The sequence below is a fragment of the Chlamydotis macqueenii genome, chromosome 28, assembly GCF_036417535.1.
Source record: "Chlamydotis macqueenii isolate bChlMac1 chromosome 28, bChlMac1.mat, whole genome shotgun sequence".
NCBI classification, from domain to species: Eukaryota; Metazoa; Chordata; class Aves; order Otidiformes; family Otididae; genus Chlamydotis; species Chlamydotis macqueenii.
The window spans coordinates 2,892,633-3,008,943 of NC_141583.1; the positions used below are offsets into that span (position 1 = coordinate 2,892,633).

General features: G+C 67.0%; 18 protein-coding genes across 31 annotated transcripts; 8 read left to right on the forward strand and 10 right to left on the reverse strand.

The window, feature by feature from the left end:
- Positions 1–6,384: 6,384 nt before the first annotated feature.
- On the forward strand, positions 6,385–14,419 carry EFNA3 (ephrin A3). The gene is made up of 5 exons (XM_086768301.1): positions 6,385–6,540; positions 12,516–12,805; positions 13,341–13,406; positions 13,551–13,628; positions 13,763–14,419. The coding sequence occupies exons 1-5, from the start codon at positions 6,419–6,421 to the stop codon at positions 13,882–13,884; spliced, it is 678 nt and encodes a 225-aa protein (XP_086624427.1). The 5' UTR covers positions 6,385–6,418; the 3' UTR covers positions 13,885–14,419.
- Positions 14,420–18,117: 3,698 nt separating this feature from the next.
- Positions 18,118–21,069, forward strand: EFNA1 (ephrin A1). Its single transcript, XM_086768389.1, has 5 exons — positions 18,118–18,260; positions 19,334–19,629; positions 19,711–19,776; positions 20,036–20,086; positions 20,268–21,069. Exons 1-5 carry the CDS (start codon positions 18,118–18,120, stop codon positions 20,381–20,383), a joined length of 672 nt encoding a protein of 223 aa, XP_086624515.1. The 3' UTR covers positions 20,384–21,069.
- Positions 21,070–21,842: 773 nt separating this feature from the next.
- On the forward strand, positions 21,843–26,307 carry SLC50A1 (solute carrier family 50 member 1). 2 transcript variants are annotated; one of them, XM_086768387.1, is made up of 6 exons: positions 21,843–21,931; positions 24,188–24,265; positions 24,385–24,508; positions 24,591–24,752; positions 24,838–24,957; positions 25,964–26,307. In XM_086768387.1, exons 1-6 carry the CDS (start codon positions 21,870–21,872, stop codon positions 26,186–26,188), a joined length of 771 nt encoding a protein of 256 aa, XP_086624513.1. In that variant the 5' UTR covers positions 21,843–21,869; the 3' UTR covers positions 26,189–26,307. The 2 variants fall into 2 exon arrangements, with proteins under 2 accessions (XP_086624513.1, XP_086624514.1); XM_086768388.1 differs by lacking the exon at positions 25,964–26,307 and adding an exon at positions 25,377–25,854.
- A 1,734-nt stretch (positions 26,308–28,041) lies between these two features.
- Positions 28,042–28,641, reverse strand: DPM3 (dolichyl-phosphate mannosyltransferase subunit 3, regulatory). Its single transcript, XM_086768376.1, has 2 exons — positions 28,531–28,641; positions 28,042–28,350 (listed from the first exon to the last, which is right to left on the reverse strand). The coding sequence occupies exon 2, from the start codon at positions 28,342–28,344 to the stop codon at positions 28,066–28,068; it is 279 nt and encodes a 92-aa protein (XP_086624502.1). The 5' UTR covers positions 28,345–28,350; positions 28,531–28,641; the 3' UTR covers positions 28,042–28,065.
- A 574-nt stretch (positions 28,642–29,215) lies between these two features.
- Positions 29,216–31,223, reverse strand: KRTCAP2 (keratinocyte associated protein 2). Its single transcript, XM_086768390.1, has 5 exons — positions 31,079–31,223; positions 30,674–30,828; positions 30,538–30,601; positions 29,606–29,672; positions 29,216–29,408 (listed from the first exon to the last, which is right to left on the reverse strand). Exons 1-5 carry the CDS (start codon positions 31,161–31,163, stop codon positions 29,288–29,290), a joined length of 492 nt encoding a protein of 163 aa, XP_086624516.1. The 5' UTR covers positions 31,164–31,223; the 3' UTR covers positions 29,216–29,287.
- Positions 31,224–31,584: 361 nt separating this feature from the next.
- On the forward strand, positions 31,585–37,249 carry TRIM46 (tripartite motif containing 46). Of its 2 annotated transcripts, XM_086768382.1 has the most exons (11): positions 31,609–31,734; positions 32,602–32,857; positions 32,942–33,285; positions 33,405–33,548; positions 33,696–33,791; positions 33,889–34,142; positions 34,280–34,401; positions 35,838–36,137; positions 36,233–36,530; positions 36,671–36,869; positions 36,984–37,249. In XM_086768382.1, the coding sequence occupies exons 1-11, from the start codon at positions 31,672–31,674 to the stop codon at positions 37,044–37,046; spliced, it is 2,139 nt and encodes a 712-aa protein (XP_086624508.1). In that variant the 5' UTR covers positions 31,609–31,671; the 3' UTR covers positions 37,047–37,249. The 2 variants fall into 2 exon arrangements, with proteins under 2 accessions (XP_086624509.1, XP_086624508.1); XM_086768383.1 differs by having other exon boundaries at positions 31,585–31,734; positions 36,671–37,249.
- A 2,022-nt stretch (positions 37,250–39,271) lies between these two features.
- MUC1 (mucin 1, cell surface associated) lies at positions 39,272–44,379 on the reverse strand. 2 transcript variants are annotated; one of them, XM_086768309.1, is made up of 8 exons: positions 44,255–44,379; positions 43,457–43,587; positions 41,918–42,636; positions 41,642–41,715; positions 41,402–41,544; positions 41,036–41,151; positions 40,799–40,945; positions 39,272–39,809 (listed from the first exon to the last, which is right to left on the reverse strand). In XM_086768309.1, exons 2-8 carry the CDS (start codon positions 43,506–43,508, stop codon positions 39,735–39,737), a joined length of 1,326 nt encoding a protein of 441 aa, XP_086624435.1. In that variant the 5' UTR covers positions 43,509–43,587; positions 44,255–44,379; the 3' UTR covers positions 39,272–39,734. The 2 variants fall into 2 exon arrangements, with proteins under 2 accessions (XP_086624435.1, XP_086624434.1); XM_086768308.1 differs by lacking the exon at positions 44,255–44,379 and having other exon boundaries at positions 43,457–43,719.
- A 997-nt stretch (positions 44,380–45,376) lies between these two features.
- On the reverse strand, positions 45,377–52,844 carry THBS3 (thrombospondin 3). 3 transcript variants are annotated; one of them, XM_086768381.1, is made up of 23 exons: positions 52,613–52,843; positions 51,610–51,816; positions 51,211–51,467; positions 51,033–51,135; positions 50,797–50,823; positions 50,423–50,505; positions 50,254–50,305; positions 50,032–50,180; positions 49,711–49,851; positions 49,467–49,544; positions 49,231–49,383; positions 49,003–49,113; positions 48,764–48,871; positions 48,395–48,554; positions 48,172–48,290; positions 48,028–48,080; positions 47,651–47,844; positions 47,396–47,574; positions 47,248–47,296; positions 46,900–47,096; positions 46,653–46,825; positions 45,712–45,851; positions 45,377–45,618 (listed from the first exon to the last, which is right to left on the reverse strand). In XM_086768381.1, exons 1-23 carry the CDS (start codon positions 52,707–52,709, stop codon positions 45,560–45,562), a joined length of 2,889 nt encoding a protein of 962 aa, XP_086624507.1. In that variant the 5' UTR covers positions 52,710–52,843; the 3' UTR covers positions 45,377–45,559. The 3 variants fall into 3 exon arrangements, with proteins under 3 accessions (XP_086624507.1, XP_086624504.1, XP_086624505.1); XM_086768378.1 differs by having other exon boundaries at positions 50,254–50,505; positions 52,613–52,844; XM_086768379.1 differs by having other exon boundaries at positions 51,033–51,467; positions 52,613–52,844.
- A 542-nt stretch (positions 52,845–53,386) lies between these two features.
- Positions 53,387–55,976, forward strand: MTX1 (metaxin 1). Of its 3 annotated transcripts, none has more exons than XM_086768386.1 (8): positions 53,387–53,496; positions 53,580–53,649; positions 53,937–54,016; positions 54,169–54,261; positions 54,657–54,839; positions 55,008–55,084; positions 55,334–55,488; positions 55,569–55,976. In XM_086768386.1, the coding sequence occupies exons 1-8, from the start codon at positions 53,416–53,418 to the stop codon at positions 55,793–55,795; spliced, it is 966 nt and encodes a 321-aa protein (XP_086624512.1). In that variant the 5' UTR covers positions 53,387–53,415; the 3' UTR covers positions 55,796–55,976. The 3 variants fall into 3 exon arrangements, with proteins under 3 accessions (XP_086624512.1, XP_086624510.1, XP_086624511.1); XM_086768384.1 differs by having other exon boundaries at positions 53,409–53,496; positions 55,319–55,488; XM_086768385.1 differs by lacking the exon at positions 55,008–55,084 and having other exon boundaries at positions 53,409–53,496; positions 54,657–54,709; positions 55,319–55,488.
- Positions 55,977–57,554: 1,578 nt separating this feature from the next.
- On the reverse strand, positions 57,555–60,240 carry GBA1 (glucosylceramidase beta 1). Its single transcript, XM_086768240.1, has 10 exons — positions 60,174–60,240; positions 59,829–60,020; positions 59,595–59,741; positions 59,284–59,417; positions 58,957–59,129; positions 58,618–58,855; positions 58,304–58,528; positions 58,059–58,222; positions 57,841–57,966; positions 57,555–57,761 (listed from the first exon to the last, which is right to left on the reverse strand). Exons 1-10 carry the CDS (start codon positions 60,238–60,240, stop codon positions 57,653–57,655), a joined length of 1,575 nt encoding a protein of 524 aa, XP_086624366.1. The 3' UTR covers positions 57,555–57,652.
- A 3,500-nt stretch (positions 60,241–63,740) lies between these two features.
- LOC147597365 (lysosomal acid glucosylceramidase-like) lies at positions 63,741–67,008 on the reverse strand. The gene is made up of 10 exons (XM_086768239.1): positions 66,945–67,008; positions 66,562–66,753; positions 66,333–66,479; positions 66,083–66,216; positions 65,567–65,739; positions 65,215–65,449; positions 64,478–64,702; positions 64,236–64,399; positions 64,024–64,149; positions 63,741–63,943 (listed from the first exon to the last, which is right to left on the reverse strand). The coding sequence occupies exons 1-10, from the start codon at positions 67,006–67,008 to the stop codon at positions 63,838–63,840; spliced, it is 1,566 nt and encodes a 521-aa protein (XP_086624365.1). The 3' UTR covers positions 63,741–63,837.
- A 3,673-nt stretch (positions 67,009–70,681) lies between these two features.
- Positions 70,682–73,967, reverse strand: LOC147597366 (lysosomal acid glucosylceramidase-like). Of its 2 annotated transcripts, XM_086768237.1 has the most exons (10): positions 73,599–73,967; positions 73,216–73,407; positions 72,995–73,141; positions 72,751–72,884; positions 72,493–72,665; positions 72,172–72,409; positions 71,777–72,001; positions 71,501–71,664; positions 71,214–71,339; positions 70,682–71,071 (listed from the first exon to the last, which is right to left on the reverse strand). In XM_086768237.1, the coding sequence occupies exons 1-10, from the start codon at positions 73,678–73,680 to the stop codon at positions 70,969–70,971; spliced, it is 1,584 nt and encodes a 527-aa protein (XP_086624363.1). In that variant the 5' UTR covers positions 73,681–73,967; the 3' UTR covers positions 70,682–70,968. The 2 variants fall into 2 exon arrangements, with proteins under 2 accessions (XP_086624363.1, XP_086624364.1); XM_086768238.1 differs by lacking the exon at positions 73,216–73,407.
- Positions 73,968–74,532: 565 nt separating this feature from the next.
- ENTREP3 (endosomal transmembrane epsin interactor 3) lies at positions 74,533–79,399 on the reverse strand. 2 transcript variants are annotated; one of them, XM_086768355.1, is made up of 12 exons: positions 79,103–79,399; positions 78,402–78,458; positions 78,151–78,261; positions 77,854–77,979; positions 77,650–77,757; positions 77,311–77,471; positions 77,126–77,225; positions 76,955–77,039; positions 76,256–76,834; positions 75,923–75,988; positions 75,457–75,719; positions 74,533–74,890 (listed from the first exon to the last, which is right to left on the reverse strand). In XM_086768355.1, exons 1-12 carry the CDS (start codon positions 79,319–79,321, stop codon positions 74,720–74,722), a joined length of 2,046 nt encoding a protein of 681 aa, XP_086624481.1. In that variant the 5' UTR covers positions 79,322–79,399; the 3' UTR covers positions 74,533–74,719. The 2 variants fall into 2 exon arrangements, with proteins under 2 accessions (XP_086624481.1, XP_086624480.1); XM_086768354.1 differs by having other exon boundaries at positions 75,923–75,991.
- Positions 79,400–80,134: 735 nt separating this feature from the next.
- SCAMP3 (secretory carrier membrane protein 3) lies at positions 80,135–83,377 on the reverse strand. Of its 3 annotated transcripts, none has more exons than XM_086768360.1 (9): positions 83,355–83,377; positions 83,250–83,324; positions 83,102–83,173; positions 82,676–83,021; positions 82,461–82,589; positions 82,118–82,277; positions 81,769–81,870; positions 81,543–81,660; positions 80,135–81,424 (listed from the first exon to the last, which is right to left on the reverse strand). In XM_086768360.1, the coding sequence occupies exons 2-9, from the start codon at positions 83,298–83,300 to the stop codon at positions 81,278–81,280; spliced, it is 1,125 nt and encodes a 374-aa protein (XP_086624486.1). In that variant the 5' UTR covers positions 83,301–83,324; positions 83,355–83,377; the 3' UTR covers positions 80,135–81,277. The 3 variants fall into 3 exon arrangements, with proteins under 3 accessions (XP_086624486.1, XP_086624487.1, XP_086624485.1); XM_086768361.1 differs by lacking the exon at positions 83,355–83,377 and having other exon boundaries at positions 82,676–82,796; positions 82,905–83,021; positions 83,250–83,348; XM_086768359.1 differs by lacking the exon at positions 83,355–83,377 and having other exon boundaries at positions 83,250–83,348.
- A 1,838-nt stretch (positions 83,378–85,215) lies between these two features.
- On the reverse strand, positions 85,216–93,918 carry CLK2 (CDC like kinase 2). Of its 2 annotated transcripts, none has more exons than XM_086768358.1 (13): positions 93,750–93,918; positions 91,987–92,156; positions 91,576–91,810; positions 89,706–89,799; positions 89,292–89,358; positions 88,777–88,893; positions 88,382–88,548; positions 87,821–87,915; positions 87,339–87,468; positions 86,915–86,997; positions 86,606–86,685; positions 86,302–86,392; positions 85,216–85,885 (listed from the first exon to the last, which is right to left on the reverse strand). In XM_086768358.1, exons 2-13 carry the CDS (start codon positions 92,154–92,156, stop codon positions 85,703–85,705), a joined length of 1,512 nt encoding a protein of 503 aa, XP_086624484.1. In that variant the 5' UTR covers positions 93,750–93,918; the 3' UTR covers positions 85,216–85,702. The 2 variants fall into 2 exon arrangements, with proteins under 2 accessions (XP_086624484.1, XP_086624482.1); XM_086768356.1 differs by having other exon boundaries at positions 89,706–89,802.
- Positions 93,919–94,108: 190 nt separating this feature from the next.
- On the forward strand, positions 94,109–102,423 carry HCN3 (hyperpolarization activated cyclic nucleotide gated potassium channel 3). Its single transcript, XM_086768353.1, has 8 exons — positions 94,109–94,665; positions 97,009–97,438; positions 97,595–97,756; positions 98,221–98,439; positions 98,904–99,050; positions 99,144–99,384; positions 99,963–100,127; positions 100,665–102,423. Exons 1-8 carry the CDS (start codon positions 94,370–94,372, stop codon positions 101,807–101,809), a joined length of 2,805 nt encoding a protein of 934 aa, XP_086624479.1. The 5' UTR covers positions 94,109–94,369; the 3' UTR covers positions 101,810–102,423.
- Positions 102,424–105,924: 3,501 nt separating this feature from the next.
- FDPS (farnesyl diphosphate synthase) lies at positions 105,925–108,498 on the forward strand. 2 transcript variants are annotated; one of them, XM_086768282.1, is made up of 9 exons: positions 105,925–106,136; positions 106,222–106,362; positions 106,435–106,515; positions 106,608–106,730; positions 106,974–107,062; positions 107,330–107,402; positions 107,537–107,614; positions 107,691–107,825; positions 108,108–108,498. In XM_086768282.1, exons 1-9 carry the CDS (start codon positions 106,002–106,004, stop codon positions 108,306–108,308), a joined length of 1,056 nt encoding a protein of 351 aa, XP_086624408.1. In that variant the 5' UTR covers positions 105,925–106,001; the 3' UTR covers positions 108,309–108,498. The 2 variants fall into 2 exon arrangements, with proteins under 2 accessions (XP_086624408.1, XP_086624409.1); XM_086768283.1 differs by lacking the exon at positions 105,925–106,136 and having other exon boundaries at positions 106,252–106,362; positions 106,454–106,515.
- Positions 108,499–108,691: 193 nt separating this feature from the next.
- On the forward strand, positions 108,692–116,021 carry RUSC1 (RUN and SH3 domain containing 1). The gene is made up of 10 exons (XM_086768432.1): positions 108,692–108,732; positions 109,211–110,904; positions 111,414–111,515; positions 112,137–112,213; positions 112,377–112,551; positions 112,675–112,780; positions 112,880–112,926; positions 113,186–114,203; positions 114,529–114,657; positions 115,319–116,021. The coding sequence occupies exons 2-10, from the start codon at positions 109,350–109,352 to the stop codon at positions 115,485–115,487; spliced, it is 3,378 nt and encodes a 1,125-aa protein (XP_086624558.1). The 5' UTR covers positions 108,692–108,732; positions 109,211–109,349; the 3' UTR covers positions 115,488–116,021.
- The last annotated feature ends 290 nt before the right edge of the window (positions 116,022–116,311 follow it).

Consider the following 116,311-nt stretch of genomic DNA (forward strand, 5'->3'; position numbering starts at 1 on the left):
TGGCGCGGCCGCTCCAAATCAGATTCCCCATCCCCGGAATCGAATTGATGGCTCCGCGCCCCGCAGCCAGCCGCGCAGAAATTGAATCTGTTAAAGGAGAAGGCTCCGTTGGCGCGGCCCTTCCGTCTCGCGATCTCGGGGCTCCCCGGCTCCCCACTCCCCATGCCAGCTGTCGGGTGCCGGGACAGCCGGGTCCCACGGGGGAAGGGTATGGGGTGAGGGGTGCCCTCGGCTGGCGGGGCCATGTCCCGCGGGGCAGCCCCGGGCACTGTGGGCAGCTGGGAGTTAAACCCTTGGAAACTGGGAAGGAAAAATTTATCGCCAGGAACGGAAAAATAATGCGAAACAGTAATAGGCGGCCCTGAGATGAAGAGGGGGATAAAGAGGCGGCGGGTTGCGCCGGCAGCCGCAGCGGCGTGGTGGGAGGTGAGGTGGCGGCACGGCGCGGCTGCGGGCGCACTGTGGCACCGGGATGAGCCGAGGCGCGAGGCCGCTGGCCCCGCCACGGCAGTGAGGTCGGGCATCGCAGCTGTCCGAGCCCCAGGACGGGACGTGGGGCCCGTCCCTGCCCATCTCCCACGGGCGCAGGGCAGGGGCTGCAGCCCCACCTGAGAACTGCCAAGAGATGGGGAAATGGCTCCATGTCGCCATGGAAACGGGGCCACCGGCTCGCCGTGCCGAGGGGACACGCGTGCCGAGCCCCAAGGAGTGCAGCACCGCACACCGGCCACAGGCGCCCCGGGCGAGGCCACAGAACCCATCGCCCGCTTCAGCCCTGCTCCTGCGTTGCCCAGCGGTCACGGGCACAGGGCGGTGCCACCCCGGCCAGGCGGCTCTGCACCACCGCTCCGGCACGCAGCGCGCGGGGCTGGAGCTGGCTGCTCCCCCAGCAGCCGCCTGATGATGCGCATCGTCAAGGTTATAATTTAGCAAAACACTCAGCAGGGGCTTCGGAGGGAGCTGGCCCGCGCCAGCTAATTACCCAGAGCCGCACGCACCGAGCCCGCGCCTGCCATAGCAATGAGGGCGCGGGCACTGCACCTGCCAGCTCGCACCGGTGCGGAACACGCGTGCGGGGGCCATCGCATCCCGCAGGGTCCGGGGCAGGGTGTTGGGCGGGCAGCTGCGTCTCCGCTGGCTGATTCCTGCTGCCGGGGTGGGAGCAGAGGGTGCAGCCGCTTATCTCCGCTGGGCCAGGGCCAGGGCCAGGGTGGCCACCGGCGCGGTGGGGGCAAGTGTGCAGGAGCGCGGGGCACGCGCTCACCGGCCCAGGCGCAGGCAGGTTTGCCCAAGCCGGGGTTGTGGGTGCTGCATGCGCGCAGCCTTGCTCTGTGCCGGGCTGTCTCTCCATCCCTGATCCCTCTGCGCGTGCAGGCGTGCTGGCGGTGGCTGCGGCAGGGCTGTCGCCCCCGGCCTGCTCTGCCCCTGGCAGACAATGGTCCCGCTGGGCCCGAGCGGGGATGGGCGGGAGCTGCCTTTGCAGCGGCAGCAGCTCACCAAGCGCGGTGACACGGGGCCCTTGCTGTCCCGCGTGCCCTCCGGGCACATGTCCGGCTGGAGGACCCCGGGGGGGACAGAGGGGTCCTGGCACAGAGGGGTGATGCCCGGGCATGGGGTGGGGGTGGGTCCCTGGGGGGCTGTGGGGCAGGGGGAGCCGATGGGCTCCTGCCCCGTGCCTGCTCCCCACGTTCATTAATCCACCCCGTGCTCGTCTGGCTGCTAACAAGCGTCCCTGGCGAAGACCTCGTTCGCCACGCAGGAACCCTGTGCCGCCTGGCCAGCATCTGGCTTCGGTGGGCATGGGGCTGGTGCGCCCGGCTCCCCACGGGCACCCCTCTGTGCCAGGCCCGGGCCAGGCGGGTGCCGGTGGCTGGCGGGAGCGCGGCGCGGCTGGCCCATGGCTGGAGCCGGGCGCGGCAGGAGGCCGAGCGGCACACCGGGTTGTTCAGCGAGGGAGCGCGAGGCGGCTGCAACGGCAACACCCCGCTGGGGGGGCACAGGGCCGTGCTGGCACCAGGCATGGAACCCGTTTTCACCGTCACCCGCACCAGGCCGCTGCGGCCCAGGTGAGTGCCGACCGTGGCCGCCCTCGCCCCCCGGCCCCTGGCCCCTCGTGTGAGCCTCTCTCCGAGCGATGCATTATTAAATCCACCCCGCGCCATCGCTCACAGCCGGCGTGATGGCGGGCGCCGCGTAATATTTCAGGCCCTGCCATCTCCCACGCCCGCACGCTTTATCCTGAGCCCTGTCTCCCCCCTCCCCCCCCAATTTCTTTGCTCATTTCCTTCCCCATGCTCCTGCCCGCAGGGCAGGGGGGGCAGCGCTGGAGCCGGTCGCACACCCCAGGGCAGAGCCGGAGCAGCCCTGCACCGCCGAGCTCTGTGTCCTGGGACCCCTGCACCCACCCCCAGCTGCGGCGAGGGGAAATCCAGGCTGGGGTCCCTCGGGGGGTGCTGGGCTCAGCACCGGGCGTTTACAGCTCTTTGTCGCCCATGCTGCCGGCCCCGGGCTTGGCTCTCCATCCTTGCTCTGCCCGCCGCCGCCGCCCGCCTGGGGGCTGAGGGGGCAGCAGGTGTAGCCCCCACCCCAGATGGTGCCTCCCGCGGCCTCCGGACACCGCACAGGGGACTCCAGGGCGGCACGGCCGGGGTGCATCCTTGCTGCGGCTGTGCCGGAGCCGGAGGAGCTGCCGTCCGCTAGCGGTGACATTGGAGTGATCTGGAGGCCGGGAGGGAGGATTTGCCGGGCGAGAGGAGAGAGGAGCCAGCGGCGTCACCCGGGGCTGGCGGCTGACGCAGGCGTTTCTGCCAGGTAGCCCTCGCTGCTGGCGCATGGGCCACCGGCCACAGCAGAGGGAGTGGCTGGGACCCCGGCACCCGCGGCGCTGCGGGGTGGCGCGAGGCAAGCACGGCGTGTGCATGGGCACTGGTCCGCGCCTCGCGGCGTGATGACCCGTTTCTACCTGGGATCAGCCGCCAGCGGCACGGCTGCGCAGCCAGGGCGGCACGAGGGGACGGCGGCTGCCGGGCCGTGGGATCCTGCGCTGTCAAGCTCTGCGTCAATTAACTCAAGCCGCTGAGGTGCTAATGAACAAAAGACACCCGTGTTCGTCTGCACGGCCCGGATCACCTCCAGGCCCCCAGCACGAGGCTGCTCCAGCTGGCCCGTGGCTCGCTGGGGAGGTGGTCCAGTGGCCACTGGCCCTGCCACTCATCTTCACCTCCCCTGGGCCGCATCCCTGCCCTGGATCACGCCACCGTCGCTCCAAACTCAGCCCCCAGAGATCCCACGGGACGCTTGTACGGCTGGAGGTGCCCCCATATCCCTGGGTGTAGGGGGGTCAGCACCCCACACCCTCACCACAGCGCCGCTCACCAAGACGCTGACGCGGTGCGACCATCCGTGAGACCTTCATTCAAATTTAAAGACCGACACGGGGATAAAAAAGGAAAGGGGCAGCGAGGAGCAGGGTGGCTGTGGGCCCGTGGGTGTGCAGCGTGTGGAGAGCCTGCCCCAGGCGGGACGGCCGCGTGCCCACCTGCGGGCGCGATTCATACGGCAAAGCGCTGGCGGGAGCCGGGGGCCGCTCAGCTCCGCGCAGACGTCAGCACTGCTGGCTGCCTGCTCCCCAAGCCGGGTGCCATGTCCCTGTGGCCCCGGCCGCCCGCTCCGCGTGTCATTAGCCTGTTCTTGCCACGTCTGGCTGGACACGCGTTGGCACCTGATCCTCCCGGCGGGTCAGGAGCCCTGAGCTCAGCGTCTTCGGGGCCGTGTAGGTGTGGCTGGCGAATATTTCATGCTCGTGCTCACCGAGCCCTTTCTTGCTTATGCTCCTGCCTCCTCCCTGCGCTCTCGCCGTGTTTATTTATTTAATGAATTATTTATCGGTTCCCCCTCTCGCTCGGCTGGGCGCTGCTCCGCCGCTGCCCCCCCGCGCTCCCCACCCCAGCTCACAGCCCGGCGCGATGATTTATTGAACGCCAGCTCCACTCTGCGGTTGCGACATGCTGTCACAGGAAGCCGCGGTTAAATATTAACCAGGGCGGGTGAAAGCAGGTCCCGCGCCTTGCCGGGCACACATGGCTGGCGGGACCCCCGGGCCCACCCCTCTCCGGGCGCGGTGGCCACCACGGTGGCCGGTGCCCACAGCTGCCTGCTCCGGGCGGGGGGCTTTGCTCCAGTCCCCCCGGCTTTGAAGCAGAAACCTGCCATATCTCGGTGCGCCGGGCGTGGGGCGGAGGAGCCGGAGGGGCACGGAATCCGGGGTGAGGAACCAAGGCTGCTTCGTGCCCCGGCTGTCCTGGCGAGTTTGAGGCCTCTCGTGTCCTCGCTCGGCTGGCGGTGACCGCGGCCACCCCACCGCGGACGCCATCTCCTGCTGCGGTTGGCAAAATCCAGCCAAGGCCCCTCCACGTGCCGGCTGCCGTCCTCGAGCTCCTAGAGGGGATGTCCGGTGGGTTCTGGCGCCCGCCCACGGGCGTGGGGTGTGCGCCGTGATGCTCGGGGTGCCCGGGTCCCTCTGTCCTGCGGGGAGCGCTCGGCGCATCCCGCCACGGCCTCACACATTGGGGTGCCCCGCAGTGAGCGCAGTGGGCGCGTGCGGGTGCTAGCGACGTGCGTGTTGCCATGAGCGGTGGGGGGGTGGGTTTCCGTGTGGAGGTGTGCGTGTTGCCATGGGGTTTGCCGAGCCATGGCGTTTCCATGGCGGCAGCGCGATGCTGCTGGGCACTTCCAGAGGTTCGCAGCCCCCCGGGGTGCCCCAGCACTGGGGTGCACCTGCAGGGAACTGCCGCAGCTGCCGCTGCCGCCACTGCTGCCGTGCCTCAGCACCTGGGTGCCCCTGCCCTCAGCACCCCCCGGGGCCAGGCAGGGCCCTTTCCCACGTGGTGTGTTTTTTTCCCTTCATTTCTCCGGATGAATAATTAAATAGAGGCTTTTTTTTTTGGTCCTCCGGGCCCTTCCACTGGCCCCCTTCCTGGCAGGGCTGTGGCAGGGGCTTTGGGCACCCCAGTGCAGCTGGCCTGGACGGGAGTGGTGGGGTCGCGGCACAGCCTCACCGCCACGGTGCTGAGTGGGGCAAGACCCTGGCCACCGCTGTCCTCGTCCCCCTCCGCAGGCTGGGGCAGCACCCGCACGGCCAAAGGGGTCCTGGGGTGCCCAAAAATGGGCCTTGAGGGGGGAACGGCTCTGGTCCTGCCCTGAGCTCCCCCAGTTGTTCTGGGGAGCAGCGGGTGCCCCAAGGCCAGGGCTACGCCACATCACCTGCCAGGGCCTGGGAGCCAGCGTGCCCGGGCGGTGGGGGCGTGGGGGCACAGGTACGTGGCGTTCGGCCCCGCGGCGCCCTGGCCACGCTGGCCGCTCGGGTGGGTTTGCAACGGGAGCAGCCAGGGCCGGCTCAGCAAGCCCAGCCGCGGTTTTGGTGGCCTCGTGGTTTCATTTGCAAGCTGCTGGCGCTGCCAAATCTCTGGATCACGCAGGAAGCCGGTGTTGCCGGAACAGCGGCCGTTGGGTCGGTGCCGGCAGCGTTGCACGTGTGCGTGCTCAGGCGCGCTCCTGCGTGAGAGCTGGTGGCGAGCTGCGTGTGCCTGTGGCGGTGCAAGCGTGCTCGTGCACACACATGTGCTGAGGCGTGGGTCACCCAGCACCCGGGAGCACCAGGGGGTGCCGCACGGCAGTCGCTAAGGGATCTCGCTGGCACCCAGCTCAGCCCTTCACGTGCGGTCAGCGGGGACGGGCGCCCGGGGTACCTCTGCCCCACGGACCCTCGCGGGAATGCGGCAGGAGTGTGGGGCGAGCAGGGGGGTCCGGCCCCGCTGTGGGTGTTCAGTTGCGTGCGGGCCCTGGGGCAGGGGGGAGAGCCTGGCGCCATGGCTGTGCTCCTCCAGCTCCCGGGCTGGATGCCCACCCGTGTCCCCGGGGCGGCCAAACCCCTCTGCAAACACGCGTGACCCCCGTGGTGCTGGCAGCAGAACCGTCAGGACCCTCTGGGGCCCTGAGCCCCCACCCGCAGCTCTGCCAGACCCACAGATCCACGGGGGCCGCTGCCCCGAGTGCCAGCGCTCCCACCCAGCAGGACCCCAATGTCAGCGGGACCGGGGTGCCCCCACCCACGGGGGTCCCGGTGAGATCCCAGTGTCCGTGGGACCCGGTCCCGCTGCCCCCACCCGCGGGGACCCGCAGCCCAAGCCCGGCGCTGCCCCGCTCCCCGCCTCCCGATGCCGATGCCGATGCCGGTGCCGGTGCCGGTACCGGTGCGGGCGGTCGCGGGGCGGCGGCGGCGGTGGCGCGGGCGCGCGCGCGGGGGCGCGGCGGCGGGCGGGCGCGCGCGGGGCGGAGCTGGGCGGCCCCTGGCGTGGGGCGGGGGGGGTTTATCGGTGTCTCGGGTTCTGCCGTTTCCCCGCGCTCCGGCGGCAGCAGGATGGCTGCGCGGCTGCCCGCTCTGCTGCCTCTGCTCCCGCTGCTGCTGCTGCTGCCGGGCCGGGGGCTACCGGGGGCCCTGGGCAACCGGCACGCCGTGCACTGGAACAGCTCCAACCCGCAGTGAGTGCGGGGCGGGCCCGCCGCCGCCGGTACCGCCACCGGCCCCGGCACCGGGAGGCGGCGACGGGGGGGGGGGGGGGGCAAAGGGTCGGGGGTGCGCGCGCGGCGGGGGCTGCGGGACCCCCGGTACCGGTACCCGCGGGGCGCCCCCGTGCGGGCGGGGCTGGGGCACCTCCGGTACCGGGGCGCTGCCTGTGGCGGCCCCGCGCGCCTCGCACCGGTTTTGGGGGGACGGGTGGGAGCAGCACCAGCGGCGCGTGGGGGGGGGTGATGGGTGCCGCTCCGGTGGCAGCCCCGGGGGTCTGCGGGGGGGGGGGGGGGGGGGGGGCGAGCGGCGGAGGGGACGCTGCCGTCGCGCCCACGGCCGCGCGGGGGTGGGGGGGTGTCGGTGGCCACGGACCCGCCGCCCCTCCCTCACGCCCTGCCCTCGCCCACGCGTGGGGTGCGCGGCCCCTGGGGTTTGGGGGGGCAGAGGGGGCAGCGAACGTGGCTGGGCCGGGCTCCTCTCGGGAAAGGGGGCGGTGGCCCGGCGGACCCCTCCACGGGGAGCTGCCCCCCCACCCCGATCGCCCGTTGCCCCTTCCCTCGCCCGAGCGAGCGCCCAGGGGCGTGGCGGGGACCCGCGCCCCGCCGGAGCATCCCTGCTGCCGGGGGTCCCTGCGCCCCTTTGTGCAGGGAGGGCGCGGCCCCCCGCAGCCCCTTCCCCTCCCTTCGAGGTCGCGTCCCCGGGTGGAGGCCCGGGCCCCATAAATTCAGTGTGGCTGCGACGTGCCGAGGCGCTTGGCTCGCCCCGCCGCCTCCGGGCATCCCCCTGCCGTCCCGGCCCCCGCTCGCCCGCCGCCCTCGTCCCCGTGCCCGTGACATTGCCAGGGCCTCGGCGGGTGGGAGACTCCCGTGCCCCGACGCCACCGAACGGCTGCCTCCCCCACCCTGTTGCCCGCAGCCGCGTGCTGTGACCCGGTGCTGCCCCGAGGGACGGGGGGAAAGGGGGTGTCGGTGGTCCCCCCGCCGTGCCAAGCTGAGGACATCGCGGCTGCCAGCGTCCGGCTCAGGGCACGGGCAACGCGGTGGGGGTGGCTGCGGCAGAGACGTGTCCCAGGGACTCCGGCACGCTGATATTTATTGTTAGGCAGTGCGGCAGCTCGGCCGCGATTATAGCCGTGTGGCGACGCGTCTGGAGGGGATAAATTATGGGGGGAACCGGGCTCCCTGGGCCGCAGCCTGCAAATCCCAGCAACCTCACCGCAACTGGAGCGCAGAACGAGCCCTGCGCGGCCCTGCGGAGGTCCCCGGGGAGGGGGTGCTGGCAGGCTCGGCTGTGGGCTGCTCCTCGGGGGCTGCGCCAGGGCCCCTGGAAATTTATTGCCCCTCTGAACGCCCCTGCGGCTGCCCTCGACAGGAGGAGGGGGCAAGGGGCCGCGCCGCAGAGCCCGCCCGCAGCACCCGGGGTCCTGGCAGTGACTTGGCCATGGCGGGGGACGGCTGGTGGGGGCTGGGGGGCTGGGCGTTCGGGTTGCCGACGGCAAAGCCCGGGAGAGGTGCGAAGGTGGGGTGTGAGGCTCGAGGGGGCGGAGGTGCTCGCTCCCATCAGCCAGGTCCGGCTGCGCCTTCTGTCTGTCTGGCCAGCGCAGCCAGCGAGCCCCGGGGGCGCAGGACAATCCTTGTCCCTGCCCTCGGCACCCGAGTCCTGCCGGGAACAGGTGTGGTGGCACAGGGTGAAGGTGCAGGCGGCTGCATCCCAGCCAGCGCTGGCATCTGGGGGGGCTGCATCCCTGGGGTCCCTCACGGTGCGCGGCCAGGGGCTCCTAGGGGTGCAGCCGGACTGGGCCTCGGCGTGCTGATGCGGGCAGGATGCCGCCTCCCTGCTGGGTGTCCCGGATGCCAAGGTGGGGACAGCGGTTTGTCCCTGCGCATGGGCGCAGGCATGGCCTGTGGCCCCCCGGGAGCCCCCCAGCGCCAGCCGCGCTGCACCCTTGGTTCTGGCACAGGGACCCAGGGTGCTGGGGCCTTGGGGTACCCGCTGCCGTGCAGGAGCAGAGCGAGGCGGCTGTGAGGCGGGGGGTACGCGGGCCGAGGCAGGTGCGTTGGAGCCCACCCGTGTGCGGGGACAGTCTGGCGTTGTGTGTGGCCCCCCCTCTCAGCCGTCAAGCGCTGCCTCCACGCTCACCTCTTCAAGGTGGCTTTTATCCGGCTGACTCTGCGTTCTGGCGGCAAGGGCTGGAGCGGACTCTGGAGAGCTCTGGTGCGAAGCCGCCTCTCCCCGGGAAAGCGTCTCGCAGCAGAGAGGAGCCGCGTCCCCAGTCCCTGCGTCCCCGCTCTGCGCCTGCAGCGAGGCCTGGGGTGCCTGGGCTCCTGGGTTGCCCACAGCAGCCAGACCCCAGCACCAGGGCTGTGCCTGGTCGGATCCACCCTGCTGGCACCCGCGGGGCAGGAGGACGTGGGGGCCTCCAGCGAGGGGCGCGGGATAGTTGTGCCCGGGGCGGGGCAGTTCCCCGCCTCGCCGCCGTGACCCCGGAGCCCCTGGCCGCCCGTGGGTGCTGGCTGTGGCGCTGAGGAGCTGCTCCGCAGGGGCAGAGGGTGCCGTGCCCCGTGAGTCTCCACACCAGACGGCACCGAGCCCCGGCATCGCGGCCGGGGCCGTGGGGTCCCCATGGGCCATGGCGTCGGGGCGCAGGGGCTGCCTGGGGCGCAGCGGGGCTGGGGCCACCCGGTGCTGCCCAGGCCGGCGATTGAGTCACTGGTTGCAGATTGATGGTTTAATTAAAACCCAATTAGAAACCTGATTGATCTTGTTAGTGAAGCAGGAAGGGACGGGCTTTAGCAGGGATTAAAGGGATTGCGGGGCCATTGATAGGCATGGGGGGTGCAGGGGCACCTGTAGGGTGGTGCTTGGGGGGGGGGGGCGGAGCGGTCCTGGGGTGCTCTGGGACGGCTGTGCCCGTCACCCCCGGAGTGGGCGCTGCTGAGTGGTGCCATGGTCTCTTCCCCCCCAGCCCCGTCTCGCCAGGAGCCCCAGTACCCCCAGCGGGCGGTGGCCCTGGGGACGCCGTGTGCCAACGACGCCTTTTGCTCCCGCGCCTTGTGGCTGCGCCGGGCGTGTTGGGGAGAGGATGTGGGGGGTGGCGGCTGTGCTGTGGCGCCGTGCCACTCGTGCGCGTGGGCCGCGTCGCAGGCACTGTCTGCCGAGCCAGCGTGCGCGTGCGTGTGTGTGCAGCCGTCTGGGCGCCGTGACTGCGCAGCGCTGCGTGCGTGGGGAGGGCTGGCACGGGGGTGGAGGTGTCCTCGGCGGCTGAGCGGTGGGCACAAGCAGGGGGTCTGTCTGTCTGTCAGGGTGGACTGGCTGCAGCGATTGACGCGCCTTCACCTCTCGCTGTGGCGCGGGGGCGACTGGAAGGGGACTGCGTAAATCAATGGTGACCCAGCTGATCGATGGGCCTTGGATGCGCAGAAAGGGCAAAGCTGCCAGAGCCAACCAAAGGGGTCAGCTCGGCCGGGGCGGGGGGGCGCGGTGCCGTCACCCCTCTCAGGGACGCCTCACATTGCCCTGTCCTTGTCGCTGCCACCGCCGACGTGGGATACCAAGCCTGGCTCTGGCCCCGCCGCCCTCTGGGCCTTTCCCGCATCGCCGGGACGAGCATCCCTGGCGCGGGGGTCTGGGCGGGGGTCTGGTCCCCCACCGTGACGCTGCCGCGGGGGCCGGGGCGTGCTGCAGTGCACCAGGCTCTCCCTTAGCGCTGCATGAGCGAGTGCGCGCACGGCGCTCAGCCCAGATTTATGGCAGCAGATGGGAGCGGGCGGCCGCCCAGCTCGCCAGTGGCTGCACCGTAGCCGGGGCCCTGCCGGTACAGGGCCAGTGGGCGCCGCGCTCGGGACGGTTCTGCCGGGGGACGTCCATCCGCCCAGCGCCGAGGGGCCTGCTGGAAGGCACCGCTGCCTTGCGAAAGCCCTGCTCTAAAAACGCAGTCGTGCGGAAGCGATGCTGCCCGTTAACCCTTCGGGCCTGACCGGAGCCCACCGCGCCCTGCCATGCCTGCCGGAGAGTCCGTCCCAACCCACGGCCCCTCTCGCTGCGGCTTCCCAACAGCTGCAGGGGCTGGCACGGACCTCTGCCCGCGCCAGGGCGGGTGGCGGTGAGAGGAGAGGCCGAGACCCTCGCTCTGGGTGTCTGTTCCTGTCCTCCTGCCTGAAAATAGGGCCCCCGGGCTCCTTGCCCCCCGCCGGGCCCATGGTGCTGCGGGCCGAGTGCAGGGCGCTGTGGCGGTGGCACTGCTGGGATCTGGGGGCGTGTGGCCGCCCGGGTGCTGTTCCCGGTCACGCAGCAGGAGCCAAGCGCAGCGGGGGAAGCGGCCTCGCCACCAAAGCCGCTGCCAGAGTCCCCCCAGATGGCACCTGGGCCACGGTGGCCCCATGGGTGCCTGCCGGCGTGCGGCAGTGGCCGGTGTTTGTGGGGAGCGGAGCTGCCGGCTCCCGCGGTGCCTTCTGGGGTCCCCAGTGTCGCGGTGCCCCGCGGGGCGGCTCTCGTTAGCGAGGCTGTTTACCAGGAGTCAGGCTCCTAACGAGCCCCAGCGCTGGGTGCTGGGGGCTGCAGGGGGAGGTTATGGCTCCCCAGCCCCCCAGGACGGGGTTTCCCGTGGCACGACGGGAGATGGAGCTGGATGTTGCTCCAGTGGGGTGTGGAGACCCCGGGCTCGCGCTTCCTCCGGCCACAGCCCGGCCGCGGTGAACGCCAGCTGCCGGCTCCCACCCTGCTGCGGGGCATCTGGCTTGGAGCACGCCGATGTCCTGGCCCCGCGTCCCGTATGGAGTTAATTGCAATTTTCTCCTCAGGGCCATTTCTTTAATAACAAGCTCCCCCCCCTTTCCTCCCACCACATCAAAGGGCGAAGATGAAAGGTCCCGGCGCCCCACGGAGCGAGGGTGGCTGCCTCAGCACCTCGCTGGCAAAGGAGCTGCTGGCGGGTGCCGGGACAGGGAGTAGCGGCTGTGCGGCGAGGGAGGCGCCGCGTGGGGCTGCACTCCCTGCCCCACAGGTGACGAGGCCGGCCCTTGGCCCCCTGTGTCCCCCGGTGCCGGTGGCAGCCCCACGTGGGGAGACAGTGCTGCTTGCATCCCCCTTTGCTGGCCAGACCCCCTTCGGTTCGCTCTCCGGCACCCAGCACGCTGTGGACCCCGGCAGGGTGCAAGGGCTCCCCAAACAGCGCCGGGGGTGGTTGCGCAGGGAGGGGTGTCAGCGTGCGCAGCCCTGCCAGGGGGATGCAGGGCAGGATCCCCCGTGGGGCGAGGGCACCCGGGGCGCTGGGCCAGAGCCTCGCAGACCCGGGTGGGGAAAGGGGCGTCAAGCCGTATCGCTGTACCGCGTGCAGCCTGGCCGCGCGTGCCGGGACACTGCGGGCCCAGGCATGGGGATCCCCCTCAATGCAGCGGGGCTGGGGGGCCGCACCAGCGCGGTGCGGGGAGGCGCTGCTGCCACCGAGCCGGGCGATGGAGCGAGCTGTGGTGGGGGTCCAGCGCTGCTCGGTGCAGAGCCAGCGCCTCGCAGCGCCGGCTGGTAATTAATTGGCAGGAGCAGCGGGTCAGCGCGGCAGCAAGGATTACGGCGGCCGGGATTTCCGTCGGGCGCGGATTAGGAGCCAGCGGAGCCTCTCCTGAGTGGATCTGAGGGGATTGCCGCTCCTAATCAATGTAAATGAGGCTCCCCCAGGGGCACCCTTTATGGCATTAACGAACTAACGGGATTAGCCAGAACGGGGTGAGAAATCCTCTCTCTGAGCCGTGGCGCGTGGCGAGGCTGGGGCTGCGGTGGGCAGCCGTGGTGGGGAGCATGAGAGCCGTGGGGCAAGGACCAGGGGCCACGGGGTCCCCGGTGTCCGATCGCCCAGTTCGTCCCTGGCAGGTTCCGGGTGGGACCCAGCAGCGCGGTGCTGGTGTCCTGCCCCTGTGTGCGTCCGCAGCGGTGTCCCTCTCGCCCCTTGCAGCCTGCGGCGGGAGGGCTACACGGTGCAGGTGAACGTCAACGACTACCTGGACATCTACTGCCCGCACTACAACGCCTCGGTGCCCGAGCACCGGCTGGAGCAGTACGTGCTCTACATGGTGAATGCAGAGGGCTACCGCACCTGCAACGCCAGCCAGGGCTTCAAGCGCTGGGAGTGCAACCGGCCCCACGCGCCCCACAGCCCCATCAAGTTCTCGGAGAAGTTCCAGCGCTACAGTGCCTTCTCGCTGGGCTACGAGTTCCGGGCAGGGCAGGAGTACTACTACATCTGTACGTGGGGCGCCGCGGCGGGATCCCCCCACCGCGCAGCCCGGCCCAGTCCTCCCCACATCCCACCCTGGGACTGGGCACCATGGGCTGAGGGATGGGGATGTGGGGTGGAGGGGGATGTGATGGGGGTGTGGGGTGAGATACGGGGTGCAGAATGGGGATGTGAGGGGCGGGTGCTGGTGCAGATGCAGGATCGGGGTTCAGGGGGTGCCGGCAGATGCAGGACTGGGGTGCTGGGGGCTGCTGGTGTGGGGCAGGGGTGCAGGGTGCTGGTGCAGGATTGGGGTGCTGAGGGGTGCAGGTGCAGAGCAGGGGTGCAGGGTGCTGGCGCGGGTTCAGCTTTAGGGTGCTGGTGCAGGATTGGGGTGCTGGGGCGGGTCCAGCTTCAGGGTGCAGGACGGGGGTGCACTGTGTCCCCCCCAGCACACCCCCAGGCAGGGCCAGACCCCAGCACGCCCGGACCCAATGTGCCCCGGGTGCCCAGGGCTGGGGGTCACCCACCGCGGAGCCCCCCCAGCCTGCCCTTGCCTTGCAGCCACGCCAACGCACAACCACCGCCGCGCCTGCCTGAGGATGAAGGTGTTCGTGTGCTGCGCCTCCAGTACGTACCGGGGGCTGCGGGCGAGCGGGGGGCAGCATGACCTGCCAGCAGGACCCCACCCCTCCCGGGGCGGGGGCTGCAGTGTGAGGTGGCTGGGGAGGGTGACCCCCATCCCCACCACCGTCCCCTCTCTCCCTCTTGCAGCGTCGCACTCCGGGGAGAAGCTGGCGCCCACCCTGCCACAGTTCACCCTGCGGCCAGAGGTGAAGATCGAGGACCTGGGTGAGTCGGGCAGAAGCCCCCGGCCCCGCAGCACCGCGGCCCCCCAGCCGTCACCCATGGGGCGGCCCCAGCCGGGGGGTGGGCGTGCGCGGTTGTTCCCCGTGCCACGCTCACCCCTTCGCTCTTCCCCGCAGAAAACTTCAACCCGGAGATGCCCAAGCTGGAGAAGAGCATCAGCGGCACCAGCCCCAAGCGGGAACACTTGCCCTTGGCTGTGGCTGCCGCGCTCTTCCTCATGACGCTGCTGGCCTCCTAGCTCCCGGTGCCAGCGGGGGCCCAGCCAGCGCGAGCGGGGACCCCCCAACCTGCCGCCCCTCGCGAGAGCCAGCGGGGAACCGTCGCGGGACCACCCTGCCGGTGGCTGCTGCCACGTGGCGAGGATGCGGCTGGGTGCTGCCGCGCACACCGCGCCTTCCGCTGACGTTGTCCTGCGGCGTGAGCCCTGCCCGCAGCCCGCGCGGTGAGGGCAGGGACGCCGGCGCGGGCAGCCCGTACGTAGCTGTGATGGGTACGTACTGTACGGAGCACGGCTCTGGAGGTGTCCATACTGTACCATAGGCAGCGGCGCTGGCCCCGGGCTGGCTTGTACATAGTGAACGTCTTGGATTTTCCTCGTCTTCTGTGAAGACCCGACCTATGCAAACGCACAGACACTTTTTGGGGAAAAAAAAAAAAAAAACAGAACAAAAAAAACAAACTCGACCTTTTTTTCAACTGCTTTGGCTGGTGGTTTTCATATTCTGCTCTTAGTCTATTAAAAAGAAAGAAATAATAAAAGGAGAAAAAATGGAGCCCTGTGACAGCAGCGTGTGGCACTCCCGGTCGGCCCAGCCTGCTCTCCGGCGCAGTGGGCTGCGACCAGACGGGGTCGACGAGAGCCGTGAGTGTCAGGTGCCAACCTTCACCATGCCGTGCGCCCCGCCAGCCCCAGGCACGACGACTCCAGTGGCGGGCTCGGTGCCCCAGGGGACACGGAGGGCTTTGCCCCCCTACGCCGGCTCTGCTCCCCATCGGCCCCCAGGCGCCAGCACGGAGCGTTGGGCAGGGGCGTGGTGTTGGCCGCAGGTAAGCGAGCACGGGCAGGGCCCTGACGCGGGGTCCCAGGGGTGTGGGCACAGGAGAGCCCACCTCGCCCCCCCCCCCGCCCCCCCCGAACGTGCTGCACAGGGTGAGGGTCGAGGGCTCACAGCCGGGGGCCCTGTGGAAATCCCTGTGTCGCCCTCCCCGGCGCGCCTGGCTCCGCGGGACACGCTGGTTCCTGCCGGCGTCGAGGGGACGTGGCACACACCTGTCTGTGCGGTGGCTCCCGCCAGATGGGGGAACACCCTCAGCTCCCCCCGCCGCCTCCCGCGAGGCGAGGGGACGCGTGGGGAGGGGGCTGTGCCCGGGCACCCGCTGCGGGCATGGCCGCACCTGGCGCGGTGTCAGCGGGCTGTGGAGGGGTGAGGGGCACCCAGCCCCACGGCCAGCATCCCACAGTGCCGGTGGGTGCAGGGGAGCCGCCGCGCAGGTCCTGAGCCAGCACCCTGCTGGGGTGGGGGGGCCAATGCCCCAAGGTGGGGGGGAAGCTGCGCTCCCCACGGGGTGGCGTGGGACCGGGGGGGGCCGTGGCCCCTCTCCCGGGGGGGATCACTGTGCTGCGGACGTGGCCTCGGCCCAGGGATCCCGGCAGCCATCACAGTGCGGCGGCCGCTCTCCCCCCAGCCCAGCGGGTGCTGCTGGGCGGTGGCTGGGCTCGGCGTCCCACCGGCCCGGGCTTGTCCGGGTGCAGAAAGAGCTGGCGAACCCGTCAGACGGGTCCTCGGAGCACTCCCGGCAGGCACCGGGCTCCCTGCCTGTCCCCCCCACGCTCCCACAGGCCTGGCTTGCTGTGGGGGCTGGGACCCTGCCCTGGACACCCCCTCACCCAGGGGACTCTGGTGCCCCTCGGTTGCGGACCCTGGGCTGGAGCTGTGTGCCGTGGTTGGGGTCCGGCCGGCGCAGCATCACCGTACAGCCCTGGACGCCGGCCGACGGGGACCAGCACAGTCGCTGTCGCGGGGCCTGGCTGCGCCAGCAGCACATGGCAGGGCAGGCTGGCGAGCGCGGCGCGGTGCGGCCCTTCTGGTGTGGCAGAGGGGGAGAGCGGGGAACTGAGTCAGCCGCCCCGGCACAGAGCGGCACGGTGAGCTCCAATGCAAAAATCCCTCTGGCCGCTCACCTCCACCGTGGCACTGCTGCCAGCTCGCTGGGGACCGGCCGCGCAGCCCTGCTGTGCTCTGTGGCTGTGGCGTGGCAGGCCAGGGTCAGTCTGCAGCAGCCGGGACAGCGAGGTGCTGGTGCGGGGGGTCCCCGAGCCCTGCTGCACCATCCCTTGTCGGGACCCCAGCGCTGGGGCTTGGGTGCCCCCTGGGTGCTGGGTCGGGGGCTTCCACCACCCCGACAGCAGGTCCAGCCCTGGGCAAGGGGTGTGCGGCTGGACCGGCCATGTGGCACGATGCTTTGCATCATCCCGCAGCGGCATCCGTCCTCCGCGGGCAGGGCTGGGTCCGTCCCGCTCTCCGGCCGAACACAGAGAACTGGCGTGGACAGCCGGCCTCGGGGATGCGGCTCTGCCCCTGCCACGCGCAACCTGGCGTCGAGCCGTGCCTACCTGCCGGGCTGCACGCAGCCAGCACGGCACGTCACCGCGGCCTTCGCTCCCAGCCGTGGACTGGACGGCTCCTTTTCCTCCCCTGGGCTTGTGGCCAGTGACGTCAGCCCAGGCAGGGGCCGGGGCACACCTGGGTGTCCTGAGCCGAGAAACCATAAACAGTTTGTCACGAGCTCCGCGGCCTCTGGCCGGCCCCACCTGCCCTGCGCAGCTCTGCCATGAGCGTTTATGGCACAAAATGGCCTCACCTTTGTCCTGCAAACCGCAGCCGGCGCGGCAGAGGCCCTGTCTGCGCAGGCACCGACCTCGTCCCGTGGTCAGCCGGGTGGCCCCCAGCGCCACACGCACCATGCGGCTTGGCCGTGACTGCACGCACGTGCGCGCTGTGGCTGGCACCATGGCTGGCTCCGCTGGCACTCCCGGTGCCACTGCGGTCAGGCGCCCACCCCGCCAGTCAGCCCGTCCCCGCCGTGGCTCGTCCCGCACCGTCGAGCCCCAGGTGATCCAGGGAGTGGGGCATCCTCCAGCCTCAGCTCGTCCCTCGGGCTGTCCCCTGCACCAGACGCAGCCTGTCCTTCCTGCCCCGGTCCAGCCACCGATGCCAGTGCTGCCCTTTTGCTGCAAGCCAGGCCGGGCAGCAACGCCGGGACTCGGCTCCCTGCCTCAGTTTCCCCAAGCACCCGGCACAGGCGCAGCCAGGACCCCGGGGAGGGAAGCGCAGCTGCCATGCTGACTGGCTCCCACAGCCGTCCAGCCAGCTGGCTCGTGCCACGCTCCGGCTCTCTGATCCTGGCACGCCGCGGTCCTGGGGGGGTTCCTGGGAGGTGCGCCCCTGTACAAGCCACGGCAATGCCGAGCAGGAGGCCTCGCGCAGTCATTGCGGCGCAGGGGATGATGTCAGACCTGGCCGCAACCAGGGAGGATGAAAGGGAAGAGGCGAGTCCCCCTCCCGTGGGAGGCCAGGACGCGGGGAGGACACGGGTGGGATGTGGGGCATCCAGCCCCACGACCTCGGCCCCATGCGAGCCTTCGGTTGCCGCAGCCGAGAGCCACTCTCTGGTTACAGCAGTGATGCCGGCGCCTGCCCGAGCCCCTCCGGTGTGCCAGGGGAGCACTCCTCGCACGGCTGCGGCGGCGGGCATGCAACATTACCCACAATCAATGGATCATTATGTAATAAACAAGGGGAAAGTTGTTTTGCGAATGCGGCGGGAGTTATCGCCGCACGAGGCGGCGGCGAAGCATCGCTTTCTGCCAGGCTTAACAAGGACGGATCAGTGGCGGGGGCAGATGGGGAGCAGATAGCGAGCCGCCACGCTCCGCGCCAGGCCGCCGGCAACGCGCCCACGGCCGCCGCGCTCTGTGCCAGGGGGTCACGGGATGGTGATGGGGGGGCCCAAATTTCACCACATGGGGCGAAGAGAGAACGGGGGGAGCGGCGCACGGGGCTGCCTCTGCCACCCCCAGCCCCTCGCAGACCCCGGCGCCTTCTCAGCTCACCAGGCCCCGCGTGCCTGGGGGCTCCTGATGCGCCCCCCCCCAGCACCTCAGATAAGGGGGTCCCACCAAGCGAAGGGGCTGGGTGGAGGGCCCCTTCGCCCCCGTCTCCCATCGGCACCCACCACCCCCGTGCCGCGCCCCTGCGAGCCTCCTGCCCGCGCCCACGAGGAACTCGCGGGTGAGGGGCCGCCCCGGAGCCCCCCGTGTGTGCGGTGTCGTGGGTGGGGGCGGGGGGATCCCCGCCCGTGTTGTTGTTGTGTCTCGGCCCCGGGGCGGGGCGGGGCGGGGCGGCGGGGCCGTACTTAAGGCGGGGGGTGGGCGCGGGGCCGGCCCGGCGCAGCGCGGCCCGCGGAGCGCATGGAGCGGCGGTGGGGGTCGTGGGGGCCGCTGGCCCTGCTGGGGCTGGCGTTCGGGCTGGGGCTGTGCTGGGGGGGCGCGGGGGCGGCGGTGGTCAAGCGGCAGACGGTGCACACGGTGTTTTGGAACAGCTCCAACCCCCGGTGAGTGCCCCCCCACCCGGTACCGGGACCCGCGCCTTTGTCCGAGGAGGGGGGTGGGGGTCAGAGCCCCCGTGGGGCTGAGGGGGGCTGGGTAAGGTGCGGGATGGGGGGCGGGGGGCCCTTCCGTTCCCAGGGCTGGGAGCGGAGCCTCTTCCTTCCCCGGCGCCGGGGCACAGGGCAGCGCGGTGACAAACACCGGGCAGGATGTGGGGGGGCACGGAGACACCGGGGCCGGCGGGCCACGGCCCCCCCCCCCCCGCGCGCGGCCGCCGGCCCTCGGGGCGGGCTGGGGCTGGGGGTGCCTGGGGTCCGGACTCCCAGGAATGCCCCCCGCCTTGGCTTTAGGGGTGCCCCCCCCCCCCCGAGCACCAGCCCCCCGGGCTGTCGGAGTTCCCCCTGGGCCATGCCCCCTCTGGTTGTAGGGCTGCCCCCTTGGCTTTTCCCCCACTGAGGAAGCAGCCCTCCAGGCCGTCGGGGTGCCCCCTCCCCAGGCCGTGTCCCCCCAGCTGTAGGACCCCCCGTTACCCCTCAAGGTTGTAGGGCTGCGTGTTGTCCCCCCCAGGGTTACCAGGGTCCGCAGGGTTTCGGGAGCGGGGCCGGCCCCCACAGTTGGCCGTGCTTTTCCCGAGGCCAGTGGGGTGAGGGGACCCCACGGAGCGCCCCCCCCCCCCCCATCCGGCTGCCGTCCCACTCTGTTTCCCCCCCAACGGGTGAGACGTGGGGCGCAGCGGGTGCTGGGGCCTGGGTGGGAGCTGCTGTCGCCTCCTCGCCTCCCCTGAGCTGGGTGCGGGTCCCCTCCTTGCACCCCAGCTTCTGGGGACGGGGAGTGCGCTCGCCAAGCTGGGGCCCGATCCTGGGGCTGGGGCGGGGGGGGGGGCTTTTCCTCCCCACGCCAGCCTGGGTGCTGCGGGCCTGGGCGCGGGAAGGGGTGGAGCGAAGGCCACCCCGTCTGGGGCTGGGCAGGAGGCCTTGTTAAATCAGCGCGGGGCATTTGGGGGTGCAGGGGAAGGGGTGTTGTGCCCCTCCCCCCTCCCCACCGGAGCTGACCCCCCCCCATCGCTTTCTGGCTGCAGGTTCCTGTGGAGCGACTACACGTTGGAGGTGCACCTCAACGACTACCTGGACATTATCTGCCCGCACTACGAGGAGGGGGCCGCGGACCCCCGCGCCATGGAGCGCTACACCCTCTACCTGGTGGAGCTGGAGGACTTCCAGGCCTGCAAGCCCCGCTCCAAGGAGCAGATCCGTTGGGAATGCAACAAACCCACTGCCCCACACGGCCCCGAGAAGTTTTCGGAGAAATTCCAGCGGTTCACCCCGTTCACTCTGGGCAAGGAGTTCAAGGAGGGGCACAGCTACTACTACATCTGTGAGTGCTGGGGGGTCCGCCCGCCGTGGGGCTGGGGGCCCTGGGCTTCCCCCCCGCCATAACCCGCGTCCTTCCTCGCAGCCAAACCCATTCACCACCACGGGGAAGCGTGCCTGAAGCTGAAAGTGACGGTGGTCGGCAAAGGCAGTGAGTATTCCCCCGAACCCCCCAACCCCAGGTGTCCCAGCCGTGCCCCCCACCCCTCTGCTTCCCGCTCGGTACCCAGCTCAGCGTTTCCTGAGCTGAGTCACGGCCGGGCCGCGGGCCCCCGCCAGCCCTGGGGTTTGGGTGCGCGTGGCTCGGCTGGGAAGGCGCTGGTGGCGGGGAGGCTCGGCCCGGCGAAAGGCGGCTGCGGAGGGCTCGGGGAGCGACCCTGCGCCGGCCTGAGCCTGCGCTTGCTTTGCAGCTCAGACGCCGCCTGTCCCCGTCCCGACCCAGAAAGGGGGGATCCAGGCAGGTAGGTTGGTGGCTGCGGGTGGGTCTGGGCGGCCGTGGGGCTGTGTGTGGGGGGGGACTGGGCTGAGCCAAACCGCTCTCCCAGGGGCCCTGGGAAGCGGGGCAGGTGGCAGCCCCCCGTGCGGGGTGATGTGATGCTGGCTTGGGGCACGGAGGCTAGAACTGCTCCCCTCTCCCTGCAGATGATGCAGCTGCGCACGTGCTGAGGAGCGTGGGGCAGAATTCGGCGATGAGGGGCAGCAGCCCCTTTACCTTCATCAGCCTCCTCCTGCCCCTCCTGGTGCCGCAGGGGCTGTGAGCCACCACGCCGTGCCCGGATGCGCTGAGGCTGCTGTCACTGGGGCCAGAGCCGGGACGTTGGGGTCCTGGCGTGCGCCCATGCTCCGCAACGGCCTGCTCCCTGCGCACGTCTGGGCCAGGAATGGATTTGTCAGTATTACAGGGACGGAGCGGAGCTGAGCGGGCGAAGCCCTCGCGGGCAGGATGCTTTTGGCAACCAGAGACTGAGCATGAGCTCCGGGGCCGTGTGCCCGGACTGGGGGACAGCAGGGGGCTGGGACCCCTGCCCCGGGAGCCAAGCTTGCCCCCCCCCCCCCCCCCGTGCCACCCCCCCCCCCCGAGATGGCCCTGGGGTCCATGGTCCATCTCTCTGCTGTGGCTCAGGCTGTGGCATGTCCCGTGGGCGGGGACATGGTGGTGGTGGCAGCGCCGGGGAGGCCGTGGTCCCTCGGTGGCCACCGCCGGCTCTGGGAACCTGGATGCGCTGGATGTCCCGCAGCCAGCGGAGCGAGGCCGTAGGACCATCCCCCTCCTTTCCCCATCCTTTGTCCCACCCCACCCTGCCCCCCCCCCCCCCCTCCGCCAGGTGCCAGAGGGGCCCCCCCAGCAGCCCCCCATGCACGGGGCCGTTTGCCCCCCATTTGTACAGCTTTCTAACACGGGAGTTTTTATACGATTGTCTTGAATAAAGAACCAAGACCATAACGTGACAGATAAATAACAGCGCGGGGGGCTGGGGGGAAGGGGGCTGTCCTCGTGCTGTGGGGCTGGGTTCCCTGGCCTTGGAAGGAGAGATGGCCCACGCAGGGTATTTGTGCTGGTTAATTAATTAATTGGCTGGTGTTTGCACGGGGCTTTGAAGTGGCAAAGCGCCATGCAGGGGCTGGCGCTTACTGGTTGTTCTTATCTGGTGACACAAGGGCCCTCCGGGGGTTGGGGGCTCGGGTTCACCCCCCCACCTCGCACTGGGATGAGCTTCCAGGTGGGGGTCAGCAGCTGCAGAGAGCCCCCAGGGCTGGGCAGGGGCTGGAGCCCAGGACCCCCGGTGTGGGGAGTGGGTTCCCCTGGAATGGGGGAGCTGGATACAGGGATGGGGGATCACAGGGGTGTGAGGTGCAGGGTCCTGGGGTGGCAGGGAATGGGGGTCACAGGGATGTGGGACCCCCCAGACATTCAGGATCTGAGGGATGGGGGTCCTGGGGAGGTGGGGTCACAGGGATGTATGAACCCTAGGCATACGGGATTTGGGGGGTGGGAGCCCCGGGGGTACAGGGTCCTGGGGAGGTGGGGTCGCAGGCAGCTGAGACCCCGGAATTTGGGACCCCAGGGGTGCGGTGGGCTGCCCGAACCGGGCGCTCAGGACACGGCAGAGGTGGAGGGCCGTGGGGCGCGCATGGCGGCGGTGCCGGGGCTGCCCGCCCCCCCCGCTCCGGTCCCTCCCCGGTAGTGCGTCCCGCCCGCCCCGCCCCCGCGCCGCGCTGCCCCCCCGGTGCCGCGGCCCCGGGATGGCCGCGCTGCTCGCCGCCGCCTGCCTGGGCTGCACCCTCGCCATGTTCGGGACCGGGCTGTGAGCGCCGGGGGGCTGCGGGGGGCGGCGCTGCGGCTGCACTGGGGGCCGGGGGGTGCAGGGGGGAGCACACTGGGTCCAGTTCAGGGGGTGCAGTGGGGGCCGGGGGGTGCAGTCTGGGGGTGCAGGGGGGAGCACACTGGGTCCAGTTCAGGGGGTGCAGTGGGGGCGGGGGGTGCAGTCTGGGGGTGCAGGGGGGAGCACACTGGGTCCAGTTCAGGGGGTGCAGTGGGGGCGGTGGGTGCAGTCTGGGGCTGCAGGGGGGAGCACACTGGGTCCAGTTCAGGGGTGCAGTGGGGGCGGTGGGTGCAGTCTGGGGCTGCAGGGGGGAGCACACTGGGTCCAGTTCAGGGGGTACAGTGGGGGCCGGGGGGTGCAGTCTGGGGCTGCAGGGGGGAGCACACTGGGTCCAGTTCAGGGGGTGCAGTGGGGGGCGGTGGGTGCAGTCTGGGGGTGCAGGGGGGAGCACACTGGGTCCAGTTCAGGGGGTGCAGTGGGGGCGGTGGGTGCAGTCTGGGGGTGCAGGGGGGAGCACACTGGGTCCAGTTCAGGGGTGCAGTGGGGGCGGTGGGTGCAGTCTGGGGCTGCAGGGGGGAGCACACTGGGTCCAGTTCAGGGGGTGCAGTGGGGGGCGGTGGGTGCAGTCTGGGGGTGCAGGGGGGAGCACACTGGGTCCAGTTCAGGGGGTGCAGTGGGGGCGGTGGGTGCAGTCTGGGGCTGCAGGGGGGAGCACACTGGGTCCAGTTCAGGGGTGCAGTGGGGGCGGTGGGTGCAGTCTGGGGGTGCAGGGGGGAGCACACTGGGTCCAGTTCAGGGGGTGCAGTGGGGGCGGTGGGTGCAGTCTGGGGCTGCAGGGGGGAGCACACTGGGTCCAGTTCAGGGGTGCAGTGGGGGTGGTGGGTGCAGTCTGGGGCTGCAGGGGGGAGCACACTGGGTCCAGTTCAGGGGGTGCAGTGGGGGCCGGTGGGTGCAGTCTGGGGGTGCAGGGGGGAGCACACTGGGTCCAGTTCAGGGGTGCAGTGGGGGCGGTGGGTGCAGTCTGGGGCTGCAGGGGGGAGCACACTGGGTCCAGTTCAGGGGGTGCAGTGGGGGCCGGGGGGTGCAGTCTGGGGCTGCAGGGGGGAGCACACTGGGTCCAGTTCAGGGGGTGCAGTGGGGGCCGGTGGGTGCAGTCCGGGGGTGCAGGGGGGAGCACACTGGGTCCAGTTCAGGGGTGCAGTGGGGGCGGTGGGTGCAGTCTGGGGGTGCAGGGGGGAGCACACTGGGTCCAGTTCAGGGGGTGCAGGGGGGAGCACACTGGGTCCAGTTCAGGGGGTGCAGTGGGGGCCGGGGGGTGCAGTCTGGGGCTGCAGGGGGGAGCACACTGGGTCCAGTTCAGGGGTGCAGTGGGGGCGGTGGGTGCAGTCTGGGGGTGCAGGGGGGAGCACACTGGGTCCAGTTCAGGGGGTGCAGTGGGGGCGGGGGGTGCAGTCTGGGGCTGCAGGGGGGAGCACACTGGGTCCAGTTCAGGGGGTGCAGTGGGGGCCGGGGGGTGCAGTCTGGGGCTGCAGGGGGGAGCACACTGGGTCCAGTTCAGGGGGTGCAGTGGGGGCAGTGCGTGCAGTCTGGGGGTGCAGGGGGGAGCACACTGGGTCCAGTTCAGGGGGTGCAGTGGGGGCCGGGGGGTGCAGTCTGGGGGTGCAGGGGGGAGCACACTGGGTCCAGTTCAGGGGGTGCAGTGGGGGCCGGTGGGTGCAGTCTGGGGGTGCAGGGGGGAGCACACTGGGTCCAGTTCAGGGGGTGCAGTGGGGGCGGTGGGTGCAGTCTGGGGCTGCAGGGGGGAGCACACTGGGTCCAGTTCAGGGGGTGCAGTGGGGGCGGTGGGTGCAGTCCGGGGGTGCAGGGGGGAGCACACTGGGTCCAGTTCAGGGGGTGCAGTGGGGGGCGGTGGGTGCAGTCTGGGGCTGCAGGGGGGAGCACACTGGGTCCAGTTCAGGGGGTACAGTGGGGGCCGGGGGGTGCAGTCTGGGGCTGCAGGGGGGAGCACACTGGGTCCAGTTCAGGGGGTGCAGTGGGGGCGGTGGGTGCAGTCTGGGGGTGCAGGGGGGAGCACACTGGGTCCAGTTCAGGGGGTGCAGTGGGGGGCGGTGGGTGCAGTCTGGGGGTGCAGGGGGGAGCACACTGGGTCCAGTTCAGGGGGTGCAGTGGGGGGCGGTGGGTGCAGTCTGGGGGTGCAGACCCCCCCCGGCACTGCACGCTCCCCTCCGCGCTCCCTAGGTCTGACCTGCGCCAGATGCTGGCAACCAAGAGCGTGGAGAACATCCAGTTCCTGCCCTTCCTCACCACGGACGTCAAGTACAGCGGGGTTGAGCTCTGGGGAGGGGGTGGGCCACATGGCCCCCCCACAGCGGTGGGGCAGGGGCACACCCACCCCCCTCCCCACCGTGCGAGCGCCTGTGCCATTTGCCCTGCAGCAACCTGAGCTGGCTGGGCTACGGCTGCCTAAAGCGGGACTGGACGCTGATCGCCGTCAACGCCGTGGGGGCGGCCCTGCAGACCCTCTACATCCTGGCCTACCTGTACTACAGCCCCGCGAAGGTGGCGGGGGCGGCCTGGCAGGGTCCGTGGTGGGGGGACAGGGGGACCCTCCCCCTGAGTGGCCGCTCCTCTCCGCCCCCAGCGCCCCGTGCTGCTGCGGAGCCTGCTGCTCCTGGCCGTGCTGGCCGCTGGCTACGGCTACTTCACCCTCCTGATCGCTGATGCGCAGACGCGCCTGGAGCGCCTGGGGCTCTTCTGCAGTGTCTTCACCGTCAGCATGTACCTCTCGCCGCTGGCCGACCTGGTGCGTGAGGCGAGCCGGGGGTGGGGGGGGCCGTGGTGGCGCCAGACTGCCCAGCCCGGGACCAGCCTGACGTTTGGTTCTGCAGGCCAAGATTGTGCGGAGCAAGTCAACGCGCTGCCTGTCCTTCCCCCTGGCCCTCACCACCTTCCTGGCCTCCACCAGCTGGACGCTGTACGGCCTGCAGCTCCACGACCTCTACATCACGGTGGGTTGGGGTGGCGGGTGTCCCAGGAACGCTCGCCTGGCCTGTCCCATCCCATCCCATCCTCATTCCCATTCCTATCCCAATCCCCATCCCATCCCATCCCAGCCCCATCCCAATCCCCATCCCATCCCAGCCCCATCCCAATCCCCATTCCCCCATCCCATCCCTATCCCAGTCCCTATCCCCATCCCATCTCCCCCCCCCCCCCACCCCGTTCAGCTGAGCGGTTGGCACGGGGCCGACCCCCCTCCGCCGGTGTGTGTCACACAGCAGAGCCCGTGACTCGGCTCGGTGAGATGAGTATTGATTTTAATTAATTAGATGGTATAAGGCCAATAAATCTCCCCCGGCAACGCGGGGCTGCGGCGGTGGGGGAGGGCAGCGGCGCCACGAGCCGGGTGGATCCGCTCTCCCCGCAGATCCCAAACGTGCCGGGGATCGTCACCAGCGTGGTGCGGTTCTGGCTCTTCTGGCGGTACCTGCCAGGCCGGGACAAACCCTACAGACCCCTGCACGCCTGAGGGGCCCGCCGGGGAAGGAGCCCGCCCGCCCACAGACTGACGAAGGAGCCCCCCACCCCCCCCCCGGGGTGTCACCGCAGCGCTGCCGTCCCCCTTGGCCTGGGGCCCCCCGCTCCCGGCAGGACCGGGGTCCCAGGAGGGTGCCTCCTGCTGTGGGTCACCCTCGCTGGCGCCCCTCCAGCCCTTGGGCCTTCAATGACGGTTGGGTTGGGCTCCCCGACGCCCTTGGGGTGCCGGGCGCCCCTCGCCCCACTGCCTGGGGACCCCTGGCCGGTGTTCCACGCCCGCAGTGCTGCCCCAGCACCCGCCTAGGGCGGCCCGGTGGCTCTTTTGTACGAATTTAAGTGCCTTGTAATAAATCCGAGACTCTTCCCAGCGCCTGGTTGTTGGCCCCCTCCCTCCTGGTGTGAGGCCAGGGCCCCTCTTGTCCCTTGTCCCCACCACGGTTGGGGGGGCTGAGCCTGACACCCCTTGGGCTTTGCCAGACCCTCTGCCAGCAGCACCCTCGTCCCGGCAGTGACGCAGCGTCAGCCCCTGGAAAGGCAGCGGGCGCCGGGCCGGGTTGGGGCGGAGCAGGGGCACCGAGGATGATGGCGCTGAGCCCCCCAGTCCCTGCAGCGGCAGCAGCCTGGGGACACCGCTCGCAAGAGGGAATGAAAAGTCTGTTCTGCAGCTCCAACCGTCAGGCCGGCAAACTCCCGACTGATTAAAAACCCTCGCTAAAACCACGACGACTGAACGCGCAGGGCTCAGGTGGCTGTTGGCATCGATCCAAGTTCGATTAACAAATTAACACCGCCTGCGGAATGAAGCCATCAGGCGGGCGCGTCGGCAGAGGGACGGGAGCGTGTTTGGGTGACCCAGTGACACAACAGAACCCTTGCGAAAGGCAAGGAGACCCTGCGCCCCGGGCGAGGAGCCCCGTCCCCGCAGCTCGCTGGGTGCGGGCACGTCCGGCTGACGCAGGCCGGATTAAGGAAGCGGTGACAAGGACTTTGGCAGAGCCCGCGCTACGGCTCAGACGCTTGTTTACACCTTGCAACGTGGCCTGGGAAAAAAATTCCGTACAGAGGTGAGCGGCAGAAACGGGGCTGAGAGGCGAGCCCGGCTCCCGCTGCAGCACGCGGCCCCGGCCGGCGCGGCTGGGCTCGCTGGGCGTGCTCCGTCTTGCTGCGGCGGCGCGCGGAGCCGGGGCTCCCCTGGCCCGCAGCGGCTGTGATGCAGGTGTCTGTGCCCCAGGGACTCCCTCGGGGCCACGCGCCGCTCCCCAGCCGCAGCAGGGAGGAGCCCCCCAGCTCCCTCCCCTCGCAGCACCAGGGTGCAGCTCCCAGTTTGGGCCAAGGACCGGCCGCTTTGGGAAAGGGCAGCTTTCCCTGCCGCCACGTCTGGCGGCTCACCGGTCGCTCCGGCTGGCATGCGCCGCTGGCGGAAGCAGCCACAACGCGGCCTCACGTGCGAGGCTGAGGGAGAGCACAGCAGTTCCCGGTGACGCGAGCGCCTGCAGCGGGCACGTGTCCACGCAGGGAGAAGCTGCCGTCGTGCCGCTGCCTGCCGAGCTGCCGGGGGGCTGAGTAGCCCCTGGCTGGCTGTGCGTGGCCATGGAGGGCTGCTGTCCCTTGCCCAGCACCGAGGCTGCCGTCTGTGCCCCACAAAGGCGTTGCTTCGCCAAATTCGGGGCGGTGCCACCCCACAAACAGCTGCGCACAGGTGAGACCGCAAGAGCTGCCCACCCTACTCTGGAGCTGCCACTGTTGCTCAGGAAACAGCTAATTAGTCGCTCCTGCTAATTAGTCCGAGTCCTCCCTCATGATGCCAACTGCTCGTTTTTGCAGAAGGATGCGCAGCCAATAATTAAAAACAAGAAAGTCCTTTGGCTGGTATGCGAAGAAGCCGGGGAGGCTGCCAGGAAGGCAGGCCCCGGCATGCGTCACCGCTGGCTGCGCAGCAATTCCAGCTGGGCCAGCAGCGCCGGGGCTCAGGCACCCCCGGACAGAGGGACGCCCCCAGACAGAGGCCGCAGGGGCGCCCATCCTCTTTCCCGGCGCGAAGCTCTGGCGCATCTGCCTGCCACTGGCCGCCGAGGCGGGGGCAGAGGAGCAGCGGCTGCGGTGGCTGCGCCGGCAGAAGCAGGGAGCAGCACCCCCGGCGTGGGCTGAGCCGCCCCGGCAGGCCGGGGGGAGACCGCAGGCTGCGGGCACTCCGCACTTTAAAGGCTGCGCCGCCTGCTCCACCCAGGCAGCTCCTCTGCTCCTCCTGGAATCCGGCCAGCGGGGCCGGGACGAGTCTTCTCCAGCTCCCCCGTGACGGAGCCAACCACATCTGAAGGGCAGCCGGGCAGGCGCTCTGCCCGCGGGGCCAGGCCCCGTCCTGCCCTCCCCGCTCCAAGCCACTCGGGGAGGGAGAGGCCGGGGCCTGCGCAGAGCTCCCCAAACACGGGCCTCACCCCGAGAGACGCCATTTCCCACCGGCGAGGCTTCGAGCAGCGTCCCGGGGCCCTCGGCTGCCCGCGGCGCCGGCTGGAGGCCCCCCGGTTCCCCCAGGAGCACCGGACACCGGAGGCAGCCACGGTCCCGCAGCTTTATTGGGGTCAGAAGCGCAGCCCTTGCCGGCGCAGGTCCGCCCGCGCTGCGCTGATGTGTTCCTGCAGCTCGGCCGCCGCCTCCTCGCAGTCGTTGAAGGTGGCCAGGCGGTAGCCCACGGTGGCCAAGGAGTAGCAGCCGAAGGCCATCAGCAGGTAGACGGGCAGGGGCAGCAGGGCCTCCCGGAACCGGGCCGGTAGCCGCAGCCCCGGCGGCGCCAGCGCCAGCACGGCCCAGGCCGAGCCCAGCAGGGCGAGTCCGCACAGCCACTGCCCCAGCTTGGTCATGGCGGCCTGCGGAGAGCGGGCCCGTGAGACCGGCCCCCCCGCCCAACCGGCCCGGCCCAGCCCGGCGCCCTCCGCGCCCCTCAGGGGCCTCCCCCGCACAGGGCCCGGCCCCGCACCCCTCTGAGCCTTCCCGCACCAGCACCGAGGGGCCGCGGAACAGGTACCGGCCCGCCCCCGCCCCCTCACCTGGACGGGTCCCGGGCCCCGCTCCCGCGCTGCCCCCCTTCTCCTCGGCGCGTGCTGACGTCACAGCAGTGCCGCGGCGCGGGGGTCACTGGGAGTTGTAGTGCGGAGCCGCCCCGTCCCGTTGCTTGGCGCATGCGCAGTGGGGAGGCCGAGCGGCGAGGACCCCCGGCGCAGCGGCGCGGGAGGCGGCGGGGCCGCAGGAAGCACCTGGCTTCCTCCGCGTCCGGCCGCCGTGGGAGCGGGCCTGCCCGGGCCTCCCACGGCCGGCGCCCTTCCCACGGCTCCCCCGCGGGCACGGAGCTGCCGTTGTTGCCCGGCCGAGCGCGACAGCCCAGCCCGTGCCAGCGCGGGGCACTGCTGGCGGCCAGGGATGGAGCTTGGCCCTCCGCCACCCCCATCCGCCTCGCCCACGCGAGCCCGGAGCCACCGGGACCCCCCGAGCCCCAGCAGCTCCCACGCGCCCGGCGCCGGGGGCAGCTGCAGGCGGAGGAGAGCTGCCAGCAGGTTTTCCCTGCGAGGGGAGGGGGGCCAGCAGCTGCCCCCAGCGAGGTGCAGAAGCCCCCCGGGCTCTGCACGCAGCCCCGACTCGGCGAGCAGGACTGCCGCACCTGCACACCACAGCGCGAGGAAGCCGGGCCGAATGCCGGTGGAGGAACCAGCTCCATGGCTGCTGCAGACAAGCGGCTACAAAGAAAACGACTTTATTGGGGGGCTGAGAGCCCCAGGCCGCCCAGCGGGGAGGGGGCTGCCCGGGACATCAATTCCTCTTCCTGCCTTTGCCGACAGCCTTGGTGGGAGGAACGACGGGCACTGCGGCCTGGTAGAGGGTGGAGGAGATCTTGTTGATGTAGTAGAGGCCGATCATGGAGAAGATGAGGCTGCGGGGAGAGAAGAGGCGGCTCAGCTGCTGGCAGGAACGCACCAGGGCTGAACCGACACCTTCCCCGTCCATCCCACCGCGGTGCCCAGCACTGCCCCTGCCCGCTCCCTCCCAACGGCAGGCAGGAGCCAGCGGGGCCCCCAGCGGCAGCCACGGCGCCTCAACGGCCACTCTCCAGGCCGGCTCTGGACTCACCAGGTGGTCACACAGACTCGGTGAATGAGGCCCGAGGCAAAGAGAGCCAGCAAGAGGCAGGTGAGGACTGCAGGGGAAAAACAGGAGAGAGAAAAGATCTTAGAACTGCAGAAGGGTTTGGGTGGGAAGGGACCTTTAAAGCCCACCCAGTCCAACCCCCCTGCAAGGAGCAAGGACACCTTCAAGCAGATCAGGTTGCTCAGAGCCTCAGCCAGCCTGGCCTTGAACGTTTCCAGGGATGGGGCTTCCACCGCCTCTCTGGGCACCCTGGGCCGGTGTTCCAGTATGGATCATACACCACCCTCAGTGTAAAACACTTTTTCCTAATGTCTAATCTGAATCTACCTCCCTCTATTTTAGAACCATCACCCCTCGTCCTATCCCAACAGGCCCTGCTGGAGACTTTATGCTCGTCTTTCCTGCAGCCCCCTTTAGCTACTCGAAGGCTGCTCTAAGGTCTCCCCGGAGCCTCCTCTTCTCCAGGCTGAACAGCCCCAGCTCTCTCAGCCTGGCCTCACAGCAGAGCTGCTCCAGCCCTCTCAGCATCTGCGTGGCCTCCTCTGGACCCGCTGCAACAGCTCCACGTCCTTCTGATGTTGGGGGCTCCAGAGCTGGACGCAGCGCTGTGGGGCAGGGTCTCACCAGGGCAGAGTAGAGGGGCAGAATCCCCTCCCTCGACCTGCTGCCCACGCTGCTGGGGGTGCAGCCATACTGCCCCAACACAGCAGGACAAACCTGCCCTGAGCACGGGCAAAGCTCAAGGGGATCTACCGGGGGGCCCTTCCTCCAGGGTAGGGCTGGGACCCTTCGGTCCCACAGGCAGAGCACACCCAGCGCAGGGCCGCACTGCAGGCCCTTCACAAACCCGGCCATGCTGCGGGCTGGCACAGCCGGTGCTTCTGGACGCCGACGCCCCCCGCCCCAGCACTCACTCTCGGGGAATATCTTGGCCTGGAAGCCCTTCCCGAAGACGAGGTTCTCCAGGTTGTTGAAGGCCTGGGCGGAGGGTTAAGTGACAGAACAGGGTGCTGCGGCCCCAGCCCCGCTCCCCGCGGCCCCAAAGGATACGGTGAGGGAGCAGACGAAGAGCGCGGAGCCCAGCAGCCCGCCCTGGATGGTCAGCCACTCGGTGGAGGCCAGCTGCCGGCTGTACATCTGCATCCCGGCGAAGAGCAGCAGCGAGAGCAGCGAGGACAGCGCCAGGGAGGTGCCCGTGCCTACGGCTGGGGCCGCGGGGCCGCTTCAGCAAAGCCGCCGGCACCGGGGCCACCGCAGCCATGGCGATAGGGACCGCGGGGCCGAGGCCGCTGTTCGGGCCTCAGCCTGGCCTGGTCCGCCCCACGGCCCCGGCCCCGGCCCCGGCCGCCCCACGGCCCCAGCCGCCCCCCGGGTCCCGGCCCATCCCCGGTCCCAGCCAGGCCGGTCTCACCCACCAGGCGCCTGCCGCCCCCGGCCCCATCCCGTCCCCGTTACCCATGGTGCCCCGCGGCGTCGCCCCCGGCCCGGTACCGCCGCTCTGCGCAGGCGCACTGCAGCCGCGCCGGGAGGGACACGGCATCAGGCGCGGAGACAGTGCGCATGCGCAGGCACCCCCTCCGCCCTTCTCCTCGAGCGGAGCGCTCCGCCGGGCTCGGGCGCCCCCTGGCGGCCGAACGTGGCGCCGCAGGTCCCGCCGTCTCGCGCGCCCCCCGGCGGCGGGGAGAGGCGCAACCGGCGGCCCCGGGGGAGGGGGCGCGGGACCCCCCTGCAGCCCGGTGCCGGCCCTGGCCCCTCTCCCTCTCCCGGTTTCCCCGCTCAGCCCGCCCGCGCCCCACCGCGGGGCGCCGCTCCTCGGCCCGCGCTGCTGCCCGCACGGGCCCGGCCTGAGGGGCGCGGAGGCGCGGCGGGAGCCTCCCGGTGCCACCGCCGCCGCCCCCCACCGCCGCCGCCGGGGCGGGTCCCGCCGAGCATGCGCGCCACCGCCCCCGCCCTCCCCCCGGCTCCGCCGCTCCCTGCAACCGAGCGGGGCGTCCGCGGCCGCCGCTGCTGCCGCCGCGGGGACCGGTACCGGCACTCGGAACGGAGCCATGGCCGAGGGCGAGGACCTGCAGACCTTCACCTCCATCATGGACGCGCTCGTCCGCATCAGCGTGAGCGGCGGAGGCGGTGGGGGGGGCACCGCGGGGCGACCGGGCCGGGCCGGGCTCCCCCCGGGACCGGCGTCGCTATGGCAACGCGGCGGGGCCCGATGGCGGGGGCGGGCGGGGTGGCGGGGGTGCCCTTGAGGGCCGGGCGGGCTGCGGCGAGGCCTCGCACCCGCGCCCTGTCCCGCCGGGTGGCCCATCCCCCCGGGGAAGGCCAGCACTGACACCCTCCCCCCCGCCTCGCGGCACCGGGAGCTGCCCGCGCACCCGTGGGTGCGGGTCCCGTTCCCCATCCTGGCCCCCATCCCACTGTCCGTCCTGGTGCTGGGCCCGGTGCTGGGCCTGGCTCTGGTCCCAGTGCCGGTCCCGAATCCCGATCCCAGCCCAGCTCCCCGTCCTGGTGCTGGTCCCAGTGCTGGGCCTGATCCTGGCCATGCTGCTGCTCCTGGGCCTGAGCCTGGCCCTGGTGCTGGCCCTGGCTCGCGTCTCAGTGCCGATCCCCATCCCTGCCCTGGTGCTGGCTCCTGCCCCAGTCCCCATCCCGATCCCATCCTGCTGCTGTCCCAGTGCTGATCCTGACCCTGGTGCTGGTCCTGGTCCAAATCCTAGCCCTAGTGCTGGTCCTCATCCTGGCCCCAGTCCTGGTCCCCGTTGTAGCGCTGGTCCCAGTGCTGGTCCTGATCCTGGCCCTGGTGCTCATCCCAGCCTCAATCCCCATCCCAGTCGCAGCCCTAGTCCCCATCCTGGTGCCGGTCCCCATCCCCATCCTGGCGCTGGTTCCAGCCCTGATCTGGTTCCAATCCCGGCCCCAATCTCGTCCCTGGTCCCTGTCGTGGCCCCAGCGCCAGGTGACGCTCCCCCCTCTCTCCCCAGACTAGCATGAAGAACATGGAGCGGGAGCTGGTTTGCCCGGTGTGCAAGGAGATGTACAAGCAGCCGCTGGCCCTCCCCTGCGCACACAACGTCTGCCACGTCTGCGCCAGTGAGGTGCTGCTGCAGCATGGCTTCCTCTGCTGCGACCCCACCTCCGAGCCCTCCTCGCCCGCTGCCACCCCTGCCACCCGCAGCCCCCGCCTGGGACGCCGGACTGTCCCCAAGCCCGACCGCCTCGACCGCCTCCTCAAGTCAGGTAGGACAGCCCGAGGGGACGGGAGGGCTAGCGGCTCCGCGGCACTGGACCCCACCTGACGTCCTCCCCGCCTCCCTCCCACAGGCTTTGGCACCTATCCGGGGCGCAAGCGGGGCACTGTGCACCCCCAAACCGTCAGCTTCCCCTGCCCGGCCTGCCAGCGGGACGTGGACCTCGGTGAGCGGGGCCTGGGCAGCCTCTTCCGCAACCTGACGCTGGAGCGGGTGGTGGAGCGCTACCGCCAGACCATCAACATCAGCGCAGCCATCATGTGCCAGTTCTGCAAGCCGCCACAGCTGGAGGCCACTAAGGGCTGCACCGAGTGCAAGTCCAGCTTCTGCAATGAGTGCTTCAAACTCTACCACCCCTGGGGCACCCAGAAAGCCCAGCACGAGCCCACGCCCCCCACCCTCACCTTCCGCCCCAAGGTACGGCCTCCCCGGTGGGGTCTTCCTTGCCCGCTCGGGATTTTGCGGGTGCCAAGGGGGGGATGCTGGGCAGGGTGGGTGGGTGCGGAGCCCCACTGAGTTCCCCTGTGCCCGTGCAGGGGCTGATGTGCCCGGAGCACAAGGAGGAGGTGACTCACTACTGCAAGACCTGCCAGCGGCTGGTGTGCCAGCTCTGCCGCGTGCGCCGCACTCACACCAGCCACAAGATCACCCCGGTGCTCAGCGCCTACCAGGCCCTCAGGGTAAGGGCCGCTGGTGCCATGCTCGGGGCAGGGACGGGGGCTCGGCTTGGCAGAATCGGGGCCACTGGTGGAGCCCTGGCACAGATGGGGTGCGCAGGTGGGGGGCGCGGGTGTTGCCAGTGCCTTGCCTCACCTCCTTCCCCGCAGGAGAAGCTGACGAAGAGCCTCGCCTACATCCTGAGCAGCCAGGACACGGTGCAGACCCAGATTGCCGAGCTGGAGGAGACAGTGAAGCACACGGAGGTGAGACAGGAGCTGCCCATTTGTCTCTGAGTTGTCCCCCGGCACGGGGTGGCACTGCCGGGGACGCGCGGTGTGCTGACCCCGCCGTGCTCGGCAGGTGAACGGCTTGCAGGCCAAGGAGGAGGTGTCGCAGCTGATCCAGGGGCTGTGTGCCGTGCTGGAGGAGAAGCGGGCGACGCTGCTGCAGGCAATTGAGGAGTGCCAGCGGGAGCGGCTGGCCAGCCTGCACTGCCAGATCCAGGAGCACCAGGCCATGCTGGAGAACTCGGGCATGGTGGGCTACGCCCAGGAGGTGCTGAAGGAGACTGACCACCCCTGCTTCGTCCAGGCGGCCAAGCAGCTGCACCACAGGTACGGAGCTGTGGGGACCCTCACGGGCACGGGGCGGTTGGGGTCCCTCTGGTGCCCAAGGTGGCCGCCCTGTGCTGCCCCTCCACGTGCCACCCCGCCGCATGCTGCCCTGACACCCCTGCTCTCCTGCGCTGCAGGATCCTCCGGGCCACCGACTCGCTGCAGAGCTTCCGTCCCGCGGCCACAGCCTCCTTCAGCCACTTCCAGCTGGACGTCAGCAGGGAGCTGAAGCTGCTCACCGACCTGGCCTTCATCCGAGGTAACGGCAGCAGGGCCCGGGCACCGGCTGTGCCCCGTGCGGAGGTGCAGCCCCTGCGGGCAAAGCAGCTCCCTGCCCGCCTCGGAGCCAGAGCCCGGCCACAGCCGCTTGCGCGTCTGCCTGTCCCCCCATCCCCGTCAGGGACGGCCCCCGCCCCAGCGCCCCAAGAGCGATCCCTGCCCCTGCCCTGTGCCAGGGCGGCCGGGCCGGGGGGCAGAACAGGCAGGGCCGCGGTGCCAGGTAAGGGTAGCAGGAGCGCCGGAGGGTGAGTACGGAGCGAAGGCTGCCCCGCCGCAGGGCAGGAGCCGCGTGGCCCTGCCGGACCCGCTGGCACACTTTTCAGACCTGCTTCTACCTCTCTTTGTTTATAGGCTGCGGCCGCTGCTGAGTCGTCACCGAAGTAACTGAGGCAAGTCACACCCCTGCCCCAGAGCCGGCCCCGCTCTCTCTGTCCCATCCCTCCATCCCTGTCCTGCCCCGGCCCCACTCCGCAGCCATCCTCCATCCCCGGTCCTGCCCGCTGGCGCTGGCTCTGCCCCCTCTCCATCCACTCCTCCTGCCTTCCTACCCCATTCCGTCTCCCTCTCGCCCCATTTCCATCCCTCTCCGCACCCCGTTGTTGTCCCTCTTGCCCTGTTTCTGTCCCCCCGCCCCATTTCCGTCCTCCTCATCATCCCGTTACTGTCCCTCTCACCCCATTTCCATCTCCTCCTTGCCCCATTCCTGTCCACCTCCTCTCCTTATTTCTGTCCCCGTCTCGCCCCATTCCCGTCCCCCTCCTCGCCCCATTCCCATCCCCCTCCTTGCCCCTTTTGCATCTCCCTCTCACCCCATTCCCATCCCCCTCCTCGCTCCATTCCTGTCTCCCTCACCCCATTCCTGTCACCCTCCTCACCCCATTTCTGTCCCCCTCTCACCCCATTCCCGTCCCCCTCCTCGCTCCATTCCTGTCTCCCTCACCCCATTCCTGTCACCCTCCTCACCCCATTTCTGTCCCCCTCTCACCCCATTCCCGTCCCCCTCCTCGTCCCACTTCCACCCGCCATCCCCTTCTCTCTCCGCCCTCCCTTCCCACCCTGCCTCCCCACTCCTGCCACGCCGCCGGCACCTTCACACCGCCCTGCCATCCCCATCTCCTCCCCTCCTCCCCTGCTGCCTCCATCCTCTTTTTCTCTCTCTCTCTCTCTCTCCTCGCTCCCCGACTTGCACTCAGCCTGTCTGGTCCCTGGAGCCCCACAGCAGCGAGCTCCTCTGTCTCCCCGACTCTCGCTCTCCTCTGGTGCCTCCACACGGTCTCCGCAGTCAGATCCCCCTAGATTCCTGCTGGTTGTGCGTCCGTGCGTCCGTCCGGAATGCCCCTTCCCTGCGTCTGGCTGCCTCCCCGCCTGCCGGGGGGGGGGATGCTGCCTGATGCCTGCCGGTGCCTCTCCCCGCAGCGCCCGAGGCCCCCGTCATCGACACGCAACGCACCTACGCCTACGACCAGATCTTCCTGTGCTGGCGGCTGCCGCAGCACTCGCCGCCCGCCTGGCACTACACGGTGGAGTACCGCAAGACAGACACCAAGGCCAAGGGGCTGAAGCTGTGGCAGCGGCGGGAGGAGGTGCGCGGCACCAGCGCCCTCATCGAGTACCTGGACACCGACAGCGTCTACGTGCTCCGGGTGAAGGGCTGCAACAAGGCGGGCTTTGGGGAGTACAGCGAGGACATCTACCTGCACACCCCGCCTGCCCCAGGTGAGGGTTGCCGGGGGCTCGGAGCCCGATCCGGGGCTCCCCACTGGCCGCTTGAGCCATCCTCCTCACCCGCCCTCCTCTCCTCCTCCCCGCAGTCCTCAACTTCTTCCTGGACAACCGCTGGGGCTTCAACCGGGACCGGCTGGCCATCAGCAAGGACCAGCGCGCCGTGCGCAGCGTCCCCGGCATCCCCATGCTCTTCGCTGCCGAGCGCCTGATGACCAGCTGCCACCTCTCCATCGACCTGGTCATCGGCGACGTGGCCATCACGCAGGGCAAGAGCTACTGGGCCTGCTGTGTGGATCCCAGCTCCTACCTGGTCAAGGTGGGCGTGGGGCTGGAGAGCAAGCTGCAGGAGTGGTTCCAGGTGCCGCAGGATGTGGTGAGCCCCAGGTGAGCAGGGCTGGGGGCTCGGGGGGTGCCGGGGGCGCCCTGCCTCCCCGCTGGGCACCGACTCTGGGGCATGGAAGGGAGCCCAGCCTGTCCCTCATGTGCCTGTGCCGGGACTCACCCGTCCCCCCGCGCCGCCGCAGGTACGACCCCGACAGCGGCCACGACAGTGGGGCGGAGGACACGACGGTGGAGGCACCCCCACCCTATGCCTTCCTCACCATCGGCATGGGCAAGATCTTGCTCTCGCATGGGTCGGCGCTCACCTCTCGCGACCCCAACGGCTGCACCGTGCCCTTGCCCCCACGCATCGGCATCTGCCTGGACTACGAGCAGGGCAAGGTGAGCTTCTACGACGCCGTCTCCTTCCGCGAGCTCTGGGAGTGCGGCGTGGACTGCTCGGGGCCCATCTGCCCTGCCTTCTGCTTCATCGGAGGGGGGGCCCTGCATCTGCAGGAGCTGGTGGCCAACAAGCAGGAGCGTAAAGTCACCATCGGGGGCTTCGCCAAGCTGGACTGAGGCGTGCTGGTGCTCCCCAGTGTGCGCCGGCTACGAGCCCCGAGTGCCCGGCGAGCTCCAGGGCTGGGGTGGGGGGGTGAGCAGGGAGCAGAGCACAGCGAGCGGCTGGGAGCAAGCCGGGCGTTTGTTTTGTGGGATGGGGGGGGACGGGGACAGCTCGGCCGTCCCCTCCTCTCCCCGTCTGCCTGCCCCTTTCTCCAGCTTGGCTCAGGGCCGTGGGCAAGGCTGGGCGGAGGGTCAGCCCTAGAGATGGAGCGGGGAGTGGGGCGCGAGTGGGATGTGGGGCTGTGCGGGGAGGGGGCGGCAGTGGCGGTGGGGGTGGTTATGGGGAGGGGAGCGGCTGGGTGCTGGCTGGGGCGAGGGAGGCAGCTGGGCTGGGGGGAGAGAGGGCGGGGGAAGGCTGGGCTGGAACAAGGTGTGAAGACTTTTTTTTTTTTTTAAAATGGCTCGTTTTCAACACGGCTCACCCGGCTGCAGTGCCGTGGCCGGGCACAGCTGCCGTCGGGTCCGTCCCGTGGGCTGCCTGGCCCCGGGGCCTTGCTGTCCCCACTCTCCCTCGGGTTTGCGGCGCGTTGCCGGCTGCTCAGCCCCGGCCAGCCTTGCCCGTGCCCCGGCCTGCGCTCAGCCCTCGTTACGCCGCTCAGCGCCAAACCACACGTGGCTGGGGCGCAGGGTCGGGGTCTGACCCGGCTGGGATTGGTCCGAGCCGCTGTAGTTTCCCCTGGGTTCTGTTACGTTTGGTGTATTTTCATGGTTTCCTACAATAAACTGCAATGCCAGACTCCTCCGGAGCCTCCCTGCAGCAGAGGCGGCCGACACGGGGGGCTGCAGGGTGCCAGCCGCTCCCTGGGGTGCGGCGCCCATCGGCGAGGCCATGGGGCTGGGCAGTCCTTGGGGCCCTAGCCAGCGGGGGCCAGTCCTGCCGCGTGCTGACGTGTCCAGTCCCTGCCCGCGCTCTTCCCGGCTGCGTGGCCACTGCCGCCCCGGCCCCGGGAGTTGGGGTGCTGCTGGGCCACCTCCCTGCTGGGCCTGTAAACCCCTGTAGCGTTGGGTGTGTCCAGCCTGGGGGAGCTGCTGGGCACTGGGGCATCCTCTTGGGGGGGCTGGACCCCCCAGCCGGGTGCCCACATCCCATGGAGAGCGGCGTGGCAGGTGGAGGAGCCCCTGCAGCCCCCGGTTGCACCCCCCCACCCCACTGCCAGCCTCTGGGCTTGCATCCCCCCGCTCCTGCTGGGCAGCCCCCACGCCCCCCGCCCTTCGCCTGCACCCCAGCGCGGCCCAGGCGCCTCCTGGCACACGCGAGTGTCCTCGGGCACCCGGCGTGGCCGCGCCTCCCACCCGCAGCCCGTGTGCGGTGGCCGAGGCGCCCACCAGCCACCCGCTGCTGGGCTGGTCGCGGGGTGGTTCCCAGCGGCTGGCCCTGCGCCTGAGCTCACAAGGGATTTATTGGGGAAGGTTTGTTTCCTTGTTTCTCTGTTTTTTCAGTGGCTGCCAGAACCTTCCCAGCACGGGCCCAGCCCAAACCGGGACTGCGAGGGGGCCGCTCCCCGCACAGGGCATGGCTCACGCCCCGGCACAGCCTGGCACACGGCTCCACACCGAGCAGGCCAGGTCCCCGGCCCCCCTCGCTGGGGCCACCCTGTCGCCCTGTGGCACGGCCCGCAGCCCTGCTGCGCAGCCCTCCTATGCTGTTCCGGGGCTCGCCTGCAGTTTGGAGGAGCCCAAGCCCGGATTCGGTGGGGAGGGAAGCGGGATTGGCCGGGTGCGGCTGCATGCACGCCAGCGATGCACGTAATGCCTTCACGAGGTTCGCCCTGCAGATTTACGGCCTTGCTGCTGCCTTTGCATGCCACTCGTGAGGCCGCGGGACAGCCGGTTGCATCAAATGAGACACGTTTGTTCACGAGACGGAAACCGAGAGTGCGGGAAGAGCAGGTGGCATGCGAGCAAGAGGGACAACGTCCTGGCAGGACGCGGTCACACCCGAGGGGATGCAGAGGACAGGGACGCTGCCTGCGCCCCAGCAGCTGCAGGTACAGCCAGTGAGAAATAATCCCAGCAGAAACCCCGCATCTGCCCAGCGGCCCCCCGAGCTGAGGGCACCTGGGTGGGTGACAGCCGCGCCGGGGATGTCCAGCAGTGCCACTGCCCCACAGCAGGCACCCGGGGAGCCCCTGCGGCATCACTGTGCGCCCGGGCTCGCCGCAGCCCCCGGGACACGGCACTCAACTGCACCCATCCTTTTATTGCGAAAGGCGATAAATACACCGCGGCTGCGGACCCTGCCACCCCGCTCTGGCCCAGCCCGGCCCGGCGCCACCACCCCATATCTATAGCTTTATATAAAATAGCCCCACAACAGGAGCAACAGAACCCCCACAGGTGAGCACAGGGGGAGCGAGCCCAGCCCTCCACCCATGGCGCAGAGCAGGGGGTGCGCAGCCAAGCAAGCGTGGGGGTCGAGGGTGCGAGGGACCCTTCCTCCCCCCCCCCCAATCTTCGTTTGCCCAGTTCCGTCATGCGCCCAGACCATCCGGCTGTTCCAGAACCATCCGGCTCCCGCTGCCCGTGGTGAGGGGCCAAGTGGCACCGAAGGAGACGCGCTGGGTGCCGGTGCTGCTCCCCCAGGAGCGGGGGGCTGCAGCCGCCCCCTCCCCTCAGCGGCCGCCCTCCGTCCCGGTGCGTCCCTCAGAGGTTGTCGGAGGTGGCAGCGGGGTTGGTGTAGGTGAAGGTGCCGGACCCCGCGCCGTTGCTGCCGGCCACCTGGGGAGCGAACAGTGCGGGTGTCAGAGCCCCCTCCTCAACCCCACCTGGGGAGCAGCAGGGGAGTCCCCGTGCCCTCACCACGGGCAGTGGTGCTCAGCCAAAAAGTGCATGTGTGTGTCCTGGCCCCGCATGGTGGGCAGAGCTCTGGCCATGGGCACCCCCAGGGGCACGCGGAGCCGCAGCCCGGCCGCAGGGGCTGGCAGAGGAGCCGAAGCAGCGCAGGCTGTGCTCCCGCCCGATAAGCCTGCCCGGCAAGAGCAAAGGTAAATATTTACCCAGGCCCCTGGTATTTGACCAGGGCGAGCTGCTCACACGAAGCCAAGCAGCTGGGAACGGCCCCTGCCCGCAGCACCGGCACATGGGAGCACTGCGCAGCGGGGTGGGAGCGCGGGGCCAACCCCTGCAGCCCCAGCGCCGCTTGAGGGGAGCCCTGCCCTCCTGCGTGTTCCGGCACGCTCCTGATGCCGCAGTTTCGAAGCTGCTGGGCGCGGGATATAGGGTGCGGGATACTGGGGAGCAGACCCCTTGCCACACCCGCACCGCCCTGACCCCCGCCCCAGCCCTGCTCCCCGTTCACGGTGGACGGATGCCCCAACTCCAGCAGGCTTGAGGGTCTGGCTGGGACGCGGCTGAGCCTGAGGAAGGGGCAGCATGGGCAGGCAGCAAGCCCCCCACCCTTGCCCACCACGGCACAAGGGGAGCAGCTGCCCAAGGTCGCAGGGAGCTCCCTGGAGCCGGGTTGGGTCTGCCAGCGCCGGCCACGCGCGCAGCACCGTTGCTCCATCCAGGCGTGAAAGTTACGGTCACCGCCCAGCCGGGAGGGGACCCAGGGCCACCCGGCCCCTCGCCCCACCAGCTCCGTTAGCCATTAACCCAGCAGCCAAGGGACCTACCCAGCTGCACCCAAAAGCGCCTCCACACCACCGCAGTGGCCGGGACGCTGGGTGCCAGTGGCCCCCGGGCCGCAGGTGGCCCCAGGCTCTCACCTGGCTGTAGGGGTTGGGTTTGCTGTTGGGCGAGACGTAGCGCCCATGGCTCTGGTATGGGGGGTACTCGGCCATGGGGTGGTAGGAGTCCTTGGCACTGAACAGGTCCAGCTTCCCGCGGCTTTTCCGGCAGCAGGTGCAGGTGGCCTGGGGTGGGGAGAGGGAAGGGGGTCAGGGGCCTGAGGGCGCAGGGGACCCACCAGCAGAAGGCTGGTGAGGAGAGGGACAGGGACCCACCATGAGGAGGCAGGTGAGGATGCTCAGCAGCAACAGGATGCAGACCAGGACCAGCAGAGCAATGCCCCAGTCTGGGACCCCGGGCACCGGCGCTGGGGACGTCACCTCCGCAGTGCCTGAAAGAGGAGCAGAGCCATGTCTGTGTCCCTGGGCAGAGCTGCGGGGCTGGCCAGGACAAATAGCCCTGAGAGACCCCCCTCCCAGGACAGGGCGCGAGGGGTCCAGTTGGTCTCCCCAGCGCTGTACGCCACAGGCACTGGGAAACTGCACTGGCTCTGCCGGCTGCAAGCCCTGAGCCTGTCCCACGGCCATAGACCCTCCCACCCCCGTCCCCCCTCGCGCCCCCAGCCCGAAGCTCCCGCTCACTCTGGATGCTGGCCAGCTGCAGGTCCATGACGAAGCCGTTCTGGTCCAGGCTGTTCCTCAGCCGCTGCTCAGCGGTGTCGCTGGTGATGGTGTCGTTGCCGCGCCCGAACACGAGGGTGGACTTCACGGCCACCGAGCCTTGGCTGCTTGCGAGAGGAGGCCTTAGCACCTGGATCGCCACCCCCAGTGAGGGTGGTCAGGACACACCAGCTCCATGTCCGGAGCTGCCGACCTGCTCACCTGAAACGGAGCTCGCTGCACCCCTTGTAGCTCTGCCCACCCATGCAGCTCGCGCAGCCGAAGACGTGTTCAAACTGAAAGGAAGCACCAGGGTGACGGCCATCTCCCCAGCAGACACCCCCTCCCTCCCATCCCCTCTCCAGATCAGCCGGCACTGCCGAAGTGGCTGGCGGACCAGATCCTTCCATGGGGAGCCCAATGGGACACGGCTCCTTCCCGGCGCAGATGCGGGGTGGGGGGGTCTTTGCTCACCCACGGGCAAGGGTTGGGACTCACCATGGCCAAGACAGCGTGGCTCAGGCTCTGGTACTCCTTGGACACGGGGTCACGCAGGCTCTCATTGAAGCTCCTGTTGAGGATGCGGAAGGAGAGCGGGACCGGGAGGAGCAGCTGGACCGCAGTGGGGAGCGGGGCTGCAGCTCTGCTGGGGCTGGGACTGCCGCCACTGCCCGGCACAGCCGTGGGGGTCCACCCAGCAGCCGTGGTGCCCTGCGTGGTGACAGAGGTTTTCTGCGTGGGGATGACCTGAGCGCTGCTGCTGCTCCCCTCGCCTCTGGTGCCAGAGGTGGGGATCACCGTGCCACCCCCCACGAGGGAGGTGGGAACCGCGGTGCTGCTGTTGGGTGTGTTGGTGCTGAAGGGGGTGACCCAGCTGCCGTTCATGGTGACATTGGCGCGGGAGACAGCAGCGCTGGTAGAGATGGGCACTGCGGTGCTCTTGGCTGTGGTGTGGCCTGCGGAGCTGTTGCTGGACTGGAAGTTTGTGGTGTTGCCCGTGGCAGGGAAGACTGTGGTGTGGGAGGAGATGGAGGCTTGCGTCCTGTTGCCGCTTGTGTTTTTGGAGATTGTGACGTTTGGCGCGGCAGTCGTGAGGATGACAGTTGTTTCGGTGGTCGTCTCCGTGGTGGTTGTGTCAGTGGTGGTTGACTCCGTGGTGGTTGTGTCAGTGGTGGTCATCTCCGTGGTGCTCTCGGTGGTGATCGCAGCACACGTACCTAGCAGAAACACCAGGAGTTGGCAGCTGGGACTGCAGCACCGGTTCAGGGAGGTTTTACACAACATGGCTCCTCAGCTGGACCGCAAGGCACCGGGAATCACCGCAGCCTCCGGCAGCTCCTGCCGCCAGCGAGGCCAAGACCTTCAGGGACATCCTGTGTCTGGGGCTCGTGCTGGACACATGTGGCACTGCTGAGGATCCGGGCGGTGCCACCTGGGTGGCCGGCACCAGCTCCATGCCTAGCCCTGCAGACCCCTGCAGGGGGGTTGGGCACAGCCCCGCACCACCCCCCCACCCCCAAACTCCTCGCCGGGCTGGAAGTTTGGGGTGCCACCCCTCTGCACCCACATGGCCTGGCTGCCAGTCAGTGCAGGTGGCTCCTGGGCGGTTTCCCAGTGGATGCCGCAGCAGCCGGCAGCACTGGAGGCGAGCCCGGGGTCCGGACGATTCACCGAGACACACCTGCATACCAGGCTGCCGGCCCTGGGCACAGCCCAGTCCGGCTGGCCCCGGCGCAGCCCGGCTGTCCAGGCCTGGCTGATCCGTCTGGACACGACGAGTGGGGGGGCATTGCAGCCGCAGCGAGGTCCCCGGGTCCCAGCTTTGCTGGGGACAACCAGCCCTGGGGCGCAGGACCAAACCAGGAGAGATGGCGATGTCCCTGCTGCCGGCGTGCTGAGAGCCACTGGCTCTGGTGTCCCCCCAGTCCTCGCTCAGAACGGCCACGCTCCCATCCCCCTGCCCCGCTACCTCCCTGCTCGCTCAGGTCCCAGCCTGGGTCCCTCCGGCTCGGGGTCCCGCTGGCCCCAGTCCCTCACCTGTGCCCAGCACCAGCAGCAGCAGAAGGGCAGCGAACGCCACGGGCGTCATCTCGGGGTGGGGGGGGAGGGGGGTTCCGGGGCTCTGGAGGCTCTGTGGCGGCTGCTCTCCCGTTAGCCAGCGGCGCGCTCTGCGATCCGGGGATCAGGAACTGGCGGCTCGGCTTTATAGAGCACCTGGAGCAGGTGGGGAGGCCCCACCCTGCCACCTGCCCCGGGGAGGGGGGAGTCCCTCCACCCCACTTGGCACAGCGGGTACACCCCTCACTGATGGGGCCCCCATGGGTGGGGTTCCCTATGCTTGCTCAGTTCCAGGGGGGACACCACCACTAGTGCCCCCATGCTGCGAGTGGACACAGCCTCAGGCGGGGGGACACAGGGCAGAGGCAGTGAGGAAGGGGTGGGGGGGCAGCCCCGTGGGCTAAGCCGCGGCTCCCAGGACTTGGTGGGGAGCATGGAGGGGGGACACAGAGCCCCCCAGCCCCTCGCTCAGGGCGGGGGTGCCTCATCCTCTGGCTTGGCCTGGGGTTAATCATTACCGGTCAGCCACTGCCTCGCCCTACACGCAAATAAACACCAGTGATCCCCCCCCCGAAATGCTTACGCAGATGGGGCCCAGGGCCCCACGAAATCCCAATACCTCCCAGTAACCTTGCTTCCAAGTCTGAGGGGCCCCCCCTCACCCCGGTCACGAGGGCCCCAGAGGGCACAAGACCCCCTTCCCAATCAGGACATGGCCCCCAACCCACGGCCGATGCCCGGTGCCAAGCGGATGCCGGTGCCCTGCCCCGAAGGTACCAGGTGCCGCCTGCACCGGGGTGTGGAGCCCCACACCCCACCCCGGCCTCCCCGACGGGGTCCACGGCCTCGCTGCCGGGCACGGGGGGATGCGGGCAGGGGACAGGCTGTGGGCGAACATGGCCTCCCCGAAGCCCCTCGGAGGCAGACGCCCACCCCGCCACCTTCGCGCCGACTCCGGCTCAGCTCGGCACCGGGGCCGCCGCTCGCGGGCAGTGCCCCGCCCCGCGAAGGGGGTGGAAGGTCTGCGGTCCTCCTCGCAGCGGAAAAGCCGAGGACACGCTGCGTGGGGCAGCCGAGGGAATGGAAGGGGCCGGACACGCGGAGCCGCGGCCCCCGAGGGCGCCCCCGCGTCCTCCCACGGCGACACCCGCGGGCAGCGGGCGGGGGGCGGGGGGGGGGGCGCACCAGCACCCACGCGTGGCCTGGAGGTTGCCGGGGCCGCCCCATCCCCGCGCGCGCCCCCTTCCCCTCCTGCTCGGCGGCGCTCGAACCGCGGCGCCCCCTGGCGGGCGCGGCCCCGCAACGCCCCTCCCGCGACCCGGTTCCGCCGAGTGGGGGTGGGAGTGGGACCGGCACCGGGACCTCGCACGAACCCCGCCCCGCCCCGCGGGGCGGGAGGCGCTCGGTACCGAGCCCTGACTTCCCCCTCCGGTCCCGGTCCCGGTCGCCGCGTTGCCCTTTTAAGAGGGGGGGGGCTCGCCGCGCCCATTGCCGCCGCCGCGGGGGGGGCGGGCCGGTGCCCGTGCCACCCCGCGCTCTCCGGGGCGGTGCGGGGCGGGGAGGGAAGGGGGGGGCGCATTCCGCCGCGTTGTCGGGACAGCCGTCGCCATGGCGACCAGGCACTGCCGCCGGGGCTCGGCGCGCGCCGCGCAGTTCCCACGGAAGCGGCTCCGAGCGGCGGCGGCTCCGGTCCCTCCGGGGCGGCGGGAGGGACGGGATGCGGTGCAGTGTTGTGCCCTTCGCCACCAATATTGCACTCGTCCCGGCCTCCCGCCGCCACCGGGACGCCCCCCCTTCCCCCACCCGCGACCACCGCCGGGAGGACGGCGAGGAGCCGAGGGGTGGGGGGTCCCACTCGGAGACCCCCCGCCTCCCCACCCAGGAACCGGGCGCGCAGGGTAGAAAACACGCAAAACTTTATGGCCGGACTCGGGGCCGCAGCAACGCGCAGCGCCCGGGTGCGGGGCGGGGTGGGGGGGGCGGAGGGGGGGCTTGCCCCGCGCCGGTACCGGCAGTGCAAAGTCCGCGGGGGCCGGGAGCGGGGCCCGGCCGGGGGGCGGCGGTTGGGGGCAGCGGGGGCGCTCACTCGCGTCCCTCCAGCAGGAACCGGCGGAAAGGCTCGAAGTCGGCGGGGACGGTGTCTGCGGGGCGAGAGCGCGGAGAAGGGAGGTGTGAGGGTTGTGGGGGTCCCGCAGCGGGCCCTCCCGCCCCCCAGGGGTGGCTGGTTGTCTCACCGTTGCAGCGGTACTGCAGGTTGGACCAGATGATGTTTTCCTGCGAGAAGCAGAAGACCCCCAGCCGCCCCCCCCGCATGGTGCTGTCGATGATCACCCCGGAATCGGCCACCAGCCGCGGGCCCTCGTACAGCCGCACCCTGCGGGCAAGGAACGGCTCAGCGGGGCCGGGACCCCCCCCGCGAGACCTCCTGAGCCGCGGCTGGGGACGGAGCCCCCCGCCCGGCCCCGCCGCCTTTGTCGGGCGCTTTGCATGTGAAAGGCGCCGGCGGGGTCGCCATAGCGACGAGACAATGACCGCGGGGGCCCGGCGGGGCGGACGGGCCCGGACACCCCCACCCCCCACCCCACCCGCGGCGGCCGCCCCGACGGGATCCTTAAAGGGGAAACGCGTCCGCGGCCCCACTCGGGTTGGACCCACGGCCGGCATCGCCCCCGGGGCTGGACTCCCTTCCGTGGGAGGCATCTTTCCCCTCGGGGCTGGACCCCGCTGGGGCTGGACCCCCCCCACGGCTGGCATCCTTCCCCCCGGGGTTGGTTTCCCCCACGGCCAGCATCCTCCCCACTGGGGCTGGACCACCCCGGGGCTGGATCCCACCCCACGGCCTGGCATCCCCCCCGCGGCTGGACCCCTCCCCACGACAGCATCCTCCCTCGGGGCTGGACCCCCCCTGCAACATGGCCGGCGTCTTCCTCCCTAGGGCTGGACCCCACCGGGGCTTGGATCCCCTCCCCATAGCCAGCATCATCCCTCGGGGTTGGACCCCTCCCCCCAGCCAGTATTCCCCCCCACCAGTGTGGCCCCACCGAGGTGGACCCCACCCCAACGGCTGGCATCCCCCACCGCTGTGCTCCCACAGCCTGCATCCTCCCTCTAAGCCGTGGGCAAAGCGGCTCCCCATCCCTGCCACCCTGTGCCCCCCACCCAGCCCCCTGCTCACCTGATGTAGCCCACCTGGGGCCTGTGTGCCAGCTGCCAGCGGTAGGAGGTCTTGTCCCGCCAGCCCACGTTGCGTGGGTCCTTCCAGAGCAGGCGGACGTGGTCGGGCGTGTGGCCCGTATGCCACAGCGCGTTGCGCAGGTGCTCCCCGGGACCAGTCGAGGATTTCACTGCCTACGAGGTGCACGGGGCGTCAGGGGGGTCCCAGACAGGGGTCCGACCTGGCCCGCAGGGTGGCCGGCGCCCACCTTGAGCTGCAGCCCCGGCTCGGCCACGGCACGGAAGGGGGTGGCCTGCCAGTATGTCTGCTCCGTTTGCTTCCACATCACCACGTAGAAGCTGGCACTGTCCTGGTAGCTGAAGATGAAGCCGGCGTAGTCATCGTCGGTGACAGTATTGACGTGGAAGGTTCCCTCGAAGTCTACCCCGTTGAAGGCCGTGTAGCCTGCAAGCGGGCAAACGCTGCCAGGAGCCTTCTCCCCCTCCATGCCTTGGCTCCCTCCAGCCCACCATTCACGGGGCAAAGAACCCACCCTCGCCCCCGCCAGCGCGGGGGGACGGGAGCAGGGGGCCGCAGGCAGGAGAGCGTCTCTTACCAACCGCCAAGCCCGGGTCGCTGTTCATGGTCTGCACGATCTCCATGCCCTGTAGGGGACAGCTGGGTGAGGGGCATCCCCAGCAGCCCCCTCCGCTCCCATCCCCAGGCAGCGTGGTCTCCAGAAACACGGGGGGCAGCACCCACACCTGGTTGAGGACGACCCAGTTGGGATCGATCTGGGCGTCCCCCTCGGGGTCGAGGATGACGGTCTGGTAGGCTCGGAAGTCAGTCAGTGTCACCTCGGCGCTCTCAGGGCACACGTCCAGCTGGTCCACAACCGTGTCGTTGTCAAAGTCCTCCTCGCACACATCACCCACACCGTTCCCTGGGGACACGCATCCTGGTTTAGGGCCAGGCCGAGCCCCCACGGCTCTGCCCCCTCCCGCCCGCCCCGTGCCCACCGTCCGAGTCCTTCTGGTTGGGGTTGGGGATGAGGCGGCAATTGTCTGGGCCAGGCGCCACGTAGTCAGGGATGCCATCGTTGTCGTCATCGTTGTCGCAGTCGTCCCCCAGCCCATCGTTGTCCGAGTCCAGCTGGGAGCTGTTGGGGATCTCGGCGCAATTGTCCTTGGTGTCCTGATGCCCGTCCCCATCGCTGGGAGCAAGGACGGGGTCAGAGCAGCACCACAAACCAGGGACCCAGCACCGTGTCCCGGCACCCTCGCTGACCCCAAAGACCCCATTGTCCCCGCTCCCGGGCCCCCGAGCTGTGCACCCAGCTCTGCCCCCAGGGTCGGGACAGGATACGGAGGTGACCCCACAGCAGCACGGTCCCCACCTGTCCTCATTGGTGTCACAGATGTCTCCGACCAGGTCACTGTCCATATCTGTCTGGAGGAGACCGGAGCCCGAGTTCAGTGGACACCCCCAGGGTGAGGGGGCCCCACCGCGCTGCAGGAGCTCCCCCTGGCCCTGGCCATACCTGAGTGGGGTTGCTCATCTCAGGGCAACTGTCACAGGCATCCCCGACCCCGTCCTCGTCCCGGTCCGTCTGCAGAGGGTTGGGCACCTTGGGGCAGTTATCCAGCATGTTGGGAATCCCTGCAAGGACAGCGCTGGGTGGATGCCCTCGCTGTCCCCCCGCCCCAGCCCGGCACGACAGCATCCCCGCTCCACAGGCATCCCCGGCCCCGCATGCCACTCACCGTCCCCATCGATGTCGTTATCGCAAGCGTCCCCCTCGCCGTTGCTGTCCGTGTCCCGCTGGTCATTATTGGGCACGTTGGGGCAGTTGTCGCAGGCGTCCCCGAAGGAGTCGGTGTCCGAGTTCTGCTGATCCTTGTTGGGCAAGAGCCGGCAGTTGTCCTGCAGGAGGAGGACGGGAAGGCCTGCGCTGCCGTGGCTGGCAGACAGGAGCCCGCAGTCCTGCACGGGCCAGGGCAAGAGCACCCCAGAGCCCGCTGATCACTGGGAGAAGCGTCTTGAGGGTGTCAGCACCAAGCCAAAGGGCGAAGCCCTCCGCCCGGCATGGCCCCCCAGAGCCAGGGCACATCCCGCCTGCCCAGTGTGGCCACCTCCACATTCTTGATGCCATCGCCATCAGCATCATCGTCGCACTGGTCCCCAATGCCATCGTTGTCGGCGTCCTCCTGCCCCGAATTCGGCGTCAGACGGCAGTTGTCCTGCAGGCGCAGATGGTGTTAAAGACTGTGAGGGAGACGAGGTCTGAAGCACAGCCCTGCCCCAGGCCCCCTGAGCACTCCTGGGCACTCCCTGCCCCACAGATGCCGCCCTCCCTCTGCGGGACACCCACCTGCTTGCAGTGCTTGTTGTTGTCGATACAGGGCAGGGGCTCGTCCGGGTAGCCGTCGAGGTCCGTGTCTGGCCCGCACACGTTGCCGTTGCCAGCCCAGCCCACGTTGCACTGAAGAAAGAAGAAATCAGGGCTGGGAAGCAGGGAAGGGCCCTGGCAGGACCAACTGCTACCCCTGGCAATACCCTCCCCTGCTTCGCCCTCCTCCTGCCCCTGTCCCCCACTCACCGCACAGGAAATTTCACCGTTCCTCTCGAACATGCAGAAGCCGTTGATGTCACAGGGGTTGGAGGTGGGAGTGCTGCAGGACTTCTGCGGGATGCAGCCGGACGTTTGATTCCCCACAAACCCGGACTTGCACGGACCACACTTGTACGAGCCCTGGGAGAGAGGGGGCAGGGGCAGGATTAGGGAAGCAGAGCGGCTCCGGAGGCTAGGCAGGGCAGCAGGGGGGCTCTGCTCACCAGCGTGTTGGTGCAGATGGAGTTGGGGTCACAGCCCCCGTTGTTCCCATCGTTGCATTCATCAATATCCGTGCAAAGCTGCAAGCAGCGTGGGAGAAACGCTCACCCTGGGGCCTTTCCCTGCCTGCAGCTCTGCCGGGGAAAGCTGTCCTCCAACAGCGGGAGCATCCTCCAGCCATCCATGCACCCCAGCAGCCTGGAGCGCCCACCGGGACCCAGCCGAGACCCATGGCACCGCACTCACCTGCTTGCTGGCCCTGGCGTAGTCGGCCCCTACGCCAGAGACGGTGTTGCCCCGATAACCGCGGGGACAGGGCTCGCAGCGGAAGCCGGGGGCCGTGTTGATGCACTTGGAGCCGGGGAAGCAGGGGTTGGCGTGAGCACACTGCGGCACGGGGAGACAGAAAGGCTTCATCAGGAGGCTTCATCCCCCCGCGCATCAGGGGCCCTTCCCTGCCTTCAGGATGCATCCAGAGAGGGGAAGCATCGTCTGCCCGTGCCGTTCTGGCAGTGCTGGGGCTTGGACGTTGCCTGCTGACCCCCTTCTCCCCAGGAGCATGCCCACCTCGTCGATGTCGGCGCAGTGCGTGCCGTTGCCCTCCAGCCCTGGGGGGCAGGGCCCACAGCGGTACCCGGGGTATTCATACGTCTCCATGCAGTCCACGCCGCTGAAGCAGGGGTTGGGGTTGCAGCGGGACCGGTGCTCGTGGAAGCCTGCGATTGGAGGGCCGGTGAGACAGGGCGCCCCTCGGCCCCGCGAGGTGGGAGCAGAGCCTTGCGCACTCACCGCAGACCTGGCACTCCATGATGGTGTTGCGGATCAGGGACATCTCCTTCACCTGCGAGGCAGCAAAGGACGGAGCATTGCGGTGGGGGAAAGGCAGTGTATGGGCTGGCACCCTGCTTTGGGGCAAATCTCCCACCTGGGGAGAGCCGGTACCACCCTGCCGCCTCACCTGGTCCCTAATGTCTTCCCGCAGGTCGGTCAGGACCTGGTTGAAGAGGGTCAGCTGTGTCACCAGCGCCTTGGCCTGCTCGCCTGCCAGGAGCGAAAAGAACACGGTCGGCCCCAAGCCAGACACAGCCTCCCCGAGGCCACGGGCTGGGGACAACTCTGCCCCCCAGCACCAAACTGGGACAAGACAGCCGACGGCCCTTCCTCCTCCTCCCTGGCCCATGCAAGACCCCTGCTCCTGCAGCGCATCCCATGCCCTCCGATCTGCCCCATCCCGCAGGCGCTTGGGGCACAGGGACTGGCTGCCTCCGTGCAGCCCCAGCCGCTGCTGTCACCCGCTTGCCAGGGAAAGGGGGAAGCAGAGCAGCGACTTACCCAGGATGGAGGCCAGTACGCTTGTCACTGCAAGGAGAGAGATGCGGCGTTACCAAACACCGCTGTCAAAGGCCAGCAGCGTCACCTTGTGCGGTTGCTCCCCATCACTGCACGCACAGCGCGGGAGCTCCCACCTGTGCGGGGACACCCGGACCGGGGGAGGCAGGAGCACCTCTCTGTGCAGCATGCCGTCACACAGGTGACCACGTAAGCCGTGGCATGGGATGTGCCGTTACCTGCACTGTGAATGGACTCGTCTCCTTGGAAAGGGCACTCGCTCAAGGCCCCGACGCGGCTCATGGACCCTCCCAGGATCAGCTTCATCGACTCCACGAACCCCTGACGTAAAGGGGAGATGCAGTCAACCCTCTGTCCGCCCTCGAGGGCGTGGGGAGGGGGTCCCCGGGCACTCACCTGCATCCTCTGGTAGGCCTTCTGCCCCGTGCGCACCTCGATGGACTCCACCTCTGCCAGGGGGATCTCTGACAGCTCAGGCAGCCCCACACTGGAGTCCGTCTGCTTGCAGTCGACGTAGAGCTCCACGCTCAGCATGTCACCACGCAGCCCGCTCAGGCGCACGATGACTGTGTGGCTCTGCCCGTCCGCCACGTGCGCGTGCTGCAGGTTGACTGAGTGCAGCTTGTTGTCTTCCCGCAGGTAGCGCACCAGGACTGCGAGGAGCAGGAAGGGGCCATCAGCTCGCCCCCCGGCTCACCCAGCGTGCCCCACAGATAGCAGGAGCTTGGTCTCCGTTCCTCCCTGAGCATCAGGGCCAGACCGGCGCCGGCACATCCTGAAGCAGCGGGCACCCACCTTTGTTGATTTTCCCCACCACGGAGACCTCCAGCCACCTCGTGTTGTCCTTCTTGGAGTAGAGGCCGAAGAGGGTCCCCCCCTGCTTGGGGGGCAGGCGGAAGGTGGAGAGGAGGTACACGTCGTTCACGGACAGGAGCTCCATCCGGATCTTGTGGGCGATGCTGGCCGTCTGCCGGGCCTCGCTCGCCATCAGCAAGTCGATGACTGCGGGAACCGGGAACGGGGGTCGCATCCTGGACCACAGCAGCGTCCAGGTGGCCGGTGCGGGGCCTCTGTGGCCCGGCCCGACCGAGGGCACGGGGATGGAGGGAGTGTGTCTGGGGGGGTGTCCCTGGACCGCCGCGCCCCGGGGGGACCGGGGAAGCCCCAGGCCCCGCCCCGGCCCGGCCCCGCGCGGTGGCGCTCCAGGACCGGTCGCACCACCGGGAGGGACCGGCGGAGCCCCGGGCCACCGGCGGGACCGGCGGCCCAGCGGAGTGTCCGGCCCGAAGCCCACTCGCCCCGCTCCCCGCCGACCCCAAGCATCCCGCACCCGGGACGGGGCGGGGCAGGGATGCCTGGCCCCGCGCGATCGCGGACGGAGCTCGCGTGGAAACTGCGGGGGCAGCGCAGAGCCGCCTCCCGCCACCGAAGCAGCGGGACCGGGAGCCCCTGGATGGACGGTACCGGCCCGGGGAGCTCCGGGGGAGCACGGGGAGTCCGGTCCCGCCGCCGCACAGCTGCTCCCTGCTACCGCACCGGGAGGAGCCCCGGCCCCGGGACAAACCCCAGCCGCGCACCGCGGCCCCGGCAGCCCCCGGTACCAGCGTCCAGGCGGGGCCGTCGGTTCCCCGTCCCAGGTGAAGCCGTCCCGAGCTCCGGGGACGAACGTCCCTCTGTCCCCCGGCCCTCCCGGGGCCAGCGCGGCCGCTGTCACCGGCCCCGGGTAGCGGGGGCGGGTAGCGGGGCCGGGGTCCGCTTCGCCCCCTCAGGGCCGCCCGGGGTCTGGTACCGGCCTTACCTTGCAGCCCGTGGCGAGCGGCGGCGGCGGCGCTGAGCAGGAGCAGGGCCAGGAGCGCGGCCAGCGCCGGACCCCCCGCGGCCGCCGGTGCCCCCATGCCGCCGGTGCCGCCGGTGTGCAGGGGAGAGCGGCGGGGCGGGGCGGGGCGGGCGGGGAGGGGCTGGCGCTGCCGGCAAAGAGGAAACAAAGAGCCGTCAATCACGGGCGGGCATCCCGGGGACTCCGGCCGAGGCGGGGGAGGCGGCCCCCGGTGCAGCTCCCGCTGTGGGGAAGGGAGCGTGGCAGGCGCCGGTTCGCTGCGGGCGGGGAGGGGGTCAGACGGTCCGGGGCCGCCTTCCCGGGAACTGGAGCATCCCGGTCCCGGGACGGGCGGGACCGCGGGGCTGCTTTACCGGAGGTGCCCAGGGCCGGGCCCCGGAGCAACGCCGTGAGCTCGTTCCGGGAGCGTCTGCTCCTCCGGCCCGGGCTTCGGGCGGGCGGCGGCGGCCCGGGACCTCCCGGGGATACTGGGGCCGGGCCGGCCGCCCGGGCCGTGTTTACTGCTGTTTTCCCCCGGCTCCATAACAACGCGCGGCCCCGGGGAACGGGGGGTCGGAGCGGGGGCTGCCGAGCCGCACGCGGGACGCCTTTCCCTCCCTCCGCTGTCAGCCCCGGTTTTCCTGCCAGGGAAACGTGCGGGAAACGCGGGTGCCGGCCCCAGGGATCCGGTAGCGCAGCCGTTCCCGCCCGGGATCGGTGGCGGGGCCGCCCCGTGGGGGGGGGCGGGCGGGGTCGGGCCGTGTGGTTCCGGGTCGGGCGGGAAGATGGCGGCGCCCATGGAGCTGTTCTGCTGGGCCGGGGGCTGGGGGCTGCCCTCGGTGGACCCCGACTGCCTGGCCGTGCTGGTGAGCGCGGGGCCGGGGGCCGCGGCCGGGGTGGGGGCGTCCCGCGGGGCCGAGCCCCCGCTCCCGCCGTTTCTCCCTTGCAGACCTACGCGCGGTTCACGGGGGCTCCGCTGAAGGTGCACCGGGTCACCAGCCCCTGGAGCAGCCCCTCCGGTAGGGCCCCCTGCCCCACGGCACCCGCTTGCCCCACGGCGCACCTCCACCCCCCTGCAAAATCCCCTCACCCCGCGGCACCCCGCTCGTCCTGCCGTGCTCCCCGCGTCCCGTCGCACACGGCTTTCGTCCTCTCCCCCGCACTCCTCGCGTCACCCTGCCCCCCTGCCCCACCTTCCACACCCCCCTACCCCGCCACGTGCGCCCCTGCCTCACGCCCCCCTTGCCCGCGGCGGAGCGGCACCCCGAGCCCCCCGGCCTGCAGCCGCCCCTCTCCCTGCCCTCAGGGCGCCTGCCCGCGCTGAAGACGCGGGAGGAGGGCACCATCTCCAAAACGCAGCAGATCATAACCCACCTCAGGAAACAGGTACGGGGCGGGGCGTGAGGGGCGCCTCCTGCCCCAGGCGTGGGCTGGGGGGCGTCGGAGCAGAGGAGGGGGCTTTGTGGCTGCTGCCCGAGAGGCATGGGCAGGATTTGCCGCTTCCCGGCCGGATCACACCCGTTGTGTTTGCTCTGCAGAAGTATAACGCCGACTACGATCTCTCGGCTACACAAGGAGCGGACACGCTGGCCTTCGTGTCCCTGCTGGAAGAGAAGCTGCTGCCGGTGCTGGTGGGTCTCCCTGTGGCCACTGGAAACGTTTCGGGGAGGGGGGACAAGGCGGGGCAGATGACCTCACCAAGGACTGGATCTGTTCCATGGAGCAATGCTGGTGGGCTCGGGTTGCGCCCACCTGCCAGGGGAAGCCAGAGAACGTTGCAGGCAGCAAAATCCCGGGGGCCTGGAGCATCGGGGGTCAGGTTGCCAGCCACCTTGCGTGGTTGGTGGGATCTGCAGCCAGGCCTGGGGTCTGGCTGTGACCCTGATGCTCCCTCAGCCCCTCACGGTCTCCGGGGCAGCCAGTTCTGTGCTGGGGCGCGGGCTCCATGGCACTCACCACGGCAAAAGGCTGTGCTGGCTCCAGCCCCGCCGTGGCCTGGGCACCAGCTCTCTCTCCTCCGCTGTAGATCCACACCTTCTGGGTGGACGCAAAGAACTATGTGGAGCACACGCGGAAATGGTACGCAGAAACTATTCCCTTCCCCCTGAACTTTTTCCTGCCCAACTGCATGCACAAGCAGCACCTGGAGCGGCTGCAGCTTCTGTGGGGAGACGGCTACATGGAGGACGAGGAGAAGCTGGAGAAGGAGGTGATGGGATGTGGTCTGGGCATGGTGGGTCCTTGGCAGGTGCCCAGAGGGATCCAAAAATCTTAACTGGGGCCCAGGGTTCAGTCCAGCCGAGCACTCCCCTCTCGCTTCCCTTAGCCCCGAGGCAGTCTGCCGTGGAGGTGACAACACTCTGTCCCCCTTCTCCAGCTCTACCGGGATGCTCGGGAATGCCTGACGCTCCTGTCCCAGCGCCTCGGCTCCCAGAAGTTTTTCTTTGGAGACTCGTAGGTGGCCCCTCGCACCCCAGCAGGACTGGGACCCCCGCGTCTCGCTGCCCGGCCCAAGCGCGGGATGGGATCATCCTGCTCCCCACGTCCTCGCCTCAGGGGCTGGAAGCGGAGAGCCCTCCCGAGGAGGAGCCGCTTGCTGTACCCTGGAGCGCAGGGGGCTGGGGGTGGCCGGTGCGTCCGGGTTGGCTTTGGGTGGGGACGGCGGGAGGGACCGTGACCCAGTCGCAGGTCTCTGTGCCCCAGGCCAGCCTCCCTCGATGCCTTCGTCTTCAGCCGCCTGGCGCCACTCCTGAAGGCGAAGCTGCCCAACGGGAAACTGCAGCAGCACCTGAAGTCCCTGCAGAACCTGTGCAACTACTGCACCTCCATCCTCAGCCTCTACTTCCCCTGGGATGGAGGTGAGATGCATCCCCCTGCCTCACCCAGCGGGCTCAGGGTAACTCGAGCCCCCCTTCCAACGCCCCTGCTCTGCCCCCAGGTGAGCCCCCAGCCAGCACCCCACGGGCTGCGGGTGCCGATGGCAGCGAGGCAGAGGAGGACCCCCACAAACGGCGCAACCAGCTGCTGTCGGTGCTGGTGGGGCTGGCGGCCATGGTGGGCTACGCCTTCCTGAGCGGCATCATCTCCATCCAGCGTGGCGGCGTGGGGCCGGCTGGCCACCGGCCCATTGCCCTGGAGGAGGAGGAAGAGGAGGAGGAGGAGTGAGGAAGAGCTGTGTGACTGTTCCTTCTCCAGTCACTGGAACTGACTGTTTTTATGCCAGGAGCCTGGCAGCATCACTCCCTGCGGGTGCTCTGCTCTACATCCCACCGGGAATCGCAGCCTTCTGTGTTGTTTCTGTGGGGAGCGTGCCTGCCACACCAATAAACCTCTCTCTCTCCGCTTGCCCCCTCTCGTCCTCCCAGCAAGACCAGGGCCCTTCCCAGTTTCCGCAGTTGCACAGGCTGGAGTGGGCGTGGATCCACTGCCCCGTCTCCTGTCCTGCTCTTCCTTGGTCCCACGCCCCACATCCTTCTCCCAGCTCTGTCCTTGTCCCCAGGTTCCACGTGCTCTGGGGATGGGGTGAAGGAGGGGACTGGTGGGTTTTTAGGTTCCTGAAAGCGTCTGTGGGTGTCTTGGCAGTGTCCCACCTCCTTTCTGGGGCAGCTGTGGGGCTGAGCCCTCCGTCTCCCCCCTGCGGCATCCCTGCCCTCTGGCTGCTGGGCACAGCAGGCACCAGGTGCCGTGGGGCCGATCCTTCCCCCAACCATGCTGCTGCCAACCTGGCTTCCCTGACAGCTGCGGTGCGGCCGGGGATGCTGCTGGCTCAGCTGCCTGCCGCAGCACAAAACCGGCAGTGAGGGTGGCCTGGGCTCCTTGGCAGGACGCGACCCTGGCCCTGGAGGGCACAAGCATTCCCTGCTGCCGGATGGGCACCCAGAGCCCCATGGCGCGAACAGGGTGGTGAGCGGCCGCAGCTGCAGCAGGAATCCCTCTGGTGCTGACAGCTCTGTTTGCGTTCCTCCGTGCCTGCTAGCAATGGGGGAGTTCCTTGCAGCTGGCACTGCCAAAAGCACGTTGCGCTGTGAGCACGGCCGGGGGCACATGGGCTGCAGAGCGGGGACCGGGCTTGGGGCCGGGGGTGTCCGCCCAGGCACCGTGTGCTCCAGCAGCGCCTCGGTGCTCCCTCGGGACCCGCTGCGTGGGGCTCGGCCTGGGGGCTTGCTGCACTGCCGTGGTTTCCTCTGGCCGCAGCCGGTTTACGAGTGCACAAAATGGAAAAGCAGCGTCTGGCCAGGCTGGCCTGCGTGCCGGCTGCTGGGCAGCACACAGCCCTCGCTTGTTTGGCTGCCGCTGCCACCGCCATCCTGGCATCAGTGCTGCAGGCTCCCTCGGCTGCTGGCCGTACGCGGCGTCCCCCGGCTGAGCTCCCCAGCCCCCTGCCCCCCGCGCAGGTGTGATGGCCGAGAGGCCCCCATGTTGTGCCGAGAGCAGAGCCGTGGTGCTGTGCTGGCGCTGGCTGCTGAGCCGCCCCTGCGCCGGCCCAGTTTGAGGGGCCCCGCTGGGAGGGGGATGAGTCAGTGCAGCCCCCCCATAACGTCACTCGGGAAGTATGTGCCCGACACTCCCCGTTCCCATTAGCCAGAGGGGGGGCCGGTGGCTGCTCCGGCAGGAGAAACCGCAGCACGCGGCTGTCTGCGCCAGCCAGGAGGAGAAGCCGGGGCTGTTGACGTCAAGGCCTTGCGCTAAATCCCGGCTGCTGCGGGCCGCGGGTCCCTGCTGGCTTCTGGCCCCTGCCCTGCCCAGGGGAGGCTGCAGAGGTGAGGGAGATGCCAAATCTGCTTCCTCTGGCTCCTGCCATGGGCAGTGAGGGAGGGCAGAGAGCGTGCAGGCGAGGCTGTAGAAAACCCGTTTATTGTATGAAAAAGTCTAGAAAAGAGTGGGCGTTGTGGCCCTTGGATCAAACAGGTCCCCTGGGGTGTCACGGGGCTCTGCCGCAGCCCCAGCCTTGCACAGGGTCCCGTCCCCAAGCCCTCCGCCGACTCCACGCTCCCGGTGCCAGTACCTCCCTCCTGCACGGCGCTAGGCTGGCTGCTTCCACAGGAACGTCTGGATGGAGTCCCCAGGAGCCACGGCCTTGATGAAGCCGACCCGTGGGTCGGAGATGCCGAAGGACACGTCCATGGGGGAGCTGTGAGGATGTGAGAGGGGGACATGTGTTAGAAGGTGCAGCCAGGCTTTGAGCTGGGGCATGTGGCCGAGCCGCTCACCGGTTCAGGACCACCAGGACAACGGCGCCGTCGGGGCGCAGGAAAGCTGAGTGCTCCAGGTCGCACTGGTGGCACTTTTTGGAGACAGCCAGCCCCACGCGCTGCGAGCCCTCGGGGATGAACTTGCTGCAGGGATGAGCAGGACCTGAGTGCGGTGCCCGGGGTGGCAGCTGGAAGAGCTGGCAGCCCCTTGCCAGCCACCCCCGGCCCCAACCCACCTGAAATGCCCCAGGTGGTAGAACATGGGCTGCTTGTAGAAGATGTCCTTGCTGCTGTCCACGATGACGGGGCTGTCCACATAGTTCTTGCTCCAGTTGGGACCCCCCTCCATGTCCAGCGCCAGGTTCCAGTCGGTCCAGCCCGTCACGTAGTTGTTGAGGTTCTGCGGGGCAGGTGACGGTGCTGAGCTGTGGGGTGGGTGCATGGGCCAGCCAGCGTATCGGTGGCCCCTGCCAAGCCCTACCGTCAGGATGCTGTGGCTGTACTTGCTCCCGCGGTCCCAGTCGCCCAGCACCACCCTGGGCTCCCAGAAGTAGGAGCCGGTGGAGGCCTCCGTGGAGAGGAGGAAATACTCTGGGAAGAGGTGATGGGTGATGGAGAGCGTGAGGTCAATGGGTGCCAGGAAGTCCAGGTACCAGTGGATGCCGATGCCGCTGATGTAGCTGGCAGCCACGGGATCTTTGAGAACCTGGCAGGAGAAATGAGTCGCTGCCCACCCCGCTGCTCAGGGCTGGGCAGAGCTGCCGTGGGGCCGGGAGAGCTGCCATGGGTACTCACCACCTGGGCCCAGTAGGGCAGCATCACCCTCTGGTCATCCAGGATGATAAGGCGGACATCGTGGTGGGTGCTGTTGGCCAGCGCGGGGCCCAGGTCCTGGGCGATGAAGTCTCTCTGATGCTCAGGGGAGAAGCCCAGGCACTGAAAGGGGTAGAAGATGATCTCGCCGGCCGTGGGCTCGTTCCCCGCTGTCACTGCCCAGAAGGTCAAGTTGTGCTTGGCGTATTCGTCCAGGAACCTGGGCGCAGGGCAGAAGGTAAATGGCTCTGTCGTGGCAGCACCGGCCCCAGCCCTGGACACAGTGACCCCAGCGCCCACCGCGCTCCTGTGGCCCCTCACCGGATGAAGTAGTTGGCCCAGGCCTTGTGATACTTGTCCCCGGGGCTGCCCTTCAGCGTCCCTCTCCCTGTCATTGCGCCGTTCGTCTTCATCCAGACCGGGGAGGTCCAGGGGCTGGCGTACAGCGACAGTGGCTGCTTGGCCACCGCCTGGGCTGCCTGGAGGATGGGGATCTGGGGAGAAGCAGGACGGCAGTGAGCTTGCCGAGCCTGCCACAGCGCCAGCATCGCGGGCAGTGGAATGAATCTTCTCCCGCTCCATCAGGTGCTCCCCTTCCCCATCCCGTCCGGTCCAACCGAGGCTGCAGCCCCCATGCCTCGGGCTCACCTTCATCTGCGTGTCCTCCTCCGTCAAGGTGAAATGCTTCAGCTCAAAGTCATCCTCTGCATCAGCATAGGTGTACAGGCGCACGGAGAAGTCGGTGCTGGCCATGGGGACACGCACGAGGTTGTACTCAATGCCTGGGGACAGAGTGGGCAGCGATGGGGGTCCCCGGGGTGGACTGGGGGGATGCAGCCCCCCCGCCTTTCAGCAGCCTCCCAGCCCCTTGGCACGAGTCTCTGCAGCCAAACCCTAAGCAGGGGTGGCCAGACGGACCAGCTGTGCTAGCCAGCGGCATCGCCCTGCCCCAGGCTCACCTTCCTCGGAGAAGTATGAGCGGAGCAGGTGGTTCTGGGCATCCTTGGATAGGGACTGGATGTTGATGGCGGCCGAGTCTGTGACGGAGCCACCAAAGCCCTTCACCTTCTGGTACCGCTGCGCTGTGTTCAGGGTGAGGTGGAAATCTGCAGGGGACAAGCAACGTCGCAGCTGCCGCACGAGGACGGGCTCTGTTCCCGGTGCACAGGCAGGCGCGTGGCCGCAGCGGGTACCTGGGCTCTTGGCGTTGCGCTGGAAGCTCCCCTCGCTGCGCTCCAGCCGCTTGCCGGCCTTGCTGCTCTCATACTTGACGTAGGCGCCCGGGGCTGGCAGGACCACGGGGTCCAGTGTGTCGCAGTACGTGGCGCTGCAGGCGCACACCAGCGAGCTGTGACCAAAATCCTTGGCGTTGCAGGGCCGGGCACCTGCGGCGGGAGGAGACCGGGCAGGCACAGAGAGCTGCGGCAGGAGCCCAGCTCACCCCTTCGAGCCACCACGGACACCAAACCCACAGCTTCGCTGCCCCAAACCGTTGACCTCCACAGCCCTCTCCCTGGGGATGTGGTGCCAGAGCTTACCTGCCGCCTGTGTCGCTGCCTGTGCCAGCAGGAGCCAGCCCAGGACACTGGCACACCCAGTCCCCATGGCACCTCTGTGGCAGCGCGGCTCAGGTGGATGCCGAAGGCAAGCACTGGGGCTGGGAACTGGGAACGGGGCGGTGGGCGTCAGCAACTGGCTCCTCTCACCCTGCTCCCAGCCTTGCACGGGGACAGAGACCCCCTGCCTGGGAGCCTCAGGGAGCCCCAGCACCCCCTGCTCCCCTCCCTGCTCCCCGTAACCCAAGCCCAGTACTGCCCTTACCTCCCGCCCCACCGGTGCCCGCAGACGGCTCCGGTACCATCCCAGCCAGGGATGCAGCCCCCCCACCGGTGCGTGCCGTCCTGCACCCACTGGCCTGGCATTCCCAGCTGCCCACGCCGGCTGTACCCAGCAGCTCGGTTCACTCCCATCGCCTCCCACACCGTCACCTTCCTTGCTTGGCCTGTGCCGTGCTGCGCCACTCCACAAGTCCCCGGTGCCTCCCATGCCACGGCTGGGAACAAACAGCTCTGCGCGCCCAATGCCACGAGCGTGGTGGCCAAGGCTTGCACAGCCAGAGCGGTTCAGTGGTCGAGTCCCCCCTGCTCTCGGCGGGCACACCCACCCGGCCCTGTCCTTCCCTTCGCGCCTCAGGACGCTGGTGCCAGGTTGCTGTGCCCGGGCAGGAGCTGAGGGTGGGACGGAGCCAGCTCGCTGCTCCTGAGACCGCGCGGATGGGGACCAGGGGCCAGGCAGGCTGTCCCGCCCCATCACCTCCCGTTCCCTGTGCGAGGGCGATGCCCAGCCAGTGCCGCAGGCATGGCCTCAGTGTGGTCCTGCTATTCGGGGCCGTCTTCATCTCCACCGACCGATGAAGCCACTTTGGAGCCTGGGTACTCACCTGCCACCAGAAAACCCTCTCGCTGCGTCTCTGCTGGCGGTGGGGCGGCAGGACCTGCTTTCTGGGCGCTGAGGGCGTGTGGCGGAGCTGGAAAGGTGAGTCCAGGAGAGGAACACTTGTGAGACGCTGCGCACTTGAAGAGCACCCTGGGGATGATTTTGCAACTTTGCTCCAGCGAGAGCTTTCAGCACTCAACTGCAGCATTTGCAAAGCTCTCCCGAAACCTGTCCCAGCGGCCAGAGGGAAGCTGGGGGGGGGGCAGGATGCCCACCACCCCCCCGAGTGCCTCTATCACGCTGGACCCCAGCCCCAGCACAGCGCTTCACAAAAGCAGCCTTGTTCCCCTGTCGCCTTTGTGCAGGGGCAGGGCGGCCGTGCCGACCCGAGCATCCCTGCTGGCTTCCTCTGCCTTGGCCTCGAGTCCCACCTGGCTCGGCTGTGGGACCCTGGCCAGGACCCTCGCCCTGCTTGCAGCTGCACCAGCGAGTTTCCCGGCGTGGGCAGAGGCATCGCTGGGGCCGCAGGCGCCCCACGGCCCAGCCCCACACCTGCAGCCAGGTCGGGTGGAGCTGGCTGTAGCAGTTTGTCATCTGCAAAACAAGTCTGGGCTCCACACCTTCTAATTTTGGGATCCTTCCTAATTGCAGGCACCATCCCATCAGGAGAAACAGGAGGACGGCAGAGCCACGGGAGAGGCAGCATCGGCCCAGCCTGGCCCCAGTGTCCCCACAACGCTGCCTGTGTGGGTGGCCGGGGAGGCAACCCCTTGCCCACGGACCACTCCTTTGGTGCACAAGAAGCTCGACACAAACGGGCAACACATGCTGCAGCTCAGAAAGCCAACCACATCCTGGGCTGCACCCCCAGCAGCGTGGGCAGCAGGTCGAGGGAGGGGATTCTGCCCCTCTACTCTGCCCTGGTGAGACCTCCCCTGCAGCGCTGCGTCCAGCTCTGGAGCCCCCAGCATCAGAAGGACGTGGAGCTGTTGCAGCGGGTCCAGAGGAGGCCACAAAGATGATCAGAGGGCTGGAGCAGCTCTGCTGTGAGGCCAGGCTGAGAGAGCTGGGGCTGTTCAGCCTGGAGAAGAGGAGGCTCTGGGGAGACCTTAGAGCAGCCTTCGAGTAGCTAAAGGGGGCTGCAGGAAAGACGAGCATAAAGTCTCCAGCAGGGCCTGTTGTGACAGGACGAGGGGTGATGGTTCTAAAATAGAGGGAGGTAGATTCAGATTAGACATTAGGAAAAAGTGTTTTACACTGAGGGTGGTGTATGATCCATACTGGAACACCGGCCCAGGGTGCCCAGAGAGGCGGTGGAAGCCCCATCCCTGGAAACGTTCAAGGCCAGGCTGGCTGAGGCTCTGAGCAACCTGATCTGCTTGAAGGTGTCCTTGCTCCTTGCAGGGGGGTCCTTGGACTGGGTGGGCTTTAATGGTCCCTTCCCACCCCAACTGTGATTCCTCCCGCTGTGGCAGGAGCAAGGACCCCCCCCGGCCCAGGCTGTGGCCAGCGGGGACAATGAGGGTGACTCCTCCAGCCTCCCCCCAGCCCCTTGCACCCACTGCCGGGGATGTCACATCCCTCAGTTTCCCCAGCGGCTTTTTGGCACCAAGGGGGAGGATACACGCCCCGCGGCGGATGCATTTCCAGATGGCCGGGCAGCACGCAGCCTGCCTGGAGGGGCTGTGCTGAACCATTTCCCTGCACACGTGTCCCCAAGCACTGCAGCACATCTGGGGCAGGGGGGCTCCACGCGTGCCTTCCCCGCGCGGCAGAACTCTGAGGGAGCTCGGGATGCGCAGGCAGCCTAGCTGCTGGTTGGGCCAGCGCTACCCAGGAACAGCAATAAAATCGCCGGACGGGCAGATGTGCTCCATGAATGGGGTTGAGACAGAGCTGCACTCCAAGAAAGCAGCTGTTAAACCTCTCTTTTTTTTTTCTTTTTCTTTTTCCCCCAGCATCAGCAACTCCACAGCTCACACACGGCGTGTTTGCCAAGAAGTGCTCTGGCTTTCTCATTCCAGGACTTCAAAGATGCTGGTAACATTCCCAAAGACTGGACCGAGCAAATACTGTAACCGGTATTTAAAAAGAGCAAACAGGCTGGCCAGGTAATTGCAGGCCGCCGGCTCGATGTCGGCCGCAGCTGGAATAGAGGGGAGTCTGTCCGAGGGCGGCTGGATGCGGCCAGTGGCGTGAGCTCTGGAAGAGATGGCACCAACCAAATTTGTCTGCGAGGTCTGGTGGAGGCGGACACTCATAAAATTCACTCAGCCTGTTCTGCTGCCCTGGTGCAACAGCACATTTTGATTAAAAAAAAAAAAAAAAAAAGGCAGTCTGGGGAAAAACCATCAGCACATATGAAACAAATCAAGAGCTGGCGAGTGCCCAAGTCTCCAGCTGCAGCGATAAACAAGGCAGCCACACGCGGGGCCAGGGGATGGAGCCCTCCGGGGCACCCCTCGCCCCGCACTGCGCATGGGAAACACTGACGGAGACGGTGCATACCAGAGGGAGCACGTCACAGCGTTACTTTGGGCCTGAGACACACGCCAAGGCTTCAAGGGAGCCACGTGTGGAAGCCCAGGAGATGGAGCAGCAGGAGCTCTTGGGGGGGCTTGTGGGGGGCTGGGGAGGGAGGGGGGAGGCCCACATCATCAGCAGCATGTCACCACCCTCCTCCACCACTGAAGGATGCTGGAAAGGGTTGAGGCAGAGCTGACCCCCACCCCAGAGACCCCCTGCCACGCAGTGCCTCCCCGGCCGTCACTGCCGCTGCCACAGGTAGGTCTGGATGGAGCTGGCTGGAGCCACGGTCTCGATGAAACCAACAGCGGGGTCCTGGATCCCGAACGGCACGTCCCAGCTGAACCTGGTGGTTAAGGGGGTGAAGTAGGTCAGCACAACCGGAGCCGAGCATCCCTCCTCCCCTGCCCAGGCTGCCCCGCTGACCTGTTGAGGACCACCAGGACGAGGGCCCCATCGGGACGCAGGATGGCCACATGCTCCAGCTGACAGATGAGGCACCGGCGGCTGCTGTGCAGCCCCACGCGCCGGGAGCCCTCGGGGATGAACTTGCTGCAGAGACAGGAGCAGGAGAGGGATCGTGGCCCCACCTTGGGCTGGCAGCAGCGCTTAAGCCCCCCACCCCTGCCCCGACCCACCTGAAGTGCCCCATGTGGTAGAACATGGGCTGCTTGTAGAAGACGCCTTCGCCAGCGTCCACGATGATGGGGCTGTCCACGTAGTTCTGCACCCAGTTGGGGCCCCCCTCCAGGTCCAGGGCCAGGTTCCAGTCAGTCCAGCCAGCCACAAAGTGGTTCAGGACCTGGGCAGGCAGGGAAGGGGCTGAGCAGGGCTGAGCCGGACCCCCAGCCTCGGGCGGGCAGCGCCGGGGCAGCTGTACCGTCAGGATGCTGTGGCTGTAGCGGTCCCCTCGCTCCCAGCAGCCCAGGGCCACAGAGAACCTGAGGGTGAGGAAGCCACTGCACGCCTCTGTGTAGAGGAGAAAATGGCGAGGGAAGAGTGCGTGGGTGGCCTCCAGGCTGCAGCCGGCTGGGACGACGCCGTCCAGGTACCAGTGAACTCCCACGCCGGCAACATAGCGGGCTGCGGTGGCATTGCCCAGCACCTGGGGGAGCAAAGGAAACGCCTCACGCCAGGGCACCAGTGCCCTGAGCCCCATGGGGATGGACATGCGGGCCTCCACGTGCCAGCGGGGTTCCCCAGGGCCACCTGCCTCCCCCTCTCGTCCCCTCCTGCAGGCACCGCAGGCTTTTTCTCTCCTTTTAGTTTAAGGTAATTCCCACAAACAGCTCTTTGGCGTCACAAAGGGTAAGCCAAATCAGCCAGAACTCTGCCTGGAGAAGGAGCCAGGGCGCCAGCAGCGCTTCTGCATGCCGCTCCGAGGGAATCCGGGACGCGGATGCCACCTCCTGTCCCTGCTTTGACCACACACGGAGGCGGTTGCTACCGAATGAGCTGGCTGTGGCTCCCTCTCCGGCAGACCTGGTTTGCCTCCTGCTCTGTCTAAGGCTGGGAGGGGCTGCTGGCTTAATTTTCAGCTAAACCCCGACAGTTTGGTGGGACAGGGAGCGGAGGGAGAAGGAGGAGCCGGGCAGGGCAGTGGGCTTTGCTCTTCACCTCTTTGGCCCAGTGTGGGAGGTGGATGCGCTGGTCGTCCAGGATGATGAGTCGAGTGCGGTGGGGGCTGCGGGCCAGTGCAGGGCCCAGATCACGGACAACAAAGTCCCGCTGCTGCGCGGCGGTGAAAACAATGGTGGGGAACTTGGGGGGCGTGAGGAGCGCTGCAAGGGGCTCGTTCTGCGCTGTCACCGCCCAGAAGGTCACATTGTGTTTGGCGTATTCGTCCAGGAACCTGGGGGCAAGGGAGTCGGGGCCAGCGTCAGCCGCGCCTGCCCACCCTCTGTCCACCCCAACCCACTCCCTGGCCCACCACGGCCCTCAGGCATCCCAGCCCTGGGGGGGATGGTACTTGATGAAGTAGTTGGCCCAGGTCTTGTGGTACTTGTCCCCCGCCTGCCCCTTCAGCGTGCCCTTCCCGCGGATGTCCCCGTTGCTCTTCATCCAGGCCGGGGCGGTCCAGGGGCTCGCGTACAGCGACAGCGGCCGCCTGCTCATGGCCGAGGCTCGGTGCAGGAGGGGGATCTGCAGGAGGGGGCAGAGGGACTGGCTCATTTCAGGCTGCAGCCCCCCTGAAACCACGTGGCCCAGGGCTAGAAGAAGGGGAGCGCTCAGGGGATCTAGGGGGGAAGGGCAGCCTGCAAGCACCACCCCATGGCATGACGCCCTGGCCCCGTGCCCTTGCCAGTGCCAGCTGGGCTGTGCTGGAACACGCCCCGGAGGAAACGCCAGCTCCCGTGGGCTGTCCCCACGCACCCTGCCACCCCGCGTGGGGCTTGACAGCGCCGGGGCACAGGGCTCCCGGCACGTGCAGAGCTCCGCTGGGAGTGGGGACGAGGCACCGATGGCAGCGGCTTCAGCCTCCCACCTTCATCTTCACGTCCTCCTCTGCCAGCCTGAAGTGCTTCAGCTTGTAGTCGTGTGGGACGTCATTGTAGCTGTAGGGGCGCACGGAGAAGTCACTGCAAGCCATGGGGAGGCGGATGAGGTTGTACTCGATCCCTGCGGAGCGGGAAAAGCATCAGGCAGCACCGGAGCAGCCCCCCAGGTGATGGGTGGCCCTGCAGCAGCAACGGAGCACAGCCGCCTTCAGACTCCACGCTGCGGGCACCGCTCACCGCTCTCGGAGAAGTAGGAGCGCAGCAGGTTGTCCTGGGCCGGCGGCAACAGCCCCAGGATGTTCAGGGCAGCAGCATCCGAGAGCGACCCGCCAAAGCCCTTCACCTTCTGGTACAGCATGGAGACGTTGAGTGTCAGCAGCAGCCCTGCGAGGGAGAGCCCAGCTCAGCTTGTGGTGCCCGGGTTTCCCGCAGCAGCACCCATCGCCCACCCAGCTGCAGCGGGTACCTGGGGCACGCAGGCTGCGCTGGAAGCTCCCCTCGCTGCGCTCCAGCCGCTTGCCGGCCTTGCTGCTCTCGTACTTGACGTAGGCGCCCGGGGCTGGCAGGACCACGGGGTCCAGCGTGTCGCAGTACGTGGCGTTGCAGACGCACACCATGGCGTCGCGGCCAAAGTACTTGGGGCTGCAGGGCCGGGCTCCTGGGGGACAGGGTGGGGGGCATGGGGACACGTCCCTGGCAGAGCTCTGCTGCCACCCCGGGCTGCCGCCTCTGGCCCCGCGCTCCGCACCCCGCCCCCTCCCCGGGCCCCCTGCTCCCGATCCCGTCCCACCCCGGCGCCCGCGCCATGCTGTCCCACTGCCACCGCCCCCGCCATGTCCCCGCACTCACCTGCGGCCCAGGGCACGGCCGGGAGCAGCAGCAGGAGCCAGCTCAGGATGCCCACAGCCCCCATGGCCGCTCTACGTCCCCCTAGGTCCTGGAGAGCAGAGCCTGCGAGCGGGGGCACCCTCAGCCGAGGCAGGTGTGGGCGCAGGAGGGCATGGGGGGACAGGCTGTGCTCCTCGGCTGGATCAGTGCCATCTCCTCTGCCCCTACTCCTCCGTCGGCTGCCGAGGAGCTCCTGCCGCACACCCCGTCCACCCACCCACGAAGACCCTCGCCTTGCAGCACGGTCCATCCTGCGCCGGGAGCCCCTCCGCCTCTGTCCCGGCTGCTCCCCTACCTGCGCTGCCGCCAGCCCTCCTCCCGTGACGGCAGCTCCAGCCTCCCCACCTCGCCTTTACGGGGAAGCCACCTCAAGACCTCCCTCCGCAGCACACCCTCTCCCACCCCCACAGCTCCTCCTTGCTCTCCTCCCGGCCTCTAGCTACCATGGGCCTCACACCCGGACCATGGCCCCGGTCACCCCCTTCCTCTCCCAGAGTGGCCGTGGCTGTGCACCCAGGGCAGGGAGGGTCCGGGACCCCCATGCGAGGATGGGAACTGTGGCCGCACAGCCTGGTGTCATCACACAGGAGCTGGGGCCACTGCCATGCTGGCCCCGGTTCAGCACGCACCATGGAAGGCAGCGGCAGCGAGCTGGGGAGCGTCCTGGCTCCTGCACGGGCAGAGCTGCTCCCTGCTCCCAGCAGTGGCAGCCCAGACCCACGGAGGGGAACCTGCTGCCCCAAAGCTGGCCATGCCAGGAGCGGAGCTCTGCTCCTCTGAGCCCAGGGTCAAACCACGGCAGGAGCGCTTCTGGCTCCTCCGAGAGCAACCCTCCCCGTCCAAAGAGCCGGGACTGAACTGGGCCAGCTCAGCCAGGCACACAGACACCACCTGGTCACAGCATCCAGGACACGCCCGCTCCCACGGACACGCATGCGCCCATCACCATGGACATCTCTCCGTGGGGAGGCCCAGGGGACAGAGAGCGGCCAGCTCCCAGCCATTTCGCCAGCCTGAGAGCGTGGAAGGCCAGGGCTCAAAGTTTCCCTCCACAGGGTTAAACCTCTCCCCTGAGTTCTCCCTCTCCGGGTGGAGCAGCACTTCATGACTAATTGTCTCCCTTTCTGGCATATCAGGTGCAGCTGTGGGGCAACTCCATCCATCAAAGTTCCTTCTGCACCGCAGCGCTGCCCTGCCGCGGGCCCACGCCTCCGCCTGCCACGTGGGGCCGAGCCACGGGGCGCCCGGGCTGGCTGCCACCCGGCTGGGGCAGGTAGGGCCGAGCAGCCCCCGGTTACACCTCACGGGGCAAACAGCAACCCCAGAAGGACGCTCCTGGCCCCGCAGAGTCTCCCACCCCCAGCTGTGACTAATGCATCAGCTGGGTGCTACACCCAGGCTAATAAGCCCCAATTTCGGGGACAGGTGAACAGGTCAGCCCCTGCAGCCCCACGGTGGTCAGCTGCCAGCCCCTCAGGATGTCCCGCACACCCTTTCTCTTCCCATTTCGGGGTCCAGCTCTTCCTGCTCCCAGCTCAGCCACAGCCTTGCCTCCCCAGAGCCCCCACGGCTCTCCGGGAGCAAAAACACTGCAGAGGCTGCTGGAGCTCGTCCCTATCGGCAGCGGCTGATAAGAGCTTCCTGCCGAGCAGGAAAAGTGAGACCCAGGGGAAACGGCAACGCCTCGGTGCAGAGCGGGTGGCACGGGAGATGCTGGGCAGCCCCACCAAATCCCCTCAAAGCTGCTTCTGGCTGCCGCCCCCAGCGTGCGGGGTTTCTCCCAGCATCTGCAGACTCGTCCTGCAGCAGGTGGAAGAGCCTAGGGGTGAATTTCGTCCCTTAGCCAGGCCCGTGGGGACGGGACCCTGGAAACACAGAGCCATGACTGAGCTGGCTTTCAGGGGATCGTGGCTCCGAGAACAATCAGTGCCAAAGCGGGAGCTGGGTGCGCAGAGCCCCAGCGCAGCAGCAGCTCAGGCTCCAAGGTCCCGCCAGGCCCCGAGCGCGGGGAGATGCAGCCCTCACTGGTGGTCGTTGGTTCCAGGACAGCTGCTGGCAGGGGAGGGGGGGTGGTCCCTGTCCTCGCAGCCCCAGCAGCCACTTTGCGCCCCAAAGTGAGCCAACGCTTTGCACAAGAATTCATGAGCCAAGTCCAGCGATGTCACAGGATTCACCCCTCTCCACTCAACCTGCAGCCAGCTGGTCCTTCAGAGCCGAGCTGAGCACGGGAACCAGGGCGCGTGGCCCGGGGCGATTCAGCATCCAGACACCGGCTTTTTATGACGCGGGACGGTGAAACGTTAAAGGAAGGCAGTAAGTAAGAACTCAGGAGAGAAGCAGCAGGTGGAGGAGTGGTCCTGCACCGGGGCACAGGATGCTGGGAGCGGGATGCTGGGAGCAGGGCTTGCTGTCACTGCGATCCTGGAGAAATATTTCCCTCTCGTGGACAAACACACAGAGCTCTCAGGCAGCAGTGCGGTGCTTGTCCTGCTCCACACAGCCAGCCCTCCCCAGGACTCGGCAGCTCCCGGGGTCCGCAGGGCTCCTGCCCCGGAGCAGCACCCCAGCGCCATCGCAGCGCGGGACACGCCAGCTTCCCAAGGTGACCCTGTCATGCGCTCACCCACCACCCCGGGCACTGCCAGAACCGGCACTGCGCTGCGCTCAGCCCACGCAGCGTCGCTGCTGTCAGCCCTGACGGCATCCCCAGGCCGCATCCTGCCTGCCTCGACTCGGCTGACCCCGATCGGCCCAACAACCCCAGCCTCCCTTCCTTGCCCTGCCTGCAGCCGCACCCTTCCTGCCCCGATCGTCCGCTCAGCTCAGCACGCCCTCCCAGCTCCCTCCCTCCTTCCTGGGCGCGCCCGCGCTCAGCACCCGCTCCCAGCCCCATGCCCGCTTGCCCAAGCTGCGCCGGCTCCATGGCCGGTACAGAGCCCCTAGTGCACCCCAAGCCTCCCGGTCGCAGCGGGGACGGCTCTGCCCCATCCCCGTGTGGGACAGCGCGCCCCGTCGAGGGGCCACTGGGGCCTGGCCAGCATCCCTCTCCTTGCAAAGCCCCAGGAGCAGCCACAGATGCAGCCCCCATCCAGCGCGGGTTCGCACCCTGAACCCACCACGCTGTGATGCTGCTGGAGCTGGTTCTGCCTCCAGCCCCAGCCCCAGGGACCACCCCGCACCCTGGGCTGGGTGAGAGGCGATCCACGCATCCCCCAGCCCAGCACTGGGCTGTGAGTGGCTCCGGCGTGGCAGGAAAAGCACAGAAAGCCGAAGCTTGGCCGCAAACTCTGCTCAGGGCTTCCACCAAGATGGGCATCCAGGCGCTTTGCCCCCGCTCCTGCTCCAGAACCCAGAGCATCTGCGTGCAGGGTAAACCCAGAGCCTGCTGCCCATTCCTAAACCTGCTCACAAAGCAGCGGGACAGCGCCCGGGCCGAGCTCATCCCTCTGCGGGGCAGCACACGCTCAAAAGTGGGAGCAAACTGGCGCCTGGAGCACCCCCCCGGCAGGGACAAGCCCCGCAGTGAGTTCTGGCAGGGGAGAGGAGCAGGGGTGGGCAGGGAGAGCAGCTGGCCTGCAGGGCTCTGTGTGCTTTGTGCTGCTCTTGGGTCTCCCACAAACCCCACGTCTGGGCAGCACCCAGCCACAGCGTCTGGGAGCAGGGGAGAGACCCGGAGTTTTCTCTTCCAGCCACAGTGGTAGAGGCAGCATCAGATTTTAATGTCGGAGCAGCAGCAAACAGCATCCACAGCCTGCGGGAGCTCCACCCCGAGGGGCACCGGCACCCCTGGCTCTGCTGCACACGCATGGCGTTCCCCGGCCCGGCTGCCTCCTCCAGCTCGCCCGAGCACACGGCTCTGCCGTGGCGCAGACAGCAGCGAGCCGCCTCCTCCACGCTCCCAGGTCCGAGCCTGTGGGCAGCGTGGGGCCGCTCTCCCAGCCCAGCTCGGCCCAGCCCCTGGCCTGCCACGGGCGTCTCAGCCCCGTCACTGCTGCCGCCACAAGTAGGTCTGGATGGAGCTGGCTGGAGCCACAGCCGCGATGAGGCCAACCGTATCAGCCAGCCCGAAGGTGATATTCTGCGGGGACCTGGAGGGCGGGAAGCAGCGGGGTCAGACCTGCAGCGGCTCCGAGCACCAGTGGCGTGCAAGGGCCAGCAGGACGGCCACAAGCGCGCTCGTGGCCTGGCGGGACAAGGTTCTGCGCTCGTGGGCTGGGCTGCGTCACTCACCGGTTCAGAACCACCACCACCACGGCGCCGTCGGGGCGCAGGAAAGCCGTGTACTCCAGGTCCGTCTTCTTGGACTCTTTAGAGGCGACGAGCCCCACACGCTGGGAACCCTCGGGGATGAACTTGCTGCACGGGCAGAAGTGAGAAGCAACCCCAGGAAGGGAGTCAGCCGCCAGCAGAGCCCTCCTCCTGACAAACCTGCCCTGCTTCCCTCCTGACAAGCTGCTGCTGCAGCCATGGAGCCAGAGCCCGGGCCGCTGAGAGCGTGCCAGAGAGCCCCGACCCACCTGAAGTGCCCCATGTGGTAGAACATGGGCTGCTTGTAGAAGACGCCTTCGCCGGCGTCCACGATGATGGGGCTGTCCACGTAGTTCTGCACCCAGTTGGGGCCCCCCTCCAGGTCCAGGGCCAGGTTCCAGTCAGTCCAGCCAGCCACAAAGTGGTTCAGGTTCTGCAACGGGACAGCCCAGACGTCTGCGCAAGGAGCAGGGTGCCGACAGGAGAGGGAGCATGCTGGCGGCCCTCTCTGGGGCCTGCAGTGCAGGGCGGCGCAGGGGCCTCACCGTCAGGATGCTGTGGCTGTACTGGTTCCCCCGCTCCCAGCAGCCCAGGATCACGTCCCTCTCCCAGAAGTGGGCCCCAATGCACGCCTCCGTGGCCAGGATGAAGTAATCGGGGAAGAGCTCGTGAGTGGGCACCACTGTGTCCTGTATGGGACCGATGAAGTCCAGGTACCAGTGGATGCCGATGCCGTGGACGTAGCGAGCCGCTTTTTCATCCTCCAGGACCTGGAAAAGAGTCGGCCACTGCTGGATCCTGTGGGGTAGAAAGCCGGCACCCCAGCCCTCGTGCTGCCAGACAGAGCAGCCCAGCCGAGCCCTCTGCGGGGATGTGCCACGCCAGCGGAACCGGGGCTCTGCCCTGGCTCACTGTGCTGGCGGCCCCACGCCGCGCTCACCACTTTGGCCCAGTGCGGGAGGTGGAGCCGGTTGTCATCCAGGATGATGAGCTGGACGTGGCGGTGGGAGCTGTTGGCCAGCGTGGGGCCCAGGTCCCGTGCGATGAAGTCCCGCTGCTGCTCGGCCGTGAAGCCCAGGCACTGGAAGGGGTAGTTGTTGATCAGCCCGGCCGTGGGCTCGTTCTCCGCTGTCACCGCCCAGAAGGTCACGTTGTGTTTGGCATATTCGTCCAGGAACCTGGGCGCAGGGCAGAGGCGTGAGCCGTGGGGCCACCCCAGTGCCACGGGATCCCCCAGGTACCTCCCCAGGGTGCTCCTTACCGGACAAAGTAGTTGGCCCAGGTCTTGTGGTACTTGTCCCCCGCCTGCCCCTTCAGCGTGCCCTTCCCCACGAAGGACTCGCTGGTCTTCATCCAGGTCGGGGCGGTCCAGGGGCTCGCGTACAGCGACAACGGCCGCCTGCTCATGGCCGAGGCTCGGTGCAGGAGGGGGATCTGCAGCAGGGAGCCGAGAGACCGCCTGAGCTGAGCCCCTCTGCCCCCCTCCCCAGATTGCACCCTCCTCCCTCCCCCCGCTCGCCTTCAGCTTCGTATCCTCATCTCGCAGGCGGAAGTGAGTGAGCTCGTAGTCAAAGGGAACGTCGTCGTAGGTGTAGGCGTGGAGGGAGAAGTCACAGCTGGCCATGGGGAGCCGGACGAGGTTGTACTCCAGCCCTGCCAGGCAAGGGGGGGATGGGAGGTCTCCAAGCCCCACCGGCTCACAGGCAGAGGCCCGCAGGGTACTCCCTGTCACCATCCCTGTCTGCCTCCCGCAACGTTCTCACCTTCCTCAGAGAAATATGAGCGGAGCAGGTGATCCTGGGCTGTTTCCGGCAAGGAAAGGATGTTTATGGCAGCTGCATCAGTGATGGAGCCGCCAAAACCCTTCACCTTCTGGTACCGCTGCGCCGTGTCCACGGTCAGGACGAGATCTGCAGGGAGGGACACCGGTGTGACAGCGGGTCGTGGGCAGGGTCCGGCCCATCTCTGCCACCGCAGCGGGTACCTGGGGCACGCAGGCTGCGCTGGAAGCTCCCCTCGCTGCGCTCCAGCCGCTTGCCGGCCTTGCTGCTCTCGTACTTGACGTAGGCACCCGGGGCTGGCAGGACCACGGGGTCCAGCGTGTCGCAGTACGTGGCGTTGCAGACGCACACCATGGCGTCGCGGCCGAAGTACTTGGGGCTGCAGGGCCGGGCTCCTGGGGGACAGGGTGGGGGGCATGGGGACACGTCCCTGGCAGAGCTCTGCTGCCACCCCGGGCTGCCGCCTCTGGCCCCGCGCTCCGCACCCCGCCCCCTCCCCGGGCCCCCTGCTCCCGATCCCGTCCCACCCCGGCGCCCGCGCCATGCTGTCCCACTGCCCCCGCCCCCGCCATGTCCCCGCACTCACCTGCGGCCCGGGGCACGGCCGGGAGCAGCAGCGGGAGCAGCAGCAGGAGCAGCCGCCAGCCCAGAGCACAGGCGGCCCCCATGGCCGCTCCGTGTCCGCCGGCCGTGTCCCGGCAGCACCGTCCAGCACCGGTACCCCGAGCTGGCCCCGCTCCCGGCTGCGCCTTTAAGGGCGCCTGGGCTTCGCGACCCACCCACGCCCGGGGCGCCCGCGCGGGAGCGGCAGCGGCACCGGAGGGGCCGGGCCCCGGTTGAGCAACGCAGCGGGCGCGGTAACGGCGCCGCGGCGCCGGGGGAGCCGCACGGGAGGCGGGGCCGCTCCCCCCCTCCCCAAGCACCGGTACCGGCCGCCCCGCGCCCCCGAAGCCGCCACCGGTGACTCCAGCGCCCCGCGGCTCACGTGACCGGTCAGCTGACCCGCGTGGTCCGTCCCCCTCTCCCGTCCCCCGGCGCAACCGGCCCACGGCCCCAGAGGGTGGCGAGAAACCTTTATTGGGGTCTCCAGCGAGGGGCGGCGGGACCGGCCCCGCAACGCGTCCCCGGGCGCAGCCGGGACCCCGGGGCGGGCACGGCCCACGCGGGGGAGCGGGGACGGGGGACAGGCACGGCTGGCACGGGCATGGCCGTCCTTGGGGACGGGGCGAGGGGCAGGGACGGCCCCCCTGAGGGGACAAAGCCGGTGTAGGAGGCGGGAGAGGGGACAGGGCAGGGGACAGCCACGGCCATCCTGGGCGACAGGCACGGATGGTGGGGGACAGGGCAGGGGACGGGCATGGCCAGTGTCGGGGACAGGGACGGCCATCTTGGGGGACAGGCACGGCCAGCGCAGGGGACATGGCAGCGGACAAGCGCGGCCAGTGTGCGGGACAGGCACGGCCAGCCCAGGGTGAGGCACAGCTGGTGGAGGGGACAGGCACGGCCAGCACAGGGGACAGGCACGGCCGTTTCAGTCCCCCGCGCAGACACCACAGGGGACCAGCCCCTCTCCCCGGCCCCGCCTGGGGCAGGGGCCCAGAAGAGGCCCCAGAGCAGCGGCAGCAGCAATGTCCCAGCGATGTCCGAGGGCCCCAGCAGAGCGGGACCCCCCTTCCCGTGAGGCTGCGCCGCGGCGGGGGTGTGCTGTCAGAGGACGCTCTCCTTGCAGGCCCCGCTGAGGCTCCGCGGGCGGCTGCGCTCCAGGCGGCGGGCAGACAGGAGCCGACGCAGGGACGAGGTGGAGCTCAGGTCCCCGCAGCTCTGCAGGTGGATGCCTTCGTGGGGCTGCTCTGCTCCAGGCCAGGCACTCCAGGGAACCTGCAACCCCACGGGGACGGGCTTCAGCCACGTGGCCAGCACCCCTGCCCATGACACCCGCGATTGCTTGCCCCGCGGGACGGCCTGTGCTCCAAGGGCAGCCGGGTGGGCACATGGGGCAGGAGAGCACGGGTGGCAAGGGGTGGCGGAGGTGTGTGTCACGCGTGTACAGTGTTATTAAGGACAGGCTTGTTCCCGTCAGGGCCTCCCAGGCTGCGCAAGGTCTCCAGCGTTCCATAAGCTGAGGCTGGGATGTCCCAGCAACTGCCTCCAGGCTGTGGTGACTCAGGGGCAAAGCCAAAGCCTTTGCAACCTGTGTGCTTTTCCCCAGTTGCAGCTGCAGCGGGGGCCAAGGGGAAGGGACTGCTGCGCCAAGATGGGCTGGGCGAGGGCAGTGCAGCCGGGATGCCGACACTGCAGGGTGCACGGCAGGGGAACAGAGACCCCGGAAGGGCCGGTGTCAAGGTGCTGCTGGGGACCGGAGGGTGGGAGAGGGTGTGGACGGGGCTCCCTGAGGAAGAAGAGCCGCCCCTGTCCCCCGTGGCAGTGCGGCTGCCGGAGCTCACCTGCTTGTGCCCCTGGGAGCTGTGCCCAGGTGCCTCCACGCCAGCTGCTGGGCTGCGCCTGGGTCTCTGCAGGAACCTGGCCACCAGCCCACGCGTTCCCCGGCAGACCTTGAGGTCCCCCAGGGAGCGGGTCGTTGTCTTCGACAGCTGCTGCGTCACCATCTTGGAGGGCAGCAGCTTGGTTTTCCCTGCCGAGCCGGCCCGGAGCAGCGGGGGTGAGTGACAGTGCGAACGGCGGAGCAGGCAGGCCTCTGAGCACAGCCCTGCGGCGATGCCGGAACGCTGCTCACGGCGGGACCATCCCCGCAGCCCCTGGGGGTCCCGCCATCTCCCCTCCCCAGCCAGTGGGGGGGGAACAGCACCACAGCGGGTCTCCATCGTCCCAGCCCCAGAGGAGTGAACCCCAAAGGTCTGCAGCAGCACTCCTCCCCCCTCCCCACTTCTCTGTACATCCCAGTGCCCTGACCTGTATCCGCAGAGGAGTTGGACACGGCGTCCTCCAGTGCTTTGGTATAAAGTACTTCCCTGAAATCTGCTGGGAGCAGAAAGAGCCTGCTCAGGCTTTGCCAGTGCCCCGCACCGCTGTGTGCCCCCCCTCCCAGCACCAGCCCCAGCAGCATGACCTGCTTGGCACCCCCTTCCTCCCAGCCTGTTCCCCTGTTCCCTTGGTTCACCCTTAGACCACCTCTAATCCCACCCGGCCGCAGACAAATGCAACCAAAACTTGCCGTGCATCCCAGCTGCACTGGTCAGACACCATTGCATGCACGTCCCCGTCCCGGCAGCCGCTGTCACCTACCAGCACGGGCGGCTGTCAGGACACCGGGGTCACTGTGCGACCTCACGAGCGGGCGCTGGCTCAGCCCTGGGGCCGGAGACGAGGGGCAGGAGGTCTCGCTGTTGCGTCGCGGGTGGCAGAGGTGCCTGGCACCAGGCCCCGCAGAGCGGCCGTCCCCGCGTCCCTGCAGCGAGCCCTTCTCCTTGAGCCGCACCTCGGGGAAGCAGGGGCCGACACAGCGGGCCAGCCCCTCGAGGCGATTGCAGCTGTGGGTGATGGCTCTCCCCACCAAGATGCCATCGTGGCCGGGTTCCGCCGTGGAGCAGGAGTAGGAGCGCTCCCCTCGCACCCGGGGCTGGGGCGTCTCCTCGAAGGGCCCTTGCAAGCCCAGCGTGGGGCTGCGCACATGGTGGCTGCACTGCACGCAGTCCACGCTCAGGCAGTAGTCCGCGCGGCTGCGCTGGATGGAGCGGAAGAGGACGTAGTCAACGGAGCGCATGGAGCCCTGCAGCTCCAGCAGGCACGAGTCCTCCGAGGGGCTGCTGTCCCCAGGGATGTCCATGATCTCGGACATGATCAGGGACCCGCTGTCCATGGACACTGCAAGGAGCAGAGCGGGCGCGGGTGAAGAGCTGCCAGGAAGGGCCAGTCCACCCCGCGAGCCCTCTCCCATCCCACGGACACTCCAGCATGAGGTCTACGCCAGCGGGGCACGCTCACCTTCTCCGCTGAGCACGATGGAGGGGACGCGGTTGCAGGTGCAGGCGTGCGAGCCGTCCGTCAGCTGCGAGTCAAACAGGGTGGCCTGTGGGACGGCGCGGTCAGGGCACAGGCGGAGCAGGACCCCAGCCCTGCCCAGCCAGCCCCTGCTCGTGGCCCCGTGTCTCCCACCTGGCTGTCCCCCCGCAGCCCCATCACGGTCTCGTAGGAGGGGGGGAAGTCGGTTGGGTAGAGGGGCACAGGGCTGTCCATGGAGCCGTTGTAGGTGATGCTGCAGCGGTAAGAGCAGAAAAGCCATGTAGGGCGGGATGAGCCCTGCTTGGGGGCAAAGGGGCCCCCTGCTCCCAGCCGGGTACCTCTGAGCGTCGGTCTCGGAGCTGCAGGTGTACTCGGGCGGGTAGTACGGGGGTGGCGGCACTGGGGGCACGAACTCCTCAAAGTCCATCATGCTCTGCAGAAAGGTGTCAGGGGGGGACGTGCACTCCAGCGTCACCGAGCTCGAGCGCTGGGGGACCAGCTGCAAGGGAGAGGAGGGAGAGCTGGGACCCCCTGCCCAGAGATCCGGGGAGGGATGTGTGTCCTGGGCCTTAACCCACACCCCGCTGGGGCCGGGTCCTGCCTGGCACCCCAGGCCACTCCCCAGCCTGGGAGCGCTCCCCAGCCCCGTCTGCTCCTGGGCCACAGCTGGGACTCACCACATGGACGATGTCAAGAGAGAAGATCTGGATGCAGCACACGACAGCAGAGAGCATGCAGATGATGGTGGAGAAGATGGTCAAGCCGCAGACGCTGAAGAGAAGGTCCTGGGGAGGAGCGGGTGAGCGGCAGATGCCCGCAGAGCCTGGCAGGGTGCATGGCCGCTCCCTAGGGAGCCCTCCTCCACCCACCGAGTCCCCCACCTTGAGCGCCACACGGATGCTCCGGCAGTCAGGGTTGGGGAACATGGTCAGCATCTCGCTCTGCCGGCTGCAGGAGGCAGGCGGGGGCTCCGAGCGGGCCTGGCAGCAGACACACGAGTCCCTTTCCTGGGGACAACGCACACCGTGAGGGACCTCCAGTCACCGTGCTCTTCCCCGAGCGCCACCAGTGCATCCCATCACCAGACCCTGGTTCCACAGCTCCCCATGTCCCTGCGGCCAGGGACGAGCTGCACTCCGCTGCCCGGGGGCACGGTGGCAGCCCCCGGCCAGCCTCACCCTTTCACAGGCCTCCAGGGACTTCACCAGCCGCGCGTTCTGGCAGGACAGGATGGACCCGGCAAGGCTCAGCATGACGCCCAGCACGGACAGCAGCGTGAAGAAGGTGATCTGCAGCAGGAAGGAGAGGGGCTGCCAGACAGGCAGGCTGCGGAGCACGGCTGTGTGTCCCGAGGGCACGTGTGAGGCCACTCAGCCCCTCCCTGCTCCCACTTCCCCCATCTGCAGAGGGGTCCCCCCACAACACATACCACCAGCGTGAGCGGCCGCTTCCAGGAGACGATGCCTACGAGTCCAGACAGCGCCAGCTGCGGACACACAAGCCCGGGGGTGAGGATGGGGAGCCGGGGGGGTGTCTGCCAGGCAGTGGGGCCCAGAGCAGCCCCCGCCCTTGGGCAGAGCTCCCCTGAGGCCTGTGGGCCCGAAGCTGGCCTGGGAGCCACAAGGCCGCAGGGGAAGCCTCAGTGCTGCAAGCCGGGAGAAACTGCTGATTCAGGGCACCGGAGAGCCTGGGGACTCGGGCCAGGATCCGTGCCGCAGGGTCACTGTGGGGGACCCCAGGCCTGCCAGGGTCCTGCCCTCCCCCCACGGATGCAGCAGGCAAGAGCGTCCCGCACCCCCGCTCAGGGTCGAGTACCCCGCCCTGTCGCCACTGCGGCACACCACACACCCCTCCCCACCTGCGGCCATGTGGGGTTTATCCAGAAATGTGTCGCCACAACGCGTACCCCCCACCACTCCGGGCGTCCCCATCCCTCCCAGAGTCACCCAAGTGGGAACCCCCAGGATTCTCCCACAATGCCCCGCGGCAGCCACAGGCACAGGGTGGGGGAGCAGCAAGGTTCCAGTCCCTTGGGACAGGTGACAAATCCAGCGTCCAGGGAGCTGCATGGACCCGGCAGAGCAGGCCTGTGCTGGACCCATCCACGTGTGGCCCCAAGCCCGGACTCACCGAGAAGCCGGCCCAAGACGGGCAAGAGTGCCGGATCTTGGCGGAGGGCGTGATGGTGGCGGCCACCAGGCTGAAGGTGACGACGAGGACGCCCAGGATGACTTGGCCAAAGCCCAGCGCCAGCAAGATCTGCAGCCAGGTCCGCTGGAGGCCGAGGTGGGTGAGGCCGCGAGCCGTGCGGCCGGTCAGCGAGCGGCTGGAATCGCTGGGAGAGGGCATGGCTACCGGGGTGGGCGAGTGGGCAGAGAGGTGGGGAGGGCAACCAGTCCCGGAGCCCCAGGGCAGCCGGCGGCACCGGGGGATACGGGAACGGACGCTCTGCGGGAACCGGCCGGGCTCCACCTTTCGTCTCCTGGTAGGATGCTGACGGCAGCTCTTCCCTGCCCCCCCAGCCCCCCCCGCCACCCCACGGGACAGCGCCCACGGACCCCAGAAGCTCCGTGGGGTGTCCTGGAACGGAAAACCGGCCTCACCAGAGCCTCGGCATCCCGGCCGCAGAGCCTGGCCCCGAGGTCTCCTCCTCTCTCGCCGTCCCTCCGGCGCCGGCTCCCCGCCGGGGGGTGGTGCCCATCCCGCGCCGCCGACCCCCAGAGCCGCCGCCCGGGGAGCGGCGCCCGGAGCGGGGCAGCACCGGTAGCGCAGAGCCGCGGGCCGGAGCCCGGCCGCCGCCCAGGAGCATCCTCAGTGGGGGGGGCGGGGGGCGGAATCCGGGGGCCTCCGGTACCGGCGAGTGGCTACCGGCGGGCTGTGCCCCCCGCGCCGCCCGGCCCCGCGCGGAGCGGCTGGCGGGGGCGCCGGGCCGGGGCGATGCGGAGCGGAGAGCGGCCGAGCATCGCGCCCTCCGGCGGCCTGCGGGGTCCCCCCGGCAAGAAGCGGCAGGGCGAGGAGCAGGGCGGCTCCGGGCACGCTCCCACCGCCTCCCCTCCGCCCCGCACCGGGCCGCCCTTGCGCGGCACGCCGGGAGCTGTAGTGCGGCCCCGGTGCGGGTGGCCTCCCCCGCCCCCCCCCCGCAGCGCACGGAGACAGCAGAGGCACGGCCTGAAACTCCATTTATTCCTTAAATAAAACCTGAAGGCGGCTCGGGGTCGGGCGCAGCAACACACAGGAGACCGCGGCCCGGGTGGGGACCTACAGCCGTCACCCAGAACCAGCCCCCCAGGGCTGCGGGACAGGGCAGAGCCGCAGCCGCGGGGTAGCTGTGGTGGGTGCTGGGCCCCACGGATGAAGGCACAAACACACGCGCCAGCCTAGGAGCACATGGGAGATGGGGAGAAGCAGAACCGACGCGATCCATCCCCACAGTGCCAGGCCCAGGCCACTGGCACGTGGGACTGAAGCCATCGCGCACTAGCGGGGACACCGGGCTCGTACGGGGCAGCGCTACGCACAGGGATCGGCTCAGCCCCAAGAAGGGCGAAGCTGCGGGGAGCGAGGGATCAGTGCAAGGGGAAGGGCAAAGCTGTCTGGCCCCTCGCTGTGAGCAAGGGGGGACGCGAGGAGGCACCAGGAGCCCCAGCTTTAGGGGCCACGGGCTAAATGCACCATCACTGCCGGGCCCAGCCACACTCTCCTTCGCCCCTGCACCTGGAGCAGGCACAGCTCAACAGAGAGGCTGGGGAAAGGGAGCAGCATGGGGCTACCCTCCAGCTCAGCACCTGGGGGACAGAGCCCACCCACGGCAGCAAAGCCCCTGGGGGAAGATGGGAACGCTTTTCTCAGCAGAGAATCGGGTCTCGTGGCGAGGGGAAGGCAGGGAAGTACCAGCCCCTGCACACCCTGGGACTGGGCACATGGGGAACCCTCCGTGCACGGGGAAACAGGAGAAGCCCAGGGAAGGGGAGCAGCCGTTTCAGTCCCTGTCATGCCTACGGAGCGGCATAGTTGGTGCTGGAAGAGAGGCAATGACAGGCGCCAGGCTCAGCCTCAGCACCTCCCATCCCGCTCCCTCCTCAGTCCGCTGAGGGGAGGGGACCAGCGCAAACCAGAACCAGCCTCCATCCGTGAGGAAAGGGGTTAGAGCAGCAGACAATTCAGGCACCAGCACTTTTCCAAGCTGGGATGAGGCAACCTCTGACAGCTGATGCAGACACACGGGGATCCAATGAAAGTGCAACTTGGATTTTGTCTTCCTTAGAAAGAGCCCACGTGCGACGAGAAGCCAGGGCCCTCGCCCGGCTACGGTGCCCGGAAGGCATTGGTGGCGGCACCCGCGGCAGCATTGGCTGCTGCAGTGCGCACTGCCTGGTTGGAGAAGACCCCCGCGGCAAACTCCTCCTGTGCTTTCTGGAAGCTGGCGCCTGTCCGGCGGTACAGAGAGTGGATCTGGAAGAGAGCAGCAGGGCACCGGCTTCATTCTGAATCCTCAACGAACAGAGCTGTGCCCCTGCACGTGCCAAAACCCCGCCTCATCCTCCCGAAGGGAGCTTTGATCCAAACTCACCTTTTTCAGCATAATGATGCCCAACACGGCCACTGCTGTGAAGAACAAGGACACCAGGATCATCATCACAGCCACAGCCGTGTTCTTCCGCAGCGCTATCAGGCTCAATATCCAGCCACTGCAAAATAAGAAGCAGTTGCCCACAGGTTCCTTCTTCCTCACTCCCCTCCTCCCTTTCTGGGGTACTCAGCTGGCCAGGGCTCCCCGGGGTCAGCTCAACGCACACCTGAATCCCCAGTTTGGTATGCCAATCGCCTGCAGCACGTACATCACATTCTGGGCAAAGAAGACGAAGAAGAAGACAAAGAAGTTGAACGAACTGTCACTCCTGGGAGAAAGAGATGGGCAAGGTTAGGCCACAGAAAAGAACTCTCAAGCCTTCCTTAAAGCGAGGGACAGAAGGAAAACGGAAAGCTCAGTGCAGAATCACCACATCCCTGACACCCAGAGGCCACAAAGAGCCAGGACGCCTTTAGCATCACGCTCAGGGCAAGGGCCTGTTCAACCGAGCACCCCGCCGCGTGGCCAGCCCACCCCGCTGCTTTGCTGGCCTGGAAGCTCGAGCAGATACACACCTGAAAGCTTTGTACATCGGCCTGTACCAGCAGACAAAGGAGCAGGGCGTGTAGAGGAGAGCCCAGAGAATGGAGAGGCCAAACCCAGAACCGGATGAGGGCTCCACACAAAACCAGGCCAGTGAGGACAAGAAGTTCAGGAAGAGAGCAATGGTGCTGGCTGAGAGAGAGGACATCGGTCAGGCTGCCCAGCAAGGCTCCCCCCTGCCCACACCAAGGGCTCAGCTCCCTCAGACCCACGTTAACCCCAACCTCTCCAGAGCAGCGGTTTTCACTCACACAGAGGAGACTTGTTCCTCAGCCTCATCCCAGGACCTGCCCTCAGATTTCCCCCACAACTCACCCATCCAGAGGTAATACATGGTAGAAACAGTCTTCTGGAAGTCTGCGGGGATCTCCACGGGGATGTCTTGGTAGAAGCACGGCTTCACCGGGCAGAAGGAGGGCAGCGGGGGCCAGTTGTTCAGCCTCGCTGAAGGAGGCGAGAAGGAGAGAGTAGCAGTGCCGGGGCCCAGGGGAAGCGGCTGCCCTCCCTCCCCTGCCCCGCAGCCCACTCACTCGCTGCGCTGCCGAGAGCCGCGTTCTGCAGTTCCCTTTCCCGCCGGTCCAGCTCCTCCGCCTTCCGGTTCAGCTCCTCCTGCCGCTTCAGCAGCTCGGCCGCGGCGGCTGCCGTCGAGGCCTGCGGGGGAAACGCAGGCCCTGGGGCTCCCGCCACCTTCCCCGGCCCGGCCTGGCCCACGACGGGCCAGCCGCTGCCGCCACTCACCCTCCCCCTCCCCGCCGCTACCTGCGTGCCGTAGGAGCCGTAGTTCCGGGGCTCCGTGGGGCTGGCTCTCCGCGGGGGCTGCGCGGCCGCTGCCGCGGCTGGCGGAGCCGCCGACGGGGCCTGGTAGGGCGGCGGTGGCTGCAGGAAGAAGAGGGGGTCGGTGAGGCGGCGCGGGGAAGGGCCCCGGCCGCGGGGAAGGGCCCCGGCCGCCGCCTCACCGCGCCGCCGCCGAAGGGGCTGTAGGCGTCCAGCGCCGCGGGGCCGGGCCGGGGTTGCAGCGCCGCGGGGTCCTGCAGGAAACACGGCCGGTGAGAGGCGGGGAGCGGAGCGGAGCGGGCCCACCGCCCCTCCCCCGGCCGGGCGCACCTGGAAGGGGTTGTCCGGGAGCACAGCGGGGCCGCGCTGCGGCTGGGCCATGGCCGGGCCGGGACCGGGACCGGGAGCGGGAGCGGGACCGGGACCCCGACCGCCACCGCCACCGCCTCGGCCCCTCAGCCGCCCCGCCCCGCCGCCGCCGATTGGCCGTCGCGCCGTGACGTCACCAGCGCCGCCAGCGGCGCTGGGCAGCACCTCTGCAGGGGGCCTCTGCGCAGGCGCGGGGCCGAGCACGTGATGCGGCCACATGTCCCAGCGTCACGTGCCCGCGCATTGCCCGCGCGGGTCCCGCCGGGAGCGCGTTCCCATGGCAACAGCGGGCCCGTGGCCGCGCCGCGCCCGGTCCTCTCCAGCGCCCCCCCGGCCGGGTTCCGGGCGTCCCCCAGGGCCGGCTCCCCTTAGCGACCGCGGCAGCACGGCCCTTCCGCCCGACCCCCTCGGCTGGGCTCCCGCCTCTTACCGGGGCAGCCGCCTCCCGCCTGCCTGGAACCCCCCACCCCCAGGGCGGCTTCCCCCTGCAGCCGCTTCGCCGAGCCCACCCGCAGCAGCCACGCAGCGGAGTGCACGGACCCAAAACGGTCCGGGAAGAATTCGTGCCACAGCGAGCAGCTTGGGGAATTACTCCTGTGTCTCCCGGACCGTGAATTACAGGGATCCCCGCTTCCACAGCTGCGTGCGGGCAGCATCCCAACACCCGCTCCCACACAGGGATCCCTCGGAGGACACCTCTCCGTACCCATGTCTAGCTCCCAGCCCAGCTCCCAGTGCTGGGCAGCAGCTGCGCCTCTCTGCTAAAAACATTCTTTGGCCTCTGTGCACAGACTTATAAACTTAACACACAAATACGTGAGCTCTCACTTCAGCCCAGACAGCTGGCACCTTGAGCCGCACTCACTCCTGGGAAGGTAAAAACTGGGTTCAGGTTTTGGGCACCAGTGTCAGGTTGTTTTTTTAATGTCTGCAGCAGACCACGGGTATTATTTGGTCAATCGAATTATCATCCAAACTCACCCAGGGGCTGGCTACACAGGCAGCAGGACACGATCTGCCCCTGTTCCCCTTCCCTGGGACTCACTGCCCGGTGCCCTGCTACTTGGCTGAGCGACACCGCAGCAGGCACGTGAATGCTCCCAGCCCAAGCTCTTTAAGCCAGGATCACAAGCTCACAGAGATGACTCAATGTCACTCCTCCTGAGACTCCCTCCCACTAACTCCAGGAGAAGCTGGACTTTTCGTTTATCCCTCTGCGTGCTGACAGTCTGCCGCAGACAGACAGTGCCATGGCAAAGCACTAAGCACCTGCAGAACAGACTGTGTGTGTGTGTGTCTGCTCTGTTCTGTTCCTGACACCACCCCAGCGAGCCTCTTACAGACACGCTGGCACAGCGCCTACCCAGAGCTGCTGTCAGCCCTGCCACTTCCCCAGCAATGCCGATGGAAAAGCCCAAGCCAAGGCCCCAGACTCCCTGCAGAGCCAATAAGAGCCAAAAAGGCACAGACAGACACCAGGGTACATTTTTGACAGCTGAACATCACCCCTTTTCCAACAGCCATCACCACCCCATCCAGGGAGCAAGAGGTTTCCCTAGAAAAGAGAGCACGAAGAGACGTGAAGTACCCACTGTCCTCCTTTTTCTGTACCCCACGTCAATACCGATCACAGGGCACGATGGAGAGCCAGCCTGTCTTTTGCTGCCCACCAGAACCTGCTTGGGTCCAGCTGCAACCCTCGGAAGACCAAGAGCAGCTCATGCCCGGTGCAAACTCAAGACACAAGGTGCAGGTGGACAGCTGTCGTTGTTACTGAAGCTGCCTTCAGTACCACAAAGCAGTTTTCTTCCCACAAGAGGACACACCTGCCTTCCCTCGGCAGGCACTGCACAGTAGGAGCACAACCAACCAGCAGAACAGCCCCAGGAGGGGCTGCTGCCCGTCCAAACCCAGACCAGGCAGTTCATTCACTTCATATTTATTTCTCACAAAGACTGTACAAAATTCTTATAAAACTCTGGTGTGGGGATGGGCTATGACATTGATCCAAAAAATAGTTCCCATGCAGTCCCACCAGCTTCATAACTTACAACGAAACAGATAAGCTACAGAGAGCCGCGGTTCCTGGAGTATTTACAGCGAGGAGGGCAGGACAGAACAGGAGACAAAGCATCACATGTGCAGAGGTATTTACAACACGGACGTACAGGCCCCCTCGCCTCACGATAACGGCAGCAGCAACAGCAGGAGGTCTGGCCCGAGATGCTCAGAGGCCAACATAGAATATGGGCTATTTACAGTATCTCACATATTAACAGCTTTACAAATGTGTCCAGGGAGTTCTTCTCATGTATATATATATATAAAAAAAAAAAAAGCACCAAGTATCTGAATAGAAATCACACAGGCCTCCACGGGGGCTAGAATCTGAGGGCAGGCTGGCACCTGTGGCGTCACCGGCTGATGTCTCTGCTAGAGTCCCACATTTTTGTGCTTGGCTCCATCTCCAACATGTCAAAGAAGGGGTGCTTGAGGGCTTCACCCAGGGTGATGCGCTTGGACGGCTCGTACTCCAGCATGCTCTCAACGAGGTCGAAAAGGCGGTGATGGTCCTCAGCCTCAGAGGTCAGGTATCGCTGGGGAGACGGAGTGGAGAGGTTAGGGCCAAGGATGCTGCACCCTGCCCCGGCTGTAGAACATTTCCTCGGCTGAATGGCTAAGCTGGGGGTTTGTTCAGACTGTCACTCATCCTAGACCTGAGCTCTGGGCTGCTTTACTAAGCACGGAGCTGCCAAGTTTTCACACCCCCCCACCATCCTTCCCAGGCACTTCCTGAGGTCTCCGTGCCCTTCTCCTCCTCCACTTCAGATTAAGCTCAGGCTGCTGCAGTCTTCCTAGTTTGTGTCTGGGACGGCCAAGGCTCCTTCAGGAAGACACTGCTCTGACCCAACCTTGCCCACAGGAAGAATCTTCACAACTGGGGCAGGCACTACAAGACTCTGCAATGAGAAGAGCATAAAGCAACCGGGTGCTCCTGCCCACCCCACCTTACCCGCAGTGGCTTGCAGTTCTCCCTAACATAGCGGCCAGCAGAGGTGTTCTCGTCCCAGTCCAGGCGGCCGTGGTAGAAATACTTCTGTTTCCTGTCAGAGCGAGAAGTGGGAACAGGTTACACCCAAGCACAAAACGTCTTGAAGGAACAGCAACACACCAGCCCCGGCAGCACACGCTACTCGAGTCACTGCAAGCAGCACGGAAAACTGGCTCAGCAGGCAGCCTCAAAGCTCGATCCCTCATGCTACATGTGAAGCGGGAGAGAGCTGGCAAGCCTGCAGCACCCAGCCAGCCTCGCTCACCTCGTCTTCCGGATCATCCGAGAAGGAATTGGCCCCAGGATCCTCTCCATCATGGCCAGGTGCTCCCGGTTGTCATGTGTCTGAGAGAGAAACATAAAGGGAAGGCATGGAACAGATTTCAGTCATTCCACCTCCAGCCCTGCATATACCCCCGTTCAGAACCCCTTGCTGGGCAACACCTCGGCCGTCTCCACAAGAATGCAGTGATGGAGGGAATCCCATCAGTCCCAGAGGCTCCTGGCTGTACTGGGAAACAGCCAGCAACCTCCTTCATTGGCTGTGAGGAGCCATACAGCATACGGTTCTCACCTGGAACAGGGTGAAACCCACATAATACTCAAAGATGATGCAGCCAATGCTCCACACATCACAGGGCTGGCTCCAGCCAAGCTCTAAAAAACAACATTTTAAAAAGAAAAGATCCAGTTATGGCCTAAGATTCCAAATCCCTCTCCTTTGCCTTTTAAAAACAAACAACTGGAAAAAAACAATTCCCATTCCAGCCAGACTCCTGACACGCTGGTGGCAATGCCAAAACACTAACTTATAAGTTGCTGACCCTCCCAGAAAATGGAGAGTAGAGCACATCAAGTAAAGCATTTCTCATCTCCCAGGGCAAACCCAGGACAGCCACTGAATGATGTGGAGGCAAAACACTCCCTAATCCAGCAGGAAGCACCCAGCGCCCTCGAAGCAAACGCCTGCCTCTGCAGAAAGACCACGCAGTACCTACCCAGTATGACCTCAGGGGCCCGGTAATGCCTGGTGGAGACAATCGTGCTGTGATGCTCATGATCAAACGTGGCACTGCCGAAGTCCACCACTCTGATGGCTGTGCTCTTCACGCTTCGCTCATCCCGCTTCTTTTCAAGGGAGAATGGTGTCAGTTACTCGCAAGTTTCGAGATGCAGATTTAACCCCTTCCTTCTACAGCCGAGGCTTCGCCACAGGAGGGGAAGGCTTCGGGGTGTACATTAGTGCTGACACAGCCCACAAACAGACCCTCCCATCATGCAGGTAACCCTGCAGTCCCTGTGGCTTGCTTATAGACTACACAGGCTGTTCACGCAGGATATAGGCCCTGAACAAGTGCATGAACGTTGTTGGTCAGCCCTGTGTCTCCTGGGGCCACGTTCCAACTCCTCTCACCTGCTAGTAAGGTCGGGGATACCACAAACCCAGGAGAAGACCTCTAACGCAAGGCAGCGCGGTTACCTTTTCCAGGTTGTAGGAGAGTTCGTAGTCAGAGTTCACAAAGAGGATGTTCTCTGGCTTGAGGTCAGTGTGAGTGAGCTTATTGTCATGCAGAACTGAGGAAGCAAACAGAGTCCAGGTGACCAAAGAGAAGCGAAGCAAGGCTGCACCCACCCAAAGAGCCAACATCATTAATTCAGTTTGCTCATACTAGCACCAGTTGAGCCCACATTTAGATCTGGGTGTGAACAGTCAGGCTAGTCCAGGCCAAGATGCTTCGGAAGAAGCACAAAGATTAGCATTATCGATCACCAGAATATGTGTCTGGAGGTGGATGCTGAAGTACCCTGAGCGCACACACATCGGAAAACATTACAATCAGAAAAAGAAGAAAGATTCACTCCCAGCATGCATTCACGGCTATAAGGGCAGAAAGGCTCAGTCTCAGAACTGGCACAGCGGCACTGCAGCAAAAACTTGCTGCTTTGGGCCACCAGTCGCAGAACTGGCATGGACATTGGGAGCTTCGCAGCTCTCCAGGTGGGCCAAGGACCAGCAGAGAGAAGAGCAGTGAACACTTACATTTCACGGCCTGGCACACCTGGTAGGCCATGTGCCGTACTTGGTGGATGGGGTAAGGCAGATAGTTGTTGTCCTTCAGGAAGTCAAAGGTGCTGAGCCCCAGCAGCTCGAAGGAGATGCACATGTGGCCATGGTAGTCAAACCAGTCAAACATCCTGACACAAAGACTGAGAGAAAAAATTCTGATTCAGGGCAGGTCTGCACGTGCCACGCGGCTACGTTATCTCTGCGCCAGGTTCCTCCTCAGTCTGTACCCCACAGCAAGCCAATATCCCTCCAAAAACTAGCCACAGACGAATCCAGTCACACAACATCTAGTACCTCTCTCGACCCATCCCTGCAACTGTGCTAAGGGGATGCTTGCCCTTCCATTTTAACACCAAGAGCACACTCACTTCGTGTTCTCAGGATCCTTCTCATTGATTTTCTCCAGCACGTTAATTTCCAGTCGAGCAGCCTCTTTGTATTTCTCTACGTTTTTAATGATTTTGAGAGCAACACGTGCACCACCCCTGGGGAGAAACAGGAAGAAAGCGCAAGATCACCCCCTGAGCTGCGTCAGAGAGCCGGTGCCCTGCAAAAAGGGCTTTCTGATCCAGTCTCATCCTGTGCAGCACAGCCTTCCACCACCCTTGCTCAAGCCAGGAGGCGGCCGTTATCCTGGGTTGTCCACCAAAGCAGTGGCTCTTCCCTCGCCACAGACAGTCCTGAGGCTCCCCCCGACCCCTCTCCTACACATGGGTGACCCAAGAGGGCGAGAGCCCAGATCAGCAGAGGAATACTGCAAACCAAGAGACTCATTTGCACTCCCCAGGCTCCCACGTTAAGCATGAAAGGCTCTGTCGCCAGCTGCAGTCTCTCTTTTTTCCCCGCACCACCACATCCCTCCCTGCCCCAGGAGCGGACGTACCTCCGGTGATCAATGCACTGCACCACTCTGCCGAATGTGCCTTCCCCTAAGGTGCTAATAATCTCATCTGGGAGGGAGAGAAAGAGAGGAAGGCAGGTGAGAGAGTGCGCACGACCTGGCTGCAGCGCATACACAAGGCAGAGAAGAATGCATTGCAACACCTAACCTGCACACAGCTCAAGAGACCGGAGCAGCGGAAGGCTGACACCGGCTGCACAAGGCAACTGCCCTAGTTCCCTGGCACTTCAGTAACAATACAAAATATAAATGTAGCTTTAACAAAAGGGGAAGGAAAAGGAGAGGGTTTCTCTTTAATAAACAATGAAAATAAAATGAAACAGAAAGATAAGACAGATCTGCGACTGCGATGGGAGCTTAACTAGAGAGCTAAATTATGTTACGATTTGGCTGTACATCTTTCTTGTAGCCAGTCGCCGACGCGATAGATCAGATGCCCCTCGTCGTCGTCCTCCACACTCTTGGCCCTTCTGCTGCTCTGTCGACTCCGCTGCTGGCCCAGGCAGACAGGGAATTCATCATTCACCAATCAGATTTTCAAACCAGCGCAGCAGCCAGCGTCACGCATTGGTTGGTTTGGAAATTCACATGGTTGTTTGAGGAGGGGTTGCAGGAGGAGATTCCCAGCCAATTCATACGGCACAGAGGAATATATAACGATAGGGATATTGCAAGGGAACATGTCAAGATACAACACACTAGCTCAGAAAAGAAAAAAACAGTTTGCTTTTCGTTGTAGCAAAAAAAAAAAAAAAAAAAAAAAAAAAGAAAAAAAAAGAAAAAAAAAAAGAAAAAAAAGAACCTATAAACAGCCCCACCCGAACCAGTGTGAGAGCAGAGACGGTCAGAACAAGGGCTAGTGGAGAGGCAGTGGAAGGGGCCAGCTGCGCTCGCTCCTAACGGGGCTTGGAGAGGAACGGCACTGGCCTTCGGGTCCTGGATAACGCCAAGAGAGCACGCTGAAGCACAACTCTGCAGCCGGGCGCTCAGCGGCTGCGGGGAGACGCTCATTTCAGCCCCACGGCTGCTACTGAGGAAAGGCAGCAGGAGGCAGGTGCTGGGAAGTCCTGCACGAGCAAAGGGCCAGGCTGCCCCACGCAGACGCTCCCCATCCCATTCCAACAACCGCCCGCATAGCTTCCCCCAGCCCTGACACTCAGGAAAAGACGAACTCGGAGATTTCAGAAGCAACTCTCGGTACAACGATCCATCCAAAACCAGAGAAAATTTACGAGTGACTGCCTGGGGGAAGATGTGACGCCTCTTCCTAGACCCTCCCCCAAAGAAGCTGATCCTGGAAAGACTAACTTCCAGGAGAGAAGCAGAGGCCCGACAGAAAATAGGGACAGCCTGGGATGAGGCAGATAAGAGGTTTATGCCAGAGAAGAGAAAATTCCTGCCTTCAGTTCTTCAGCTAAGTATCCCCACTACCTGGGAGTAACCAGCCAGCAGACTTGAGACCCAAATCCAGCCCACAATCCCATCCCTGGACATACAGCCAGAACAGACCAGGCAACACTGAGAGCTCCACACACAGAGCAGAGAACATGTCTGGGGTCTAAAAGAAGTGGAAGGTGAACAGCAGAACAGACGAGAAGAGAATGCCAGGGACACTGCTAGGAAGAGCCTGCGATAGTTGCTGCCTCCACCTGAACTGGCCGGTTCACAAGCTCAACGCCTCTGCAAAGACCCTCGCACGACATCCCACGTCAGCTGGGCCCACCCAGAAGGATCCCGCTCTGACACAGGACCTAACCCTCAGAGATGGGGGAGGGGGGCCTTCCTGCCACAGAACACAGGCCCGACCCAGGGACCACGAGGACCAAGCCGCCTGTTGCAGGCAGACCGAGCTCTCTGGGACCAGGATCAGACAAACGTTTGCTGTACAAACCTTGCACAAAAGACTGCTTGGCTGGGGTTCCTAGACAGCTCTTAATGAGCATCACCGAACAAAAGCAGCGCTCTGCAGGGATAAAGGAGCTGAGCACTGCAGCACCACCCCGTGTGCAAGGCACGCCTGTCCTCCTCCCCTGTGAGCGGGCAACACTAAAAGAGGGTCTGAGCCACCTGTGCCCAGCTGGCACAGGGCAGCCGCTGCCAAGGCACGTCAGGATGGTGGAGAGGAACTGCTGTCTGCGTCAAAGGCTTGCTACAGATTTCTCAAGCTGAGTCCGAGAGAGCGTTAGAAAGTGAGTTTTCTACTTACCCAGCACGCCACCTGGGAGAGAAAGGTTACAGGGGAGGCCCAGCACAGCAGGATACTCACCGATGAGGAGCGACTAAAGGACCGGCTGCGGCGCCGCCTCCGCCTGTGCTTACGCCGGCTGCTTTTGCAGCTCCGGTAGCTGCCCTCGCGGTCCCGGGAGCGTCGGTACTCGTACGAATGACGGTACTCAGGTTCATAGTAGGCTTCCCCTCGCTCGCGGCTGTAATCATTCCGCCGGTAGCTGTCACAGTAACGCCGGTCGTAGGCCCTCCTGTCTGCTGAGTGGTCTTCATAGCTAGGGAGGGGAAGCAAGCCGAGGGGATTCGATTACGAACACTGCCTGGGAAGTTATTGCTCAGAACACGTGAGAGAACAGGACCCAGGCCACCCAGAACCTGACCACAGCTGCCCCCAGCCGAGCTGGAGAAACACCGCAGGGTTTGAGGTCCCGCCTCACCTCCTCAGACTCACCTCCTGGATCGAACGTGGTAACTGCCTTCGCGACGGTGCCGACGGTCACGCTCGCTGCTGCTCGATCGCGACCGCGTCCGCCGTCTCTTGTGTTTGCGACTTCTGTAGTGCTCATGATAGCTGCCTCGGCTGCTGCGCTCCGACGAGCGGTACCTTCTAGAGTGAGGCATCTACAGGGACGACACAAGGTGACGGCTTTGTGAGGCACTTGCCAGGGCGAGAAACCAGTGCAGATCATCAGCAGCCAAGGAGCTGCTAGGGCAAGGAGGGCGGAGGCAGTCAGCAGCACATCTGAATGTGCAGGAGGGATTAGAGAGGGAGGAGACAAACTTCTGAGAGATCGCAGAACCCCACACAAGAGAGGATTTGACCGCCCGCACAGGCTGTGCTTGCTGCCATTCTGTTTTCCCTCTTCCTCCCCCATCTCTACTGGCCACAGCTCCAGGAGCAGCATTTGCCACTTGGAGGGCTTCCACCTTCTCTCTTTAAACTACGACATTCCCCAGGAAGGAGAGAAGCACCAGCAACGAAAACCAAAGGAAGGCGAAACAAAGCTCAGGATATCACCGGTGCTTGGCCCAAAGTCCTCGCGCAGCAGTACCGGAAACACTGAAGTGGGCAGCTCCTGAAGAGACGTCTCTGCTCTACTGCCAATCAAGTGACATCAGCAATTCCCACTGCAAGCAGGGAGGGCCCTGCAGCATCCAGGGAGCAAAAACACCCTTCCATGTGCAGGGGCCTTAACAAAGCCTTGCAGACCCTATGTCAGAGGGCAGGAGTGCTCACCTCTCCCTCTCTGGAGGGATGTGAGAGTCAAGAGCAAAGGAGAAAATCCCTCAGTAAGGCAGCACCAGCTCCCAACTCTGCAGGGCAAGTTCTTAGGATCCCGCTCCCATCGCCAGACCTCACTCCGCAACTCCCAAGCATTCACCGCACACATTTTGGTTCCAAAGCACCAAGCAGCACGCTCTGCCTCGTCTCCAAAGGAGCTCCGTTTGTCCACAGACTATTTTCCCCCAAAAGGTAGGCTCGCGCAGCCGGCTGCCACCCCGCACCCAGCCCGATGTTACAGGCAGGGCTACCAAAAAGCAAAATGGGCCTCGGTGAACCGGGTGCACGGGCTCTTATGCCCGACCAAGCTTCTCCCTCCGGAGCAAGGCCAGGCTCTGCGGGGTCGCTCGCAGGTTTCCCCACCGCAGTCTCGCTGTGCCCATGGCAGGCGCTGAGCGCAGCCTCTAATTAAAGGCAGCGTGCGAATGCGATGCTGGCGACCCGCCCAGCCCGGGCACCCGCTTCACGAGCGGGCGCTGCCCACACCGGGGCGTTTCACAGCAGGCCTGGGACCGGTCTGGGGGACGATGATGGCGATCGCGTTCGCTGTCCGGCTCCGCGGCCGCCGGGCGGGGCCTCCACCACGCGCGGCGCCGCGTCGAGCGCCAAAAACGGCAACACTGGGGCCCGGCCGCGAAATGAGGGACGAGGCGCAGACACCGCGAGAAACCGGGGCCGCAGGAAGGGGGTGGCGGGCGGGGAACCTCCCGCCCCGATGCCTCAGGGCCCGGCCGCGGCCTCCTCGGGCCATCCGGCTCGGCCGGCCTCGCCGGCGCCCCTCCGGAAACGCCCGGGCCTCCGGGCTGCGGCCGCAGCCCCACGAAGAGCCGCCGGACCGGGCCCGCCCCGCACGGACCCGAGCCGCCCCCGCCAGCCACGGAGGCCGCGGCCTACCCCCGCCCCGCCCCGCCGCGCCGCGCCCCGCGCCGCACCGTCCTCGCAGCCAGCCCGGTGCGCTTGTCCCACAGGAAATCCGTGATGGCGGCCGTGGAGCCCCCGGAAATCCCGGGCCCCCTCTCCAGCTGTTCCGGCTCCGCCGCTCGCCCGCTGCCGCCGCTGCGCCCCGCCGCGATCCGGGTCCCCGCCAGGCCGCGCGCAGCTCTCCGCGGCACCGCGCACGCACGCACGCAGCACGCTCGTACGTGGTGCGTCACACGGCGGAGGGGCGGGGTCGAGGGGCGGGGCACAGCTGCCGCCGTCGCCCTCGGAGCCCCGCCCCGCCCCGCCCCGCCGCGCCCGCCGCGGGGTCCCGCGCTGCCGGTGCCGCTGGCGCCGCCGCCGCCGCCCGGGCCTCGCTGCTCGGCGCGCCGCCGCTCCGGTGCCGCCGGCGCCTCCCCGCTGGCGGCGGGGCCCAGCCTCCGCGCCAGCGCCAGGGCGTGCGCAACAGGCGGGCGCCGGCGGAGCTGCGGGAGCCGGCGAGGGAACGCCACCGGTGACCGAGCGACCGGGGGCGGCGAGCGAGCGCCCGCCCGGGTCCGGGTATGTGCGGCGGGGCGGCGGGCAGGGCGCCCGGGCAAGGGCGTTTGAAGGAAACGTGAGGCGCGGCGACAGCATGGACGCGGCGCCGGGCCGGAGCCCGGAGCCGCGGGAAAAGCCGCCAGTGCTGGACGGGGAGGCGGCAGGTGCGGCCCCGGTTCCGGCCTCGCCGGCGGCGGCGGAACCGATCGCGGCGGAGGGCGAGGCGGCGGCGGCGGGCACGTTCGTGCAGCGGCAGCTCGGGGCCATGCTGCAGCCCGCCGTGAACAAGTTCTCGCTGCGCATGTTCGGCAGCCACCGGGCCGTGGAGATCGAGCGGCAGCGGGTGAAGTCGGCCGGCGCCTGGATCATCCACCCCTACAGCGACTTCAGGTGGGACCCGGCCCCGGCCCCGGCCCCGCTCCGGTCCCGGCCCCGCTCCGGTCCCGGCCCCGCTCCGGCCCCGGCCCCGCCCCGGCCCCGCTCCGGTCCCGGCCCCGCTCCGGCCCCGGCCCCGCTCCGGCCCCGGCCCCGCTCCGGTCCCAGCGCCGCCCCGGCCCCGCTCCGTGCCGCTGTCCGTGGTGCTGAACGCCCGGCCCGGCCCCGCCGCCGGGTCAACAAGTGACGGGCACCGGGTCACCGCCTCGGGCCGGAGGGACGCAGACCGGGTGCCTTCCCTATCTTCGGGCTGTCCCCGCAACTTTCTTCTGCCTCAGCCCCTCCCCGGGGCCCCGCACCCCCGGGGGCTCCCGCCAGACCCGGGGCAGCCCACCCACGCTCTGCCAACCTGGCTCTGGGCCTGCGAAGGAGGAGGGGGCCGCCTGGCTTTGCTTCCTCACAAAGCTTTCACCCCCTTCTCGACCCCGTTTTTAATTTCTGTGTCCAGTGAGGGGCCGCCCTCTCCCCATGGGGATACGGGACCCCACGAGCTGCCCACAGAGCTTGCCCGGCCCGGGCTCCGTCTCCACAACCCAGGCAGCTGCCGGAGGAGGGCAGGGTGCCAAGCAAGGAAGCCAGGCCTGGCTCACTGTGTCACCGGGATCATGGGGAGAGCTCAGGGATGGATGATGTAGGAGGAACTGGGTGTCACGGGGATGTTGAGTCATATAGGGTGGGCTCTCTCTACAGGGGATGAGGCTGCCGAGCAGTCATCTCCCACAGCAAGCTGTGACACGGCCGATGTCCCCAGCCTGCTGAGGCGCCCTGGAGCAGGGCCAGCACCCACCATGGGTCTGCAGCACCTGTAGCCGGCTCCCCTCGCCGCTAGGCCCCAAGCTCCTGCGCACGCCAGCACCCCTGCACGATACCAAGGCCTGCAAGCCCTTAGAGCCCTCGTCCCGGGTAACCCGCCCCAAAGTTTTTGAGCCTGAGCTCTGCGGGAGTGGCTTGCGCAGCAGGTGTCCTGCGCTGAAGGTGACATGAAGCGAGCTGGCAGGTGGACAGCTGGCGGGATTATGCTGGCGTTGATCACATTATGGGGATACATAAAGGCCACCGAGATCAGGGCCCCGCACGTTCAGCCCAACACGGAGTAAAGGACAGGGCCTGCCCAGAAGAGCTTACGCCTAAATCTGAACCAAGAGCTCCTGGAAGATTTGGGCAGCTGCCGGGGGCAGTCAGTTTCCCCACAGCATTTTTTGGGGTGCAGTGTGGGGGTACGAAAGACAACTGCTTGGCCAGGCCAGGCTCCTTCTGTCTGGCCGCTGTCTCCTTGACCCGAACCTTGGAAATTCGTGTCTATAGCCACAAGCAGGGCTGGGGCTAATGGGGGCACCCAAAGGTAAGAGCTGGATTTGCTCTTCCAGGTGCCCTTAGAGACTTTGAGCGCGGAGCCCAGGAGTCCACCAAGCTGTTGCAGGAGCCATTGGCATTACACACATTTGTGTGAAGTTTGAAAACATCCCAGCCATGTTTGCATGTCAATGGGGATGCTGAATTTTGTAGCGTAACCAAATGCTGATCAACTACTGCCCAGTGTCTCTTGGCTTTTCCTCTGAAGTTTCGAAGCTCGTCCACTATCTTAATAGGTGTCCTATAGGCCCTGGGCTCTGTAGCTCCTGCCCAGTCCTTGCGAGCAGCCCCTTTGGGGTTAGATGTGTTCCTCCCACGTTCCCCGTGGTGATGACACTTGTCCATCCTTGCTTGGCTGCTGCCTGGCTCACCCGTGCTACAATCCTGACTGCCTCCCTGGCCCCTGAGTCCCTCAGCCGCCCCACGAGCTCGACACCCAGTTTGCATAACCAGCAAAGCTTATTCCAAATCCTGCTAAGCCAGCCCGAGCGGTGGCAGGGAGCCAGCAGCTGACGGGGAGCCTCCAGGGAGTAAAGCCCACATCCTCCCTGAGTTTTCCACAGGGCAGATGGCAAAATTTGGGGTGGGGGCATACGTGTGCATGCGCTGCCATGGCACAAGGAGAGGGAGGAGCAACAGCCAAGCTCCTTGATCTACAGCCCTGGGACCCTACACACAAAGGAGGACGTTTGCCCCCGCAGACCCTTGGCCCTGCTCTGCCTCAAGAGCTAGTGCAGAATTGCTCCTCTCCGCACACGTATGCTTATGGAAGGGTCTTAGTCATGTGTGTGGGCAGGCACGTGTGCGTATGCATTCTGAGTGCCTATCTCTCTGTGATGTGTTAGGCTCTCTAACTCTGATCCTGGGTTTGTTCTCTAACTGCCTGTGTCCTGCCTCTCCCCACTTCTCCCTGCCCTACTCTGTCCCCCACACTCCCTCCTGCAGGTTTTACTGGGACCTCATCATGTTGCTCCTGATGGTGGGGAATTTGATCATCCTGCCTGTGGGCATCACCTTCTTCAAGGATGAGAACACCCCTCCCTGGATCGTTTTCAATGTGCTTTCGGACACTTTCTTCTTGGCTGATCTGGTGCTGAACTTCCGGACAGGCATTGTGGTGGAGGACAACACGGAGATCATCCTTGATCCTCACACTATCAAAATGAAGTACCTGAAGAGCTGGTTCTTGGTCGACTTCATCTCCTCCATCCCGGTTGACTACATCTTCCTCATCGTTGACCTGGAGACCCAGGTGGATTCTGATGTCTACAAGACAGCCCGGGCCTTGCGCATCGTCCGCTTCACCAAGATCCTCAGCCTGCTGCGCCTGCTGCGTCTCTCACGCCTCATCCGCTACATCCACCAGTGGGAGGAGGTGAGAGAACCCCTTGGGGGTCCAAGGCCCCTGGTCAGGGTCTCGGGCCAGGCCAGGGATTCCTGGCTGTGGGGTACGGCTGACTGGAGAGCGGGGCTTCAGAGGCCCACTCTGGGAAAGAGTTTCTCTGTAGCTCCGCTCCCGCCTCTTCCCCAGATCTTCCATATGACGTACGACCTGGCCAGTGCTGTGGTAAGGATCTTTAACCTCATTGGCATGATGCTGCTGCTGTGTCACTGGGACGGCTGCCTCCAGTTCCTTGTCCCCATGCTGCAAGACTTCCCCGAGGACTGCTGGGTCTCCATCAACCACATGGTGGTGAGTGCCAGGGGCAATGTGGCTGTGCGTCTCCTGGGGGGAGGAAAGGATTTGGTCAGACATCTCATACCTAAGGCTGCCTGGATCCACGTGCTGCGGAGCAGCGTCTCTGGTCACAGCCCTGCAAGAGCAGTGTGGTGGGGTACAGGGAATCTCTGCGTTACCTTCCCATCTCAGCCCACCTTGGCTGCTGCTGGAGTCGGAGCAGCCAGGGGAATCCCTCGTGCCCTGCCAGGAGGGAACAGGGCAGCAGAGCTCATGCCTCCTCCCAGAGCAGGGGCTGGTGCAGGCTCAGGGCTTCACACAGACCCTGATGCCTCCTCCTGGAGCAGAGCTCTGCCTTTTGGGCTTGGACACATCAGGAACCTTTTCCTCACTGGTGCTCTGGGGAGGGGGGACTGGAGGGTTCGGCCCAGCAGCTCCTTCCAGCAGACCCCCCAGCGCCGCTGTTCCCTTGTCTGCAGAACGACTCCTGGGGGAAGCAGTATTCACATGCGCTGTTCAAGGCCATGAGCCACATGCTCTGCATCGGCTACGGCCAACAGGCACCTGAGGGCATGACTGACGTCTGGCTCACAATGCTAAGCATGATCGTGGGGGCCACCTGCTACGCCATGTTCATCGGCCATGCCACTGCCCTCATCCAGTCGCTGGACTCGTCCCGGCGCCAGTACCAGGAGAAGGTCAGCAGGGTGGGGGAACGAGTGCTGAGTACTGGGGGAAGATGCCCTGGCATGAGTGGGTCCAGCTCCAAAACCTGCTGAGCGCGAGCTGCCCTGCCCTGCGGATTCCTGCCCTGATCTCTCCCCTTGCCTCTCAGCCGGGAGTGTGGGACTGGGGTCAGGCTGCCTCTGTGGATAGAGATGCCCCATTCATGATGCTGGGGTTCGCTCTAGCATAGTGAGATCCCATCCCGGCCTCTGCCCTGGGACCCTCTGCACCCTGAGTGCACGGGGGTCCCGTCCTCTGCCCCGGAGGTGGCCTTTGGGACAGGGCCTTGGAGCAGGGGTGCCTGGATCCCAGCTCCGGCAGCAGCTGCTTCTCATCCCCAAGAAGAGGGAAAGCGTTAGCTGGCAGGGCCACGGGCCTCTGGCACGGTGCAGCTTGTTTGAGCGCAGCCCCGTGTGGCTCTGCCTTGTCCCCACAGTACAAGCAAGTGGAGCAGTACATGTCATTCCACAAGCTGCCGGGGGACACACGCCAGCGGATCCACGAGTACTATGAGCACCGCTACCAGGGCAAGATGTTTGATGAGGAGAACATCCTGGGGGAGCTCAGTGAGCCGCTCAAAGAGGTATGGGCAGGCTGGTGACTTGAAGGAGCGGGGCTGGTGCTTACTGGGGTCAGGCTCAGCGACATCTCTGCTGTCCTGCTCCTTGCTCCACAGGAGATCATCAACTTCAACTGCCGCAACCTGGTGGCCAACATGCCCCTGTTCGCCAATGCAGACCCCAACTTTGTGACAGCCATGCTGACCAAGCTGCGCTTTGAGGTCTTCCAGCCTGGGGACTTCATCATCCGCGAGGGGACCGTGGGCAAAAAGATGTACTTCATCCAGCACGGGGTGGTCAGCATCCTTACCAAGGGCAACAAGGAGACGAAGCTGTCTGATGGCTCCTACTTTGGGGGTGAGGCTGGGCTGGGGGACCCAGAGAGCTGCTGAGGGGCAGGGGCCAGGGCATCTCTGATGTTCCTGCCTGCTGCAACTTCTGCCCATCCCCTTTCACCTGGTGCCAGGGGCTTGGCACCCACCTCACACCAGGCTCTGGGGCTCAGGAGTCCACCGCCTCTCTCCTTTCGGGGTACCTTGTCCAGAAGGTTGAATCAGAGCTACCAGCACTCAGAGCCTCGAATTCTGGCTGGCTTAGGCAGAGGGGGCATCCACCCACCCTACCTCTGACCAGAGAGGAGGGCGGTTTATAGGCCACAAGCACGGGTTCTGGACAGAAAAGAGCCAGGTGACTGCAGCAGCTGTGCCCTGGGGTGTCTCCGTGGCTCGGGGAGCCGAGCAGTGCCTGGCTGAGCGCGCAGCCGTGGCTGTCCAAACTCCCGGGTGTCTCTCCTCCAGAGTTGTGCTCTGTGTCCATGCGAGGTGTGGGAGTGCTGGGCAGTCCTGTCCCTGCTCTGGCTGCCGTTATCTGGGGAGGCCGTTGGGAAGGGGATGGATGGCTGTGTCATCCTGACACCCAGACCTGTCTCCCTGCAGAAATCTGCCTGCTGACGCGGGGCAGGCGGACAGCCAGCGTGCGAGCTGACACCTACTGCCGCCTCTACTCCTTGTCGGTGGATAACTTCAATGAGGTGCTGGAGGAGTATCCCATGATGCGCCGGGCCTTCGAGACAGTGGCCATGGACCGGCTGGACCGCATAGGTGAGGAGCATTCCTTGGGCCCACCACCGCCGCCTCTGCACCTGCTCCCAGGGGCCACAGCACCCCAGCCCCGTGGGTGACAGCAGCATGGAGCCCATGGATCACGGCACCCCAGCCCCATGGGTGCCCAGCAATGAGGATGAGGGAGAGGACAGGAAAGGAGCCTGCCTCCAGGTTCCCTCTCTCCTTCCAGGCAAGATACAGGCAGTGCTTTAGGAGAGGCTTCCCAAGGGGGCTCTCACCAAGTCCCCCCATATTTGCCTGGCGTTGGCCAGCTGCTTGTCCTTGCCCTCCTCACCTGCAGAGGACAAGCAGCACCACAGACCCCAGCCCCCAGCCTGGAACCTTTGGAGCCAGGAATCCCCTGTTTTGTCCCTGCTTCTCCCTCTGCCCTGGCCTGAACCCTCCCCAGGGTCTTGCTCCCCGTTGGCATACTGGTGAGGTTTTACCGTCCATTCCCCGCTGCCACCCTGTCCTCCGCGGTGTCCCTGACAGCCAGCACTCCCTGGGTCAGTGACACTTCTGCCTCCCACCCAGGGAAGAAGAACTCCATCTTGCTCCGCAAGCGAGCCGAGCACAGCTCAGGGCCCATGAACAACGAGATGATCCAGCAGATTGTGAAGCACGACCAGGACATGGCCCACAACATCCAGGACCTGCAGCAGATGGCGATGGGCCGGGAGCTGAGTGGCAAGCCAGTGATCTGGGAGCCACTGGTGCACGCGCCCCTGCAGACAGCTGCTGCCACCACCAACGTGGCCATTGCCTTGACTCACCAGCACAGCCTGCAGGCCCACATCTTCCTGCCGCCCTCCTCCATCTCCAGCCCGCTCTCACCCGAGGCCACCCTGCTCACAAAGCAGGTGCGCAGGTCCCAGCCCAGCTTGGGGGGCTCCCGGCCCTCCTCCGTCAGCTCCCCGTCAGGGGCGCAGTCCCACCTCCAGACACCCGCAGCTGGTTCGCCTTCCTCCCCCATGGTCCAGTCCCAGACACCCCTGGAGAGTGGGGGCCAGAGACCAAGCCTTGGGGCGCAGCCCCTGCCACGTGCGGCGCAGAAGGGCGAGCTGCCTGCAGCGGCCAAGCAGCCCCCGGCCAGCGCCCACCCCCAGCTCTCCAAGTCCAGGGGCGCCTCAGTCTCCACCTCGCTGCTGCAGCAGGCGACAGGGGCTCCATCCCCCAGCTCAGAGCAGGCACTGCCAGCCGGGAGAACGCTCCACTACAGCCTGTCCCGAGCCACCGGCTCCCACATCTCTCTTCTGATGCAGCCCCAGCAGCTCGTGAAGCACAGGAGCATCCAGGGCTTCCCTGTGGGGCGGCTCACCCAGGACGTCCGGCTCCTCTCCGCTTCCCAGCCCTCTCTTCCCAATAAAGTGGCCCAGCAAGCCGATGGGGGCTCCTTGCAGCAGGGCAGGAAATCCACAGGGAGCTTGGCCCGCAGATCCTCTCCCTCAGTAGCCGGACTCCTCACCAAGCCATGTCCGGGCGCCCCAGGCCAGCCAGGACCCCCGCAGCAGATGCCTTCCGGATCACTGGTTCAACCCAGCCGCTCTGTGGTGGGAACATCCACCCCGCAGTCCCCGGTCTCCGCATCCAGGCAGGCGGCAGGTCCCTCCCGCAAAGGCTCTGTGGCCTTCAGCCCCGAGGTGGAAACGGGGAAGCCCAAACTCCCGTCCAACATGTGAGAGCCCCCGAGGCAGGAGGGACGCGGGCGCCCCGCCGGCACCAACAGCAGGAGAGGCAGAGCACGTGGCCAAGGTCCCCGGCCCCTGCTGTGTCAGAGGGAAGATGAGGTGAGACGCATCACCTGCGGATGTGGACTGGCCGCTCCGGGCGTGCAGGCACGGCAGGGACGGATGTGGGGCAGCTCCAGAGCTGGCCCAGCTGGATGAGGAGGGGGCTCGGCCGACTGCCCCAAGGGGGGAACCCTGCCCCAACCCTCCCCTCCTTGCTCCATCACCGTCTGTCCTCACTCCTGCCCTCTTGAAGGCAGCAGGACTGGTCAGAGCCCTTGCCCAAACCCCAGCCTCCCTGGGCGGCTCCCCACAAATGCTCCTTGGGGACCAGATCCCCTGGCACTCTGCCCTTATGCCCCATGGCCTCTCCTTGAGGCCAGGCCGGTGCTGGCAGCTCCTCCAGCCTTGTCCTCTGGCGGCAGTGGCCGCCACACACCCGCCTTGATCCCCAGAAAGCTCTGCCTTTGCTTTTTGGGAAAGGAGGAAGAGGCAGCCCCCCGGGCCTGCTGGCAAGGGCAGAGTGAGGGGGCTGAAGCCTGTGGCAGGGTCTCCCCGGGCAGGCAGAGCACTGGCACGTCCCTTGGGACTCGGTGCCGGGACCTGGGGGTCCAGGGCAGGGTCCCCCTGGTATGATGAGTGCCTGCTGCACAGCCTGCGAGGGTCTATCCCCAGCTTGGGGGTGCATCTCGCCTTGGAGGTGCTGGGTCCCTGCAGGGTTGGGCAGGGCTCTGCCCCCCCGCACGTGGGTGCTGCGGCCTGGACCCTTGCCGTGCTCCGGTGAGGGGGCAGCCTGGGGGGGACCCGGCTGCCTGTGGCTCCCTGGAGGATGCTGAGCTTGGCTCTGCTCCCCTCCCTGTCCTGTGCTGCGGTCCTGTTTCCGGATTGCCTGGAGATGCCAGTCACCGGCGCCGTGGCGAGCAAAAGGGTGTCGTGAAGAGATGCCGACCCCAGGCAGCGCCTGGCTGGTGCGCGGGGCTGTGAGGCTGCCTCTCCTCGCCCTCCTGGATCTCCGGGTGGGAGGCCGGGGGCCTGGGGTCCAGTGGCCACCCTGCGCTGCCTCTCCAGAGCCGGTAGTCAGCAATGTGCGTTCGAGTTGTGGCTCTGCCGAGCAGCTGAGCTCTGCTTACAGTGTTGCTTTGGGCCAACCGTGTTAAACAGTCCTGGTTAGAGTAGTGTCCCCTCCCGACCCCGCCGCACTGCGCAAGCTGCTTCCCACTACTGGAGTCAGGAACCGTGGCTTGTGTCATGCTCCAGGGCTCAGCTGCGGCCAAGAGGGGCCCGCCAGACCCCCCCGGTGCAGCAGACGAGGATCTTGTTCCAGGCTTGAACTTCTTGAACTGAGGTCTTCAGTTCTCCCCCTTTGTGTTTTGGGGCGTTGGGACCGGTCCAGAGCGCAGGGCTGCGTGGGGAGCAACCCAGCAGCAATCCTGGCAGCGTGTCCCTTGGAGGGGATGTCCAGCACTGCCTTTTCTTTTTTCCACGTACTTCAACCCCTCCTCTGCCCAGCCCCAGGTCCCGCTCCATCCCCATGGTCGATGTCTCCCCGGCAGCCCTTTGGGAAGGGGTCTGCAGCTGAGCCGCCTAGTCAGATGTTCCCGGGCTGTGTTTACACTGCGTGATGTAGATGTTTTAGCAGTCATCCTAGGTGTCCCGCGCCACAGAACACATGGGCCGGCCCGGACGGCACCGAGCATCACTCTGCTTCTGCCGGCTGCGCCACCGGCGCGCCCTCCCCACGCCACAGCCCCGTGCCGGGAGCCAGAGCCACCCTGTGCTCCAGATCCCTGCCTCGGCTCATGGCCCCAGCACCCCATCCCGCCGCAGAGGCAAGAGGGGTGGCTGGAGGGGCCAGGGGTGCCGGCCGTGCCCGCACGTGTCTCTGCGGCACGTGTGGGCACAAGTCTAGCCACCAAAGACCATGATCCTTCACTCTCGCACTCATGGCAGTCGATGTACAGAGCTTGTAGTTTTCATATTGCAGAGAATTTAAAAGCGTTTTTTAATTTTTGGTCGTTGTACATAATGGATTTAAATAATAAAGAGAGATTCTGAGCTGGTCTGGGGGAGCCTGCTTCAGCGCTGCCCGCTGGCACCCTAGCACCCGCCCGTGAGGACAGGATGGGGCCGGGGGGGGGGGATGCCACAGTCACCCTCCTGCTTAAAAGCTGAATCCGATTCTGGCCCTCCCCTGAGCCGGGAACAGCCAGGGCACCGTTGGGTGCCCATTGAGGGGCCTCTCTCCGGCCCCGCATACCCCGCAGAGTGCAGTGGGACCCCAAAGGCAACAGGTCCCCTCCCACCCTCCCTGGCCCTCCAGGCCCCGGCAGATTAACGTTTAATCTTTGGTTATTTTCCCCTTCCATCTCCCTTCCATTTATTAACCTGGGGGGAGGGGGAAGTTTGATACCGCCTGATTGCAGAGCAGACTCTAGGCATTAACTAGATTAAATGAAGGTCATGCAGCGCGAGATGGGCTGGGGTGCCCGCGCCGTGGCAGTTCATGGTACGCAGCCCCAGCGGGGTCTAGGGGCACGGTTTTGCTCTGACTGCACCCTTCCCCAGCAGCTCCCGCCTCCGCACCCCGGTGCGGCGTGAGCAGGATGGGAACACAGGCAGCTGCCCCGCCGTGCCTGGCTGGATGTCCCCACATTGCAGGGCTGCGTCGCCACAGGACACCCCTGCCCACGGGACGCCGGTGGCAGCCCCACCATCAGCAAGAATTAGGCTCTGTGACACGCACTGCGATCAGAGCTGATTAGCAGGTTTCTTTCTAATTTGATTATTTCAGATTACACCGACGCCAGCCTGATTAAAAGCATGCGTGGCCTAACGGTCCCCTGGCCCAGCATCCTGCTGGAGGCCCAGGCCTGGCTTTGCCCGGCCAGCAAGCCACTCAGCAGCGCACGCGCCACGGCTGCCAGAAGCATGAAGAGCGTTTTCTTGGAAACACAATTCCAGGCCGCACGGCTCACGCCCGGCTGCGATTTTCCCCCGTCTGCAGGGCTGGGCTGCTCGGCACCCACCGCGACTAGGGCTGGGGCAGAGGCGAAGGGGACCTGCCGGCTCCTGCCATGTCCCGGGGCGAGGCCGAGCTCTGCTGCGTGCCCGGGCGATGGCAGAGCCCCGAGCAGCCGCCAGTGGCCTGGCCCCTGCAGATCCCCTGGCGATGGCGGGTGCAGGATTAGCAGGCAACAAGGCAGAGCTTGATTAAAGCGGGGTTAGCCGAGATTAGGGGATTACGGCGGATAAGCGAGAGATTGCCAATCAGCGGCGCGGGCACTGGGGAGAGAGCCGGGGGGCCAGCGGCCGCGACCCCGCAGCCCCGCGCGGGACGGGCGCCACCGCAGAGCTGCGCGCACCGCGCGGCCGCGGCCACGGGCGGGGTGACGGCAGCGCCGGGTTCCCACCCGCAAGCAAAGGTGCGTGGAACACCCCGCCGGCACCGCACCTCCCGTTACACTGCACAGCGTGCCCGCACCCCCCAGCCGCCTGCACCCCAACACGCACCTGCCCTCCCCAGCTGCCACCATCCCCCCATGCACCCCCATCTGCTTGCACCCCCCCTCCGCTGCCCGCACCCCTCCATTCACCGCATGGCTGCCCGCACCCGCCCCAGCTCCCCTGCACCCCCACGTCCTCCCCAACTGCCCTGTACCCCCCATGCACCCACCAGCTGCCCGCAGCTCCCCAGCTGCCTGCACCCCCCCCCCAGCTCCCTGCACCCCCCCTCCAGCTCCCCCGCACCCCCACATCCCCCTCCCCGCTCCCCGCCCCGGGCTGTGCTGCGCCCCCGCGCTCCGGCCGGGCCCTCGCTCCATTCTCCTCACCAATCGGACGGCTCGGTCCCGCCCTCCCCGCGCTCCTACTGGCTCGGCCTCCTTGGGCTCATCCTCATACGATGGAGCGGACCAATGAGCGCGAGCGCCAGCGGCAGCTGGCGGCTGGCTCCGCCTCCGCGCGGGGTACGCTGGGGGTTGTAGTACGACGGCGGCGAGGCGCCCGCTGTTCCCACGGTCTTGGACTACGCGTCCCGGCGACCCCCGCGCCCGGGCACAGCCGAGCGACCCAAAAGGCCCCGGGGGCGCCGGCGGCCGGGAGCGCTCAGGGGGCGCGGCGGCGTTCGGCTGCGCTCTCGGTGACCATGAGCGGCAGCGGGGTGCGGGCGGTGGCTGAGCGGGAGGAGTTCGTGGGCTTCTTTCCGCAGATCGTCCGCGACCTGACGGAGGGCGGCCTGGGGCACCCGGAGGTGGGCGAGGCCGTGGCCCGGCTGAAGGAGGTCAGGAAGGCCCCGGCTGCCCGGGGGGGTTGCCCGCTGCCCCAGGGGTGGGGGTCGCCCGCTGCCCGCCGTTCTCCGCCCGCAGGTGCTGGAGTACAACGCCCCGGGCGGGAAGTGCAATCGTGGGCTGACGGTGCTGGCCGCGTTCCGGGAGCTGGCGACCCCCGAGCAGCAGGACCCGGAGAGCCTCCGCTGCGCCCTGGCCGTCGGTTGGTGCATCGAGCTGGTGAGAAACGGGGGCCGGGGGGGGGGGGGGGCGGACCGTGGAGACCCCCGGCCCTAACCCTGCCTCTCACAGTTCCAGGCCTTTTTCCTAGTGGCTGATGACATCATGGACGCGTCCCTCACCCGCCGAGGACAGCTCTGCTGGTACAAGAAGGTGGGAGCGTTTGGGAGGCGGCTGTGGGGCTGAGTGTGGGGGTCCCGCGGGGTCTGGGTGCTTTGTGACACCTCCTCACCCTCCTGGTGCAGGAGGGGATCGGTCTGGATGCCATCAACGATGCATTCCTCCTCGAGTCCTCTGTCTACAGGCTGCTGAAGAAGTACTGTGGGGGGCGCCCCTACTACCTGCATCTCCTGGAGCTTTTTCTGCAGGTGAGCCTGGCCCCTACGTCCCACTCCTCCCACAGATTTGCCTTGGGTCTGGGCTGCTCGTGGACATTTGACACAGTGTGTGGATCTCGGGCTGTTCCTGAAGTTCCTGGCCGTCCTGCCAGGCAGGCCCCCTTCCTTCGGACTTGGAGAGGAACCCAAAAGGGGCCTGGATTTGGGGTTTTCTCTGTGCTGTGGGGACTTCCCTGGGGAACTGCAAGAATAAATCCTTTCTTTCCTTTTCAGACTGCCTACCAGACTGAGCTCGGGCAGATGCTGGACCTCATCACTGCTCCTGTTTCCCAGGTGGATTTGAATCGCTTCAGTGAGCAGAGGTGAAGAGACAGAAGGGGATGGGGATACCAGGGTGCAGGGTGTCTCTGCATTCAGTCCCTCCCAGACTGTGTCAGGGAGACAGCTGGCTTGCTGCAGCACTGCTGTCGTCTGCCAGGCTTTGGGGAGCGAGTCTTGCTCTCGCTGTCAGAGCCTGGGAGCTGCTTTGGAGGGAAATGCTGCTTTTCTCCTGCTGGCTCCGATCAGCAGAGCCCTGCTGGGAGGGGAAGGCCTGGGCTTTGTCACTGAGCATGGTTCCTCCGCTGCAGGTATAAGGCGATTGTTAAGTACAAGACGGCATTCTACTCCTTCTACTTGCCCGTGGCTGCTGCCATGTACATGGTGAGTTTTACGGAGGTGGCCTGAGAAGAGGCAGACCCCTCAGTCTGAGGCTGTTGAGGAGGGCAGGGGATTCAGGAGAAGGTAAGGGTGGAAGGTGGGTTCTGGAGGGCTTTATTCCTTTTTCCACTTCTTAGACTGGTATTGACAGTAAGGAGGAACATGACAACGCCAAAGCAATCTTGCTGGAGATGGGTGAATTTTTTCAGATTCAGGTAGGAGGTGGCTCCCTGTCCCTCAGTGCTTGTCAGATGCTGATCGTGGCGCTCAGGAGTTCCCGTCTTTGTACAGGATGATTACCTGGACTGCTTCGGGGACCCTGCGCTGACGGGGAAGGTTGGCACTGACATCCAGGACAACAAGTGCAGCTGGCTGGTGGTGGAGTGTCTGCGTCGGGTCACGCCAGAGCAGAGGCAGATCCTGGAGGTAACATCACCAGGCTGACAGAAACCCCCTGAAGACGGGGGGAGGAGAGGTGGTGTGGACTCCCTCACTGAGGATGTGGTGGAGAGGGAGCGTAATGTGCACCTGAAAAGCCAGATGCTGCCCTGTGTAGCTGCGCCGAGCCACTGCCTGGCTGGGAGAAGGGTTGGTGGTTGTGACGGTGGCAGGGAGAACGAGAGGTGACTCCTGCCATGCTTGGAATGAGCAGCTGCGGCAGGGGCTGTAAGCTGGACCTCAGCCGGATTTGTTCTGGTGTTTTCTCAGGAGAACTATGGCTGTAAGGAGCCCGAGAAGGTGGCAAAGGTGAAGAAGCTCTATGAGACTCTGGGCATGAGGACTGCTTTTCAGGAGTACGAGGAGAGCAGCTATGGGCGCCTGCAGGAGCTGATCAAAAAGCATGCCAACCGCCTCCCCAGGGAGATCTTCCTTGGCCTAGCTCAGAAGATTTACAAGCGACAGAAGTGACACGGAGCCTGGCCCTGGCCAGCTTGGGGAGGGTGGTGGCATTTGTGTCCCCCTGACCCGTAGCTGCCTGCAGCTCGTCCCTGCCCCACTGTGCTGTGGGTCTCCGGGGCTGGGGTGGGGGGGCTGCGATGGGCGTGGGGCAGCGGTAGAGCAGCTGCCAGCATTTGTGTCAATAAACCTTAAATTATTGCGAGCGTGTCACTGCCTGGTGTGATGGGAGACGGGACTGGACCGGGGAGGGGGGGGATGCCAGCACCTCCGGTACTTTCCTGCTGCAGAGCGGGGCGGGGGCGGGGGGGGAGACGGGGACCGGAGCCCCGCCCCCGCCGTCTCCCGGGAGGGGCGGGGCCAGGGCGGCTGCCGGGCGGGGCGGGGGCTCCTCCCCTTCCCCCGCCAGCCGCATTCGCCGCCGCAGCGCGAGGAGGTGAGCGGGGCTTGGGGTGGGGGGGCGGCCGGTTCGGGCCCAGCGGCGGGGCGAGAGCCCGGCCCGAGCCGCCCGGGGCGGCGGTGAGCGCCCGGGGCCGGGCACGGCCCGAGCGATGCGGCAGCCTGCAGCGCTGCTCCCCTGCCCTGGAGATGCTGCTTCCCTCGGCCAAGCGCTCCCCGGCCGGGCTTTCAAGGGCGTTTTCTCCTTTGTGCCATCTCTGAGATGCTCCCGGCCCCAGGGGGACTCAGCCCGGTTGCTGCGGGTGTCTTGGACTGGCCGCAGCCCCTGCGTGGCCGGACAGCCCCGAGCAGAGTAGGGAGCCGTGGGGCAGCGCCTCTTTGCTAGATGTGTTCCTGTCTCTGAAGCCACAGACTGTCATCTCCGTCCAGTGACCTTGCCTGGTCCCCTGCAGTCAGCCCTTCCCTGCTCGGTGCCTGCTGCAAGCTCCCTCTCATCCCATCCCGTTCCTCTCCAGGTTTGTGCTGCTGTGTTCTTCCCCCCCCCACCTCCGCCAACTCAAAGGGTGTTTTGACGTTTGCAGGGAGCTGGATGGTCTGAAGAGAGGAGCTGTGGCGCTCTCCAAGGAGCCCCAGCGCTACTGGTGAGGCAGCATCATGCTGGCTCCTAAGAAAGGCCTGCTGTGCAACCTGAACCACATCCATCTGCAGCACGTCTCCCTGGGGCTGCACCTCTCCCGGCACCCAGAGCTCCAAGAAACCTCTGGCTGCATGGGGGGAGGAGACCAGAGCAGCTGCAGCGACTGCCCGGAGAACTGTGAGCAAGTAGATGCCAATTCCAACAATCCCTCCTTGAAATGCCGGTGTTGTGAGTCCCACACTCAGCAGCTGGTGACACTGGGTCTCCACAACCAGGCAGCTCAAGAGGATTTCCCCTGCCTGCATGCAGGGGAGGAGGTGACTTCCCCTTGTGATCTGGCTTCCTCCTCCTCCTCCTCTGTCAGTAGCTGCTCAGATTTCAGCCTGGATGACTCCCCGGTCTCTGTGTACTGCAAGGGGTTCTCCAGAGAAGGGTCCCAATCCCCTGAAAACCAGCCTACCATCATTCCTGTACAAGATGCCTGGGATGACCAGTTGCTGGCTGACCAGGGTGGGATGCTTGATGGAAGAGATGCCGACCTCAACCCACCAGAGCCCCAGAGACCAGACACCCTGGCTGGAGAGAGCCTGGACAGCCTCTCCAACAGCAGCTCACTTGACTCCCAGTACCATGAGACCTCTCCCATTATGGTGGTGCGGGAGCCCACCAGCGTCTGCGCCAACCTAGACCCCAACTGCAACTCCCTCCCCAACCCCGACGCCACACCTGTGGCTCTGCCTGTGCCGAGATGGTGGGGTCCCAGTCTGGGCAGCGTTCCTGAGCTGCGACCTCGGGCTGGCAGCGTCCCCCCGCCTGTGCCCCCCCGTCCCCGGAGACGGCTGCAGGTTCTCAATGGGCAGAGGGCAGAGCAGCCGCTCCTGCCCCTGCAGCCGGAACCCAGCTCGAGTGACCTCTGCAGAGACGTGGGCAAGAAGACCATCACCTCCTTCCACGAGCTTGCCCAGAAGAGGAAGAGGAACGTTGCCGGGCCTGCTCTTGCCCAGGCCAGGGCTGACCGAAGTGACTGGCTGATCGTATTCTCACCAGATACAGAGCTGCCACCCCACAGCCAGCTTCTCTCCAGCGCTGCAGGCCAGGAGCCAGCTGGGCCCCAGCACGAGTGGCCAGCAAGGCCGCCCAGCTCCAGGCAGAGAGAGGTGACCACATTCAAGGAGCTGCGGTACCGCAGTGCCTCCAACAAGCCCAAGGGCCAGCCGGCCAGTGAACAGGCAGAGCCAGTGGCACCTCAGCACCCCTCCGCGCCCCTTGGGATGGTGGCAGGTGGTGACGGCTCAGGCTGGGTGCCACCTGTGCCTTTGGGGGGATGCTTGCCAGCACCCACGGAAAGCCACCAGTTGAAGAGGAGATCCCGACCGGGACTGCAGCCCATTGAGGAAGGACAGCCGGGGGACGCAGAGGAAGAGGGGCTGCCACCGCAGAGCTGCCTCCCAGGAGAGAAAGGGCTGGGGTCCGGCTGCGGTAAAGACGCCCGGGTTGGGAGGTGTGGGGAGCCTGGCGGGGACCCCTGGGTGCCGGGGGCGCTGGAGAGAGGAGACGAGACCGGCAAGGAGGGTAAGAGTTCGGGTCCCCTCGGGGCTGGCTGCAGGGGTGTCACTCTTTCGGGGCAGGGCAGCGGGTTGCGCAACCCGGAGCGGGTGCGTGTGGCAGCGGCTCCTCGCTGCCTGGTGCCAGCGGCTTCCGTGTCCCTGTGCCGGGCGGAGGCCGAGGGGCTGCTGCCGCCCTCCACCGCGACGCGAGGCCCGGGAGGGGCTGGGGGCTGCGGCCGGCCCCCGCCGAGGCCTCCCCCTCCCCCTCCCTCTCCTCCCCATCCCCGCCCTGCCCGCGGGCTCCCTCCGCGCCCTTCCTCTTCCCCCGGGCCCGGCCCGGCCCGCTCCGCCCTTCGGCCTGCCGCGGCCTCCGGTTCCATGGGCGAACGCGGCCCGGCGGGGCCCGGCGGTGAGCGGCGGTCGAGCGGGGCCCCTCGCGGCGAGCGCGGCCCGGGCCCCGCGGGGCCGGCGGCGGGGGTGCGCGGCCTAGGCCTCCCGGGCAGCCGCTGACCCCCGCCGCCCTCCTCTCTCCAGCCAGGCCCTCGCTGTCTGCCGCTGCAGCCGCCCCGGGCGCGGCCCGGCCTGGCGCGGGGAGCGCGGAGGGAGCCCGCCGGCCCCGCGGAGAGCGGCAGAAAGGTAACGGCCCGCTCCGTGCCGCCCCCGCCGAGCGGGGCTCCGGGACCTGGCGGGGGCGGGCGGAGACCCCTGGGGCCTGGGGAGGTGTCAGGGGCCCGGCCCCGCGGCGGGGGCGGGGGGTGGTGGGCCCGGCTGGTGCTGGTGCTGGGGCAGGGGCAGGGGCAGGGGCAGGGGCAGGGGCAGGGGCAGGGGCAGGGGCAGGGGCGGGGGCAGGGGCAGGGGCGGGGGCAGGGGCAGGGGCAGGGGCAGCGCTGCCCGTCGCAGGGCCCGCCCCGCCCGGCTCTCGGCAGATGGTGCTGTCGAGCCGGAGAACGGGGTGGGGCCGCCCCGGCATCTTGAAAGCACTTCGAGGGGGCTCCTGCCCAGGCCTCCCTCCCCTTGGAAACGGTGGATCCTTCATCCCTGCATCCGAGCGCTGCACGTTCCCATGGCAACAGCCTGGGATGCTCCGTTACCCTGGGCTTCCCTGGTGCCTGCCTGCTCCTCCCCGGCTCCTCCAGGACTTGATGTCCAAGCTGCTGCTGGCTGTGGCCGTGGCCAGTGCGGTGCCCATGGGCTGAGGGAGATGCTGCTGTGGGGGTCCGGTGCCACGTCGACATCTTTCTTTCAATTGTCCGACAGCCCTGCTGATCGCCGTCAGCACTGCCGTGGATAAGATTATTGCCCACTTCAGCACCGCACGGAACCTGGTGCAGAAGGTGAGGGTCTGGGCTGAGGCTCTGGCCAGGCTGGGGTGGGCAGGAGTGAGGGCGGACCATGCAGGCTTTGGGAGCTCCAGGAGAAGGATCCCACCATCCCTCCCTGCAGGCTCAGGTGCTGCTGTTCCCCTCCCTCTCCTCTCCTTGTGCCTCCCTACTTCAGGCCCAGCTGGGAGACAGCCGCCTCAGCCCAGATGTGGGTTACCTGCTGCTGCACACCCTCTGCCCGGCGCTCTATGCCTTGGTGGAGGACGGACTGAAGCCGTTCCAGAAGGATGTTATCACAGGCCAGAGGAAGAATTCCCCCTGGAGCGTGGTGGAAGCCTCCGTGAAGACAGGTTGGTGTGAGGGAACAAGTTTCTGGAGATCAGTATCTCAAGGTGCCTGGAGCCCTTCTCCAGCCCGGGCTGGGGGAGGACGTGCTCCCACAGCAGTGACTGTCTGTGTTGTGTGTTTCACAGGCCCCAACACCCGCTCTCTCCACTCCCTGTGCTGGCACGTGGCCGGGCTGGCCCCTCTCAGCAGCACCAGACAGAAGTTTCATGCGTTTATCCTCGGCCTTTTGAAGTGAGTGTTGGCCCTGCTGGCCCAGGCTGTCCTTGCTGTGGTGGCAGGTTGGAATAGAGTCCCAGGAGCTCTGACTTGGGTTCCCTTTGTCTTGTTTAGCATGAAGCAGCTGGAGCCGTGGATCTCTCACCTGCAGAAGAGCCCAGGTAAGGACATCGTGCCCAGGAGCTCCCCACCCAAGTCCTCTCCTACTTGCCAGGGTGATAATCTCATACCTGTTCCAGCAGCAATGCTTGGCTGGGATTTCCGTAGTGGGTAAGGGCATAATTTTCCATGGTGCTCTTTCACTACAGCTCTCATCGGAAGCCCGTCTGACCTGCGAGGACAGACCAGCTGGCCCTGGGAGGGGTGTGTGGGCAAGGGCAGGGCATTTTGCAGCTGTCCAGTGCTGTCTGTGTCTTGTAGGTATAATCTCCGTGATGTATTCACCCACGGCCTTCTTTGCCCTGAGCCAAGGCCCTCTTCCCCACCTCGCTGATGAACTGCTGCTGCTCATCCAGCCCCTCTCAGTGCTGACTTTCCACCTTGACCTGCTCTTTGAACACCACCACCTCTCTGTGGATATAAGACCCTTGTCCCGTCGGCTGGAGTCACCCCTCTCTCCTGCCCATCACTCCCCTCCAGTTTGGGGGGCGGCACAGCCTTCTCTGGAAGGCCAGAGCAGTGCTGTAGGGGCAAGCCTGGAAGATGAACTCCCTCCCGATACTTTGGAGAGCGCAGCTGGTGCAGAGGGCAGCACAAGGTCCCTGTCCCAAGCAGCAGTGCATGGGCTGGTCCCTGGCCACCAGGTCGGGGCTGCCCTCCAGCAGACCTTCCAGCATGTGCTGCGGTGGGGCGACCAGCTCAGTCGCACTTTGCTGGGAGCTGCAAGCTCCCCGGAGCCCCACGGGCCCGAGGCAGGCCCTCAGGCTGCCGGGGCTGGCCTCAGTGGCTCGTGGGGCCAGCTGAGCCAAACCTCCAGGATTTACACTGCTCCTAGCAAGGAAAAGTTTCCCTTCGTCTGGTGGACAAAGCTGTGGATGGCAGCAGGAGATTCGAGCCCCGGCCAGGCTGCGCGACCCCAGACATCGGTGAATGAGCCCAAAGGCACGGAGCTCCAGCTCCTTCAGACCAAAGCTGTCCCTGAACTCTCCAGTCCAAAGCCCAGCAGCAGTGCTGACACCTCTGAGACCTCTTCCCCTGAAGACCTCATCCTGCCCGCTGGAGCACCCACCAAGCCAGATGATCCTGCTGCTGGAGAGAAACGCCTGGCTGCTTCCCCAGAGCCTTGTGCGAACAGGAACTGGGCAGCACCTTCTGACCCAGAGGCGAATGGTCCTCCTGGTCCTGACAAGGGCAGCTGGCTGGGCCGGCTCTTTGGAGCCACCAGCCCCTCTGCCAGGAGCTCCTCTCCCAGTCCTGACACCGTCTCAGCTAGGTCCAGGTGAGCCCCATCTTGGGCAGGCAGGGTGGGGGAAGCGGCGTGTGCTGAGGAAAGTTTTTTTTCTCTTAGGCAACAAATAGAGAACACACCATGGGGCTTGCTGGCCTCGTGGAGTGTCTTGTACTGCCAGGTTTTGTGCTGCTGAGGTTAGCGCGTGGCCCAAGTGCTGCTGCCGTGGCATTGCATCAGTCTGTTAGAGCAGCAGGAGCTCACACTAGAGGCTGGGTGGGCCCTTGTCAGCTCCCAGATCACCAGAATAGTCTGATCAGGATGGCTGGGAAAAGGCTTCCCAGACGAGCTTGTGGCTTCTTTTGCCTTGTGGCAGGAGACCTTCTAGCTGGCTGTCCCCCAGCGCCCGTGTCCTGGCCGTGGTGGTGAAGGGCCTGGCGTCTGAGAAGACCCACGCTCAAGAACTGCCAGGGAGGAGCACATCTGACTCACCCCAGCCCCACAGGTGATGCAGGGCACTGTCGTGTTTGGGGCTGGAAAGCTGGTGGTGGGTTTTTCTTGGGGGAGGAAGCAGGGGCTGTTTCCGGACACAGCCTGTATCCTACATCACTTACATCTTACACCACTCCTTGTTGCTAACTTGCACTTCGATTGCCCTCCCCTCCACCCCCCCACCCCGGGGATTCCCCTGTCTCCTGCTGAGCTTTGGATGAACCTGTGTATCTGCCTAGGAAAGGCGTTTTCCCCAGACCTTTCTGGGGGAATTTGGAGCGTTTTCTCTCTCTTGTGTGCTTTCTGGATTTATGGCAGCTTGGTTGGAGCAACCATGGGGCAGCTCTGACCAAATTGTGGCAGGTCAGAAAAGCTGTAGGAGTCCGTCTGCCGTTGTGCAGTGTCTGCCCAAGCAAGCACAGCGGGCGAGGGGCTGTGCCACACCACGTTCACCCATCTCCCTCCTCCCCAGCCCTGACCTAGCTCTCCCCGCTACGCCTGCACAAGAGCTGTGCATGCTCTGTGTGGTGGGATTGTTTTGTGATGTGGCTTTCTTGATCAAATCCATTGTCTGATGGCACAGCATCACACATGAGCATGAAAACCTCTCCAAAGTCCTGTGGGAGCCTCGTGGTTGCTGGGGAGGTGAATCCCCGATGGCATTTGTTGTGCAGGGCAGTTCGGGCGCTGTGTGACCACAGGGGTAGTGCCGATGGTCACCTGAGCTTCCAAAAAGGGGACATCCTGCAGCTGCTCTCCACGGTGGATGAGGACTGGATCTGCTGCTGCCATGGAAACAGCATTGGCCTAGTTCCTGTTGGATACACATCCCTAATTTTGTGAGGAGGTGCAGAAGACCTGAGGAAGCAGCTGTGCTTGCTGAAGCAGGTGCCACCTCCGGGAAGGACCCTCTCCTCCACGTCTTTATCACCTTTGGAGCTTCACCGCTTTGGGGCGGGCAGACCTGCCGGGGACCCTGCCCTGGGGCCCATTGCTGCTGCTCATTCACATGACATTGCCATCTGCCATGGGTGCGTCCCACGAGCCACCACTGTGTGTACCTGCCACACTTCACTGTGGCTCCTGTTTGGGATCTGCTTTTGCTCGTGTTTCCTCAACCACTGCCCACGGCTGTGCTGGGAAGGGAAGGACCCTGTCCCTGGGTGTTACGCAGACTCCTGGATGTTGTCTCTGTGCCGTCGAGTCCTGCTCCACCCCAACACGTGCCCTGCTTTGCCCTGCGGCCAGGGCTGGTGGCCTAGGCCAGCCCCAGCTGCCGCTGCACAGTCCCAGCACTCTGTAAATAGTTGTAACCACAGGAACAAGATTATTCCAGGGTGGGGGGAAGCTGGAAATAAAGGTTGTGATGCATGTGTCCACATGTGTGAATGGATCATTGAGGCTGGAAGGGGCCACATGGCCGGATCCTGTGTGGGTGGCCTGGGCTGGTGCTGTGTCTTCAGTGAGTAAATGCAGGCACATGCCAGGGCCTCAGCGCCCCACAGCCAGATACCAGCTGCAGAGCCCAGTAAGGTGCCATGCCCTGGCAGAAAGCGCCCAGTCTCTTACACAGTGTAGGAAGCAGCAGCTGCGGGCACCCAGAGGCAGAAATAACCCCACAGAAGTGTGCGTCTCTCTGACCAGCTGCTGAGCAGCCCCACGAGATG

What these genes read in the sequence shown, in the direction of transcription:
- EFNA1 (XM_086768389.1), top strand. Translation starts at nt 18,118, where the DNA reads ATGGAGCGGCGGTGGGGGTCGTGGGGGCCGCTGGCCCTGCTGGGGCTG. An exon ending in TGGAACAGCTCCAACCCCCG is followed by an intron (nt 18,261 to 19,333) that starts GTGAGTGCCCCC and finishes TTCTGGCTGCAG; the next exon opens with GTTCCTGTGGAGCGACTACA. An exon ending in GCACAGCTACTACTACATCT is followed by an intron (nt 19,630 to 19,710) that starts GTGAGTGCTGGG and finishes CCTTCCTCGCAG; the next exon opens with CCAAACCCATTCACCACCAC.
- SCAMP3 (XM_086768360.1), bottom strand. Translation starts at nt 83,300, where the DNA reads ATGGCCCAGCCGCAGCGCGGCCCCGCTGTGCTCCCGGACAACCCCTTC. An exon ending in GCCCCTTCGGCGGCGGCGCG is followed by an intron (nt 83,022 to 83,101) that starts GTGAGGCGGCGG and finishes TTCTTCCTGCAG; the next exon opens with CCACCGCCGCCCTACCAGGC. An exon ending in GCATCATTATGCTGAAAAAG is followed by an intron (nt 81,425 to 81,542) that starts GTGAGTTTGGAT and finishes GCTCTCTTCCAG; the next exon opens with ATCCACTCTCTGTACCGCCG.
- THBS3 (XM_086768378.1), bottom strand. Translation starts at nt 52,709, where the DNA reads ATGGGGGCACCGGCGGCCGCGGGGGGTCCGGCGCTGGCCGCGCTCCTG. An exon ending in ACAACAAGCACTGCAAGCAG is followed by an intron (nt 48,872 to 49,002) that starts GTGGGTGTCCCG and finishes CTGCGCCTGCAG; the next exon opens with GACAACTGCCGTCTGACGCC. An exon ending in TGTGACACCAATGAGGACAG is followed by an intron (nt 47,845 to 48,027) that starts GTGGGGACCGTG and finishes CCTTGCTCCCAG; the next exon opens with CGATGGGGACGGGCATCAGG.
- MUC1 (XM_086768309.1), bottom strand. Translation starts at nt 43,508, where the DNA reads ATGACGCCCGTGGCGTTCGCTGCCCTTCTGCTGCTGCTGGTGCTGGGC. An exon ending in GCAGCTGGCCAGCATCCAGA is followed by an intron (nt 41,152 to 41,401) that starts GTGAGCGGGAGC and finishes CTCCTCTTTCAG; the next exon opens with GCACTGCGGAGGTGACGTCC. An exon ending in TCCTCACCTGCCTCCTCATG is followed by an intron (nt 40,946 to 41,035) that starts GTGGGTCCCTGT and finishes TCCCCACCCCAG; the next exon opens with GCCACCTGCACCTGCTGCCG.
- MTX1 (XM_086768384.1), top strand. Translation starts at nt 53,416, where the DNA reads ATGGCGGCGCCCATGGAGCTGTTCTGCTGGGCCGGGGGCTGGGGGCTG. An exon ending in CCGACTGCCTGGCCGTGCTG is followed by an intron (nt 53,497 to 53,579) that starts GTGAGCGCGGGG and finishes TCTCCCTTGCAG; the next exon opens with ACCTACGCGCGGTTCACGGG. An exon ending in AGGAGAAGCTGGAGAAGGAG is followed by an intron (nt 54,840 to 55,007) that starts GTGATGGGATGT and finishes CCCCTTCTCCAG; the next exon opens with CTCTACCGGGATGCTCGGGA.
- DPM3 (XM_086768376.1), bottom strand. Translation starts at nt 28,344, where the DNA reads ATGACCAAGCTGGGGCAGTGGCTGTGCGGACTCGCCCTGCTGGGCTCG.
- EFNA3 (XM_086768301.1), top strand. Translation starts at nt 6,419, where the DNA reads ATGGCTGCGCGGCTGCCCGCTCTGCTGCCTCTGCTCCCGCTGCTGCTG. An exon ending in TGGAACAGCTCCAACCCGCA is followed by an intron (nt 6,541 to 12,515) that starts GTGAGTGCGGGG and finishes CGCCCCTTGCAG; the next exon opens with CCTGCGGCGGGAGGGCTACA. An exon ending in GTTCGTGTGCTGCGCCTCCA is followed by an intron (nt 13,407 to 13,550) that starts GTACGTACCGGG and finishes TCCCTCTTGCAG; the next exon opens with CGTCGCACTCCGGGGAGAAG.
- TRIM46 (XM_086768383.1), top strand. Translation starts at nt 31,672, where the DNA reads ATGGCCGAGGGCGAGGACCTGCAGACCTTCACCTCCATCATGGACGCG. An exon ending in ACGCGCTCGTCCGCATCAGC is followed by an intron (nt 31,735 to 32,601) that starts GTGAGCGGCGGA and finishes CTCTCTCCCCAG; the next exon opens with ACTAGCATGAAGAACATGGA. An exon ending in GCGCCTACCAGGCCCTCAGG is followed by an intron (nt 33,549 to 33,695) that starts GTAAGGGCCGCT and finishes CCTTCCCCGCAG; the next exon opens with GAGAAGCTGACGAAGAGCCT.
- LOC147597365 (XM_086768239.1), bottom strand. Translation starts at nt 67,008, where the DNA reads ATGGGGGCTGTGGGCATCCTGAGCTGGCTCCTGCTGCTGCTCCCGGCC. An exon ending in GCGCAGCCTGCGTGCCCCAG is followed by an intron (nt 66,480 to 66,561) that starts GTACCCGCTGCA and finishes TCTCCCTCGCAG; the next exon opens with GGCTGCTGCTGACACTCAAC. An exon ending in CTCCTACTTCTCCGAGAGCG is followed by an intron (nt 66,217 to 66,332) that starts GTGAGCGGTGCC and finishes CCCGCTCCGCAG; the next exon opens with GGATCGAGTACAACCTCATC.
- SLC50A1 (XM_086768387.1), top strand. Translation starts at nt 21,870, where the DNA reads ATGGCCGCGCTGCTCGCCGCCGCCTGCCTGGGCTGCACCCTCGCCATG. An exon ending in GCCATGTTCGGGACCGGGCT is followed by an intron (nt 21,932 to 24,187) that starts GTGAGCGCCGGG and finishes CGCGCTCCCTAG; the next exon opens with GTCTGACCTGCGCCAGATGC. An exon ending in TTCCTCACCACGGACGTCAA is followed by an intron (nt 24,266 to 24,384) that starts GTACAGCGGGGT and finishes TTTGCCCTGCAG; the next exon opens with CAACCTGAGCTGGCTGGGCT.
- LOC147597366 (XM_086768237.1), bottom strand. Translation starts at nt 73,680, where the DNA reads ATGGGGGCCGCCTGTGCTCTGGGCTGGCGGCTGCTCCTGCTGCTGCTC. An exon ending in CTCATATTTCTCTGAGGAAG is followed by an intron (nt 72,885 to 72,994) that starts GTGAGAACGTTG and finishes CTTGCCTGGCAG; the next exon opens with GGCTGGAGTACAACCTCGTC. An exon ending in ACAGCCACAGCATCCTGACG is followed by an intron (nt 71,665 to 71,776) that starts GTGAGGCCCCTG and finishes GTCCCGTTGCAG; the next exon opens with AACCTGAACCACTTTGTGGC.
- ENTREP3 (XM_086768354.1), bottom strand. Translation starts at nt 79,321, where the DNA reads ATGCCCTCTCCCAGCGATTCCAGCCGCTCGCTGACCGGCCGCACGGCT. An exon ending in GGCTGCGGGGGGACAGCCAG is followed by an intron (nt 77,040 to 77,125) that starts GTGGGAGACACG and finishes GCCGTCCCACAG; the next exon opens with GCCACCCTGTTTGACTCGCA. An exon ending in CAACTCCTCTGCGGATACAG is followed by an intron (nt 75,720 to 75,922) that starts GTCAGGGCACTG and finishes GCATCGCCGCAG; the next exon opens with GGCTGTGCTCAGAGGCCTGC.
- HCN3 (XM_086768353.1), top strand. Translation starts at nt 94,370, where the DNA reads ATGGACGCGGCGCCGGGCCGGAGCCCGGAGCCGCGGGAAAAGCCGCCA. An exon ending in TCTCCATCAACCACATGGTG is followed by an intron (nt 97,757 to 98,220) that starts GTGAGTGCCAGG and finishes CCTTGTCTGCAG; the next exon opens with AACGACTCCTGGGGGAAGCA. An exon ending in GGCGCCAGTACCAGGAGAAG is followed by an intron (nt 98,440 to 98,903) that starts GTCAGCAGGGTG and finishes TTGTCCCCACAG; the next exon opens with TACAAGCAAGTGGAGCAGTA.
- RUSC1 (XM_086768432.1), top strand. Translation starts at nt 109,350, where the DNA reads ATGCTGGCTCCTAAGAAAGGCCTGCTGTGCAACCTGAACCACATCCAT. An exon ending in AGACGAGACCGGCAAGGAGG is followed by an intron (nt 110,905 to 111,413) that starts GTAAGAGTTCGG and finishes TCCTCTCTCCAG; the next exon opens with CCAGGCCCTCGCTGTCTGCC. An exon ending in GACTCACCCCAGCCCCACAG is followed by an intron (nt 114,658 to 115,318) that starts GTGATGCAGGGC and finishes TTTGTTGTGCAG; the next exon opens with GGCAGTTCGGGCGCTGTGTG.
- KRTCAP2 (XM_086768390.1), bottom strand. Translation starts at nt 31,163, where the DNA reads ATGCCGTGTCCCTCCCGGCGCGGCTGCAGTGCGCCTGCGCAGAGCGGC. An exon ending in TCTTCGTCTGCTCCCTCACC is followed by an intron (nt 30,602 to 30,673) that starts GTATCCTTTGGG and finishes CCCTCCGCCCAG; the next exon opens with GCCTTCAACAACCTGGAGAA. An exon ending in GGCCAAGATATTCCCCGAGA is followed by an intron (nt 29,673 to 30,537) that starts GTGAGTGCTGGG and finishes TTTCCCCTGCAG; the next exon opens with TCCTCACCTGCCTCTTGCTG.
- FDPS (XM_086768282.1), top strand. Translation starts at nt 106,002, where the DNA reads ATGAGCGGCAGCGGGGTGCGGGCGGTGGCTGAGCGGGAGGAGTTCGTG. An exon ending in CCGTGGCCCGGCTGAAGGAG is followed by an intron (nt 106,137 to 106,221) that starts GTCAGGAAGGCC and finishes CTCCGCCCGCAG; the next exon opens with GTGCTGGAGTACAACGCCCC. An exon ending in AGCTCTGCTGGTACAAGAAG is followed by an intron (nt 106,516 to 106,607) that starts GTGGGAGCGTTT and finishes CTCCTGGTGCAG; the next exon opens with GAGGGGATCGGTCTGGATGC.
- GBA1 (XM_086768240.1), bottom strand. Translation starts at nt 60,240, where the DNA reads ATGGGGACTGGGTGTGCCAGTGTCCTGGGCTGGCTCCTGCTGGCACAG. An exon ending in AGGAGGACACGCAGATGAAG is followed by an intron (nt 59,130 to 59,283) that starts GTGAGCCCGAGG and finishes GCTTCTCCCCAG; the next exon opens with ATCCCCATCCTCCAGGCAGC. An exon ending in TACCACCTGGGGCATTTCAG is followed by an intron (nt 57,967 to 58,058) that starts GTGGGTTGGGGC and finishes TCATCCCTGCAG; the next exon opens with CAAGTTCATCCCCGAGGGCT.
- CLK2 (XM_086768356.1), bottom strand. Translation starts at nt 92,156, where the DNA reads ATGCCTCACTCTAGAAGGTACCGCTCGTCGGAGCGCAGCAGCCGAGGC. An exon ending in GGTGTGCCAGGCCGTGAAAT is followed by an intron (nt 87,916 to 88,381) that starts GTAAGTGTTCAC and finishes TTGCTTCCTCAG; the next exon opens with TTCTGCATGACAATAAGCTC. An exon ending in CGGATGATCCGGAAGACGAG is followed by an intron (nt 86,393 to 86,605) that starts GTGAGCGAGGCT and finishes TCGCTCTGACAG; the next exon opens with GAAACAGAAGTATTTCTACC.